This window comes from Canis lupus, chromosome 22 (assembly GCF_003254725.2).
Source record: "Canis lupus dingo isolate Sandy chromosome 22, ASM325472v2, whole genome shotgun sequence".
In the NCBI taxonomy this organism is placed as follows: Eukaryota; Metazoa; Chordata; class Mammalia; order Carnivora; family Canidae; genus Canis; species Canis lupus.
Genome location: NC_064264.1, coordinates 52,209,001 through 52,351,276, shown reverse-complemented (window position 1 = coordinate 52,351,276; position 142,276 = coordinate 52,209,001). Strand labels below are relative to the sequence as shown.

Genomic DNA, 142,276 nt, shown 5'->3' with positions numbered 1-142,276 from the left:
CCCTGTAACTGGACCAGGAAAGGGGAAGCTAAGCAAGACAGACAGAACTCTTTAGATAATAACTGCTCCCACTCCTCACAAATACCACAAACTATACTCTTTCCTCTCTCTGCTAAGTACTATAACAACCAGCACTAGTACCGTGGACGGAGCCCCAACATCTTCCCTGTCCTCCAGGAATGCAGTGACACATCTTCCCCTTCTACCAGCCAGTGGGTAAGGTAAGGTTTCCATGGAGACTTCGAGAGGCATCCAGATATTCCCTGCCACTTTGCAGTACTATGAGGTGGTGCTTCTCTCAACCATTAAGTGAGGAAATGATTACTTAGAGGAAGGAGCGAAAGAAAAGAATTCCTTACATATGCATATGAAGTGCTGGGAGACTCTCTAGCAATCTCTGCGTGAAATGTGCCAGAATCAAACAGTAAAAGGTCTTAGAAGTCAATTCCAGTATGAAATGCTAAGTGGGATTCAGACAGCCCTCTAAGGAGCACACAAATAGGGCAGACCAAATTAACAGTACAAAAGCTTTGAAAACTAAGTTGACATTTCAAGAAAAACAATGCAACAGTGGGCCGGAATGTATGCTCTAAAGCCAAATAGGGTGGCTACCTACCAGAGTAGAAGAGTTAAAGAACTAGATTCTCACAATACCCAAAAAGTCCAGAATGCAATCAAGTATTAGTCCACACCAAGATCCAGAAACATGATCTCAGTGAGAAAAGACAAGAATCTATCAAAGATTTTAAAGCAGTCATCACAGAAATGCTCCAATAAGCAATTAGAAACATAAAAAATGAAGTCTCAGAAAAGAAATAGAAGATACAAAGAATCAATTGAAATTTTCTAAACTGAAAAATTCAATAAAATTAGCAAGCTCACTGAATGGGCTCAATAGCAGAATGGAAATGACAAAGGAAAGAGTTTGTGAACTTGAAGGTAGATGAGGAATCTGAGGAATTCCTAAAGAAATTTGTGCCAAGATACATCATCATACAATTTGTGAAAACAAAGACAAAGAGAAACATTGAAAGTATTCAGAGAGAAGTGAAATATTTTCTATAGGGAAAAAAACAATTAGAATAATAGTGTATTCCTCATCAGAAACCATGAAGCATGAAGGGAATGACACCATATTTCCTAAGTGCTGGAAAAAAAGAGATTTTAATAGAAAATTCTATATTTAACAATATCTTTTAAAATTTTTTAATTTTTATTTATTTTTTAAAAGATCTTATTTATTTATTCATGAGAGACACACAGAGAGGCAGAGACATAGGAGAGGGAGAAGCAGTTTTCCTGCAGGGAGCTCGATTTGGGACTCAATCCCAAAGTCCTGGGATTATGACCTGAGCCAAAGGCAGGTGCTCAACCACTGAGCCACCCAGGTGCCTCAACAATATCTTTTTAAAATAGATTTTATTTATTTATTGGTGACAGGGGAGGAGCAGAGGGAGAGGGAGAAGCAGACGCCCCACTGAGCAGGGAGCCCGACATGGGGCTCGATCCCAGGACCCTGAGACCAAGACCTGAGCCAAAGGCAGATGCTTAACCAACTGAGCCACCCAGGTGCCCCCAATAATATCTTTTAGAAATGGGAAAAAAAAGAAATGAAGGTGAAGTACATTCTCAGATAAAGGAGAACTAAAATAATTTGTCACCAGTAAACCTTCCCTAAAATAATTGCTAAAGGAATTCTTCAACAGAAAGGATATGATAACAGAAGGAAATTTGGAACATTAAGAACAGATAAAGATGATGGAAGAGATGAGTATATGAGAAATCCACAGACTAGGCTTTGATGGTTGAAAGTAAGCTGTGATTTTCAATATAAGAAGAGGAAATATTTAAGATAAGTATATTTTAAAAAGGACCTAAGTGCAAAGGGACCTAAGTGGTAAGGTTTCATAAAAAAAGATTTATTTATTTATTAGAGAATGAGCAAGTGGGGGGAGGGGCCTAGGGAGAGAGAATCTCAAGCAGACTCCCCTCTGAGTGCAGAGCCCTACACTGGACTTGAGATCAAGACCTGTGCCAAAATCAAGAGTCTGATGCTTTACCGACTGAGTCACCCAGGCGCCCCCTAAATGGTAAGGTTTCTATATTCCACTATTACCTACTATTTAAATATGTTGGTGAAGTGCCAGGGAGACTCTCAAATGGCTAATGCATGAAACCAACCAGAATCAACACAAAAAAAACGTTTTATTAGTGAACTACAAGGTTGCAAATGTATATATGTATGTATATATATTTTAATTATATATACCATGATATATTTTTAAATTATATATATGTACACACACTTATGATATATTCAAAGTATTCTTCAGAGAAGTCAAAATTGATTACTAAATACCTTTTAAGGGATTCCTGGGTGGCTCAGTGGTTGAGCATCTGCCTTTGGCTCAAGTCATGATCCTGGGGTCCTGGGATCGAGTCCTACATCAGCACAGAGCCTGCTTCTCCCTCTGCCTATGTCTCCGCCTCTCTCTGTGTCTTTCATGAATAAATAAAATAAAATCTTTAAAATAAATAATCTTTCAAGTAATTTCCCAGAGGAATGCAGGAAAAAGGAAACAGGAACAAAACACAGAGGGAACAAATGTTTACAAAATACAATAAAATGGTAGATTTAGGTCCTAACATATTATTTTAGCCAAAAGAAAGAAGAAGAAGAAGAAGAAGAAGAAGAAGAAGAAGAAGAAGAAGAAGAAGAAGAAGAAGAAGAAAGAAGAAGAAGAAGAAGAAATCTTACTGCTTGTGACAATGTGAATGGACCTTGAGGGCATTATGCTAAGTGAAATAAATCCTACAGAAAAAGATAAATGCTGGATGGTCTCACTTACATCTGGAATCTAAAAATAAACAAAAACCAGAAAAAAAAATGGAGCTCACAGGTACAGAGAACAGATTGGTGGTCATCTGAGGCAGGAGTGGGGGTGGGTGATATGGGTGGAGGGGGTCAAAAGGAATCAGAAAGGGGGAGTGAGATGCAGGAGAATGTTTCTTGCAGCACCCAGTGATAGCTCTGTGCAATTTCACATTCCATTCCTTCTAAAATTCACTACCGCCAAAGCTGTATTCCTATATTTTCCTCAATTTCATTCAAATTTCATATTAAAGATGTTTGCTAGTTTTCTTAAAATACAATCAAATATCTATTCCCGATCCCTCCTGCACAACATATAAACAATTCCATGACTTTTCTAGCAACTCAGATATGCTCCCTGAATATCCAGAAAAGTATAATACCACACCTTAGCCAACTCATTTAGTAGATTTTGGACATGCATATCATCATAGGATTACTAGGATTATTACAAAATAAGCCATATCACCTCTCCTTGCTGACAAAAATAGACTGGAACTCTGGAAAGGAAAGCTTGCCCTTCATCCAAGAATCTCAACTGATTGTGAGCTACCACATGGTATGCTTACCAGGTCTCAGCATTACTCTGTGTTCATCCTAAGTTAACATGTCATCAATTCTTCAAAACTCAGCTGTTGCTGGCATATCATTTTCCAAAGGGAGTAAATAAGTTGCAACATACATTCTAAACACTAAATAATACTGTCCTGATGTACAAAGCAAAGCCAGGGGACCATACCATGAGTGGCCATCTCATCGGGGAAGTTCTGTTCCCACACATGCCAGGGGGAGCGCATCAGGCCACACTTACTAAGCACAAGGCACTCTTGATACACATCATGTCATTTACTTTTCACGCAGACCTGGTAGTACTACGCTCTCCATTTTACAGATGTGGAAACTGAGGCTCACAGTTTCAATAACTTGCCCAAAGTCACCAGTTAAGGGACAGCATTCGAGTTGGATGCTCCCTCTAATTTCCGAGACTCATTAGAGAAAAGTATAATTCACATTACCTTTAAAGATCACGTATGAGATTTTATTTGTTTTTTTTTTTTTTTTAATTTTCATTTATTTATGATAGTCACAGAGAGAGAGAGAGAGGCAGAGACACAGACAGAGGGAGAAGCAGGCTCCATGCACCGGGAGCCCGACGTGGGATCCGATCCCGGGTCTCCAGGATCGCGCCCTGGGCCAAAGGCAGGCGCCAAACCACTGCGCCACCCAGGGATCCCGACGTATGAGATTTTAAAGGTGGTTACTTCAGGCTGGCTCACCTCTGGTTAGAAAAGCTTGGGGAGCTAGGGTCTCCTCCCTGCCTCTCCCTGAACCCTGCCTCCCGACCTCCACAGTCTTGTTTTTCCAAAGCTGCTGCTCCTCCCAGGCCAGCTGAAGCAAAAGGGCAAGCGGAGAAGCATGGAGTTGACAGACAGGGGACGTGGGGCTGGCCCAGTTCTGCTACAATCTGCTGAACCTTCTGGGCTCCCTTTTATAAAATAAGCACATTGTACTCGATTTGTGATCTCTCCTATCTCTATCCAAGAGCCTAAAAAAAGATCCTTGACTTTTTAGTTAGCATAATCTCAGCTGTCTCCTTTCAGGCTAACAAACCGTGATTTGCAGTGAACTCTCACGACTCTTTTCTTTGCAGCTCACATCAGCCCAAGTTATTTCCTTCTTCTCTGAATTCGTGGCTCATCATTTGCCATGTGGAATGCTGTCCTGACATTATTCTTGCCCCAGGGCCTGGGAAGAATACAAAAGGAGGCCCACATACCACTTGCCTAAATATGTAGAAGTTATAAATCAAACTAACAAGCTGTTATAAAAAATATGTTCTATCCTTCTGCAGTGACAAATAAATCTTCGTAATGCCCTGGAAGCCCAGGCTCAAATTCAGAATTCTCAGACTTCCTGGAGATATGCTCTGGTAAGTGACAGTTGCAGGGAGGGCTACTCTTGGTTCAGGATGCTGACCCAGAGCCTACCTTCTTTCCTTCCCAACAAAGAAGGAGAAAATCATGCTTATGGGTGTGAACACACTAGTACACACAGGCAAGCTTCATCAACTTTCCCCAACACACACACACACACACACACACACACACACACACACACACACACACCTGTCCTTGCCCACCCTGGGTCCTGCCTTCTATGTTCATCCCCTGGAGAACAGACTTGAGAAGAAGCCCATTCAGATGCTAGAAGTTCACTCGGGTCTGTTTGGACAAGGCATAGTGTCATCCCTGGAACCTACAGCCTAGTCCAGAAGAAAGTGGGTGGCCATGAGCCTTTCTCCCCACCACATTCCTCCTCCCATTGCACACACTGGATACTCCTTGCCTGGAAGGTAGACCCTGCAGGGAAGAAGGTAGATGCTCCTCTAACACCTGGCTGTGGAGCAGGAGACCCTCTTGTGGGCATCTACGGGTGGTACTGATTTTGTGGCATTTCCTCTTATCCTTTCTTACTTTTATCTCTCCTATTTTCTTGTCAGATGAGATCTTCAGGCAGCTTTGCTTCCTGTGGGTCCCAGACTTTTCCCAACTCTCATTTAGGTAAGATATTGGATATTGTACTTCCAGCCTATTGACAGAGTTTTCTTTGCACAATGCTTTTTCTATTACAAGAGTCCTTATTTAGTATTTATACAGAAGCCTAGAAACCAAGACAATCAATCATCAACCATTTGGAATTAGCCATATATCCCTAGAGTCATTGCTAAAAAGTTTTCTCCATTTCGTATTTCTCCATCTTGAAGTCAATTTTCTAATTCATGTCTCATTTATTGTAGCTAGTTTTCTGTGTAGTCACCACATGGAATATGAGTGTCACAGCCTGGAAACCATTCGTGTCCCCATATGTGTTTCTGTTGCCACCTGGTTATGTGCTACTTTGGCTGGATATGGATTCTTGGGTTGCAACCTTTTTTTAGCTACAGTTCATAAATACTATCTGTTTCCTAGCCTCAAGTGATGACAGAGGAGACATTCAATAGTATTCTAAATCTTTTTTCTTCAGGAAGTTTATTTTTTAGTTTGGAAGCTTTTCAGTTTTGCCTTTATCCCTGGAGTTCAGAGCTGTTCCGGGATCGGCCCACATCCAGGTCCGCAGGGTTTCCTGGATAGTATAACCCTCTCAATTCACAATGTGAGTCTTCTGTTTAAGGGGTTCAATGCATGTTCTGTTATTGCCCTCTTTTTGCTTGTTGTCTCCTCTGGAACACCTGCATTTGCACAGAAGTTCTTTCAGATGTGTCTCCCATGATTTTCATTTTTCCCTTCAGGCTTTAGATCTGGTTTTGAGATAATCTTCCACTTGATATTCCAGGCTACAAATGTGTGTTTCATCCCCCCCCCCCCTTTTTAAAAGATTTTAGTTATTTATTCATGAGAGACACAAAGAGAGAGCCAGAGACACACATTGAGGGAGGAGCAGGCTTCCTGCAGCGGACACGATCCCAGGACCCCAGGATCACGACCTGAGCCAAAGGCAGATGCTTAATCCCTGAGCCACCCAGGTGTTCCTGTGTGTTTCTTTCTATTACTAGTTTCCAAGAATATGTTTCAATCATGAACAGGTGTTAAATGTTATGAAATGTGCTTTACTAGATCTGTGAGATGATCCTACAACTCTTCACTCTCTTCCTGGTAATGTAATTTTGACCATGAAACCACCCTGCCCTGCCTGGAATAAAGCCTGTTTAGACATAATGTATGCCTTGTCGTACATCATTTGATATGCTAGTATTTTGTCTCCTTCAATTCCCCATTGAATTTTTAAATTTGAAAATAGTATCTTTTTGGTTTTGCTTTTTCAGTCCAGAGTGAATTAGCATGTTGTAGTTGAATCTCTTTGAATGTCCTTTTTAATGCACTTATGTTGGAGTTACCATCTGGACCTGATTAGAAATAGCTCTCTGTCACTAGGCACTGTGGGCTCGGTGCCTTTTGGTGGTCTTCCGCTCTCTGGCTGCATCCATAGAGTTCTCTTTTGCTCCTTTGTGGCTCTCATCCTCCAGAGGGGCTCAGACCAAGTCCCTGATGTGCCTTAAGCAACAATTCTGTAAGTTGCAGGGGATGGAATAGCTTCTCCCGTGGTGGCAAGTTTGTGTTCCCTGTGGATGTCAAGTCTACTTCTTCCTATTCTCAGCTGCAAGGCCAACACTCCCAGTTTGCAATTTAGAAGAGTTCAGCCCAACTCTGCTCCTTCTCTGCAAGTCTTCAGCAGCAGAGGCACAAGCAGGTAATCCTAAGAAAAGCCATGCGTCTTTCCCCTCTCAGATCTGTGGATCAACACAAGCCAAGCTTCTTCCATGAGCCAGTTTATCTAGATCATCTCACAGTCTCCCCCACTGGTCCTCAGGCTGTCTTGTAGACCAGTGGTGGTGGTGGGAAGCTAGCAAGGTCCCTCCTCATGTACACCCTGGCAGATCCCCAGGCCCCTTCAGAGTACAAGGTAAACCATGGAAGTCTGGAAAGACCAGCAGCTGTTTTGCTCAGAAGAAATCATTGGAAGAGGAAGGTATCAGGGCTCCATTTGGGTTGCCATCTTCCCAGAAAGCCCCTACCAGCATTTTTTTTTAGTGCACTTACTGAATCTTTTTGGGTTTTTTTGTTTGTTTGTTTGTTTGTTTAGATTTTGTTTATTTACTTGAAAGGAGAGAGAGAGAGAGAGAGCACATGAGCCGGGGGAGGGCCAGAGGGTCTGAGGTGTGGTGAGCCTGATGTGGAGCTTGATCCCAGGACCCTGAGATCCTCACCTGAGCCAAAGGCAGATGCTTAACTGACTGAGCCACGCAGGTGCCCCACACCAACCCAATCTTGAAGGATTCAGACAAATCGCCCTCCCAGATGCCTTTCCCTATTTATATCCCATAAATACTACATGTGAGTGTTTTCTTCCACACCCTTGCAATGATCACATACCATCAAATCTCTTAATTTTTTTTTCCATTTAGTGAATGTTCGGTGGTATCTCATGTTTCTCTCTTTAAATAGCTGTATTGAAGTATAGCTGAAGACAATAAGCCACATAATCTTAAAGTGTACAGTTTTCTAAGTTTGACTTATTTATGCTCGAACAAGGTAATGAACATATGCCTCACTCCTAAAGTTCCCTTGTGCTGCTGTCTGGTCCCCGACCATGCCCACCTCAGCCACTCCATGCCCATTCTGCGGGGAACTGCTGACCTGCTCTCTGGTACCATAGATTAGTCTGGATTTTGTAGAGTTTTATATAAATAGCACAATTATATTGAGATTCATTCATGGTGTCTCATGCATCACTCACTCCTTATTGCTAAGCCCTACTCCATTGTATGGATATGGATACAAAGTATGGATACTTTGTTTATCCATTTACCTATTTCTAGACACTAAGTTATGTTCAGTTTTTGGCTACTATGAATACAATTGCTATGAGCATTCATGTATACATCTTTGTAAGACATATTCTTTCATTTCACTTACATAAACACCTAAGCGAATGGCTGGGTCTTATCACAGCCCTATGCCATAACTTTTTAAGAAACTACAAAATTATTTTCTAAAGTAATTGTATATTTTACATTCCCATAAGCAACGGATGAGAATTCTGATTCCCGCATATCTTCAGTGACACTTGGTAGTATCAGTCTTTTAAATTTTAGCCATTATAATAAATGTGTAGTGATACTTGTGGGTTTGAATTTATGTTCAATTGGTGGGTAATGATTTGGAGCAAATTTTCATGTGCTTATTTGCTATCAGTATACCTTCTTTGGTAAATTGCATTCAAGTCGTTTGTGCATTTTTTTACTTTGTTGTTTTCTTATTATTGAGTTTTGAGAGTTACATTTTGTTGAACATTTTGTAGAACTTGATATGTCTTTTATCAGATAATTTGCTAATATGTAGAAAATAACATTTTCTAATATGTTCTTTCATTCCAGGCTTGTTTTTAATTATTCTATAGTGTCTTCCAAGGAACAGAACACCAATAGTCCCACCACTTACATTTTTAACTTTACCTTTTATCATAGTTGCTCCCAGGGTTTGTTCTGGATAGAGATATAAGGAAAGGCCTCTTTCAACAGATGTAGTGGGCACATCTTGGACTTTCTGCCTCTTAGCTCCAAATTCACCCTTTCTTGACTGCTATGAAAATATACATGAGTCTTTTATAAATTTTTCCTTTGTCCACTGGGATAGTACTGAGCTTTGTGAGTAAAGAGTGCAGGAGGAAAGGGTTTTGCCTCCTAGTTCACGTGTGTCCCAGGAGTCAGCTCCGTGGAGCCCGCAGCTTCTCTAGTGCTCTGCATGCAGTGCATACACTGAAGGGTATGGTGCCAGCAGCACCCCCAGCAGCTCCCCACAGAAGCCTGGGATAGTTTTGTAGCTCAGTCCTTCCCTACTAACAGCTTTCTGGGGCACCCTCTAGGGCAGATTTCCAATAGATATGACCAGCACAACAACACCAGGGCAACTCTTCTGCAATCTAGTAAACCATAGCCAACTGTATCTTCTCATGAAAATCTGGACCTCAGCCCTATTGGGTACATGGGTGAGGAGCATAGGAGGTATTTTTATCCCAGCCCTCAGTGTGATGGCTGCTCCCTAGATTTTCTATTCCTATGTTCTTCAGAGTTCTCTTCCTACTAGCCAATGCCTTATTATTCCTAACCCGTTATACTTATTAATTCGTTACATTTACCTTTCCTTGTTAAATTACTGTGTGGTTTCTTTCTCCTTATTGTACCCAAGCAGAAATAAGTACCAGAAAATGTCCCTTTCAACAGATATCCTAAATTTATATTTTTAAAATAAGGTATAAAGTTGATGAATATTGCCGGTGTAGCTGCTTTTACATCTGGATATTTGGTAGGGGTTTATGTGTTCTATGTTTGTATTTCCCATCCCATAAGTGTCAAAGGTGATAGTTCTGATTAGGCAGAGCTGATATAGTGAAGTGAGGGTACCTTTGGGGACTCAGCCTCCCAACTCTTCTGAGCTGTACGTCACTGTGACTAATGGTTATGCTCAATGGGCAAAGGGACACAGCCCCCATTTCAATGCACAACCTAGAGGTGCTGGACTTATGACTTCCCTGATGTCACTGCCAAACACACCCCTTTTGAAAACTGCTATTGACTTGCTCTTGGACTCTGAGTGAAGCTGCACACCTGACTCATGGAGGCCTTTTGACTCTCCAGCCTAATATTCCCATCATGGGGTGGGTAAACTCAGACTCTGTGACTAACAGGGTGGGAAGGACACAGCAAGTCTCGCTTGAAAAATAGCATCCAGTAGCATCTTGGCTTTATAGGAAAAGGTGGCTTATAGTCCTTTGAAGGTAATACTATCCCCACCACTTCACCACTGAAGCGATCCTTCTGGCTCCATGAGGCCCCCAACTCAAAAAGGGGCACAATTGGGGAATAAGAAACATATAATCATTCAGTTCATTTAATGAGTTGACATATATATGATATATATCTCTCTCTCTCATATATATATGAGAGAGAGAGGGAGAAAGAGAGAGAGAGAGAACCCTAGTTCATTGGCTCTCACTGGAAGTACCAGGGCACCAATTTCTTCCTTTGAAAATTGCAATTACAAGGAAAGAATTAAGCACTCACCATGCCTTTCAGGGTAATCAAATAGCCCTGGTTGAAGAGAGAAAGTTCATAGTTACAGAAGAATGCCAACTAATAATTGTGTAAGGAATGACAGACTCAGAAAATTATCATCACTTTGCCACCCCTAATGAAATAATTGAGTCATGAAACAATCATCAAAGGATAATAGCACTTGGTCAATGGTTGGTAGAAAGCTACAATGGAGAGTTCAGGCTGTCGCCACCCAAATCCTTGATCAATCTTAGCATCACTAAAAATAGAAGCCAGGTGCCTCCTGATGAAATTCAATATGAGGAACACAGCATCAACTGTAACATATTCTTGCCCCTCTCCAAAAAATTTAAACCTGAATCTAGTCAATTCTCCTGGGTGAGCTAGAGAAAATACAGGGATAGAGAAGAAAGTTAAGTAAAATCACAAAGAAGCAAAAAACAAATTGGAATGTGGGACATTTTATGGGACAACTGATTTAGGTTTATTGAACAAGCCATGGCAAAAGAAAGGGTGGAGAGGGAGGATTCCATTTGATTAAAAGAGACTTAAAAAGCACAACCACCAAGTATTATGAGTGGACCTGGATTCAATCCTAATTTGAATAAATAATCTCTACAAATATTTTTGAAACAATTAGGAGAATTTGATCATGATCTGATTATAAAATGATTCTGAATAATCACTGCTAATTTTATTAAGTGTAATAACAAAATAGAAATTAAAAACCACAAAAATGAACAGCAAGGGAACCAAATGTCAAAGATTGGGGGGATGTGGAAAAAATATTCACAAGAAATCTTATAGCCTTAAATGTTGTGAATAAGAAAAAAAATAGTGAGAAAAAGAATCATTTAAGTGAAAAAATTAGGAAAAAGCATACTTCTGCAGTTGGCCAAGATGGATAACAGGGGATGGATTTACCCATCTGCCCAAAACAACAAAAACTGGCCAGCCTATAAGACAGAGAAGCTCCCAAAATATTGAGCATCAGGTCACAAAAGAAAGTAATCCCAGAGAGACAGCAACTGAAGAGGTGAGCACTGTGATTAACCCAGCTCACTTTCTGCATCAGACTTCTAGGCCATAGGGAAGGGAGAGGGACCCAGGAAGAACGTCAACCCCTACCCCTACCCCGTACCCTGCTACCCAGTCTCCACGAGTTGAAAAGAGGTGTCATTGTTGGAGACAAGTAGCTAAAGCTCAAAGAACAGAGCCACAGAGAGAAGAGAGAGCTGCATGGAGCTGGACAGGGACTGATAGATAAAGGACCCACATCCATTCTCACAGAGCAGGCAAAAATGGGTAAATTTAGGGCTGAGAGGCAGAAAGTCCTTGACCTCACAATGTATCTGTTGAAAAGGGACCTTTACTTACATCTCTATCTTGAAAACTACCCAGGAACAAATGGTAAAAGGTGAAGTTAAAATTCTAAGTGATGGGGCTTTTGGTGTTTGTTATATCAGCTTTGTAACCTTCTGTATACTTCAAGTTAAGCAAAGAAGTCCTGGTGACAAAAAAGGGATTGATATATTATTTAAGCTTGAGAAAAGTTGAGATAGTAGTTCAATCCCCTACGTCCAAAGAAAGTGATCTACATCAACTTTTACATGTGTGTGATCTGAGATGTGTTGAAGAAATAAGTAGGGAGTTGTTCCCGTTGTTCACTCATACATTCATTTATTCATCAAACATTTAATGAGCATCTTCTCCCTGCCAGTAACCACACCAAGTACAGGCAGGCTCTATACCCTCGGGTTTCTCATGGCCCAGTGGGCAAGACACAAACCTCAGGCAGTTAAACTGGACCATAACTGAATAGGATGTTTACTGGGAAGGGGTTCTGGAAGTCCTCCTGGTTCAGGGATGTCCAAGCTATGATTTTTCAGAGACAGCAATTATTTGAAAAAATAAAAAGTCTAGCTCAGTTTTCACCTATAAAATAATTAACCCAAGAGATGCCTGGGTGGCTCAGTGGTTGGCCATCTGCCTTTGGCTCAGGGCGTGATCCCGGAGTCCCGGGATCGAGTCCCACATCGGGCTCCCTGCATGGAGCCTGCTTCTTCCTCTGCCTATGTCTCTGACCCTCTCTCTGTGTGTCTCTCATGAATAAATAAATAAAATATTTAAAAAATTAACCCAAGAAAATGGAAAATGTTATACTCTACGTAAGAAATGTTTGTAGAAAAGAGCTATCTTCTAAATAAAATAATTAATAATTTTGCTGGAGTTAAGGTGTTTATAAGTAACCTGTCATCCTACAGCTCTCACTGTGCTCAGAGTTTTTAAAAGGCTCTATTAGGGGCACAATTAATTTTCTGGCTATCTGCGATGCTGCAGGCTTTAAGTGGTTGGGATAACTCAGCATGCATTTCAGACTGGAATCAACATATTCCAGGACAGGTGACACAGGCATCTTTCATGAAATGTGCATTTTAGCACACTCATCTTCTCCTAAGTGAAAGTAGTATGGGATTTGCACGTTCTCTCCTGTTTATCCCAGGTTTTCAAAGAGATCCTGCAAGGTAAGATTGCTTGTTTTTCATGTATGTGTAAGGGAGTATTTCCAATCTTATTGTCTATGTGGTAAGGCATGCTGCAATCCTTCCCTTTGGGAGCAGTCACTGTGTTGTTGTTCCAATACCTGAAATGATTCATATGACTGGAATGAAAAGATGATCCCATATTGGTGCCACTGATAATGCCATCGTTATTGCTATGCTGGGCAGACAACCAATCCTGTAACTAAATCAGCTGATCTTTGACACATGTGTAAAGCACTTAAGCTACCCTGCAATTCAGGGTTTCAACTTGCACTGACCTGACGATTGAATTCTGATTTCCACTCAGGGTTTTCTATTAACATTGTGAGAAATGATTGTAAAAGATTGACTTGTTAAATGTTTTCTCACAAAACCGACATGGAACCCACCCTAGTTATTGCAATCAGTCTCTTAACTAACGTTAAATCTGAAGGAATTTTGTTGCCATTTAATTTTATTAATTAGTAATTTGGGCAGCCAGGGTGGCTCAGAGGTTTAGCGCCGCCTTCAGCCCAGGGTGTGATCCTGGAGACCCAGGATCGAGTCCCACATCGGGCTCCCTGCATGGAGCCTGCTTCTCCGCTTCTCTCTCTCTCTCTCTCTCTGTGTCTCTCATGAATAAATAAATAAAATCTTTTACAAATTCTAAAAAAAATAAAAAATAGTAATTTAATTTTTCAGAATAGGTTTGGGTTCACAGCAAAAATGAGTGGCCAGGACCTGGAGTTCCCATATGTTCATCTGTCCCCTCACATGTATTGACTCCCCTACTGTCAACATCCCCACAGAGTGGTACATTTGTTATAATTGATGAACCTACACTGACACATCACTATCACCCAAAGTCTATAGTTTACCTTAGGGTTCACTCTTGGTGTTGCACATCCTTTGGGTTTGGACAAGCATGTAACAACATACACCCATCATTGCAGTTTTTTACAGAATAGTCTCACTGCCCTGAAAATCCTCTGTACTCAGCCTTTTCATCCATACTTCCCCTCCACTTCCCCTCCAACCCTTGGCAACCAGTGATTTTTTTCTTTTCCTTTTTTTTTTTACTGTCTCTATACTTTTGCCTTTTCTAGAATGCCATGTAGTTGGAGTCCTATGGTAGGGAGCCTTTGCAGACTGGCTCCTTTTACCTAGCAATATACATTTAAGTTTCCTCCATGTCTTCTTATGGTTTGATTGAAAATTCATTACTTTTTACTGTTGAATAATATTACATTGTCTGGATGGACCACAGTTTATATGTCCATTCACCTGCTAACGGATACTTAGGTGCCTTCCTTTTGGCGATTGTGAGTTTATGAGTAAAGCTGCTATGGGTGTGTGCAGGTTTTGGGTGGACATGTTTTCAACTCCTTTGGGTAAACACCAAGGAGCCCAAGTTCTGGATCACAAGGTAAGAATAGGTTTTATAAAACATGCCACATGGCCTCCCGAAGCAGCTGCACTGTCTTGCATTCCCAGATTTCCTATTGTTCCAGTCTGTCCAGAATGTGGTTTTCACAGTTCTGGATCTTAGCCATCCTCATCGACGGGAAGTGATATCTCCTATGTTGTTGTTCTATCATCATTTCCCTGATGACATACGGTGTGGGTCATCTTGTCATATGCTTCCTTGCCATCTATGTATCTTCTTTAGTGAGGTGTCTGTTGAAGGTCTTTGGCTCCTTTTCAATCAGGTTGTTTTTTGCTGTTGAGTTTTAAGAGGTTTTTTTTTTTTTTTTTTTTTTTTAATATTTTGGATAACAGTCCTTTACCAGATGTGTCTTTTGCAATTACTTACTTCAGTCTATGGTGCCTGTCGTATTTTTGGACATATATTTGTCTTATGCAGAGCAGACGTTTTTAATTTCAGTAAAGTTGAGCTTATCAGTTATTTCCTTCATGTTTGAAATGTGCTTTTATTTGACTCATTATTTTCATTTTTTACTCTGATAAAGATTGCTGTCCTGGGAACATCCTGCTGCTCTTGAAGAGTTGACTAACTGGAACTTTCCCCTTGTTCATTCCCTGGGTATCAGTGCTGATGCTTTTTCTGTAGTTCCCACAAAATTGCTATTAGCATTAAATAAGATAATGTTTATGAATGGATTTTGAAAACTGAAAGCAGCTGTACACGTCGGGTAGCCTGAGCAGTCTTTTGATACTACACGCACACTAACACTGACACACATGCACATGCACATGCAAGCACACACATACCTTTTTTCTGTCATGACACCAATGCAAAGAGACTAACTTCTCATTACAATCGACAGCAGTCTTTGAAATCTAAGAGCTAAGAAGTGGTAAACGTCATTTTTAATTCCAGAAGTTGCTGATCTTCACTCTCTTAGGGAGGCCGTGGGTCTATTCTAGTGCCTTTATCTCTGCAAGCACCAAGAATTACTTTGTGATTTTGCAAGATTTTCTCAATTTATGTTCGTCTCCTGCTTCACATTTTTCTCTCCATCTGTTTTGATATGACTAAATGAACAGTGAACTTTGAATACTCAAAAACAAGGAAAGAAAATAGAGAAAACAGATGGGGAGAGGTGGAGAGGCAGAGGGGTAGGGGGTGAGGGAGAGAGGAGAAAGGAGCTTTCTTGCTGCAGATCTAGTCAACAACTCTAGAAAGGAAGGTATCAGTATTGGCAAATGTTCTAACCAGGCAGTTTGTGCAGCCCATGTCACTTTTATCCATCCCATCACCATGGCAGTTTTAAGGTCAGAGCTAGCATTTCTGGGAGTTTGGGACAGTTTAAATCTTGGTTAAGTGACTGCGAGTGTTTGGTCTGGGGTGTTTTGGAGCTGTGGCTTCCATCTGTTTTTTCCCATAACAACATCTCTGTTTCCAGTGTTTGTACTGATGCCTTCTCGCTCTGCGTACATATGAGTGCGTGTGTGCTCCTGGTCCTTTCTCCCTTTTCCACACCTGTCCCCTTAAGTGCATTCCTCTTTTGAAAATTCACATGACAGTACCAATTGTGGGTAATAAAGATAGAAGAAACTTTATCAAAGTATCACTAATTATAATAAATTTAAATTAACCATGACAGAAGAAAAAAAAACTTCATTAATCATTTATCTTTCCTATAGAAATAGAATAATATGTTATCATATAAAGTAATCAAAAAGTAGGGAGCCAGAATTTTAGAAAATGATATTTTTAAAGTGTTGCAGGAAGTTAATTCATATGATATTTAAGATACTGTTATATTGTTATAATAGTTATTATGTGATATAGTTATAATAATTATTTGGTGATATATTGTTAACATTACTTTAAAATACTTCATTATTTTTCACCTTTTAAAATTTTATTTTTGAATACTTTCTCATCTTAAATAAATCTTACCTTTGTCTCCAATTCTGTATTTGCAATTTTAATTTTTTTCCTTAAAGAGGACACTCCCTGCAGGTTTGTGTAAACTTCAGCCTTCCCCAATCCTGGATTTATTCTGGCCCCAGTAATCTCACATCTTGTCAACCCAAGGACATATCTTTTGTGTTCCAAGTGCTTCAAACCCCCAAAGCCTTTGGATTCCAGAGGTGACACCCAAATCTGATACCCCTAGGCTTGTGGTGCCATAAACTCATTCACTCACTAATATGGCTTTAATTCTCTCTTCTTTTATGATAGTTAGGGCCTTCCTTCCTTTCAAGGTTGGGCATGCATTTTTAAAGCTTATTTGAAGACACTCTACCCAGTATCTTATGTGTTCCGAGCGGAAAGGAATGTCTGCATCAGCTTTGTCAGCTAGTGGCTGGAGTGAACTTCTATTTTCTTCTCTAACCTTATGGATGCACACATAGCATGGGGTCCAAATTCCTCTTGAACGAACTAATGATAATGCCGACACAGTCCGTGTAATGTCCAATCAGTAGACCTGTAGAAGCACCCAGGCTGCGGTAGACGTGTTGTCACCCCTAACAGAGGAAGGAAAGGGAGCCTGGAGATGTGGCTTCCCTGCGATGGCCCAGCTGGAGCCCAGGAGGGCGCGCTTCCCACGGAGCTGCGGGGTCCTCTCTGCTGCTTTCCACCTGGACGGATACTAGAGAGAACTCAGCCTGTTCCCCGCCCCCATCCCGACAGCACAGCTGCAGAGGAAAACACGTGTTTCTCAAATCAGAGTCTGCCCTGGAATGGGGGGAAAGAATGAAAGGAATTCCCCTTCGCAGCGCATCCCAGAATAGTGCCACCAGGTAAACATTCTTTCCTAATAGAAATCTGTTGGGAAAAAATTATTACCTTCCTGAACGCGAGTCAACTGCTGTTGCTAAAATCAGAGCATGATTCGTTACCACTAAGCCCCTCTAAAAAGTGCCATTTCCAAAGCAGCTGATGGCCATGTGGCAAGAACAGCTGGCCCTGGAGGCGCCTGCCTCTGGGGGAGGGCGGCTGAGAGGCCCGTCATGGTCATGGTCATGGTCATGGTCATGGTCATGGTCATGGCTGCTTCGAGGGCGTGACAGGAACCCTGCAACCCAGGGATCGCCTCTCACCCTCACTCTCCGAGTTCAGTCACTGTGAGCGAGTTTTTCCATAGTGACAGATTCCCTGGGCTCCCTAAGCCATCATTTATTGAATTTTAAATTAGAGGGAATGTTATTAGCCAACTAGCCCCTAATTCCTAGACATTTCAATGTCAGAATTTCTTCTCTAAACCCTTTTCCCAAGCAAGACATTCCTCCCTGTAATTAATATCACAGGCCTATTGCTCAGCTCCAAGGCACTCTTGGCTTGTTGATGACATGAACCCTGGCGGTTACCGATTGTGATTTATACACAGGTCCAGCTGAAGATGCTCCTAAAATAACAAGAAAATTTCTTTGAGGGTCACTCTGTTTTAAGAACTGGTTTGGGAGGGGCACCTGGGCGGCTCAGTCTCTTAAGTGTGTCTGCCTTGAGCTGAGGTCATGATCCCCAGGTCCTGGGATAGAGCCCACGTGGGGCGCTCTGCTCAGCGGGGAGTCTGCTTCTCTCTCTGGGCGCTACCCCCCCCCCCAATAAATAAGTAAAATCTTAAAAAAAAATAAAAAAAGAACCGACTTGGGGAAAAACTAAAAATAGCAACAAACAACTAAATACATCTCTCTTCTAAAATACAGGTAAGGCCACTGGGGCTGCTCCTGGGCTTCCAGCGAGAGCCATTCTATAGGGCAGATGATGTACGGACAGCTGTGCCTTTCCCCGGGGCAGATGCTTGGGAGGAGGCAGGCGCTATTTTTAAGATGAAATGACTATAACTTCACTCAGTTTTCAAATGGATTGGATTCTTTCACTCGTAGTCTTCTCCCTCAGGGGAACGTTTGTCATTATATAAAAGGCATTTAAAATGAAACAGAAGTAAATTCTTCTATGTCCACAAGCCTGGCAAAACTCAAGTGTTGCCAGGATGGTTTTTGGGCACCTGCTGTAAAATTTCTGATGCTGTCCTTTCTTTAGCATGAGGAGGAAGCCATCGTGTTCACGCACCAGCCAAACCACGACAAGAAGAGTGGCCTTCATACCCTGCCACGTTGGCCGACCTTCCGTGGGTGATGATGCGGCTGCGTGTCTCGCTCCAAATCCTTCCATCCCCTGGGGCGGCGTCGGTGGGTTCTTCCCCCTGGCATCTCAGGGGCTGGCCCCGACATCTGGCAAATGAGCGGGCTTTGAAGCAGCCCTAAATCATTCTACAGAGAGGGTCATGAACTCAGAGCCTCTGTGTTACCAGAGTTGAGGGACCAAAAACTATGGAATTAGGTTTCACTCTGACTGAACACGCTCTGCCTACCACACGGGGCATCCCATGCATCCCTGAATGTTGGTTACCAGGGTGTTTAGAGAACTTCTAGGTCTGCAGTGAAACCCCATCTCTCTGGAAGGGAGCTCTCACACAGTCTCCCCTCTGTGTATGGAGGACATACCTTCTGTGTGTCTGATCAGCAACCTTTCCTTTGTAGAATTTTGCTGAAGGTCATGTGAAAGCAGTGAGCCTCTCGTTCACATTCTGGGGGTGCAGCAGCATCTGGTGAGCAGTGATGAAATAGCCAATCAGGTTATTGTCTGTGGGCACCAGGGAGTGCATGTCCACTGAGGGAGAGGCAGGGAGCTTCATCTGGAGGTTCTGAGTTAGGCGAAAGCCAATGAGGCTTAGGCCATCCTCCATCGTAGAGGATGGGATGTCCATTTTGGAATTGTATTTAAGGAAATAAGAATGTATGTACACACAGGGTGGCCAGGAAGGGAGGGGAGGCTAATACAGAAGTCTTGCTTGTTACGGGGCCAGCATCCCTCCTTCAGCTCCCACTCACCTCACTCACCAGTCTCTTAGACACACCTGCATCCTCCAGCTGCTGGTTTCTGCATCCATCCCGAGGTGCTCGAATCCCCAGAAGCCCTCTGAGCCTGGAATGGAATCATTCTGAGCTGTGTATTTTGCTCATCTCCCAGCCTTGCCCACGAGTGCAAGTTTTCAGCTGACTGCACTCAACACCCTTTGCTGGCTGGCTACCCATCGTTTACCTGGATGATTCTCCCCCTACCCAATCCTTTCTCTCAAATCCTTGTCTCTGGGTCTGCTCCCAGGAGAAACCTGATGGAGCAAGAGGGTGTGAGGTTGGATCTATCTACTGGATGGCCTGTAAATGCTGACCCACCCCATTTTATAGGCGAGGACACTGAGGCTGACCAGGCAGAGATCACCCAGATAGTAGATGGTGTACTGTAGGGTGGAAATTAGAATTGGCCCTGTGGCACCCAGCATAGAGCACATGACTCCTGATTGCAGGGTCATGAGTTAGAGCCCCACGTTGTGGGTAGAGTTTACTTAAAAATAAAAAGTGTCTTGAGAACTCACCCTGCAGCTCCTGTCCCCCACCTAGACAAGGGTTTCTCAGGCTCAAGCACTGGTGACATTTTGGGCAGGAAGAGTTGCTGTGAAGAGTTGTCCTGTGTAATGCAGAACGTTTGGCAGCATCCCTGGCCTCTATGCATGAGATACCATAGCACCCCGCCCCTAGCTGTTCCAAGAAAGAAAAAGACAACAAAACTCCAAATTGCCAAATGTCCCTGGGAGGAGGGGAGGGTTCCTCCATGGTAAGGACCACCGGCTGAGAGAGTTAGGTTCTGCTGGAAAAACACTGTGGGAGATCGGAGGTCTACTGTGTTGGAGAAAGGCAGAGTGACAGCACACTCATGGCCTGTTTATTGACCCTGTATAAACCTTTGGTCCAATCTCCTGTGTTCTCACTCCAAATCTGGCCCACTTTCCATTATGCTGGCTCCCTGAGATCAATTGTTCCATTGTTCTGCTTGTTAGAAAGTTCTTTCCTATTGAGACCAAATGTGCACTTACTTCATCTGTGTGTCCTCCAGAGCCACGCTGAAAGCCTAATCCCTCGTCAGGGGCTGACATTTCAACTATGTGAAAATCAGTCACGTGGCCTCTGCCCTATAGATCGCCACCGCCCGTGTGCCAGGGGCTGCAGACACATAGAGGGTGGCTATTGGACTTGGAGTTGAGACCTCTAGGCTCTTTCCCAACCTTCGAGCAGGAATTTCCAGGGGCCTAGACTCTATGTGTTTTAAAGCTTCCAGGTAATTTATGATGTAGCCAGAATTGAGAGACACATACATATACATTGCAGTCAGTTTTCTAAAGTCATTTAAAGCATCGTAACCACCTTCTGATGACCACCTTTTGGCTACTTCTTATACATAGGGGTGCTTACACAGCGGTGCTGACCCCTGGTGGAAACAAGGTACCCAAGTGACACAATCAGAGACCTGGACCACTCGGGGATATGTAAGCTTTGCAATGACAGATTTGGGCAAGGCTCCAGGTTGCCTCTCATTTAAGGGAGCGGGAAAGAAAACTCAATGGTCGTGGGATCACAGCACATCCAGATGCAGATCCTAACCCAAAAGAGATGCACACAAAGGAAAAAACAGTGACAGCAGAGAAGAGAGTACCAAGGTGGGGTAAAATGAAAAAAATAGGCTCTTGTATCCACTCAAGCTCAATTACTAGTCTCTTATCCCCTCATAAACGTGAGTGATAGTTTAAATCCCATCTGCCAAGGTTTTAATTTACATGCCCTATATTCTATTTTAAGGGTTCCCAGGCTTTCCAAATGAGTACACGATTTTCTTCCTTTTTAGCGGCCCCTTTTTCCCCCATTGAAATACATTGCAACGGCTTGCTTTTTTTTCTTGGAAGTTTTTCTGGTTTCCTATTCCCTGTTGCCCCAACAAAATACTCCTCAAGCAGCTTAAAAGCCGTTAACTCACATCCCTTCTAGTTAGATGTTCTCCTGCCTTCTCCCGGTAGAGTCCTGTGTTCTTTCTGGCTGCTGGAAGCAGAGTCCAGGACAGTCCACAGCAGGCACGAGTCCTCCCTTTGGCCACAGCAGGTTGGCTAATGAGCACAGAGAAAGTCTGCAGGTCTGTTCAAAACCCCAACCACCCCAACCCCCACTTCTTTTTAAAGCGAAATGTGTCTACATTTCAAACTCTATCATGGCAGCTGGATACCAGAGAGGAGAGCCTCTGTTCTGCTGGAGGCATTTTCTGGATCTTTTGAGGGTGATTCCATTTCACGTTGCAAGGATTACGTGTCAGTATGTAGGAAAGAGAGAGAGAGAGAGAGAACACTGAGAATTGGGAGAGGGAGAGAGAATGGATATTCTAGCAAAGTAATGTGTCTGAGTCCTGGTCGGTCATGCTACCCTAAATAACTTGGACTTGCACTGGCTGGCTTTTGTTCATAAAATGCTAATCCTTTCAGGTACAGATCTATATAAGACATTGTGGATTCAAGGGGGCACAGACATCTCACATCTCTTCTGCTACGGAAGGTAATGTTTAAACTAACAGCTTGAAATTATTTTGAGGGGACTAACACGAACTCATTTGAAAAACTTCCCGAATCTTTAGCAAATACTGATGCACGCTATGTAGCAGACGCTACATCCCACTGACAGTACCAGGTAGAGCACTGTCGATACTTTCTAGATTGCCTTTCAACGCACAGATGGCAGGGGGAAAATTAATTTCTCGTGTCAACTATGGTGATGGGGGAGGGAGTCGTTTCCTTTCATAAGGAAAAGCACACTTAGGATTGGAAAATAATTCTCCTTTGCTTGCATGCAACGTGAGGAACTGCCTTAAATTTAATGCTCAGGGGCCCCTGGTGCTGCGTGAGCATGGTTTGCATGGCCACCCTCCTAGGTTCAGACAGAATGGTTGCTGCCCTATATGAGATGCTGTGCATGGCTTACCTCTCTTAATTCCCACAACCACCATTGGAGTAGGTGTCCCCATTATCTTCCTCTCCAACGAGAGGCCTACCTGGCAGGGCGGGGTGTGCTGAGATTCAGAGGCAGGCTCCTCACCCAGCGTGGAGGCTTGCCCACTGAAGACGCCGTGCGTACTCATAAACAACCAGGCTGCATCTTTTAGGGGAACAGTTCATTTCCTGGAGTTGGGGAAACTTGAAAGGAATGAACAATTATCTGCAAGAGAAAGAACTTCTGCTCGGAGGCACAGACCCGCAGAGCACTCCGGCTGGTTTGGTTAGCTGGAGAAGTGGGGCAAACATTGGATCGTTGGGTCCTAAAGGAAGTGAAAATGTTAAATCACTTTCACAGGGATCTCATTTGTTTGTCGATGCTGCTGCGCATTAACGCATTAACGGGAGGGACACTCGACCTGCCCAGGTGCAGAGCGGAATGACATTTGCCTCAGGGGCTGTGCTTTCTTGCATTTTGTCATTTTGTCTGTTTGCTCACGGATCAAGCCAATGCCCGGGGGCTTCTGGTCAGCTAGTCGGGAATGGTACTGCCCGTGTGTCTGGTTGCTATCCCCAGGTGGTGGGGGTGTGGAGACTAACTCAGGAAGGTAAACACAGGCGAGGAAAATCATTCATATTTTGTGGGAAAAAAAAAAGACTAGAAAATATCCCTGTGGCAGCTAAGCATTATGAGTAATTTCAGGGCAAAGTAGGCAAGGGCAGCCCAGGCTGAACAAGCCCACCCAAGGTGCACCTGCCGGGTGGTTTAGGACGGAGATTCTGCAGCTGAACCTCCTGGGTTGGATTCTGGGCTTCGCCACTGCTCTTGGGCTGCTTTTCAAGCTCTCTGTGCCTGGATTGCTCGCATCTGAGAAAAGGCATAAGAATAGCATCTACTTCATAGGGGCTATTGCTAGGACTAGACGAATCGATACACTTAAAGCACCGGGCCGGGCCGGGCACCAGCACACGCCCTGCAGTGATGTCATGGGTTACTATTTTGATGCCGATCAGTGATCCCCACAGCCAGGTCTCCTCTCCTAAATCAAGTGCTTTTCATCTCTGTACGCATCACTTTCCCCCTGCTGTTTCCCAGCACAGCCCTAGGAGGCCCTAAGAAGTCGCAGCAGACACTTATTATCCCGTGTTCGCTGATGAGGAAATGTCTCAGGAGGGGATTAAGTGAGCTGCCAAGTGCCCGAGTGGGGAACCGGGCCAGGCTCCTGGCTCAACCCCCAGCGCTTTCTTGCAATATAGCCTCAGATGAGAAGGGAGCAGCCCTGTGTTTGGTTCAAATCCTGCCTTCTCATCCACGATGTCATTAACCCCTCAATCCACACGGTAGCCCCGATGGCAGATGCGCTGCTCGATCAGAGTTTCTTCATTAAGATTCAGTTCCAAAGGCTACTGGAAATACATTTTAGACCCCAGCGACGTCGCGCCTGTCCTCCGGCGACACTTGCTCTGTTTTTGCATTTCTTGGTGCACAGAACAGGTGCGGTGATGTTTAATGGTCCCCCTCTCCTTTGCTCTGCAAAACGAGGGTGGCAGCTCCTTGGGTAGCTGCTTTGCTCACCCGGGGATCTAAGCTGAAAAGCAGGGGTTCTTTTCGGCTCAGCAGATGCTAAGGCGATAAGCTGCACCTTTTAGAGCCTCTGGGAGGCTCAGCCAGCCGGGGCTGAGCCTATCCGGTTCTCTGCTCTCCAGCGGCTGCAGGTATGGACGTGTGTCTGAGCCCCGAGCAGCAGCCCGGGCGCCTGCGGGAAGCACCATGCACCCCAGATGGCTGCTTGGAGCCGGCAGTGGAGGGGTCTCTCCAGGAGGATGGCACCGGGGGACACCCAGGAGGTAACATCCTTCCTCTGTTGCTTTCCTGGCCATGATATTTTCCAATTAACTTCAGTGATAAGAATCCCCATCTCCTTTTAACTCTAGATTGTTCCTGTAGTGAAGCTTAGTAGAAAAGTGCCTTATGCAAGCATAAGCACGGCATTAAAAGTAATCCCTATTTTTTCATTATTTTCTTATCTAAGTCCACAAATTTGTCTTAGCCTGTGTGTAAATCTCAGATAGTTATATTTTTGTAACGAGCCCTTTAAAAAAAAAAAAAGACTTTATTTACTTATTGATGAGAGACAGAGAGAGAGGCAGAGGGAGAAGCAGGCTCCCTGCAGGGAGCCCGATGTGGGACTCATCCCAGGACCCCAGGATCATGACATGAGGCAGATGCTCAATCACTGAGCCACCCAGGTGTCCCTGTAACAAGCACTTTTAAAAAGCAACAAAATCTTGAGTCATGTCTGCTTTTCGCCAAAATTCTCCTGGCAGATGGGTTGCATTTCTGGACAGGGACTCAGTAGTAACAAATAATAGACATAACAAATAACGTCAGAAAAGCCCAGATATGGTATTTTAAACATGTATAATCATTTAACATGGTAAAATTATGTTCCAACTCAACTAAGACAGGCTTTTACTAAACTAATTTTCGTAAAAAAAGGCAACTCTATCTCTAACGACTGATCTAAAACTCTCAGACTAACATCGATACAATAAATTAAAACATTTAACGTGCAATAAACATGAATTTATTTTTGTTGAACATAGAAGGGTCTTAAGGGAGAATATTTATGCACCTGCGATTCTTTACAATGTTGACTGGGGACATATATCTACTAGCCCAGTCACCTGTGAAATGATGAGCCGTTCCAAATCAACCATTGACTTTTTCTGTCATCTTGAGAGAAAAATAGGTCCCCAGCTGGTGAGACGTGGGAGGAAGGACCTGTCTGAGCCATAGTGGGGGAGGCAAGTCTGCAGGAGCTGGCCTGAGTCCTGGCTGGTCTGGCTGCTCCGAGTCACCTACCCCAGTGACAAAACCTCAGAGGGAAAGGAACAGCCCTGTCCCGACTCCTTGCACTGTGACAGCCTATCCCAGCTCTTGAATTTCAGGGCTTTTTTTTTTTTTTTTTTTAGGGTTGTCGTTAATCATGGCCATTATTTTTTTTTAATTTTTATTTATTTATGATAGTCACAGAGAGAGAGAGAGGCAGAGACATAGGCAGAGGGAGAAGCAGGCTCCATGCACCGGGAGCCTGATGTGGGATTCGATCCCGGGTCTCCAGGATCGCGCCCTGGGCCAAAGGCAGGCACCAAACCGCTGCGCCACCCAGGGATCCCAATCATGGCCATTATTGAAATGTAATGTAAGTTATGAAAATGTACCACTAAATATATTACATAAAAGCCAGAGGTATATTAAAAAACCAAGGTAATAAATACAACTCATTGTGACTTACTTTAATACATTTTAAGATTATCTTTAAGATTGTCTATGCTCTGGAGCTCACTGGTGTCCGTTGCACTGCCTGGTGGAGAGCACTCGTGATGGTGTGCACACCTCTTCCTGGGGGCGTTGGCTGGTGGCTGGAAATCACCATGGTGGGAGCATTCACACCATGGTAATCCTCGAACCCTACAAAACAGGGCATCTTCTTTTTTTTTTTTTTTTTTAAGATTCTATTTATTTATTCATGAGAGACACAGAGAGAGAGAAGCAGGCTCCATGCAAGGAGCCTGACGTTGGACTCGATCCCAGGACTCCAAGATCACGCCCTGGGCAGGCGCCAAACCACTGAGCCACCCGGGCGTCCCTCCTCGACCCCCTATACGACAGGGCTTCTTTCCTGGCAGGCCCCGGTCTCTTCCTCTGCCTTTTTATCTTCTCTCCAATGGTTCAATCGGCCTCTCCGCTCGCAGGAAGATGCGAGAGCCTCTTGGGTCATTCCCAGATAATGCGTAGGGGGTGTTCGATGCCAGGAGTCAGGAGCGGCCGAGGCAGAGCTGGCCGAGGGTCAGCGGCCTCCTTCCCGCCCCTGCAGCCTCCCACAGCCCCTACCGGGACGCCGGCCCACAGCTGCCTCGGTCACTATTATTAGCAGGTTCCTGCAAGCTCGTGAAGGCCCGGGTCTCTGGAAGCTCAGCATTTAGGTCAGGGCACAGACCTCTCCCCCAGCGGTGCAGCTCACACCGCATCACGACCGGGGAGCCAAGAGCAGCGCTGCTCCTCGGGGCTGTGGACGTCTGTGATGCTTGATGACAAACCAGCCACTGCGCTCCACGGCGCTCAAAGGCCGCTCCTCAATCTACTGCACGCCGATCCTTTTTTGCTAACATACAACCAAAATTCAATCCTAGGAAAAGCAAAATGCAAATGCATGCGAGGACAAAATGCAAGCCCTGTTTGTTGTTGTTGTTTTGTTTTGTTTTGTTTTTTGTTCTTATTTGGTAATTGGACATGGTCAAATTGAACTAGAACTGCTCTAGCACGTGTGCTAATCAGGGACACCCGAAATCGCCTGCCTCCGAGGGGCAGACTCCTGATTCGGTTTCTCCAAAGACCCCCTACCGTTCACCCTGTATTCGCACCCCGCCTCCTCCTCTTCCACCTGGAGGGTACTCTGGTTAGAGCACCTCAGATGTTCACTGGCCACTCCTTTTAGCTATTTTCCAAAGCATCCCCCAGGGGTGCCACCTGCGGTTAAAAATGTCCCAGGCGGATCTCAGGGAGCAAAGGCAAGTTTCGTGCAGGTTTCCCTCCAGCTCCTTGCTGCTAATGCCTCCTCAGTGCTGGTACCACAGCCGCTGGGCTCGGCCGGCCCCCCGTGTGCATGTGCTCAGCATCCCCACTTCTGACATTTCCACGCAGCACAGCTCTTTTTATTCTCAAACACTCAGCAAAATCTGCACAATCTCTGCTCCCATGATGTCAGCCCCGATCAGGTGCTCTTTTCCTCTCATTTTATATGATATTTGAGAGCCGCTCATGAGTTCAAAGGGTATTTAAAGCAATTGTAACTTAATAGTCAGAGCTCATCTGACAACCTCCCCCAGCACTGTGGAGCTGGCTCGTCTTTGGGTGACCTGTACCTTTTGAGGAGCTGTTGTAGGAAGGACTTAAGGAACATGCTCCAGCCAACGTGCGGGAATGTTACTTCACTTCAAGACCTAAAAATAGTCAGGTCTGTGTTTGCTTAGGTCCTCATCCAGACAGCTCACTCCTGCCATTCTGTTGGCAAGCTAGCTTTCCCCTGCCATCAAAACACGGGGGTGAGGATGGAGCCACACCTCTCTGTCTTCTGCTACATAGCGGAACGGACCCAGGGCATCCTCTGGCATTTCGTCATCTCACGAAAACATCGCATCTGAACTTCACGTCCCTATCACCCCATATCACTCAGGTTCGTGTTAGTTTGTGGCCACTGTCCTTGCCAGCATCACCTCCTCTCTGTGGGAAAACCACCCACTCCATTCCCATCTTACCAGTTGTAACTCATGTGTACTTGCACTCGATCAACAAATCGTGGAACCTATTTTATTTTCTGCCCCACAGATTCTAACGAGATAGAACCATCTCTTCATAGCCTCCAGAAATTTGTTCCTACAGATTATGCCAGCTACACTCAGGAACAATACCTGTTTGCAGGCACGAAGATTGTTATCCAAGAATCAATAGAGAGCTACGGAGCCGTGGTGTGGCCAGGGGTGAGACAATCATTACATCTGGCATGTCGGGGCTTCTGGGGGCACATTTCCACACTTTGGGGTTGCCTTGGACAGTTGGCCAAGTGCTTTCACGTTCTGGGCTTCTCCAGGGGGGAGTGAGGGTGAGCGGGCGCTTGGCCTTGCAAAAGCAACGACATCTCCCCGGGAAGCCATCCTTCCTCTCCGTGCCATGTTTTCTGAGACACTATTTACATTAAGATAAACCTGAATATATCGGGAAGGAAGATGAAGAATTCATACGAATTTTGGGAATAAAGCCAATCGGAGCCAGTGTTCGTTTCCCGTCCATGCTGTGGGTGTTCCCAAGGAAGCGGGTAGGGAGCCGCCTCCCGGGCTCCCCGCGGCAGCCCCCAAGGGGCGCATGGACATGGGGGAGGCGCCCTGAATCTCCAGTGGGTCCGCTGGCCCCTGGCTTGTGGTCCTGGCTGCTGGCTCCGCTTCTCCCAGCTTCGGTCTGTCCTGGGACGCGGCCGTGTGCTGTCACCCCAGCATGACCCGAGCACCGGCCGGAGCGCTGCGGGTGGGCGCCCCCCCCCCCCCCCCCGGGGTTACTCACCGACGCCGCGCGGGCCAGATGGGGGCTCAGGTTGGTTCGCCTGGGAGGCGGTGCCACTGACCGGGGACAGCGGCCCTCCGGTGCCAGTTTGCTCTGTGAGAGCCTCCGGGTCTGAGCTGCTCCGCGGTTGCTGGGCGGTGGCCCGGGGTGTGGGTGCAAACGCAGACGGAGGCCTCGGAGGTGCGGGGGGCTGTGCCTCTGCCCGGGGTGCTGCTGGCAGGTGGGACGACGGGGGCGAGCGGCGAGGGTGGAGGTGCCAGGGAGCTCCCCGGGCGGGTGGCCTGGGCGCCAGTGGAGGTGATGGTGGGTGACGGCAGGTGAGGACAAGGAGGAGGGACAACAAAGGGCTCCAGGCTCCTAGAGCTGCCCCCCGCCCCCCAGCTCAGGAAGCTCCGTGTTGGCCCCCGCGTGGCGAGCGTGATTCCCTCCTGCGGAGTCCTCTTGTTTGGCGCCCCGCGGGGCTACTAGTGTATCTGGCGAATGGGCAGCCGCGCCGAAGGACACGGGGGGCGGGGGGTGCTCCTGGCACCTGCTCCCCCGCCAAGGGCGGCTTGTGCGGGTGGGGACACGCCTCCCCGCGTGAGCGCAAGGCCCCGGGGGCAGCTGGGGAAGCCGTCGAGGCTCCGGGGGACACTCCTCCTGCCGCCGCCTTCCCTGCCCGCCTGGGCCTTGGGGGCTCTTGGCCGCCAACCTGTGTCACCGCAGGGGCAGAGCAGCCGCACGGAGGCGCGACGCCCGGAAAACACCCCCCGCAGACCCGCGATCGTCTGCTTCGCATCTCAGGATGCAAGTGGCCACCCCGGGGCGCGTCCTCTCGCGGAGCCCTGCCCGGCCTCCCTGCCCCGCGGCGCAGACCCCGCCCTTGGTGCCCCCGTGGGGGGTCGAGGGAACCTTGGAGCTTCTCTCTCTCTTTTTTTTTATAAATTTATTTTTTATTGGTGTTCGATTTGCCAACATACAGAATAACACCCAGTGCTCATCCCGTCAAGGGCCCCCCCCAGTGCCCGTCACCCACTCACCCCCACCCCCGCGCTCCTCCCCTTCCAACACCCCTAGTTCGTTTCCCAGAGTTAGGGGTCTTCATGCTCTGTCTCCCTTTCTGATATTTCCCACTCATTTTTCTCCTTTCCCCTTTATTCCCTTTCACTATTTTTTATATTCCCCAAATGAATGAGACCATAGAATGTGTGTCCTTCTCCGACTGACTTACTTCACTCAGCATCATCCCCTCCAGGTCCATCCACGTCGAAGCAAATCGGGGGTATTTGTCGTTTCTGATGGCTGAGGAATATTCCATTGTATACATAAACCACATCTTCTTTCTCCATTCATCTTTCGATGGACACCGAGGCTCCTTCCACAGTTTGGCTACTGTGGCCATTGCTGCTAGAAACGTCGGGGTGCAGGTGTCCCGGCCTTTCACTGCGTCTGCATCTTTCTCTATGAAAAGTCCTCTGAACTCATTCGCCTGCTGTTTAGCATCTCGCTGCTCCTCAGGGTGTGGTCCGTGGGCCGCGGCCCTGCTGTCGCCCAGCGGCTCCCGGAGCCCCCGCCCCCCCGCACCCCGCGCCCCGCCCCAGGCCCCCCGCGGGCGCTGCAGCCTGCGCAGCCGGGCGCGGACCGTCTGGTCTGCTTCTTACCCGACCGCTTAAAAAGACGGGCCGCCGGGCGGTCGAGGCAGCCGACCAAGTTCCAGCCGACCCGAGCTTGAGGAAGGGAGTCAGGAGCGACGCGGTGAAGACGCCCGGCACCGTCCAGGAGCGGGGTGCGGGCGGCGAGGCGGCGCCGAGGCAGAGGTGGCCGCCCCCGGCCTCCTCCGGGACCTGCAGGAGCCCCGCGGACCGTCCTCTCCGCGGCCCGCTCCCAGCCTCGGGCAGAGGTGGCTTAGCCAGGCCGGGTGTCCAGCCCGGGCCCAAATAGGGCGTGGAGGGCCTGTTGGGATTCTCATGAGCCCCTCGACACGCTGCAACCATTACTAGCATCTCTTGTGGTGTTTCGCGTGGGGAACTGGAAGGGGGGTCCGGTGGCCACTGCTTTCCCGTATTCCGATGCTCAAGTGACAACTGCAAATTTTTTTTAGGCTATGGCTTTGTGTCAGTATTTGGAGGAACACACAGAAGAACTCAATCTCCAAGATGCTAAAATACTTGAAATCGGTGCTGGACCAGGCCTTGTCTCCATCGTGGCCAGTATTTTAGGTTTGTCAGTTTCCTCCTGACTTTGTCTCAGAGCACCTGGACTTTGACAGCAGTGATAGCAGCGCTTTCCGCGTGGCCAAGTGTGACTCAGGTGCTTGGCCATGATTTCACTTACTGAATCCCCCAAAATGTCATGAACTAGGAATTAGTACTGTGAACCCAGAATTAAGATAATCGCACATTAGAGAGAGGTCGGGGGACTTGCCCACCTCACCAATGACTGTGTGAGGAAGTGGAGATTCTGGGGCTGTGACTCCCCCACCCCCTGTTGTAAACAGCTGTGTTAGGCTGTCTCCTGTTTTTCCTTGCAAATATTGTAACTAACATTTTGAAGAAAAATAAGTGGGTTAATCCAAGGTGGAGGCAGATTGATGACCCAAATGCAGGTTGTGAGTTCCTGGGTGCTAAGCAAGAGGTGGGTACAGATGTGGTGTACTTTTGCCTGCGCTACTACAGATCTTCTTCTATTAAAATCAATCTGGAAATGGGGTGGTCCACTTAGTGAACTATTGTCACTAGCTTTAAAACATCTAGCAATTAATTTAACAAATTTATGTTGGAGACAGTCATACACAATAGATGAAATCTTCAGGTAAGGAGAGTTTTACAAGGGAAAACATGATAGATTATTATATTAAGCAGCTAATTATCCTGAAATCTCTCAACACCGCACCACTGTTTTATTCTATGTCAGTGGTTCACAACCAAATGTGATTTAGCCCAGAAGGACATTTGCCCACATCTAGAGAAGACATTTTTGATCTTCATGACCTGGGGGTGGAGTCGGTGGGGGGCGGGGGGCAGTGGTGGGAGTGGGGTAGCGACCCCAGACTCTGCATCGGACAGTGCACAGGGCAGAGCTATCGCAGGAAAGAATTACCCAAGGGGATTGGGTCAAAATGTCCTGCCCACCTGTCAAAGGGGACAAAGCTGAGAAAGCGCAGCTCCATTTCTTGTGTTCTCTCTGAGTGCATCTGTCCACTGTGGTGGCCTGAGTGTCTCCTGGTAATTATTAGTTTCTCTCTTTATCTCTTAGGGGCTCAAGTCACAGCAACGGATTTGCCTGATGTCCTAGGAAACCTTCAGTATAATCTTTTGAAGAACACAGTAAAGCGTACGGCACATCTGCCGGAAGTGAGAGAACTGGTTTGGGGAGAGAGCCTGGAGCAGCACTTCCCCAAGTCAACGTTTCATTACGACTACGTTCTGGCCTCGGATGTGGTTTACCACCACTACTTCCTGGACAAGCTGCTCACCACCATGGTGTACCTTTGTCAGCCAGGCACGGTGTTGCTTTGGGCAAACAAATTCAGGTTCAGCACCGATTACGAATTCTTAGATAAATTCAAGCAAGTTTTTGATACAACACTCTTGGCTGAATTTCCAGAGTCATCAGTCAAAGTTTTCAAAGGAATACTAAAATGGGATTAAATTAAACAAAATGCCTTTCAAAACATTCAGTGTCTTTTGAGCAGTGTTGGAAACTGTACTGTCAACAAAAGACTGTGAGATCGAGAAGGTAGTGCATACCTAGAATAAGCATAGTTTAATATTCTGGCATCTTTCTAAAATAACCCATTTAAGATTATTTTAGGCCAATCTAAATATCTACAATGAATAATATGAGAACATAAAAGTAGCTGTGCTGGTTTCCAAAAACTCTCAATTGTTCAATAAACTTTACATGTATAAATTTGTAAACAAGTGGATTTCCCCCGTTATTTCCACTGTGAATTTGTTAACACACGTTTGTCACAGGCTTTTAAAACTGAGGCTGATAGGATCCTTCTATCTGTTTTATAGATTTTAGCTGTAGCAAAAGGAATGGCTACTGAGTGATGAAACCAGTAACAGGCTTACCATTGATTAAAAGTGAAAAATACGGGAATGGAACCGGAATAAGGAAATGGATACTGTCTTAGGAACTTCCTGAGAATCCACTCTATGGATACTCTGCTTCTGTGCCAATGAATTGGCCGGACCATTTCAAGTTAGATGTCTGGATTGTCTGTTTCCCACACACACAAATTTACGATTAGTTTCTAGAAAAGTAGGAAAGAATCAAATTTTTGTCCCGATAAAAGAAGGCTACAAAAAAAATCTAAAACAAACATCACGATTATAAAATGTTAAAAGCTTCTTCTCTGATAAGGGAAAAAAATTAAAAATCCAGCTACCACCGTTTCTCATGCTAGAGGCTTTGGGCAATGTAGGAAAGCAGAGGAAGAACACGCACATTTAGAACGGAAGGGATGCTATTTGTGGATGATGCAATTGTTTATGTAAGCCAGGGTCAGCAAACCTTTTCTGTAAAGGGCCAGCCAATAAATATCTTCAGGCCACATACCCTCTCTACAGAATATGTGTATATGTGTGTGTGTGTGTGTGTGTATATATATATATATATATATATATATATATATATATATATATTTTACAGCCATTAAAAAAAATTCAAGACCCACTCTTAGCTTGCAGACACTGTGAAAAGCAGGCTACAGATCAGATTAAACGCGTAGACCCTGGTTTGCTGACCCTGGGGCTGTGGATCATCTACAGTGGAATTCCTGGGACTCATATAAGTTGATCAAGGTTGCCAAGTGTCAATATAGAAAGCTCAGCAGTATTACAGCATGGGACCTGATGCCTAAATCTCTTCTTAGACTTCTAAGTGGATTTCTTTCACATTTCCAGGACAAAAAGAGATGATGATCATATGCTTATTCCATTATGTTCTAAATGGATAGAAGTCTACCCTTTTAGAAAAGCCAGACTACAATTATAGACTCTTTCTTCAAGCTTTTATAGAAAAACTTAAATATATTGAAAGTTTGAATCATACACTTTAAATCATACACTTTAAATGTGTGCAGTTCATTGGTATGGCAACTATAACAATAATGCTGCGTAAGGAAGTAGGTGAAAGAATCATGGCCCCCCACCCTCACCCCATATGGATTTTTAATTCCCGGCAAATCTCCTTTTATGTGTACCTCCACCTACTTCTCCAGTTCTGTATTAATTTGACAGAAATAATAGATATCCTTTCTTCTGTATATTTGGTTCACATACATAGGACACATAACCATAATGGTTTATCACATTTAAAAATATATTTTATTTAATATAAAATTTTATACTAAGTATTTTGGTATTACATAGTAATATGTTGAAAAATGCGGTGTTCCAACTTCCATGTGTTTCTTAAATGTCATGATATTTATTTTGGGGTTCGTCTGAATCGAGACCCAGATGAGGTCCATGTCTGACTCACTGACTGGCTGGCATGTATCTGAAATCTCTTTTGACCTGCGGCTTCTCCCTCCCTCTTGCTTTTTCCTCTGGCCACTTATCTGCTGAAGAATACGAGTTGTCTGTCCTGCAGCATTTCTACCCGCTGCGTTTTGCTGGCTGCATCACCAGGGTATATTTCAGAATGTCCCTCCATCCTGTCCTTCCTGTAAATTGTACATTTTATTTTATTTTTATTTTTTTATTTTTATTTTTTTTAATTTATGATAGTCACACACAGAGAGAGAGAGGCAGAGACACAGGCAGAGGGAGAAGCAGGCTCCGTGCACCGGGAGCCCGACGTGGGACTCGATCCTGGGTCTCCAGGATCGCGCCCTGGGCCAAAGGCAGGCACCAAACCGCTGCGCCACCCAGGGATCCCTAAATTGTACATTTTAATGACAGTTTTGGGACTACCCATGCCAAGCCCAGCTTGGACCAAACTCCAGCCAAGTTATACTGAGTGAAAGAAATGATTGTTTTTGGAAGCCATGGAGTTTTGAAGTTTGGAAGTAGCTCGGTAGACAGATCATTGAGGCACATAGGTTAGTGACTTTTAAAATCACACATGAGAGGAGAATTATAGAAGACATTTCCAGCTGTCTACTCACATTTTGGATATGATGTGGCATCATAGTTGGAGTCTACAAGAACTTTCATTTCATGACTGGAAATGCAGGCAGTCTCCTAACTGCAGAGTGGAAACAGACATCTGGCTTTGATACTGCAACTGTAATTATTCATGTTTCACCCTTGAGAGGATGTGGCTTCAGTAAATTATGCACTTGCTTGTTGATTCTTTGAAATCCTCTCACAAAAGCAGGGGTTCTAAGTGACACTAACACGGTACCTTTGCGGGAGGGGTGCGGCTGGCCTGTTGTCGGGTGCTGTGCAGTGAGCCTTGGCCCTCCCACTGCCTGCGTGCTCTGGGAAGGCTGCTACTGCAGGTGAGACACCCTGGGCCCTTCCCCAGAGAGCAGTGCTTACACCTCCTGCTTCTTTCCAGCTTCCTCATTCAATTATTGCTAATATAGTTTTTTCCTCTTGTTAACTATGTTCATACTAATGAATTTTGGAGCTTATTCTTCCTTTCTTATTCCTTAAGGAAGTCTCTGTTCAAGGGTTTTTTGGTTTTGTTTTCTTTTTTAAGATGGGGAAATCAAAAGCATTTCTCCTTTCCATCTCTATGCATATACTTCTCTGACCTAATTCCTACAGAGAAAGACAAAAACATACCTTTTAATGCTGGGCCACTGAGAATACAGAGAAAGAAACACTGCAGAAGAAGACTCAATTTAATTCAGATTCAATAAATTTTGAGTTGGAACAGACACACTGAATATATTGCCTGAATTTTCTGGATGACACCCATGGAGGTCAAGTGATGTGGCTCATCAGGGCCTGAGCCAGGACTAGAGAGCAGAGACCTGGGCTGGGACTCCAGCCATGTGGTCTAGACATCTCATCATCAGAGGAGAGAAGGAGGGGACCAGGCCATGCTCTTCCAGGGCCAGACAAGATACCTGCAGGGGTGAGAAATCCCACGATGGCAAAGCTCCTACATATGACAACTGGAAACCCGTCACTGGAAAAGGGCCAGAGACCTGTACTGAGCACACACTCTGGACCATCTCTAATGTTTAAGAAGTACCTGGCCCCTAGAGTTGTCTTTAGTGGACGTGGTGCAAAAATTGGCTACCATTACCAGAAACAGGAAAACTGTCCCTGGCTTTTTAAATTACTATTTCATATCCACATCCTGTTAATTAACGGTAGTGATTTTACTGAGGACACATTCTTCTAGAGCTTATTTGGATCCAGCTGCTACCCCAGAGGTAGTGTGTTCAGAACAGAAACCAGAGGCAGACAGGAAAGCTTTGTTGAACTGCCACGAGGTCACAGCCTCTAACCACGGGTTCCCCTTATGCAGCTGATCTTTCTAGAAATCACAGTTCAAAGCAGATTTTGCCAGTCTGTGGATGTACCTCCAATTTCCATAGCAAACCAATCTTCATTCTAAAATTTTACCACCTGTAGAAGGCTTTAGTCCCAATAGAAGAGATAAGTAGTAATTAGAGAAGTTTTTGTTACAGCTGAAAACCAGGAAGTGGCTTATTGAGCCTTAAACAAAACAAAGCAAAACAAAACAAAAAACAAAACAAAACTTGCCTGAAAATATTCATGCTTTACTGAACGTACTAAAAAGTTTCATTATTTCACTACCTCCTTCTGAAAACACACAGGTCAATTGTTTGTTTTTTAGTACTAAACAGAGGGAGGCTGGGAGGCCACCGATTCACAGCATCACACACAGGCCGCCACTAACTGAACCTGTTGAGAGGGCCCAACTGCTCCCTGTACCTGAAGTGCCACATTGTTCTTGAGTATATCCAAAAGCCACCAGGGGCTGAATTCTTTTTCAGGAGGGATGAGGTGAGGAAGGTGGAAAGGGTGGTTCTTAACTTCTGGCCCCATCTGAGCTCTCAGGCAAGACAGGATCTAGCAGAGAGGAAAATGGTTGAGGCTGGAATTTAAAACAAAAGTTTTTGGTTCAGATGGTAAGGAGGCCCTCAATAACAGCAGAATCAGTGTATCCAGAAGGCAGTGCTGGAATTCGCCTCATGAACTAGGGAGTTTCTTCTTGGCATCCAAGTCCTTTTTAATTTCTTTTAGTTTTTTAGCCATGTTTGGTATGTCAATAGTTCTGAGCCAGATACATTCCAACCACATTGCCAAAAGTAAATACAAACAGGAACTGGAGCATGGTGTTGGCGCAGAGGGCGCGAAGTGTGGCAGCAGCTCCGTGGGCCGGTCCAAGCCTGCCGCTCCCCGAACGAGGGGCGGAACCCGCCCTAACCTTAAATTTATATTAAAATTGGACATAGATTCATGTGGTTAAAAAAAAAAGAGTAATGTCCATGATCATGGGGGATGTGATGTTTCAAACTGCTATCCCATCTCTAGCTCCGCGTTTGCCTGGAAAGCCAGCAGCCCGGCAATCACCGGAGAGAGCTGAACAGGGGTGAGAGCTCCTCCCAAGCTTTACTTGTCTCTCCCTAGAAAACCCCATGTGCAAGGCCATTTTTATTTACCTAGATTCAGCTCTCCTTGGGCTGAGAGGCCTTTACCCGAGGGGGTGTTTGTCTTGATAATTATAGGCAACTGTGTAATTTTGTGGCTGCCTGAGATGGTGAAAAGTTGGGGTTAATCAAAAGGCTTAAAAAGAAAAGCTAGGAAATAAGATGTTCATAGAGGATTTGAAATCTGGGTATCTACATCCTAGGGCTGCACACATCCGATGAAGAACCTGAGAGGACTTAAGCTTCCACTTCTGGCTGCCCCTGGGGCTCTGTGCAAATGGGCAGTACTTACTAGGAATGGTAAAACCTGAATTATAAAACAAACTCTATAATGAATGAAGCAGTCACCCTACCTTTCTGTGCCTCTCAACTTCCTCATTGGAATGAACATATATACACGGGAACCTGTATAATTGGGGATGAAAGTATTGTGTGTTTGTGAGAAAATACGCATGTGGTTGTTCATGGACAGACTTTAAATTCTAGATGGCTCAGAAACTGTTTGCAAAATATTTGCATGCATATTTGCATTTGCTCATAAAGCTCTGATGTTTTTACCATATAAGGGGGTCAAAATTACCCCAAAACCAGTTGTGAGACTGGATGATTAACTGAGAGGTCTTTCATAATAGCAAATTCTACAGGAATAAGATTTAAAAACCATACACACACACAAACACATTTGCTGTGAGTAGAGGCTTTTCAATTATTGTCTACGTGTGTCTTTTTTATTATATAGGAAGGATGAGAGAAGTATAGTAGCCAGAAAGATAAAAATAATAAAAAGCCAAAAACTTTCACAAAAGTTAATCACATAAGAATTGGCAATATATTCAAATAACTGCAAGCCTATAGGAAATATAAATTACCTCATGTTGAGAATTTGTCTATTGATTTAATATATTATTTCTGTTCTAACCCCAAATTTTATTTATGAAAAATTAAGACCAACTTTAAGAAGCTTTAATATTCACTTTTATTATTTATAAAAAAAATTAAGGTATCAGAATGCATATGGTATATACTGTGATCTTGGTTTTGCACATTTATTCACGTGTTTACATTATTTCAACTTTAATAAACATACCATATGTGTGTCTTTACAATACCTGATAAAGATTTAGCTGTCTGGCACTTATACATGTATTATTAATTCATTCTGATGCTCTGCATGTCAAGAGGATGTTAAAAATGATTGACCTGAAATAACTCCAAGATGAAGATTTAGATTTAGTGAAGCAGTTATGCTCCAGCAACTGCTACACATTTATTTGTGTCGGTTTTATTTTTCCCCCTTAATTGAATGTAAACTTTTGCAAAAAAAAAAAAAAAAAAAAAAAAGAAAGAAAGAAAAAAGAAAAAGAAAAAGAAAAAGAAAAAGAAAAAGAAAAAGAAAAAGAAAAAGAAAAAGAAAAAGAAAAAAATTTCTGGAAATGAGGTTCTGTTACTTTTAGTCTGATAAATAATTTGAGCTACGCTTAATGTAGCTTTTTAAGGCCTTCATACAATTGAAAAAATTAAAGTTGAGCATGTTAAAACCCTGTTCATTTATAAAATAAAAAATAGAATTTTACAGGTTTGCAGTTAAAAGTCACTGTTCAAAACCTATCATGCATGTAATAGCTGCAACCCAAATGAAAGTCCTTGGTGCTGGCAGTCAGGGCACAGCCCGTCGCCAGCAATGTGAGGCATTAAAAAAACACCATGATGTCAGAGGTCTAGGTTACATGTATTAAGCCACACGCCAGCAAATTCTCTGATAAATACACATCATTTTAATAATCAGTATTTGATAGCGGATGAAAACATGCATTAAGACTAAAAATGCCACAAATTTGTTTTTATATCCATTCACTATAAAACTTTCTTTTTTAAAATTTAAAGTCTTAGTTCCTATTTTAGAATACACAATAATCAGGAGGATACATGATGGGGAGCCAGTTTTCAGTAAAAGATGCACAATGGGTCCATCCAAGTAACTTCATCAGCTATAACAAAACACAAAAGCGTAGTATTATAGAACAGTTTTTAAGATCAATATTCAAAAAAGTCTGTATCTAACAATAATAGAGTACTAGCACGTAGAACTTTCCATCCCAGCCACCCACCAACCATCAACGGGTCTTCCTTACTGTCAGCTCACCACTTTCCTACCAGCCAACATCTACAGGCAACTATGACCATCCTGGCCAACCTCCCTTCTTTCCTGTCTTTCTACTAACCTTCCCGTCTTCCTTTCTTCATTCCAAATTCCTTGTTCCCTTCTACCATACTAGTTGCCTTTCTTTCTTTTTCATTCTGACTGTAAGTCACACACTGTGCTAGACATGGGGAAAACAGCACTATACAAACTCACTTCCCACTTTCAGGAAAGTTATGTTCCATTCAGGAGAACCAAAGATAAATAAGCAAATCAATGAACAAATGAGTACATAATTAAGCTGTGTATTTCAAGTACACACTACAATCTGATGAGATAACAGGGTGACTGGGAAATGAGATGGGTCAAGAATGGGATCTCTGAGAAGAGGATATTTAAGGAAAAATTTGAAGCAGAAGTAACTTGCTCTGAAAACCTGGGAAGAGCTCTCCATACAGCTGGACTAGTGAGGTCCCCTGGTGAGAGGGGGCTGGGGAGGAAGGCAGGAGCCAGATCACATGGAGTGTTGAGGGCCACAAAAAGGAGTTTGGATTTTATCCTAAATGTGATGGGGCTTTACCAGGAGGTGTCTAAAGCCTTTCTTTTCCAGCTGTGCTGTGGAGAACAGACAGTACAGGAACAGAGTGGCTGGGACACTCGTTATAGAACATCCCCTGATGTGAACATCTGGGTGAGTCACTGCCTTTACCGACATAAGAGCTTACAGATTACAGCTGACATAATGAGAATCACACTACACTCATTAATGATTAGTTTCAGCAAGAGTTCTCTTAAGCTATTCAAAGACCTGAAGATGCTAATTTAAAATGTCTTACAATCTGGACTCACCAGTGAAGGTACATAGAAAAGGTCTAAGAGGGAAGATAACTTGTAGTTTAATTATAAAAAGCTTCCCCAGGAACTTACATCCAAAGAATACCTTAGAGAGACCAGACCCTTGCAACATTTGGCATAGGACTAAGGTGCCCAAACCCATTATGCCTTGTAGGCACAAACCACCTGTGTGTGTCCAGAGACAAGATAAGGCTAGGATGATTTCTGTGGAGTTCAGTAAGTTTTTACACTTGACAGTTAACTAGTACAGAAGACGGTATGTGGTAAAATCATAAAATGGTCTATCACTTCAAATGAGTAAGATCAAATATAAACTCTAGAAGCTCAACCATTTTAGAACTGAGCCAATATGTATTTAAAGGGAATGATTTTTGCCTCCTTCATAGAGAAAACTCAGTCTTCTGACTATACATCGAAACTTCCTAATGCACTTTGCGTATGTTAAAAATATTTGAGGCTACATATAAATATTTAATAAGAAAAGTTAAAAAATGTCAATAGCTTACTGGCTAGCTCTCATGCTTTTACTTTATAGTTCACATTACACATGTAGTAGTCATGAAAGAGTCAGCATCACTAAATCACTGTAAGTCTTCTAGCTATCTTGTCACATGATGAGATAGTGACGGGACACTTAACAGTGACAATTTAGTATCACTTACTTGAATACAATTTTTCCAGTTTTCTTTTGTTGGCTTTTCTTCCACAAGTTTAGTTGCAAATTTAAGGCTTCTCCCATACAATTTATGTACTAATGCATGTTTGTATGCAAATGTTAAAACCTATAATATAAAACAAAATAAAGCTTATCTATGAAATGCTTATATTTTATAGCTTATAGCTTTAATAATGAAAACAAGGCCTTAACAGAAGTTCAGCTTTTAAAATAAACATTTTTACATCAAGCAAATTTCAAAAATGTTTCTGAAAGAACAAAAGTTGAATATTCCACAAAATAACTTATTTGGGGGAAAAAAAATAAAACTGTGATAAACCACTAGCTCTTGGAATCTATACCAAAACACCTCTTTATGCAAAGGGGAGCTAAACATAAATGATTGCAAAAAACACAAATAAAGATAGAAGTACAAAACTATAAGGAGTCATTATGAATGACCAAAACTACAAAAGGGTATAAAGTTAAAAAAAAAAAAAAAAGGTATCATATTGTATAAACATATTCTTACTTTCAATTAATTCCTTTTGTATAAGTTTGTACCTTTAATTATTCCATCTGTCAAATATACTTGTAACCATTTATTCATATTTTTGCCCTCCACTTTTAGAATGTAGAGAACAATCTCAAAGAAAGGAATCCTATCACTTTTATTTGTATTCTAGAGCCAAGCAAAGTGTTCAATTCTTTTCAGTGTAATAAACAGACACATAATACAATGCATCGCCCCTAATACAGCAGTAGTATTATGGCAAACAGGCTCATTGATAAGTTTTTCTACGCTGTTCATCCAGTGTTTGGCCTGCAGGCTCCTTCATCTTTCTCCAGCAGCAAGCACAGCAGGGAGCATGAGGCAGACACGCAACAGTCCTATGTCAGCAATGGCAGCAAACACTGCTCAGGGCCCTGCCTGTTCTTAACACTCACTCATTAGGAACTCTGTGTCCTGTCACCACTCCCATTTGACAGGTAAGAAACCGAGGCATCAGAATTCAGTAACTTGCCCAGGGTCATACAGATCAAGGTGGCAGAAGCAAGATGTGAACTCCAGGGTCCGGTTTCAGATCCAAATTCTTAACCTCTGGTGCCGCACTGAATCCTTCAGTTTCCTGACTCTAACCCCATTTCCCCAGAATGAGCACAGCTGCCATAAAACTAGGCCTATCTCCATTCTACTTCTGAGTTAAAATAAAACATTTAGTTAAATTATAAAAGTACTGTGGTGGGAAAAACTCAGGCATAGAGGAAACTTCTCCTATCTCAGGTCTTTATTATAAATTATCAGTTAATCTAGAAAACAAAAACAGTGGCTTGTGCTGGGTTAGGAGAACTCCACCGATTTCATTTACTTTATTTTTCTTTATCTTCAGAAGAAAGGAAGACTGATAAAAACTTATACTTACAGAATCCCTACTGTAAGAATTATGGTAGAAAGCTTAAAGAGATTTAAAATGTTTTTATAGCCCAAATCCAAAAACTTTATCAATGCTACTTCTAAACTGGGTTTTAAAACTGATGAGCTATAAATCCAGATGATAATTACTTAAAAGTCAAAGGGTTTTGAGAAAAAGAGCATCTAAAGTAACTGGAATGCTGCCCTCTCCATCCCTGATGAATCAGCACAGACGTGGGAAGGCACAAACACAATTTCTAGATGTTCTTCTTTCTAGCTTCAGAGAGAACGGATTTAACTGAAAGGCCACTACACACCATTCTCAGGCTGTTTTCCGAATTAGTTTGGCTAAAGAGCCACTGTGCAGATAGAGAAAAATCTGGTAAAATGATTCTGAAACAGGGAAGATGAAGGTCTCTCTAAACAATGCCTTCTTCAGATCCCAGCACAGCCCCACTCCATAGATTTTCTTCCTCTTCTGACCAGGGAGCTGGGAAACCTGAGAGGAGCCAATGGGGCACCAGGGAGGTTTGTAAGTGACCCCCAAGAACTGTGCCAAAACAAGAAGCACAAAGATTACCTTATTGTCAAAAAGATCAGTCCATTTTGTAGTTTCCCAAAAAGTTAACATCACAGAATCCAGAGTATTTTCTCTTTCCTCCTTTCTCCCTTCGGTATCACTGGAAACAGCCCCATCTTGATCTTGTGCATGAAGCAGATGATCAGCTAGGGCACATCCTTTCCGACAGAGGGCATCCACGAGGGTAGATTTTTGTTTGTCCATATCACTGGGCACCAAATCAAAAAACAATTCATAGATCAGTAAAAGTCCTTGAAAAGTGCAGACTTATCTGTAACTATAAACTCATGCATTCTTTCCCTGAGATTGACAATGCAGGAATGTTGGATAGCTAGGTATATCCATCTGTATCGTACATCAAACAAGATGCCTTAGTTGTAATACCACACTAGCTGCTACATTATACATACAGATTAAACAGTTAGGACAGCTGTGTTTGGTTGAAACAGGATGCCACAAAGTAACAGAAGTGAAAGTCTGTTCAGCTCTAAATTCTGTCAGCTAGATAACTTCATCAGAACAGTATCTTTTAGATAGATTTCTTATAAAGAGCAATTATTACATAGTTTTGAATTGATGTTAGAAGTTCTTTCAGCAGTGAACCTTCATTCATAAGCAGAGCAAACACTAAAATGCTTACTCTGAATGTGCCAGCAACTATTTTAGCACTTTTACATATTAATTCATTTACAGTCAAAACAATTCTGAGTAAGATACTATTAATGATCCCTATTTTGCAAAGGAGGAGGTTGAGGCACACAGATTTGTTCAAGGTCCAACAGTTAGGAAGCAGTAGATCCAGCATTTGAAACTACACAGTGTCTGCTTCTGAAACCCTGCTCTTAATCACGATGGGATGGTAAAACTGCCTTGCTGCAAGGCAGGAATCTGTGCTCTTCTGATGTATCCCAAGTGCCCAGACAATGCCTGGCACAGAACAGAAACTCAATAAACCCTTGCTGAGTGAAATACAGTAACAACCTACACTCCAGGGGATAGTGTTCTTCTTGAGGATACTTGCTTATCTGAGGAATTTTGTCCAACTCATGTCAGACATGCGTAAAAGACAATGAGGATTAAAAGTGATGAGAGCCCACGGAGCGCTCGGACATGGACACACAAACTAACAGTGGGAATGATTCTGAAGGACTCGGAGTGTAATGTGCAACACATGAAATCTTCTGGCACTACAAAATCAACAATTAGTACAAAGGAATTAAAATGAGAAAACAACTTGTTACAAGCCAACAAAGTTACCCACCTTAATAAGTTTGTAATGTAGATAAAATGAAGCCAAAAAAAAGATGCCTGGGATGAAATTTCAGCAAAGTTTCAAAGCTTGAAAGAACCAACTTTCGCTCTTTTTGGGGAAAGGTGCCAGGGAACTGCTTGGTTTACTTTGGACTCAGGAACAAAAGGATTTCTGAGGTGAAGGGCAAGGCTTCTCACTTACTGAGCATCCCCCTCACTGCCCCATCTTTAAGATGCCGGCCACCATCTGAAACATCTTGCCAGTACTTCATTTATACTTTAAAGCAACCCTAGGAGCAGGATACAATTATTGTCCCCATTCCGTGAAGGAGGGAGAGCCTTGGAACAGAACTGGATTGGCAAGGCAGATTTGATCACCCATGGCAATCTGACTGCTTGGTCCTAGCTGCCCAGAGAAGGGTTTGAGGATGCAGAACATAGAGGGTGACAGAGGTGTGCTGTACTTGTCAGTCCTGGACCATATTACCTGCAAGACCTCTTTCTATTTTAGCATTCTCTGATCCAAGAACCTAATATTCCACATATTTGGAATATTCCTTCTCTACCCTCACGTAACTTAGAACTTACTGGCTCAGATCAAATACCTTATTAATCTACGAGGCTTTCTCCACTCAAATGAAACCAGCTCTCTTTCCTACAGGCTCTCACAATGTAAAATACTGTAACTCTTAATCACATCCTAGCTAGCAACTTCATTTTCAGCATCAGAGCATATGCTTTCTAGGAGTAAAGAGTATCCTGTTCTTTTTATGTTCCTCTCAGTGATGCTTTGCCTACAGTGTTTGCTCAATAAACATCTCTGAATCAAATCTAGTTAGTGGTTCTGATCAATGTGGTACTGCTATATTTTAGGAAGAGCTTCAATCAGATACTTTAATGGCCTAAATAAACCGCAGCTTAATTTAACTAAAACTTGAAAATGGAGCGCCTACAAAAAGCTACTATCATTTTTAAGATTAAAAAAGGGCTATCATAATTTCTGATGCATGGGACTGAAGTAAAAGCAGCTTTGCATGAAAATGAGGAATAAATGCTCCACTGCTACTCCGTCTCCAACAAATGCAAACCCTCCCGAGGTTTGCCCAGAAAAGGAACACCTGGACAGGGTACTGTGCGCAGCACAGTATACCTGAGGCCCATGCTGGTTTGGCCAAAGCAAGGCCTGGGGAAAACACCTACATTGTGAGTCAGATAAACCGATCTAGTGTTGCCAAAAACAAACTAGCGTCTCAGCATTTTCACAACGTTCGATGGTTCCTTTCTGGTTTTATTCCACCATCTCTGAAAGTCTTTATAATCTTTAAAGCCAGGACCCTAAGTTCCTGTTATTTTTTGACAGCCACTGGAGTCAGGGTCTGAAATTAAAACTCTGAAAAAAGGGACTAATAAGATTGAAAATACAACTAATCTGGGCAGCCCAGGTGGCTCAGTGGTTTAGCACCGCCTTCAGCCCAGAGCCTGATCCTGGAGACCCCGGATTGAGTCCCACGTCAGGCTCCCTGCATGGAGCCTGCTTCTCCCTCTGCCTGTGTCTTTGCCCCTCTTTCTCTCTGTCTCTTGTGATTAAATAAATCTTAAAAAAAAAAAAAAAAGAAAAGAAAAGAAAATACAACTAATCTTGGTTCGTGGCTCACTTTAATCTGGAATTAAGAGTTTCCTCTGTGGACAGTAAGATTCAGGAAAGACAGGCCATAGTATCAGCAGTGCTAAATGGACCTTCATATTTACTGAAATTTCAAACGTGATTTCCTACACACATGAGAGTCCATTTTCTATTTTCACAAACTAAGAAATAGCAGATGCTGGAAGGGATGGGGCAGCTGATAGCAGGGGCCACAGTGAGGTCAACGTAGCCTTAGAGGGGCCAATGTTTCTGCAATGAGCTTCTCACAGGTGATAAAGCCTAGACTCTCCCTCCTGCAATGGGATTAACATGGAATGGAATTGAGGAAGTGCAATGTAGATGACTCTAGTGAGAAGCCAGGAGCCCCACAGGGGACAGGAGACATACGGATATGGCTGTGGGCTGAGGCATACACACCTGAAGACCAGGAGAAAGGGGCTTGTCAGCAGAGGGCAGTTATGAAAGAAATGGAGAGGGTATTCAGACCTAGAGCAAGAGGTCAGGCTCAGAGAGGGCTCTCTACCTCCTCCCACCACCACCACCCAACACAGAAAGGACAGCCAGAAGATGGGTAAGTGCAAGGCAGAGCTGATGCTCTCTTTTTTACTATCAGAAAGAAATGAGGCCTATGAATCCTCTCAAGACAGGTAGGAATGCAAGGGTATCAGAATATGAAAGGACCCGGGCCTGCATGTATCCGGTGTGAATCCGGAATCCGGAATCCGGCTCTCCCATCTCCAGCACTGGCCCCCTAGGCTGGTCATGTATCCTCTGAGCCTTTTTGCTTTTCTGCAGATGCCCCTACGAGGCATGTTATTTAGAAGATTAAGTTTAAATGAGGTATTTAACAGGCCCCAAATAATTCCTTGTACATAACTGGCACTTTACAAATGGACAACAAAACAGCAACATTTGAGATTACTCCTTTAGAAGGTGGGAAAGGACGCACACCATGCCAACAATCTAATCTGAAGAAATTTTATTCTGCTTGAAAACTACTGCTTGTAGATTCGTAACAGCTGTAATATTAGTATAAATAATGTAATACCAAGAGTTCTAGAAGTTTAGAATCAGGAACTTGATAGAGAAAGAAGTATTGACTGAAGAAGCTGAAGGAATCACTTTAATAGCTCTAGGAGGAGGCAAGATTTCCACCCTCGCAGGTGATGACCCTTGGGTGAAACTAAACCAAAGTGACAAAGGGAAAGCTGGTATCAGGAGAACTTCACAAGATGGTCCTGAGAATTAAGGAAGGTGAAAGGGAGGTTGAGGGACCGTCACAGACCGTGTGGGAGCCATGCGTTCAACTACCACCACCCAGCGATGCCTCTTGCTTTACAGGTCACACTAGGTTTTTTTAAAGCTAAGCCATAAACTTCCCTCCCTTCACCCCAAATGATACGGTAACAACAGTTCCTAACTCAAGTTGCTAGGTGACGGTTTCAACCTAACTTTGTTTGTGTTACCAGGCATTACAAACTAAATCTGGGCTTTTCCTGGTTTTAATCAACGAAGAGTTTAGAAAGTAATCTTATAGAATGTTATGTGTTTGCCTTCTCCAGATGTCCAGTTCCCACAAATCCCCAGGGGCAGGACTGTTTGATCACAGATACTCAAGTCTCTCCACCACAACAGCACCTAATGGTAGAGAAAACAAACTCCTTTTCTTTTGCTTAATCTCAAATGACTGAAGAAAATTATTACAAAATATCTTAAGGGTGGAGTATCCAAATACTGATAGTTCTAGGGACGTAACACATATCAAAAAAGAAGAATATTCTCAACGATTTTAAAAAGTAACTAAGAAATGAGATGCAAGAAAGATTATTTACTGGTTAGGTACTTTTTTATAGTAGCTGCATCGGGCCTGGGGTCAGTCTTCATTGCCATATAAACCGCTAGGGCTGTTTGATCTATATGAGAAATAACAGCGTCTGCAGCTTCAACAATTTCATTAAGTCTTTTCATCCGCTCCTAGGGAGGAAAAAAAGAATAAATAAGAAATAGGTGTACCAATGAGTACACCAAATTACCTTTGCTTCCTCTGTCTCAACCACGAGAATCCCAAGTCCAGAGTGAGAGGGCTGGGCAGTCTACCCGCAGAGTCTAGCTACAATCACCACAGTCAGTGCTCATGTGCTCTCAGCAATTTGCTCCTCACTTGTGAGTCTCAGAGGTCTCCTTTCAACACCTTCAGGTTCACTCTGAACCCTGGAGAATTTTTAATTGATTATAGCTAGCACCTTCCTACTGGTCAACAAGAGCTGGCCCACGTTAAGACAGTTTGGAACTACGGCCAATTCTTAAAAATTAGCATCAGTAACAAAGTTGATGCACAGTAGGAGTTCTTAGTTTGCTGCATGTGTTTAGAATTACAGGAGGCCAGGACTGCTGCCTTGAGGTGAATGTCAGAAAAGCAATCCTAGGATATCTTACCTATTCCTCCTCCCAATGACAAAAATGTGAGCAGGAATACTATACTGAACCCACAGTAATGGCTAAGTGTCCTGTCATTACCTTAGTGAAAATAGTTAATAGAACACTCAATCTGAAGAAACATGTTTTCATCTGGCAAGAACACAAGACAAATATAAGGCTGCATTTTTATTCAACGTATATACCTTATCTAATGTTACAAACAAAATGAAATACTCATATTAAGAATGAACACGTCCAACCTTTTCAGCATCCAACTGATGAAGTCTTGCAACATACAGAGGAAGATAATTAGGATATGTTTCTTTCAATTCATTATAAATGTCACTAGAATCCAACCTATGTATATAAGAAAGAGATAAACATTGTATTTCATTTCTTTTAGAAAGAAAACAATTTTTGTCTTCCCTATTATTTAACATTGCTTTGAAGTTCCAGTCTATAACATAAGGCATCAACCTGAGATAAAATTACTGACAATGACTATCATTATTTGCAGGTATTAACTATGCTTAACCTAGAAAAAAAAAATCAAATTGTTAAGCATCAAGTTTTCACACATACCAGGTATAGACGCATAAAGAGGAGGAAAAAACATTCAAATAAGCAAGAGAGATGAAAAGACCTAGAAATGTCTAAAATGTATTAGAAATACGTAAACTTTTCTGAAAAATCTCAAGTCTTAGTTGAATGAAGACACATTCCATGTCCCTGTATGGGGAGTTGAATAAAGCTGTGAATTCTTCTAATAAAATAGGTGAGGGGGTGTAGTGGCCAGGGGTTTCTTCCTGGCTTGCCTTGCCTGCCATGAAACCACTGCTTCCTGGGCTGCGCTGGGGTGGAAGGGGCCCCAGTGCTCTCAGCAGCAGCATGTCCAAGGCAGGCCCTCTGCTCCACCCTTTCTCCCCCCTACATTCGCTCATAACTCAGCCTTAGCACCAGGTAGCTGAGTCATACATGAGCACCAGCTCCTCCCAGGAGGAGAGTCCTCTGGGAGCTGAGGGGTGAGGGAGTGGCCTTGGCACAGATAACAAAGATTCTCACTTTTCTTCCTGAACTTTAGATATTCTTGAATAGATGTTTCTTCATCATTTGCTGTATGCCCTTACTACTATCTCCAAAGGTTTGAAGACTGATTTTTAAAAAAAGGATTTTCACTAGTTTCCAGGGGATACTAGTATTTTCAACTGTTTACAATATCCTATAATCAGACTTACAGACTTTGACTTCTGGTGGAGATACAGGCAGGTTTTAAGTGAAAAGGTAAGTTTGAATGTAGACAGACACTGTAACTTCAATCCTTGGGAATTATTTTTACAATATGATGTCTGTTCTCTATAAGACTGCAGGACTGAAAGGGTGCATACATATTTAGCTAATGAGGACTCTCATAGGAAAGCAGTGGTCAGAGAGATACTACATAACACAAATGGAAAAAGCAATCCATTTAACAGGAGAATAAATTCCTATTATGTAAAAAGTAAGCTACAAGTCAAAAAATAAGCTGGGGGAAAATGTGTCCAAGTACAGCAAAGCATTAATATCTTTTATGTTAAAAAGTTAAAAGAAAAATCTGATATCCCAACAGAAAAAGAGTACAGAACATGTTCAACTGACAGAAGCTTCACAAAAAACGCAATAATAGCATTTAAAAAGCTCAAATTTCATAACTTAGGATATGCAATTTAAGACTATGATCATGGCATTTTCTTTTTTCACCCTCTAGAAGCAAGGCTTTATTTTCAATTCCATGGCTCAGCTTGGGCAAAGGTATAGTGAACAAAACAGGCTCCACCATAAACTACTGAAGGGAGTTGAAATTGTGACATTCCCTCTAGAAAGCAATCTGGTAAAACATATTAAGGCAATTTTTAGTATTAATAATACTGATTCAATAATTATACTTTCAAGATGCAATCTGATGGATATTTAAAGAAACTACATGTATAAAAATGTGCATCACAGCACCACAGAGAAAAGCTATAAATACCATACACCAAAGAGAGTATTTAAGTGGGTTATATTTCATTAATAGGACCACATAATAGTCATTAAAATGGTACTTTAAAGGACTATTAAATGACCCAAGAAATGCTCATCATCAAATAGTAATTGGAAAACTAGGACACGATGTAATTCACACTGCTACATGCAGAGAAAATAACAATAGGATAATGATTTCTCTGTATTTTACAGAGAAAATAACAGGACAATGATTACCTTTGCAGAGTAGGAAAAAGGTGATCTTTATTTTCTTCTTTATACTTTCCAATAAAATTCTCTTCCAAGAGCAAATCAGAATTAAGTAGTTAAAATAAAAGCGCCTGTAGCCCTACCACCCATTGTTAATATTCTGAATAGAGCCCATGCACATACACATCTCACTTCTCATTGTAAATGGGAAAATAAAAGTAAACACTTAGAGGATTAAAATCCACTAAAACTTACTTTGTCATCCACTGAATTTTAAGGTCTCGTAATGCTTCAGTGAACTCCTCTTTCAAATCTTTCTCTTTTTCTGCGTCTTTTTCTTTATCTTTGCTGCCGTTCTTCGTCTTTGTTGGTGGAGGTATTAAGTAGTAATGAACGGGGATCACATCCTATGAACGTGGAGAGTCTCAGATTAACATGCTTCAACATATTTTAAATCATCTTCAGTACCTGAATATCCCAAAACAGAGGCTGCACTCAGTTGTATTACATCATATTCCAGATCCCAAGGGCCACAATACATAAAAAATTCCAATGTGTGATCAAAGGACTTTTCTCCCAAACTTTTAAAGTATTGATGCTTCTAAATCTCCTTTAAAATAAAGGAAGCAAGGGATGCCTGGCTGCCTCAGTGGGTGGAACATGTGCCTCTTGATCTTGGGGTTGTGGGTTTGATCCCCACACTGGGTGTAGAGATTACTTAAAAATAAAATCTTAAAAAAGAATAAAATAGAGGAAGAAAAAACTTTCCTCCGTATGAGTGTAGCTGGTATTCTTAGTTTTACTTGATAGACTGGATTACAGAAAGTACTAATTACCAAAGTCTACTGAGCTTTCCCATCTTCTACTTGAGAAGGGAAGGAAAGAACTTAGAATTTTAAACTTAGAATTTAAAAAGAGGAAAGAACCTCTTTTTAAAGTAAATTTAAAGAGAAATGTCTTCAATCAAGAGGACTTCTTGAGGCCTTGTGATGTGCCAGGTAACGTGCTAGGAGGTAAGCAACAAAGCAGACAATGCTCCTGCCCTCTAGGAGCATAGCGTGGTGGGGATGCAGACAACATACAGGTAGCAAACAGCTTCAGAAACCACCACAGGATATGAAGATGAAGAAACAATGCAGGGACAGAACAGCTGCTAGGTGAAGTGAGGAAAACAGTGAGGAAGGGGTGCTGAAAAGCCACTCTGAAACAGGGAACATCCCATCAAAGTGAACCTCCATGACCTAAGCACAGGAACATCAATCGACCTAAGTGACCAGAATGAGGAGAGGAAGAAATATCTGGAGACAAAAGACGAGCACATGCAAAACCCTGAGCCCGAGTTAGAGGCAAGCACAGCTGGGTGCACTGAGCAAGTAGGCAGCGATCACAGGAAGTAGGGCTGATAAAACAGTACAGAAATACAGATGTTATTCTAAATGCACCAGGAAGCCTACCAGGAGAGTTGTAGGCAAGGCAGTGATAGGATTCAGGATTTCTGCTTTTTATTTAATGTCTTTGGATCCTTATCTGGATGAAAAATATTGGTTTGTTTTTAATAACTTTTCCTGCTGCTTGGAGAATGGACGATAGAGGGCAGAAGTTGAAAGGAGAGAGACAAGTTAGGAAGTGAGCCCAGACTCCCAACACTGCTCTGATCTAAAGAATGGGCTGTACAAGAGGAAGATGTGGACGGATTTAGAATCTGTGAAGGCAGAACAGACAGTGCTTGCTGATGGTGTTTAAAACTAGGGGACAAATGAATCTGGGCAGGACTGGCGGTGGGGTGGGGAAGGAAGTCCAGGCCTTGACCCAAAGCGTTCTACTGTCTCAAAGATGTTCAGGAGTGAGGGAGACAAACACCAGAGGGGCTCTGCAGATGAACCGGCAGAAAGAAAGAGTGGTCAGCCAGTGACAGTGGAGGTGGTGCCAGTAGGGAGAAGGACACGGCTGCAGAACTGGGCAGCAGTGGCTGGTCACCACAAGAGACACGCAATCTCTGTGGACAGTGGGGGTAAGGGCTGACCGAGAAAGAGATGCAGGGAAAACAGGAGGTAAAATAAGCATAGTAGTTCCTTTGAGAAGCTTTGCTTTGAAAAGAGTAATGTGTTGTTATATCTAATTACACCTGTTTCCATCTATTCTGTTAAAGCACATTAAGTCTCCACTTGTGAAAACTAAGGGTGTCTGGGAAATGAAATCCCCTATTAGACTCGGTAGATCTGATCTGGTATAATAACCAGGTGTCCTTAATTAAATCATTAAGTCAATTTCTCCAATTCTGTCTTCAAGTTTATATTAACAACACTAAATTAAAACCTTTTTTGTTTTAATTAACAAAATTTCTAAAATAGGAAAAAATGATGTTACCAAGACTTTTACTCCCCTAATCACAGTAATTTCAGAAAAAAACTCAAGTTGAGACAAAAAAATAGTATTGCAAGTCCCACCTTGTCCCAAATAGGATTCTCAGGTGTAAATACAATGTACATATGCCCATGTTAGCAATGTTCACCATTAAATTTTATTTGGGGGTATAATTATAATAGCAGATATAAGGAACTACTGTTACAGTAGTTCTAATAGCATTCCAACGTAAAACAGAAACTATTACTTCAATATGACTCATTTAAAGCACATAAAACCAAAAAAAAAAAAAAAAAAAAAAAAAAAAAAAAAAAAAAAATAAAGCACATAAAACCAACTCATGTGACATGACCACACAAATCCACTTTCAGCCATTTCAGTGCCATGCTGTCTGAGGTCAGGAGCCAGCGCCTGCAAGCCAAGGTCGCATGTGCAGTGTGGGGGCTGGGGAAAAGAAACGGGTTCTGCTTGGGCAAGCTCCTCAGGACTTTGCTACTCATTTTTCTTCCCTCCTCTTGAGTTCACTTTCCTCAGTGGGCACTGCCTGGGCAAAAAGTGTAAAATCTGAGTTGCTAATTAACCCTAAGTTCTTAGGGGAACAGGTCATATCAGTGTCATCTGTACAGCATGAACAATATACTGAAGAAACTGAGGGGCAGAGACAGCCCCCAACATCTACCCTCTGTTCATGTAGTCCTGCTCTCTCTGGAATCCTGCTTGTGTACTTCCACCGCACTAGAACATAGACAACACCTGCCCAGAGAAAGGCACTGCCCAGAGGAGGGCACCTGCTTGGAGGAAGACACCTGGCCGTGTTGATGCTAATCTAACCTGAGCCTCCCTTACTCCCCACTCCTCTTTGCCTGATTAGAGAGAGGGGCAACTTTTAGGATGGGAAGGAAATCTCCGTTGTGAGGCAATTCTCCTCTGAGGCTCAAAGGTAAGGCATTTGCTATTATGTTTTAGTACAGAAGAGAGAAAACAGAATTGAATTTAAAATGAGCAATGCATTAACTTATGATTAACAATAAACTCTAAAAAAGATCTATAAATAGAAACCCTGTACTATGGCAACCATAAACTACCACTAAAAGCACAAGAGACAGGGAGTTTGTGATGAATGGCCTGGGGTGGGTGGGTGGGAATCAAAGTTTTCTGATCAGCATTTTATATATTAAATATATCAAATTAGCAATTATAAGTGTTAATATAATCCTATATTTCAGGACAGTAATTTTTATTATTAAAAATTATGAACATGGCAGCTTTAATTCCTAATCAAGAGAAAAAATGGAGTTATTTTTTGTTTTATCATGTTTACCTGTTTTTTTTTTGTCAGTATTTTTTCAACTCACTTCTCAAGGACTTACTATGGGGTCAATTTAATAGAAATTGTTTTCTACCATTTTAAGTCTTGAGAAACCTTGATTATGATTTAAAAAGATAGTCAAGAGGAATCTTCAGAGAAGAGATGCTTAAGTTCTCTATAGTAGATACTTCACACTAAGTTTTTTAAAAAAACATATTATTTCTGCTATTTACCATATATTTTGACAGTGTTGAATAATATCCCTTAGAAAGTCAAATCTACCTGCAAAAACAGTAATTATTCTTTGGGTAACATAACATACTGCCATTTAAATTTTGGTTCAAAATTATAATTTCCTTAGTTCTTAAATTATTAATAGCTAAATTCAAAACTTGAATACCTTTATGCAAAACTGAGATAGTTATTTTAAAGATTAAAATCATACTGGAATGCTATTTAACATCTGTTAAAAGTAAGCACACTCTTTTATATGACAATGAACTTAAAAAAGATAACCCGCATTTTCCAAATCAAAAGTCACTGAGACCCAAAAGGACAAATCCATTGAGGATTATGCACCAAAAGCTAGTTGGTATTTTGTTCAGGCAATAAATTAATATATGGGTCTTTTTCATAATGAGACTACAAAACAGGGTGAAATGGGAAGAGGTAACTTAAGTTGCCAAGCTCTTTATATAAAGCTTTCCTAACTATCAAGTAATAAGAACCTTCCTGGTCATTTGAGAGTTTCCTATTTTATACAACTTTATCCAAACAAAATCCACCAAAACTCCCAAAAAAACCAACCAAAATATACAATAGGAGGAGAAAATCCCAGCTCTGCCTTTGTGATAAGCACCTTCTATTTTTAATGGGCTCCTAGAAGACCTTTTCCTCATTTTCTAAAGCAGTGGCTCTCAAGCTATTTTCAGGATGACCCAAAGATAAGCAATCTATAAATAAAAAGACATTAGTTTTATGAGTCTGATGAATGACATTTTTCTACTTTATTCTGTTTTCATTTTAAAGCTAGTTATATCTCATTAAATGAATGTACATGGCCCACAAATGGGTCATAGTTCTCAGCTGAGAAATGCTGGTCTGTAGTGAAGCAGATACTCCTTTAACTGGAAACATGTTTCCCAGTGGGCATTTTGTTTCAACAAAGTGTTTACTATTACATAATAATATAGACATTACTGAAGTCTCTTTAATAAAGGAACTTCATGTATTCTAAAATAGGGATCCCCAGGTTCATGTCACTATGAATTAAAAAACAGAGTTATCTTTTATTTATACTTTAAAATACAAGTTCTCCTTGGCAATGCTTCCCACTTGAACATGAGAAATCACTAAAATGATAAATGGTGCAGCAGGTCTTCACCAGAGAGCTCACTGAATACATCTATCCCTTTCTCTAAGTACACCTGAAGTAGAATTTTGTTTTTTTTAATTTAAACTTGGCTCTAGCAGTAAATCAGAGATTGTCTAATAAGCTGGGGAAGTGATTGATGGTCTTAAAGTTGCTTGTGTTCTTAGTGTAAATTCTAATGTGGGGTCAGTAGTCCTTATTTCTGTTCCTCCTGTCCACTGCTCTGTCTCTTCTCTTCCAGTACTTTGATGACACAAGAGCAGGGAATAAACTTTTTTTTCAAATATCTTAATAATAATATTTTAATAATCAAATCATCCAATTTAAAATGGTTTTTTGACTTTAAAAATAATTGTTTTGGCTTATATAGCTAGGAAAAAAAACATATTCATTCACAAAGTAGGATTTTAGATATGCAAAATTTCAAATATTACTATTTGGCAGCATATGTGCAGTTAAGAAATGAATAGTATTAAATTTCTTTTTTAGACACATATAAAACAGGGATCTTCCATCAATTTATGGCAGGAAAAAAAAAACACTTCAGGAAAGCAGTATGTCAACACTGACAAGCTAAAAGCACTATACTGCAGAACTTAAAGAAAGGAAACTAAGGGAGAGATTTTTTAAAAAGATTTATAATAGGTTACAGAAAAAAAAGTTAACTAATATGCAAATAAGGCTTTAAGACATCTTTTTTAAGAACTGACAATCAGTACCTTTTTAAATTTTCCTTGTCGTTTTGCTGCAGACTGCCCCTGGGAGTTAGAACGACATTCTGTAAGAAAACATGCACAATCTACACAGGATGGAGACACCACCTCTTTCTAATTGTCTTCCAGTTTACGTCCCACCTGCATGTGTCTCGGTACTTAGAGGGGTCAGGTCTATGATCAAAGTGGCAGGCTTTTAAAGAAAGCAACACTGCCACTTCCATTTTAATAAAAAGGCAATCGAATATGTTATTCTTAAGGGCAAGTGTTTTTCAACTCTGTATTTGAAAAATTTAGTACAGCAAACCATTAGTTATCAACACACTTTTGAAAACATTAAATTTAGCTGACAGTCCAGAGTCTGATTTCAAGGACATCACAACCACCGCACACACCTAGGCATCATCATTCAAGGTGACCATGAAAGTCAGAAGTAAAACAACAGTCACCTTCTCAGCTACCAAACCAGTGAGAAATGCCAAACTATGGAGGGAAGATTACACAAACAAGATGCTGGTGTAATGAACTCTGAACCTTTAGGTTTTTGCTCCCTCAAGTAAATCTACCCCATAAGTAATTACCTAGTAAGTAGTATCTACAGTTAATCTCACACTCCTATAATTTATGCCTCTGAAAGAACATTGGTAGGAAGTAGTAACTATCTCTGAACTGCTAAAAAGGGCACTTTGAATAACAATGCTTTTCTGTCATAATCATCACAAGGAAGCAGACACCTGAGAAGAATTATCTGGGTGAGAACCCCATAGTGGAAGCAGCCCTGCTGCCCAGGAAATGAAGCCTACAAAAAAGACCAGGACTTCTTAAATCAGCGCATCAATGAATTCCAATGTCACTGAGTACTGATTCACTTCAAATAATACTATATCTATAAATATGTACAGTTGACCCTTGGACAACATGGGGGCTGGGGATACCATTCCCACCTCCAGTCGAAAATCCTTGTGTAACTTTTGATTCCCCCAAAACATAACTAATGAACAGCCTACTGCTGACTGGAAGCCATAATAACAACATAAACAGTCAAAGAACATATTAATTTGTATATATTCTTACATTAAGCTACAGAAAACAGTATGTTACTGAGAGAATCACAAGGAAAATATATTTACAGTACTGTACTGTATTTACTGTGGGGGGGGGAACCCACATAGAAGTTGACCACACAGTTCACATCCATGTTGTTCAGGGTCAATTGCAGTATCAATCAAAATGAGACTCAAGAAATGTCAGGGTAAACAATTTTTTTCAAAGCACAGAATTCCTAAGTGATGCTTCCAAGACAGCAGTAAGTGACCTCTGGTTCAACAGTGGCAAGAAGTATACTTGTTAAGATGCAAGAAATCTATTCATCTGGATAATAGCCTTTATGATTCCAGCATCACGTTGCAGACCACTATTTAAGAACTGATTCTAAGAAGAAATGCAAAACTGTAAGAATGACAACCTTTTGTTGGCATTGAGCTAATATGTGACAGATCCACATAAGTATTATTCTCATATTAAATTTATAATAAAAACAGATGGAAAAGTTAAAATAAGTACCTATCCAGTTTTAATATTTATCTTTAAAATGTAACAACCAGAAACAAGTTTTTCATAGTATAATTTTGAACTATAAAAGGTAAATGCCAAAGGAAGTATCTCATAATTATCTACACAATTAGGCAAAATTTCAACAAGAGAAAGGTCTGTACAAGTGAGAAAAATACTGTTAGAAATAATTGTTCTGATTTTCTAGAAGTGGCCCAAGAAGACCTGACTTATTTTTATATCCACAATATTAATTTGATTAAAATCCTATAAAATGTTCCAATTTTAAACATCTCATTCACTTAAGCCAAGTTTAATCTGGACCTATACATTTTTCAGGGAAATTCAAGTATATTAGTCATGCAAGGTACAACCTGTTCAGGGCCCGAGTACTTAGGCTTGGGAAAAAGAATATTAAATATTTTAAAATATAGTCAAAATATTAATTGACTTTACTAGTAATTTGAAAAATACTAATATTTTCTTTCCTCCCAGGGAGATCTCATTCTTAGAATCTCATTCTAAAGTGTGGGATTAATTCCCAACTTTTAAAAGAAAGAGAATTTTGGAATAGGTAATTTCAGTGTAAAAGGAAAAAAAAAAAAAAAAAAGCATACTTACAGCTTTCTTTCCAAGTTCAGTCTTTGACAATGTTAAGGATCCTGCAAGGTAGCATCCAGGTCCTGCCCCTTTAGGTATTCTAATAAGAAAGTTCAAAAGAGAAAAAAATGGAACTAAAGAGAAAGTCTCAGAAAGATAACCAGGGATCAAAAACATCAAAACAATCATATTCTGAAATAATTCCCATAGCTTAGATTTCAAAAATCAAAGGAAGAAATCATCTTAGTCTGAAATAAAATGGTAAGTGACAACATTCCATCAATCTAACCCAATGTAATGAGCTCGAGTGAAAAGATTACAGTATTTAAGACACACAGTGTAAGCAACACTGTCACTTACTTGTCATCAGGTAAGGAAGTTACAAAGAATGGTTGGTTATATTTGGGTGGTAATGTCAAATTACTTGATTTCTTCTTTCCTAGAAGTGCAAGGCTATGGTTTTCATGAATATCTAAGCTCAAGGTATTTGACAACCTATGAGAAACAATGAATGGAAGATCTTTAAGACGTTCCAAATCACTGATCTGCTCATGACGAATCTGTAGTCGAATTGTGTAATCTCCTTTCTCCAGTTTCAAAGAATACTAAAAAATACAAAGAACATTTGGAAAAAGTAAAGTTTAGTCAAGTAAACAGAAATCATAGTAAGAGGATAAACAGGAACAGTTACCACGTACAAAGCACTTACACTATGTGAGGAACAGTGTGCGTGAAAGCACTTACAGTATGTGAGGAACAGCGTGCGTGCATGCTCAAGACAAATATACACACAAGTGTGTATACACAACTGGTAGTCTTTATATCACCAAAATGCCACACACCTCTTTATCACAGACAGGAAAAACGGAGCCAGCAGAGATCGAGGAATACAAACCCATTTGTGCTCCATCTGGTTAATTAACCTGCTCAGGAGCTTGGCACACTGTTTCTTCTGAGATTTTAAAAGTAACAAAGTAATGGCACTGGAATAATCCAGTCTGTACTGAGGAGATGTGGCTTGGCTTGCTTTGAGAAAAAAAGAAATCATTCCCTGAGGAGTTAACTGGAAAATACTTGCACAAATTATTTTCATTATTTGCATAAAATTATAGATGTTATAGGAAATACCTCATTTCTTTGTAACAATATTTTAATCAGGGATGAAATTTCTATAAAATATAAGATGAAAAGTTTTTCTATCTTTAAAACATTAGTGCGAAGCACAGTGCTTGGCATACACTAAGTGTTGAATACATCACTGTCTCACGAAGAAATAAATTTGAAAGTTCTAGTAAACACTTGGCACTGCTATAGTGCTTTTCATCCAATTTAGACCTGGATCATTTCAAGATACTCAAATTGTCTTGGAAGATTTGCTGTCAGCCTTCAGAAAGGTGGAAGCAGTGGGCAGGAAGGACAAATACTTAAAAGGCTATGCTGAGGGTGCCTGGGTAACACAGGCAGTTGAGCATCCGACTCTTGGTTTTAGCTCGGGCTTGAGCTTCAAGTCATGTCAGCAGGCTCCACGCTCACTGTGGAGTCAGCCTGAGTTTCTCTTTCTCCCTCTGCTCTATTTCCCCTCGTCTCTCTAATAAATTTTAAAACAAAACATAACAAAAACAAAACAACAACAAAAACCTACCTTGGGCTAGCGTTTGCAAGCATCATACTCGCCCTTTTCTACCCCAAAACTTGAGTTAGCTGATCTACATGGCTGAGAGGCTGTCACAGTCTGTTTTGTAAGACAACTAACTAAGCTTCTAGTGGTAGGTCAAGGACTAAATACAAAACTATAGGATTAAAAAAAACAAACAAACAAAACAAAACAGAAAAACAAATATTACCATAAACAAGAAATCAGGGATTTATTAGTTCAGGAAACAGCCCGTGTTAATTCCAAAAATCACTGCCAATTTTATACCTGATGTGGATAGGCATCTCCTGAACCCATTTGTCTTTTGTTCTGGTCAAATATAATCCACAATTGGCTGTCAAATTCTGATTCATACAATAGTTCACAGAGTAGTGGGCAACTTGGAGTTACTTCCCCACTCTTGGGCTATAAAAAAAAAATAAGTACTTGATATGATTTATATATGATTTCTAACATAGATCAGTAATACTGTTACTGGTAAGATTTTTACATTACAAGTATTAAAAATATTTTCTTCTGGTAACCAATATTAAAAATGCAGAATATCCAATACTTTGGCACTAATTAAAGGCATTTTTCTTTTATAAGCTTTCAAGAATACAAACCTAGCTATCTGTATGCATTGAGTATAACATACATTCTTCAGGACCTCTAATTAGAAAATTGAAAATGACAATTCATTGAAACAATCATCTAAACATTAAAACCAGATTTGTATTATGCTTCAATAAGAGTTTGGCTGAAATCTTACTGATCCTATATAAACTCTTAGAACCAACGTTTACACTAGTCTCAACTATCTTTACCACTCATTCAACCAAGAGTTATTCTGACTTTTCATTGTTTTAACAGCTACTTCAGAGAAAGCAATCAGACCCGGTACCATAATCAGAAGGCATCTGGCATTGATGAGACATCTAGCCACTGGACAGTTAGCACCGAATGGGTACCACTGAATAGGTATCAATGAATAAAAAAACTAAGGCTCAAAGGTCAGGTCACCACTAATTTAGAGTTTATGACTTCAGACCTGAATAGCACTTAGACCATTAGAAATTATAATTTCCAAAAGGATAATTCCAAATTAACCAGTGTTATTTACTTGACTCTATTTCATACATATACATATAAATTAAATTACTTGTCCTGCCATTTGTGACTTCATATTTCATGAACAAAACACAAAAGTTCATTTTAAGGTTATACTTTATTATAAAAACACTTACCTGGTGAAAGTTATATGTCAGGATCATCTCATAAAGCTGACGATTATTTGGCAAAACATCTCTTGATCCTAAAGGTTTTGTTTTTGCACTCAATGGGCTGTAATTAGAAAAACATGTAAGTAATTTGATGCAAGAATTCATTTACTGAGAGAAATGAAACTAACCAACAAAATCTATAACACAGCACAGTAAGTGACAATGAGCATTCCTAAACTCTGTCCTTTTCAGTATATAATATTTTAATCATCAGCTTACAGAATTCTTTATTGGCTGAACCATAGCAACATATACAGTTTAAATTTTGCAACATTACAGAAACATTTTCAAATGTCAACAAATAGTTCTTAACCAGATCCCAATAGTAGGACAACTGCTAAGAGTGTTAAGGACAGACAGGTTTTGACTCGCATCCTTCTGTCCAAACTGCAGATAGCAATATACCCCCATCAAAGGATGGGTCCTGTAGGTGCCACACTGAGAGCTTTATACACGTTATTAAGGCTAGAAGCTACTGCTGAGGCTGCTTCTTAGAAAGCTGCTGGGACTCCTAGGCTGCAAAGTCAGAAACTACATTTTCATCTTTAGCACTCAGATGATTTAAAAAGATGACTCTTTTCAAAGAGTAGAAGAGATATCCCCACTCCTATCACACCAATGCTCAACATCTGTAGTCTTAAAACACTTAATGATACCGTAGTGTCTGGACCCAGCTCTTCAAAGTTATGCAGGGAGCCAGATCTTCATACTTCAGAGAGGACTGAACATCAAAACGATTGATTCCTTCCGATGCATGCTACAAAGGATATTTATCAAATTAGGTTCTCAAACTTTATTGATAATAAATTGTATTCTTAAACATTTGAACCTAAAATAAACATGCATAATGCAAAGTTTATAAGCACCCATGAACAAATACTACTGTTATTTTCAGAACTACAGGTAATCTGCCCGTTAATGTTTAAGTCCAACCAGTGAGGTTATTTTTCAATAACACAAATAACTGACATTAAAAATGATGGAAATGTGGAACTTACAATGTTTAACTGAGGAGCAGTACACACTATTCCATGGAAAGAAATGGTATAATCGATATTGACATCACTAAGACTTGCCCACCAACGAGCAATGCAAAACTCAATTGCTTTCCCACCCTGTAAAGAATAAAAATTACAAACTTGTAAATCTCTTTTCTCATTTTCCTTCAAATTACAGAATATAAATAGGTGTTTTACAGCAATTCTAGCTTTCAAACCTTTCCTATCTGTACACCTGTGGGTGGAATTAGTTGCAAAGATAGAGTATAGAGAGTAAAGATACACAGTTATCTACTCTGAGTATAGAGGGTAAAGATACAGTCATCTACTCAGACTCCTACGGCCCTTGTCATAGAAGATTGGAGGCAGCTTTTGAGAACATATACAACAAAATAATGGTGAAAACAAACTGGAATAAAAACTTCAGACCAAAGGAAAACTTATAAAAACCATGATAAGAAAAGGTAAGTATTACAGCTCTGTAAGGCATAGTCAATACCCACAGCTGAATTTCAGGCTCAGAGCTGCCTGGTAATCAAAGCAAAATGATATCATGGTCCCTTACATCTTTCTCCCTATTAAAAAAAATTAAAAACAAAAACTATTTTTAGCACTGAGTTTTAAATTAGTTTTTCTAGTAATCAGTATACATTAGCAAGTTTGAAGATGGGTCATGTGATACTAACATTTACAAGAACACAAGAAGCTGTAATGAGAAACCTAAGGAAAGATGATAGAACTAAGGAAAGATGATAGAACTCTGTGAAAACACTAGGCAGCAGGTTCAAGAAAGAACACAGTTTTGCTCCGCTTCTACAGAGGAAGAACAGCAGCCCAGAAGGATGGGGACCTGGCACACTTGAGGTCATTCAGGTGGGAAGCAGTAGTGGCTTCACATATAGAGCAAAACAGCCTCCTGGAGTCTTAACAACTGGGTATTAATAAAATAACAAGTAGAAAACATGTAGAAAAATCTTAAATAAGGAAATAATCTCCTGTGTGATGAGGCAACATTCCCAACTGGGCTCTATGGTGCAAGCCGTCAGAATCCAGCAGACCAGCATTTTCCTCTCATTACATTTCTTAAAGATTTCAGATGATTAATATTTATCTCCAACTTAGTCTCAAGTATCCCACTGAGACTACCTACCTTCCCACTTTATTTGGCATCAATAAAATATGCAGCCCCCAGTCTGAATACAAACTATAAAATCAAATTCAAATACACAGTCTTAGCCCCATACCAAAAATAAAAAAGAAATTATTTCATAGGATTTCAAACTGGTAATGAAAACTTACTAAGACAGGAAAAGCTTCAGTTAGTGTTCCTTTTTCTGGAAGCGAACAAAACTTATAGAATTCATGACTTCGATACGCTCTTTGCTTCACAAGCTGTACTGCATGAAGAACAAACTTGGCTGACACCTCAGAAGAACAGGAGCACACGGTAACTTCTAAAATGAGAAGAGAAGCAGCAAAGTTTTAAACTGATGGGATTTAAAACAGAGGTAGGATTGTTTTAATAATATCAACTTTTTAGAAAATAATGTATCAAGAATAAAATGATACATAGGAAAACTACATATTTCCTTAACAAAGAATCGACAGAATATTAATAAAGATGAAAGGGTAGGAAAATAAACAAATCAGTAACACAATTAACAACCACTATGCTGCAAACACCATGAACAGCGAGCTGCCCACGGATGGACACAGTTGTCCTAATCAAGTTATTTTCAAAACCCTTTCTCCCTCTGCTCCTGTGAGGAAACCTGCTCTAGCTAAAAACCAACCAATTCCTGATAAAGAGAATTTTAATTTTAGAATGCTCTATTTGTTATCACAGCTAAATTCCATTAGTGTCTATTTATTCAAATTCATTGATAACTTTTCCTAGTCTCTCCCTCCTGTCAGCTTCTAGAAAAGTATGATTATCAGACCTACACATCCTAGGTTTTATTCTGAGGCTGAGCTAGAGGCAAAACCAAAATCACTGTGAAGCAGAATCAGCATCCTGTCTAATGCACACTCACTCTAATACAGGAAGCTTAAAGCAAGGCTTATGTTTCTGGTTCACAAGGTCAAGTGGTTAGAGAACTCTGTGAACCTCATCAATTGCTAAGGATAAAAAATCCAGTGTTAGGACAGTATTTCTAGTTATCTGAAACAGGACCCATCTGTAGTATATTTATTTCTTTTCTTTTCTTTCTCTTTCTTTCTTTCTTTCTTTCTTTCTTTCTTTCTTTCTTTCTTTCTTTCCCATTTTACTGAGATACAATTGACAACATTGCATAGGTGTTTACGGTATACACTGTGAGGATATGATATACATGTATATGTTTTAAAATGATTATTATTATTATTTTTTATTTATTTATGATAGTCACAGAGAGAGAGAGAGAGAGAGAGAGAGAGAGAGAGAGAGAGGCAGAGACACAGGCAGAGGGAGAAGCAGGCTCCATGCACTGGGAGCCTGATGTGGGATTCGATCCCGGGTCTCCAGGATCACGCCCTGGGCCAAAGGCAGGCACCAAACCGCTGCGCCACCCAGGGATCCCTTAAAATGATTATTACAGGGAGGTTATTAACACATCCATCACTTTACATACATACACCAATTTTTTTGGTGGTGAGACTATTTCAAATCTGACTTTTAGCAAATTTCAAGTACATAACACAGAATAGACAATATAGTCACCATGCTGGACATTAGAGTGCTTGCACCTATTCACCGAATAAGTGAAATTCTGTACCCTCTGACCACCATCTTCCCATTTCCTTCCCCACTCAAAGCACATTTCTAATCTAAGACTGCTAAATGGTCTGAGCTACTTCTATTCTGGATCATTCAATAAATTCTTATTAAAAAAACTAATTATATTCAATACCAACCAAGACAAATCATAATTTGAACATTATAATTACTGGCATTTACCATTGAAAAAATATCAGATTCAGCATTAATTAATCATAGATTTTCCTTTATTATAATTAGTGTATATTTTATCAGGGCTCACTGTTAGATAAGTCCATGGGGACCTATATGAATGGTAGCCTAGAGCTGTTCAACAATACAACTCTGACTCTAATCACTAACAGATAAGGTATTCTAAACTAAGTTAAAATCCTGAATGTTAAAACATCTTAAATAGCCTAGATGATTTGATGTATGAGCCAGTGTAAAATAGTATGAGATCTTCATAATATTTTAAACCTAACAGCCAATGTAGGGTGTCAGATGTAGTATTGTTATGACAAAAGCACATGTTAGAGATATATGAACTACTTTCTATGGTCACAATCCTAGCAGAGATAGAAGTACATAAAGATAAGTGGTCAGGACAGACTCAAATGTTACTTACCAGCCCATGTCGCACCCTCAGGAACCTCAATAAAATGCCTTCGAATTTGACCAGGCTTAAAATGTACATCTGTCAAGGCTAGATCATAATGTGATGATTCATTTACTCTAAAAATAAAAATAAATGGCTAAATGATGCTGTCACAAAAAAGGCTTTTATACTATAAGCCCACTGGTACTCTAGATTTTAAGAGTTCATTAGAAACGAGCATGGGGATTTAAAGGTTGGTTATAGAACAGTGTGCACAATACTATCTCATTTTTGCAACATGTTAGCAGTGATAAATTCTGGATAGCCCAGTATAGATGATTTTTCTCCTTTTTACTGGCCTATGCTACAATTTGTCTATAAGACATACATACACAGCTCCCTCATTCATAGGCTTTCCCAACTACTAGAATCTGAACTATGATGAATCCTAAATAATAAAACCACAGGTAATGTTTTGTGTGACTGATACTACCTTACAGCTCTGAGAATGGTATTAAACCCCTTATATAGCTCCAAAATACCCCACACCATAATGACACAGTAAAGAAGAAAAGTACTTTTATAGCATTTTGGTAAGAAACCAATGATACGTAAAGGTCAAATGTATAATTTTCTACTATGGAAACCTAAAGAATATGCAAAGGACAAATTTTAGTCAGTGTGACAAACATTTAATGAGCGCCTACTATATATATGAGGCACTGCTGTTAAGAGCTACAAATACAACACTGAATATATTTTCCTTTGCCCTGGCCAATCTCATGAAGACAGAACTACCAGAAACATTTAACAGAATATGCTCTGGGTAGATAGGAAGTGTTAATGGAAAAGATTCCTGAAGGAGATAATGTCTCGGCTGATTCCTGAATCTTATAAATTATCTTGTCTAATTTTCTATACTGGACTTTGAGGGAAAATCTGCCTGAGGATTTAAGTGCTCTGCAATTTCTCCATGTGTGTGTCACTTTTTTTTTTGTGTGTGTGTGTGTGTGTGTCACTTTTTATCTCCTGATTTTCATCCTATGTTTCTTACAGGCTGAGAACTACTGCACATTTAATATTTACCAGTTAACTAACTCAGTAGAAACTGTTAACCGAATGTTCTGAAGATACTGTGTAACGGGGCTCCACAGAGTAACTCGTAGGATATAGTCCCTGTGTCTTCAATCAAATGTGGTGAGCTAAAAGAGATGACGTCTTGACTGACACGTGTACCACAGCATGTACAAAGCACCACGAAGGAGCAAGAAGGAACTTCCTTCACCCTGGGGATGACTAGGAATGAGCCAGTCTGAGGAAGCCTGAATGCCGACACCAGTGAGGAGTACGAATGTCGGGTGGATGGGGTGACAGGAAACGCTAGTTTTAAAGGACCACTGTTTGCTATTTTAAAGAGCATGATCCTGGGGAGCACCACTGATCTACCTTAAACAGAAAGCAGTATGACAGATTGGAGCTTCTCGGTTTTGGGGTAAAAGATATGATGGGAAAGAAGAGTCTGGAAACAGGAGAAGTGGGAGAGCCAGAGAAAACAGCAATCCCACAGAGTAGAGGTATAATGGTGGGGAGAGGGGGTGGGAGTGGAGGAGGGATGAAGTAATACTGTGAAATGCTCCAGATGGATCAGGGAGTTAGGAGGGTGGAGTTTTGGCACAGAGGGCAGGGCACAGGAGATGCCACTGGGTATTCTCACAGTCAAAAGGCAATAGAAAAACCACGTGCCACTTTCGACTCTGAGCAAGAGGCAGAACTAAAAGCCAGTTACCTGATTCTGGTCTACCATCTTTTAAAAGTTCATACTATTTCCATAAATAGCCATTAAAAAATCCCATGTAACAGTAAGCTGTTGGCAACTTGTTACTTACTTGGCTGCTATAACTGCAGTGATTGGAACTCTGAACAGAGGCCCTGCATTGGGGGATGCTATATCATAGCCACATACCTTGAAAAAAAGAGTAAGTTTCAGTATCCACAAACTTTTAAAAGATGAGAAAAAAAGAAAAAAAGGTGAAATCTATTCATAGAGTAAGTTAATTTAACATTAAAATTTAAAGGTCTTAAGCACAAGTTGACACCAATTTTCTGATGTTGGGTCGCATAAATAATGGCAAACAGCCTAAATAAATGCATGTATAACCACCCTTGACCAATTCAGACCAAAGGGCAGACAGACTGCCACACAAGGTATTTTTACATGTCTTAAAGAGTACTTAGAAAGTTACAATGAAGATGAACCAATACCTCTGTATAATGCAATCCTTCCCTTAAGCCCCTCGGATCCACACGTATGTTTATGTGTCTACATTGATTCATGAGTTCCAAATGGCTGGGACACTGAACCCAAGACGAATTTGAAGTTAAAGCTAAATGAAGCTGAAGGGATATTTTTTCAGCGTTTTCTAGCATTAAAAAGACCAAAAATGAAAGATTAGTACTTTTTTCCTTTTCTTCCATTTTAAAAAGTTTTATCTTCTCATAAAATCTAGCAGATGAACTTAATCAGTTATAAAATGTACTAGGGCATGTGCTTCCAAAACACAGTTCAAATAAAGCAGTCACAGAATCTTCCCTACATTTTAGTGCACTTGTGATCCAGTCACATTTTATCCAACATGGCTGTAATCTTAAAATAAGGGGTTTCCCTGAGCATCTGTCATTACTGCATGCAGAGAGCAGCACCTGCCTGAAAGGAAGATGCCAAGTACACGGTGGTGACCCGTCCTTGGAGCGACAGTTCTCCCTGGCTGCTTCTGCTTCCCACCCTCCAACTAAAACTCTGTTTACACCCAAGTAGTAAGAGTGCTAAACAAAAGAAACTGGATGCTTCATTATCCACAATTCAATAATACTCTGGGACACTGAAGACCCAGGCTACAGGCTACTGTTTTCCTCAGTGGTTACCAGGCTGACTGAATTGCCACAATGCTGGGATTTCTGCTTGCCATTACCCCCCCAACCCTGCCTTAAACCATGTAACATTTAAAATAATATTGTCAACTCATCTTTTTTCTTTAGGACATTAACCCAAATGGCATTGCTCTCATATGATACTATTCATTCAAGCTATAAATGTGAGCACTTTGGCTTACTGTCCTTTTATTTCTTACCGGTATTTTCTGGAAACACAGGTTCAATGCCAACGCCATGATCTGAAGGTGCAGCCACCTGAACAGGGTCTCGGAGGTAGATGCCACGGTTATTTCCAACAGTAACAGTGAAACCTAATTTATTAGCAAACGATGTATTCTGAACGAGGTAGTCATAGGCTTTATCAACCTAATTAAAAGAACACAAAAGGTAAAATATCAATGGTTGGGTCAAGAAAATATTTTGCTGTAAATTACCAATTTGATTTCAGTCATAAAAAGGTACAGGTGAAAAGCTAGTTTCTATGTTCACCTCTCTCAACTACATAGTGACCCCAAATAAAGAGGGTAAGTCTACCTACTTTTCAGACAAGACATCAGTCTGACCACTCACCTCCAGCTCCAGTCTCTAGATTCACACCACTAGTCCCAAGTGACTAAAGTCAGAACTCCTCCATACACCACTAAATTCACAAGTTTTGCCCTCGACATCTTCGCTTTGAATTTCTACCCTCCATGTGTCTTATGTCTACTGTATTTCTCTCTTACTGCAACAAATTCGTCTTAACTACAAAATCTGTTTTCATATCCTCTTTGCTTATTAGTTCAGAACCTATTATGAACATATAATGTAGAATCAGATAAACTCAATCACTGTTACAACAGGAAATACCATCCAGTAACAACTAAAACAGTATCTTGATGACTATTAAGCCATTTTTCATACAAACACTACCTGAATAATACCATGTCCTTGGGCAAATACTTCTATATTGTCAGCCTTCACTGCAGTGTTTTCTAGAGCTCTTCTGACTGAATGAACCGTGTAGTTAACGTTATTTGCTTTCAGACCTGAAATTAAAAAGCAAAAGCAAGAATGAAGTATTACAGAGTGTACTACTTGAAACTTCTCTTCCCCTCACCAGTAGAGATAATGTGTACATTTTCTGGCTTTAATGTCTGGTGTTTCAACACTCAATTTCTTTTCTTTTTCTTTTTTTTTTGGAAGATTTGTTTATTTATTCATGAGAGATAGAGACAGAGGCAGAGACATAGGCAGACGGAGAAGCAGGCTCTCTCTGGGGAGCCTGATGCAGGACCCAATTCTAGGACCCCAGGATTACGACCTGAGCCACAGGCAGATGCTCAACCACTGAGCCACCTCAGTGTCAACACTCAATTTCTTAATCTTTTCTAGAAAGCTGAACTACAACAGTCTGACTCAAAACTGCTGGCATTGTGTAAACACTTCATTCAACAAAAAATCACTGTGTGTCCATTACACAATGGCATTAGTGTGCACTCTGCAAAGGTGATGCAAACATTTAAAGCAGGTAGAGGCATTCGAATGACATTTTCTTTAAAATACTGCTGGTCATAGGGGTACCTGGCTGGCTCAGCTGCTAGAACATGGGCTGGTAGAACATGGGACCCTCGGTCTTGAGGTTGTAAGGTTAAGCCCCACGTTGGCTGTGGAGATCACTTAAAAATAAAATCTTAAAACACTGCTGGTCAAATGATATGGTTGCTGGAGATATTAATCAACTTGGCTGTGTTACAGACACCAAGAAAACTTAAAACAAACCAGCAGAAAAGATGCTGAAGCTTGACCACAGCTCAATTAATTCAGTATTTTTGAGACTGGATCCTAGATACTGATACCGATTAAAAGCTTCCTGGGTGATGGCAGAAGCAGCCAGGCTGGGAATGACTGTTCTGTTGGAAGATATGTAAGCCACCAATTTGTTAACTTTGTGTTGAACACTGTTGTGAAAGATAAAAGATGAGAAATACCGCATTCCTGTCCATTCCAGAGTTCATCAAACATGTGTGCACTTACGATGTTGAAAGAAATGAACAAAACAGAAATATGCTGCTTTAAGAGTGAATCAAGAAAGTAGCCTATTTTGTCAGTAAGAATCCAAAAGAAGGTTATGCTCTATCAGAGGAAAGAATATGAGAATCTTCTTGCCAGGATGTACAAGAGTTTGCAAGACCAAAAAATGGCACAAAAGGATTCTAGGCAGAGAGAGTAAGATGTGCAAAGACCAGAGACGTGGAGCAATCCTGAAATCTGATGAGATGGAAAAGGGCTAGAAATGAGGGCAGAGTCTTGGGATCTCATAGAGGAACACTCCTGAGGTGGAATCTTTGCGACGACCTGGTGACCATAACTGGATCCCAGTCAATGCCAATGCCATCCAATTAATACCGTGAGCCTCTGACACATCACCCCAGAAACTCTTATCTCCTTTTCCATTTTAGTTATCCCCACAGCAATATTCATGATCTTTTAACATGTAATATAAACTAACTTTAAATTCTGCTTACAGTCTCTCTCCCACAGCTATGATATAAATTCCACATGGGCAGGTAATTTTGATCCAAAGTAATGCTTGATAGCCATTAGTAGCAAATAAATTTATTTGTTGGATGAATGAATACAATTCAAATCCTTATTATCATATAGTTATTTTCTATCTTAAACTTTACTTTGAGCCAGGGCATTTTCTCACCATGAGAACTTCAGAAAACAAGTATCTGTCTGCAATAAGGTGAGAGAAATTTATACAATTATTCTTTATGACTACTGCCTGACTTTAAATTATGCTATCAACTGGTAATTCACCACCTATTCCCTGGAATTTAGAAACAGTACTGAGTTAGACCAAGTAGAGCACTAAGCAGTGTCCCTACCTGAAAGTATCAGGGCGATGCCTCCACACGCATTGGGAGAAGACATAGACGTCCCATTCATTAGCTGAGTTCCTCTCAATGTCCAGTTGGGAACAGAAGCAATGGCTCCTCCTGGTGCACTGATACTTACTCCAAGGGCTCCATCAGCACTGAAGGAAAAGCCATTAAAGTTTGCTTACAATGGTGAGAATTGGATCAACATGGGCATTCATAACAAGGCCACTGGTCAAATAGATCAGAGTACAATACCATGCATAATTTGCAGTACTGGAATCAGTTGGAAAAAAATACCCAGCACAGCTATTTTCCCATTATGTATCTTCCTTAAAAGTGGGCAAAATCTTATTAAGTGTGTCTGTATGTATCTGGGATTATGTGCAAAGGGTGTCAGGTATATTTATGGAGAGAAAATAAATGTCACTGCTCAGATTCCTTAATGAATGCATTTTTTTCCTGTCTTTAGTAAGTAGAAGCCTTTCCTTTTTTAAAGTTTAATACAGCCACTGTCCAACAGACATGTAGGACACAGAGGACATTTATTTTTAAAAGATTTATTTATTTGAGAGCACTTGTGCATGTGCGTGCTCAGTGGAGGTGGGGGGAGGGGCAGAGGGACAAGCCGACTACCCACTGAATGCAGAGCCCAACATGGGGCTCAATCCCTTCTTGATCCTGGGAACCCTGAGATCATGACCTGAGCCAAAGGCAGATGCCACCCAGGTGCCCCCAGAAGGCATTTAAAACTTTCCAAAAGATGTATTTAAAAAGAACTCGTGAGAAACTGGTGAAATTTCTTTTAATAATGTATTTTACTTAACATATCCAAAATGTAATTTCAATATATAATTAGTGTAAAAAATGAGTTAATTTATGTTTTTTATACTAGTCTTAAATAAATATCTAATGTACATTTCACACTTTAGCACATCTCAATGCAGACTAGCCTCACATGACTCATGGCTGTCATACTGGATGGCTCAAGGCTGCAAGGCCTCTAGTTGAGGGCTCTGACTACACAGGGCTAACGAGATAAAGCCCATGGAGCTCATCACTGTGTCGTCACTAAAAACAAGCTCTGGCCCTCTGCCTCAAGTAAAGGAATAACATGACGACACACTTCTTCCTCCCTGGAGGAGTGGTTGGTAAGTTCCCCATAAAAGCTGTTGGCCTCTCCCTTTTACTACTCTTCCTCCAACTGGTAGGACTATTTTTATTACTGGCTAAGGATAATAGTGCAATTTGGTTTCAAATTTTCACAGAGAGCTGAAAGCAATACAAATAAGATCCTCCTCCTAAAGTGGGTTGGTGGCACCTTGTTTAGTGATCTTAAAGAGAACATTGTTAAGTAAAGATCGGTTGACCTGTACAGATTTTCATATGGTATTATTGATTGACAAATGGTTGCACAGGTACCAGAAACAGTGTGATCTCTCAGTTATTTACAGGAGAATTACTAAAAGGATGTACACCACAATGTCACCCAAACACATCACAGTGTGATTTAGGGTGATTTTTACTTTCTTCTTTGCACCATCTGTATCGTCTATCAATGTTCACAATGAGCATGCAGTGTCTTATAACTGGAAAAAGTAACTAGAAGAGTCATAAATTCTAACTACCTCCTATTGCTCTCTATTCATTTTACACTACACTGTTAAAGTGATTAATCATAAAACACTTAATAAGTGCTCTAAAAAGGGTTATGGAAATATAATATTATTAAAATAAAATTTTGGGCTGCCTGGTTGGCTCAGTCGGTAGAGCTGTGACTCAACCTTGGGGCTGTTAGCTCATGTCCTATGTTGGGCATATATATACATATATATGAAGTAAAGTTTTCTTTATAGAATTCTTACATATTCCTTATTTTAAAACTTTACATAATTGTAGAAGTTTCTTTAAAAAAAACTAGTGATGTTTTTCTTCTAAAATGCAGTATGTAATGAAATTCAAAATGTGCTTATGTGGACATTATTGGGTAATCAGTCTTTAAGAAATATGCAATACTTGCAAATACCAGGAAATCAAGTAAATTCTGTGTCTTTCTTGACAAAGAGGATTTTTCAAATAGTATATAGAATATGCTCCATTCTGTGATCACTAGACAATGTTTCATACCTTATTAACCATAATAATCAAACCATATATTTGTAGTAATATTCCATTTTCATAGCACAGTGAACATGAACAAATTCTCTCATTCCTAAAATAACTGGTTTGTGAGCCAGTATCTCCTTAATCCAGGCTTCCCTCACAATTCGTGAACTTGTTTTTCTTGAAATAAATCTTTAAATGTCCTACAGGCAAATAAAACTAACAGAGGCTGGTTTACACGTTCTCTGATACTTTGTGTTTATACTGACTGTAAGATAAAACATTTCAAAATCAATTTTAGAAGAGAATCAACAAGTTTAATAATTAGCACTTTTATTAAATGAACATAAAACATGTAAACCTTTGCCAACTTAATCTTTGATTCTTAACCCTGGCCCCTCTTACTCAGTGATGTGGTGTTTTAGGCCAATTAGTTGGGCTGATGTGGGCAATATGTGGTGATGATACAGGCAAGGCTTGCTGTCCACACAGAGATCTATAGCCTGATTGCTTTCAGTAACAATGATAGTAAACTACTGAAATCAGTTTATTTTTTAAGAAGAAATTATTTAGAAAATAGTAGGAAGATACCTGTAACTGAGAGATTTAAATTTGGCATTACCATCATGATTCCAACCAGTTCTTCTCATCATTTTATTTTTATTTTATTTATTTGACAGAGCAAGCACAAGCAGGGGAAGTAGCAGGCAGAGGGAGAGGGAGAAGCAGACTCCCCGCTGAGCAGGGAGGGCAATGTGGGGTTTGAACCCAGGACCCTGGGATCATGACTTGGGCTGAAGGCAGATGTTCAACCAAGACACCCAGGTGTCCCCCAGTTTTTCTAATCTTATACTCAGAACAGTTATGTCACACTCTAACAATAAAATATCTAAAATTTATTCCTTTAATTATGTTTCCTTGAGACTGTTCCTCAAAATATGAATGCTGAAAAAGTAAAAACTAAAATGTACCTGGTAAAATTACCACTTGTCTCTCCCCACCATGTAGTTTAACAAAGTATTTGTAATAGACCCATGTCCTACCTGGGGCCTCTAGAAGACCACGTGTATTGATTTGCCGGTAACTTCTCTCTCAGAGAATACTCAGCAACCATCATATCGGGAGAAACATAAGCACCAACGCCTGTCGGGTGAATATCATCATTAATGAAAGGACATAAAGTTTGATCCGAATTCTAAACCCACTATTCAATCAGCTGTGACCTTGGGTAAATACTTAATCACCCTATATCACAGTCCTTGCTCATAAATAGAAAAGAAAGAAAATTTAATGAGCAAGGAAAGTTAACCATGTACCAGATGTTATACTAGGTGCTTTGGTTTTGAATATAAAAATATCCCCCAGGATTATCATGTGGATTAAATATTAAAATATACCTAAAACTGTCTGTGTAAAAGAAAATGAGAAATGTGTCTTAAACTATAAAATATTAACTTTAGGAAAATAAGGGAATTAGTTTGCCTTCATTTTCAAGCAACCACGGTATCCACAATTCTACCCATAAGGTTAGCAGTATCCCTCTTCCCCAAAATGGCTGTAAAAAACAAGCAAGCAGCACAGATACTTAACATGCTGCAGTCTTCCAGATAAATATGTAAAGGCAGAATAGTCAGAAAGGCTCTTAATTCACAGACTCTCAGGGATCAAACTCAAGTTTCTTCATTCTAGAAATCTAGAAACAGTCTAGAGAGGGTCTAGAGAAGGCTGAAAATACTAAGTGTATAATGATAGTTGGAGAAAAGGTTTAGAATCCAGGTCTACCAGCGCCTAATTCTTCTTTGCAACATATACACATGCAGAGTAGAAGACGAATAAAATATGTGAGTTAAGAGGATTTACGTTAACAGTGCTGCCACATAAAACGGTAATCACTTTATGAAATTTAGTTTAAAATTATCAATGAGTCTGGGGATAAGAAAATGACAAAATACTGGGTACTGTGGCAGAGTGGTATATTTTGATCTTTAGGTACCTTTCAGTTCTATTTTGTTTCATTTTAATTTATGTATCTAAAATATCTAGAGAACTGAAATACAAAGGACAGATCACAGGTAGGCACTATTGTCTCAATACAGGATTTAACAGAATCTATAAATAAAAGCATGTCCTAATAAGCTAAGATCACTGTTATTAAAAAAAAAAAATTAAAGGACCAGTTTCTAAAATTGGATACTTAAATGCTATTATGTATCTATATCATCTACAGTAACTGAATGCCTTTAATAATAACTATAATATGTATACATTCAAGCAGTTATTTATGTATACACTAGAAAAATTATTTGGGACCAAAGAGCTTTCATTGTCATGCATCCAATTATAAATGTTAAAATATTTTAGACTTATATTGCTCTCGAATTTAAAAATAAAGTAAAAAATTCTAGACATCAATTACACTATCTATTTGTTCTCTCAGTTCATCCTCCTCCTCATTCTTGCCTCATGTTAAGAAAAACAGAAGGTGGGTGTTACGTTTTGTGGGCGTTTTCACACAAGTTGGCAGCTACAGCTAATCTTATCATTTTCCTATTATGAATGCAACTCATTTTGATTCCCCCAAACTCCTGCTGACAGGCATTTTCCTCATTGAGTACAGTGGAAACGGCAACACAGCATCGCATCCTGTAGACCAAACAGTGGAAGAGAAGCCACGTTCTCATGAATAAAACTTCTCCTTCTCGGCATCTGATTCTTTCTGCATGTCCCAAGAGAAATTAGAGGAAACTATACTGTAAATAAGCAGTCATATACTATAAATAAAAAGTGAAGCAAGTATCTGTGTTTATGTCATTCACTTGGTCTGGAAAACCCTTTCCTTGCTCATTTCTACCTATCGAAATCCTCACAGCCACACTTCTTTCCGAGAGCCTCACCTGAATTCTTGAACAGAAGTAACTGCACTTTTGCAAACCCAGATTGTACCTGTCCTTCCCTCAAATCACTTACTGCAGTCTACTTCAGATCAGCAGTTCTCTACTAGCTTTCAGGTCCTGAGGGTGTACACTCAACTTCATGGGGACTTGCATACAGTAGAGATACAATTAACATCAGATTCACTGAGTTTTTTGCTTGCTTGTTTTTAAATAAGTCTATTTCTAAAAGAGGAAACTAACCTATTACACTTGACGTAGTTCCACCTGGACAACCGACCGTAGAAAGGCATGGACCGTTATTTCCAGCACTTGAAACATAAATTATATTATGCTTCCAAACTGCTTCACTGATTACTTCACAAATTCTCCTGAAAGAGAGTATTCCTTTGAACATAGAAAACTGTCCCATTTTTCAAAAAATGTATTATTATACTGCGAAGAGATTTTCAAATACGGTTTTCACAAAACCAAATGAAAATAAGGATTCTAAGTAGTAGCACTAAAACAGTGGCTACAAGTAGGAAGGTATGCATTTGAATCAGGTAACATTTTCAAACTACACGCTTAACCTTATTCCCAGCATTTACAATACCAAGATGACATTCAAATGCCTGGCTAAGTAAATTCTGGCACCTCCACCATGGGTGGAACAGGATACAGCCAGTCCAAGTGATACACCTCAGCTGGATTTTATTTTTTTATTTTTTTTTTATTTTTATTTATTTTTTTTTATTATAAATGTTAACAGTATAAATATTAAGTTTAAAATTTTTAATTAAAACTTAAAACTTGTTTTTCAACAAAAAGTTATACTGTTATTTTCAAGGGAGCAATTAATTATGCACAATTTTGCTCCTAAATATCATAAGTGGTAATTTCCTAATTTTTTTTTATTTTTTAATTTATTTTTTATTGGTGTTCAATTTACCAACATACAGAATAACCCCCAGTGCCCGTCACCCATTCACTCCCACCCCCCGCCCTTCTCCCCTTCCACCACCCCTAGTTCGTTTCCCAGAGTTAGCAGTCTTTACGTTCTGTCTCCCTTTCTGATATTTCCCACACATTTCTTCTCCCTTCCCTTATATTCCCTTTCACTATTATTTATATTCCCCAAATGAATGAGAACATATAATGTTTGTCCTCCTCCGATTGACTTTCTTCACTCAGCATAATACCCTCCAGTTCCATCCACGTTGAAGCAAATGGTGGCTATTTGTCATTTCTAATAGCTGAGTAATATTCCATTGTATACATAAACCACATCTTCTTTATCCATTCATCTTTCGATGGACACCGAGGCTCCTTCCACAGCTTGGCTATTGTGGCCATTGCTGCTATAAACATCGGGGTGCAGGTGTTCCTGGGTTTCATTGCATTTTAGTGTAAGGAAGGAGTCATGAGACCAAGGTAAATGTGGGAAGAATGCTAGATTCAATGCTGAACATATGTAGGCAAAATAAACTACAAAAGGATCAAAAACAAATACTGAAATATTAGCAGGGATCGGATTAGACGGTGGGGCAACAAGTAGTTTGATTTCCATCCTCCCCTGCAATACTGTCTTCTGAAATGAGTCCTCAGGGGATTCCTATAGATATTTATGATCAGTACCAAAGGTGAAGGGGAACAAAGGCGACAGACAGGAAGGACTTCAGAGTTAGATCTAAAATACAGAGTCTGGCTAGAACCTGATAGCAAAGAAGAAATGTACTGGTATTAAATAAAAGAGATGACGTTAGGCCACTGAGGAAATGCAGTCAATAGAAAAAAAGGTCTAAGGCCACGAACACCACAGTCCTGAGAGCAAAGGGAAGAATACTAGGGAAAGGTAACCCTAAAGGATGATTGTCAAAGGAAGAGAGAAAGAAAGGCACTTAGGTAAAGCAGGCACCGAAGCAAGAGAAGAGGGCAACATTATGGTCACGAAAGAAATGAGTGAGGATGAGAGAGTGATTGTCATAAGGGCAGTAAAGGGATGTGTCACAGGAAACCTAGTATTGGTTAGCTGAGAAAACTTAGTTATTTGTTAACAGCAAACTATAGGGTCTGGCTTGGTAAAATTTTCATTTTGGCCGGCCTTTATCAAAGAACTTCAGAGACCGGGTGATAGGTAGAGATGGATGGCCTGGTGGGAATGGGGGACAGGTGATCACTAAGTAGGTAAACACTATAAACGAAGTGATTTCAAGTTATTACCATGAAAGAAGAAAAGGTGAGGTGACAGGAGTTCAAGGCTGAGCTACTGAATTTAGGGGCAGGAGGACACCATGACACAGAAAGGTAGGGAGTCGTGTAACACATCAAAATGCACTGAGGAGCCTCGGAAATTATGAATATACCAACCAACTGAGCTTTGCTGGAAAAGTGAGGGAAAGCAGTATGAAATGAAGAGATCTGTTTGTTTCAAAGCCAGCGGATTCTAAAGCATGCCTGTGGAGAAATATTAATTCAGGAAAGGAGAGAGGGAACATGAGAGCAGTTTTTAAGTAAAGGAAATGGGAACCAGATAGCAAATGCTTGAGTAACTTTTAACCCTGAGCACTTCACTTATTTAACATTTTTTGGGGGGGGGGGTGTGGAGTACCTGGGTGGCTCAATGGTTGAGCATCTGCCTTCAACTCAGGGCATGATCCCAGAGTCCTGGGAGGGAGTCTCAGGGAGCCTGCTTCTCCCTCTGCCTATGTCTCTGCCTCTCTATGTCTCTCATGAATAAATAAAATCTTAAAAAGTAAATTTTAAATGAATTTTTAAAGATATCTATTTACTTATTTGAAAAAGAGAGTAAGAGAGCATGTGTATGTATGAGCAGGGGGTGGAGGGTAGGAGTGGGAGTTAGGCAGAGGGAGAAGAAGAGGGGAAGAATTTCAAGCAGACTCTGTGCTGAGTGCAGAGCCCAATTGAGAGAGCTCAATCTCATGACCTGAGCTAAAACCAAGTATGATGCTTAACCAACTGAGCCACTCAGGCAACTCTGAGCCCAGCACTTCATTCATTACACAAGAAGGTGAGGCAGAGAAGGTGGGGTCAGGTATAGGAAGGGCAAAAGTCCCCTCTGAAGGCTTGTATCTCCTCTGGGAAAGGAAGAGTTAAGAACATCAGCTGAGGGAAGAAAGGAACATCACTGAAGGTCTTTCAGGAGAAAAGAAGATATAAATGATCATAGAGGAGTGAAAGAGTAAATGCAGGTAATTGAAGGCAATGCTGAGTGACCATCTGAGATTCTTGGTCACGAACTTAAAGTCAGTATCAGTGTTCGTGTCCACCAAGTTCAGCAGGTCGGGTGGGCTCACTGAAGAGATCAGCAGGTTTCAGCAAGTCTAGCATTCTATCAGGTCAGTGCCCCTGGAAGAGCTCAGGCTGCTTGTAAATGAGGAACTGTAATGATGGATGGGCCGGCGAGTCTATCTGGCTAGGAGGGAATCACAACATCACAGACAGGATCAGGATTGTGGGGACGGAGGCTAGGGGCCCACGAAATACACACTTATCATCTTACATGGGACTGCTTGTTTTCATAGTGTATAATCCAGTTATAAAAACATTTAATACTCTCCATCAGCTAAAGTCTGTGGCTCACAAATATCTGAGTACACTCACCCAGAATTTGGCCAGTGAGTTGCTTCTCCATAGCTGTAGTTGACAAGATCACACTTATGATTTATGACTTCTATCATCTATTAAAAAGATGAAGCATCTAGTTTAGGCAGCAATTTATAAAAAGATTAGCCAGTAAAATAAAGGCATGGAATCCCAGTTTCTTACCAATCATATTCTATTTCAAATCCAAATATATACTTACTTCCAACTTTTAGGTTGAAAAACAAACAAAAAAAGGCAGAGACAGAGTACAGTAAGTAGTCAATAAAAAATATAACTAGCATGTACAGAATGGAATGGTTCTTACTAAATTCTAAAATCACTGAAGTTAAGGTAAAATCTAATTCATACATAAAAATGAAATTCAGACTTAAGTTAAATTCCTCAAAAAAAAAAAAAAAATTCCTCCTAGAATGATGGAGCAAGCTGGCTAAAAGATTGGTTTGGGGTTTTTAAAGTACCTCAAAATAGTGTGCTAGGGGACTTAGCAGAAATGAGAAGTATAATATATTTTCATATTTTCCAAAAAACTTTATCCTAATAATTTTTAATAAAAATAATTTAAAACTCAATTAAGCATTTTTGCTTCTTAGGACAAAGTCCTGAATACCAAATACAGTTCAACATTTTCTTAGTAAACTCAAGAACACTTTATAAACCTAAAAATATCCAAGATTATCCATCACTGATCTTCTAGATCAATACCTCACAAATACTCACAGCTCGTATCAGGCCTGTGCCAGTTTCCATTGTGCTTAGTCGTGTATCACCGATCTTGATGGAAAGAATCTGAGCCCCGGGCGCTACACCATTCCGCTCCGGTTCTTCTGGAAAATGCCCAGCAGCTATACTTGCTACGTGTGTCCCATGAGCTCCTTGAGCAAAAAGAGAGGAAAATGATAAAATATTTTCAGATTCCAAGTTTTAACCGTTCAACGTATTATTAAGCGTGATAAAAATAATCTATTAAAAACATACTCTTGCTTTAACATCTAACTATGTCTTATTATCTTAAACCTCATCAATAATTTATAAAAAATGAAACTTTCTGAACTACATACACTACTCTGCTACCTTGGATTCTATCCTGTTCACTGAAAGCAAAAGGCAAGTCACAAAGGAGAGAAAGTATCAGCAACATACACAACTGACAAAGAGCTTATTTCCAGAATAAGCTTTCCAATCCTAAAGAGAGAACCCAGAAGAAAAATGGGCAAAACTTCAAAAGCATTTCACAGAAGGGGATAACCAAATGGTTAAACATATGAAAAGATGTTCAACTTTGTGACTCACCCAGGGAACACAAATCAATCACAATGAGACAGCTCAGTATGCCACTCAGCTGACAAGAGCAACTGTGGAGGAAGATCTGCACTCACTCCTATGCTACTGGTGGGAGGGCAGACCAGCATTTTGGAACGCTGCACACAGGTATACCCTATGATCCAGCAATTCCACTTCCAGAAATGCACCCAACAGAAATGTGTGCACATATACACAGATGCATGCAAAAACATTTGTGGCAGCATTGCTTGCAAATTTCAAAAACTTGAAACAACCCTATGATCCATCAATAGTAAATGGATACACGGTGCATTCATGGACTGAATATTATACAGCAAAAAATATGAACTACTTCTAAACATTATGAGATGAAGCACACAAAAATAAGGTTGATCTTAGAATTCACACACAAAAGGATATATACTGAATAATCCATTTATATATATTTATATATAATATTATATATATATTTATATATTCCATTTATAAATGGAAACATATCACCTTGGGTTGAATTATGTGAAAGTGCCACTATTTAATCATCTCTGACCTATAAAAATAGCAATATTATTGGATGGTTCAAACTAATGCAGTGATTGAAATCATGACCATAATTAGCTCTGGGAAGATGGAAGGTAGGTTAGTGTTTAGGAAGAGACATGATGGGGCTTTGACAATGTTTTATTTCTTGACTTGTTTAAACAGAAGTGTCTACTTTGTGAGAATGCAACGTGTATATAATTTGTGATTTGCATACTTTTCTATAGTATGTTATATATCAATAAAGCCAAGCAAAACAATACAAAGCAGCTAGGGCTTCTTCTTTTTTTTTTTTTTAAGTGAAAAAGTTTTTGTTTTTTTTTTTTAAATTTATTATTTATTTATTTATTTATTTATTTTTGTGAAAAAGTTTCTTAAAAGACATGGGTAGAGAGAAATATCCCACCAATGTCAGATAAAAAATAATACAAACACAATGATAAATGCCTACTGGTACTGGGCCTAATGTTTGGGTGACGACAGAGTCGTCATAGCTCCAGAAGAAATGGGAGTCCATGACCCTTCTGTCTGCTGCAGTGCTTAGAGTCCTGTGCTCTAGACAACTCCTGTCACACAAGAATATGGAACTAATGTCACCAATTCTTCCTTTCCTGTTTCTTTCCAATTAAAAATAGGGAAACTACCAGTCAGAGTGGCTATATGTCAGCAGGCTGACCACACCACATGTGGACAAGAACATGGAGTTCTGAAGTGCTTGCAGTCTGCTGGTCATGTGTAAAAGGATGCAGCCACTGTTTCTTAAAAGGTTAAATACGTACCTATCAAATCCAACCAGATTATGATTTGGACTGGACCAGATATAATTTGGACTGGACAGATATCAGTCCAAATTAACAAAAACATATTTGCACACAGAGACTTATACATAAATGTTAAAACAATCCAAATGTCCACCAGTAGGTGAATGTATAAATAAACCACAGTGTATCCACACTATGAAATACTACTTAGCAGTAAGGAACAATTTATAAACATAATATAGGCGAATTCTATACCATAACTATTCTACTTAATACAAAATTCTAGAAAATGCAGGGTCTAGACTGACAGAGAGCAGTTCAGGGGCTACCTGGGGCTGTGGCTGAAGGCACACAGCTGGATTACAAAGACGACAAGAAGACTTGTAGGGGTGATGGATATGCTCATATCTTGACTGTAATGATGGTTTCTTGGGTGTACACATCTATCATAACTTAATTATGATAAATTATGTATATATACCTGCAGTTTACTGTACTTCAATTATGACTCAGTAATATTGCGGAGGGGGTGATAAGAATTAAAGCTGTCCTTGCTTCCTCCCTAGATAATCACTATCCAGAAGCTGATCCTTCCCATCTATATTTTTATCATACACATATATCCATGAATATTGTGTAGTATTATTTGGCATGTTTTACAATATTACATGTTTTATCGACATATTTTTCATTAAAATTCATGTATCTGAGACTTATGAATACAGGTATATGTATGTAGATTTATTCGTTTTGTTTTCTATATAATATCCCACAATGAATAACACAGTTTTAAATTAACCTGTTCTTTTGCTAATGGGTATGTGAATAGTTCCCAACTTTTTTGAAATTACAGAGAATGCCATATGAGGATCTTTTTACCTGACTTTGTACTTGTAGGTGAACTGCTTAAGAGGCAGTATGTGGAAGTAAAATTCCTCCCAGAGGAATTTTCATAAGATGAATTATGTTGATGGTTTTTTTGTGGCTGGACCATGCTTGTACTCTTGCAATGGATCCTATGTGGTTATGACTTTAAAGAATACAATACCTTGCCAAGGGGGCCAAATCCCATTTATTATCCCATACCTAGTTCTTTAGGTGGAATTGCTAAGTTAAATGCTCTAGAAGACTGCCTTATGGCTATAGTAATTTATCACCCTACCGCACCAAGTTTCTCTATAATTAGCAGATCTGAAACAGAATACCTCCACTGGTCACAATGGAGAGCAGGTTTCCATCATCATATATATTAACAGAGTAATTCAGCATCTCAGCTGTGCCAAAAGAACCATATTCTTGGGCCTCTTTGTAGTTTCTCAATACGGTAGATGTACTCAAATCCCCATCTTCATTTGAATCAATGCAGGCTCTGGAAATTGAGAATAGATAGTGAAATTTTTTTCTTGGCTTTCTAAAAATAATGCAGTATGCTTTATTAGGTACCTTCTTACTGTCCTATTTTATCACAACACACACAGTAACTGTCAGGTCTATAGTCCTCTGTTTTAGAGAGTCACCAGTAAAGATTAGGTAAGAAGCTTAAAGGAACCAGCCTTTATATGAAGGCATGTATAAAGGACTTTAGGAACACTGTCCATTACAAAATTCCAGCCACTTAAGAAATTAGACCAAAGCTTAGTCTAGAGCTTTAGACTAGTTCAGGATGATTATGACACATAGCCTAGGCCTTATGCTCCCTTCTGCTTCTTTTATAATTGGTTTTATAAATCTAACAGTGTGTGCAGGCTCCTTGAAATTAGATGAACTATATAATGTGCCTCATCCCCATTATAGCTATGGGGATGAGGCAAACATTTATTTATTTTTTTTAAATTAATTTATTTATTTATGATAGTCACAGAGAGAGAGAGAGAGAGAGAGAGGCAGAGACATAGGCAGAGGGAGAAACAGGCTCCATGCACCGGGAGCCCGACGTGGGATTCGATCCCGGGTCTCCAGAATTGCGCCCTGGGCCAAAGGCAGGCGCTAAACTGCTGCGCCACCCAGGGATCCCGGCAAACATTTATCTTTACAAAAAGCTCTTTATGCATAGTTTTATTTTTTTTTTATTATTATTATTTTTTTTATAAATTTTTATTTATTTATGATAGTCACACACAGAGAGAGAGAGAGGCAGAGACACAGGCAGAGGGAGAAGCAGGCTCCATGCACCGGAAGCCCGACGTGGGATTCGATCCCAGGTCTCCAGGATCGCGCCCTGGGCCAAAGGCAGGCGCCAAACCGCTGCGCCACCGAGGGATCCCTAGTTTTATGTTGTCCTCCTGTTTGCTCTTTATTCATTTTATTACTGCTGTAATTTTTAAAATATATATTCCCAATACTAGAAGAGTCTCATTAAAGCTAAATTAATCTAAAATAAAAGTCATAAATGGAATGCACATCATTTCAAGATCAATATTATGTTTTTAGCTTTTAGGTCTTTGTGCAGATTTGCTAGATAAGAAGAACTGTGTTTTAATAAGCTAAAGTCAATCACAATTGCTACAGTGAATTAAGGGAAGAAGTCCACTAGTATAGAGAGGGCATTTATTATAAAGACTAAAGCATGCATTTCATTAACAAACTGTGATAGTTTAGACAGAAGGATCTCCAAAACTGTCTGTTTTTATGTGTACACCAATCAAGAGTGTGGCCAAAATGATTTAGGGCATTCCAAAAAAAGACATACAATATAGGAGATTGAACACTCATGGGGAAAGTGAGTCAAACAGAAAACAAGGAGCTTATCAAATGGAATAAGGAGTGAGGTTAACAGGTAAAGTGTACTTCACCAAATCCTCCCCATTTGCAGAACAGAGTAACACTTTTGGTTCCTAAGAGCATGTAACTGGCCAGTATCCATCCTGGCAACCATCTGTGACATCCTCCTCTTTATCCTGCCCATTAGACACTCTAAATTCCTAGCAGTTCCTCCATCATCCTTTTGACTTTCCCCTTTACCTTCAATCCCTGTCCCTACCCTCTCTGCTAACTTGAGCTGATCTCTCAATGAAATCTTTCTTGATGCTTCTGAGATGGGCTCAGATATTCTCACACTGGCTTCCACAGAATCTAGAGTCCGTGGAATAGCTTCTCTAAAGTCTACCTGGTACAAAGTTGGTACTCAAATATTTGCCAAATGATGAAAGAACAAAGGAATCAACACCTTTAACAACATTCTCACAGCAAACACAGTGACATATTCCACAAATCAGTTTCCTGTAACCATCATGAGTATGAAGTGACTCAACACTCAAGCACTATATCAAAATGTCAATATAAAATTGAGTGACTTCACTCAAATAATTCCACAGAGAGCACGTATGCATATGGTGCAAGGGTACAACTTTCTGAAGGTGGCTGGCTTAGTTCAGGAACAGCTGTCAGAATACCAGAAAGAGAACATGGAAATGAGGTTCATGGGTAGGATGAGAGTATATGTGTGCGGGGGGCCGGACAGAGGGGTTATAAATTCCCGAACATTTGTAATACATTTCTATGTCTAATTTTCTATGAAAAAAATCCACAGCTTTCATCAAACTCAAAGGAAATCTGAGATAACAAGGTCAGAAACTGCTGAAAAGAAACCAATTAATGGTCTTTCCTTCATGTAATCCTTTATAAAGAGTTTTCTCAACCAGTATTTTACTCCCTATTGAGTTTGACCCTATACATCCTGACAAACACTTAAGAGTACGCTTATATTAGGTTAACAGGCTATGTACAAAGATAGGGTTTAATGGTGGAAGTGTAGCCGGAGGGCAAAATCAACAGTCTTTGCAAAAACAAAAGTCAAGGCACCTGAGGTCACTTTACCTCCTCTCAGAAATGGCTGGGATTTCTGAAATGATAGTGCCTACCTTCGTCTTAGGTAATTTGGGATCTCTAAGATTCTCCTCAAAAGATTCTGGATCTAACTCTGAGATGGGGTAGGAGAATCAAAGCCCCATATGGTATACAGTATCATGCAAACAAAAGTTATTTCCAGTAGCACCTGAAAGCATAATTCTGCTGCATGGTTCATGGATTAATAACATTTTCTAAAATGTTACTCCAGTGACTTCAGCTTTTATTTCCTTTATTGTTTAAGTTTCATTTCCAGTACAAAAATTCCAAAAGCTATCTTAGAATCCTATTGACAAACTGTTGCAGTATATCCCTTGCTTTGTCAACTGCCTTAAAGATCTTGGAAACATATACTGGCACCCTGGACATCCTGACCCAAATTTCTTTTCCTTAGGACAAAGTTAGTAATGTTTTCAACACATGTAGGAAAGATTTTAAATGCAACCATCTATTGCCCCAGTGCCTCAATTCCTGCTAATATTAGATTATCTTATCTCCTTAAGTCCTTGTGGTACATTCTCCTACTTACACTCACTTTTGTATCTAGTATTTAGCCCTAACTTTGCCTCCTCTCTCACACTAAAACTTGTCTAAGGCTTATTACTGGGAATGACTATATCATGTGGTAGATATATCAAATTTGTTACATCATACATCTGAACGCTTTTTAATATTATAAAAATATATGATCCAAACATTCTGCAAAGTTTTCAAAGAAAAAAACTGTTCACAAATGTGTGCAAACCTGCATCTACACACGCAAACAACATACCTGAATACGTGCAACAAACTGCATTAGTATTTGGTATCATATGGATTGGAATGTTGCTATATGCAAATATCTTATTAACATTTTCAGTTCCAAATAGGGCAAGAATTTCTCATTCAGTTGAAAATGTTATATGCTCATCATCAGAGATGAGTTAGTACCTACATCCATGGGAAGAAAGCTCTCCTTAAGAATGGTGCACTGCAATGTACACAACCTGAAAAAAATAACCAAGTCACTGCATCTTGCTCTCTATTTGCCACATCCTGGGAAATAATCCTCTACATATGAGCAGGGACTCAAGCTACAAACAAACTGCTTGTTGATTTCAATTTTCAGGGAGGAGTCTCTGACTTATAGCAGATACCCTTTTTAAACATGTGTATGCTGAAAGATCTGCATTAAGGACATATTCTTGTTTCCAGGCAGATGGTAATGCAAGAAAACACTAGCCAACTCCCAGAAACACACCTGCAGTGTAAAATTCACTGAGAAAGAAACTGACAAACTTATGTGACAGGTAACCTGGTATAAACTATCATTATTATTAGTAACAGTAGCAGCAGCAGCAGGAAGAGCTTACATTTATCAAGTGCATACCATGTCTAGAAACATCAAATTTAATTTTCCCAAAACCCTCTAGGAAGGTGCTATTATTATCCCAAATAATGGACAAGGAAACAGGCTTAGAGGTGTAGATGATGTTCAAGGTCACATAGCTAGGATTCCATCTCAGAGACAGAGTTCTGTCCAACTCTATTATATTGCCTCACTTCAATTTACCTACATCATCTCGATATGAGAAATCTTCACTCAACTGTACTCATTTGTCCTTAAAACATTAATAGCAAATGCTCTGCAGCATTCTCTTGCAGTTACTTTCCAAACTGCCCAGCCCCAATCAGAACATTTCTATGTCTACCGATGATTAACCTCCTAATATCTGGTTAACAGTTACTTTCTGATTAATGAAACAAGCTTCTTTAAAACATGCAATGGTCAGGTTTAATATCGAAGATACTAAGAAGTTCACAGGGCTTATCCAGAACTACTCAAAGCCAATATGGCTCTCAAATAGTTCTGCTTAGCGTTATTAATGTCACTTAAAAAAATCTCTAGACAGTTCTGGGAGTTCAGTGTTCTTCAGTAGATAAAAATAATTTTTTAAGTGAAGAATACATGAAGTTTACCTCCAGGCTTCACCATCATGCCACACCAAACAGTCATATACAGGGCCAGGATCACTGTATTTTTTCTCAAAAGAATTGAGCAATTCCACTTGACTTTGAAGTTCCTCCTTGATTAGTTTATTTGCCTAATCAATTAGAACATATATTAATATTAGTACATTTTGCGCTCTTGAAAAGTTCATTAACATACAACCAAAGACACAATGTGACCAATGGTAAAGCCATTTTACACTAGAAAAATGTAAGGAAATTTTCTTTTTATACCTATGCAACTTGTAGTTCAATTTAACGATGCAGATATTAATACAGTAAACATTTAAAAAATACTACTACGTTTACTCAGTCTCTCATTCACCTATTTATTCTACCCACTTTGGGAAAGACATTGTGCTACATGTTTGATGATATCATTTAGGCAAGACATGTTAGTCACACATCTATAATCTGTAACTAATCTTCAAAAATAACTCTAAAGTTACTACAAAGTAGGTTATCTACTGACTTGTAGATTTTTTTTATAAGGACTGTTTCCATTTAAATCTGTTTAACAATCTAAATTAATAAGAGAAATAATGAATTATCTTCTGTCCTTTAGAAGTGGTAAGTTAAATACACACTATATTTGTGACCTGCATAGATAAGCTGCTATTTAACCACTTTGGTCCATAAAAATGAGAACTGTATACACTCCAACCTGATTTTTTTAAAATAACATAAATTAGGCTGCTCTACAGTCACCTGAAGAGTCCTACTGAAATACAATTTAATCTCCACATGTTCCAAAAATCTTGTTACACTTCATTTTTAGTTATTTAACATGTTCAATATTTACTCTTCCTTAAAGGAAAAAACAATTATATAGACGTTTTTGGTAAACAAAATAAAATGGCTAATAAAATCCAGATCTCTTTTTATAAAATTGGCTATATATATGTAGTACATAAAATACTACACTTAATGTGTCTAGTAAGAGAATGAAGGACAGTGATTTAACAGAAAATACCACAGCTAAAGAGGAAGCTCTACCCAGAGTAAGTGCAAGTTAAATGTGTATATAGACTTATTTAGGCCAGGAGTCCTCAATCCTAACTGTGCATTAATTAAAGCTCCTGGGAGCACTTAAAAATGCCAGCCTTCCTGCAAGGCCTTGATTTAATTCCTCTCCAGGGCACAAGCATTGGCATTTTAAAGCTCTTCATGGGATTATAATATGCAGCCAGGGTTGAGAATCACCAATACCATTCTACTTTTGATTAAAACAAAGTACATGTATGCATTAAAAGAAAGATTCAGGGATGCCTGAGTGGCTCAGTGGTTGAGCGCCTGCCTTTGGCTCAGGGTGTCATCCCAGGGTCCTGGGATCGAGTCCCACATCAGGCTCCACACAGGGAGCCTGCTTCTCCCTCTCCCTGTGTCTCTGCCTCTGTCTCTCATGAATAAATAAATAAAATTAAAAAAAAAAAAAAGAAAGAAAGATTCAGAAGGATAAACAGCAAGCTGTTGATACCATCCCTGGGGGCACTGGCATTTTGGAGGCTCTCACTTGTTACTTTGTACACACCCATGTGATCCAAAGTTTCTACAACAAGCATGTACTATTTTCATAATAAACCAAGACATTATCTTCATTTTATTAACTAATTAAAAAAAAACCCATAATGGCCATGGTACCTGGGTGGCTCATTTGGTTAAGCACCTGACTCCTGATTTCGGCTCAGGTCATGATGTCAGAGCCTTGAGATTGAGCCCTATGTAGGGCTCTGCATTCAGCAAGGAGTCTGCTTGAGAGTCTCTCCCTCTCCCTCTGCCCCTGCTCCTACTCCCTCACACTTTCACTCTCAAATAAATAAATAAATATTTAAAAAAATATATATATATAACAGCTATTTAAGGATATGGAACAATGGAGCTCTTCTTGTGGGAATATGAAGTTTTACTACCACTCTGTAACCCACCCAAGACATGCATGACACCATCAAAATATCTTCCGTAAGAGCCAAGAACTGAAAACAAAGCAAATATTGATCTGCAGAATGGACGGACATGTGAATTGTGGTGCATCCATCATACAGCAACAAAAGTGAACTACTATGACACCTACACATGAATGACTCTTGCAAACATAATACTGAGTGAAAACAGCTACTCCTAAAAGAACACACTGTATGATTCCATTTTACAAATTCCAAGTAGGCAAAAATCTATCAACAATGTTAAAAGGATGGTGGTTACTTTTGGAGGAGGCAGAAAGCAATGATAAGGAAGAGGTACCAGAAAAAGTATTCATTTTGTAGTAATTCATGACTATATACTCAGGATTTATGCACTTTTAATGTGTATTATATGCATGTTCATTAAGAAGTTTTGAAAAATAAATATGTAAATTGATTTCAGAATAAAAGTAAAATTAGTAAAATTAAATAACTTAAAACTTGTAAAAAAAATAGTCTATTAAATCTCTAAGAACTCTGTGAGAATATGATCTTATGGTAATGTTTAAATAAAAGCGACTAGCACCAACTTGAGAAGGGCAATTGCTGGCAACATCAAATTCTTCTTGTTTTCTACAGGCTTCTGCAAGGGCCACCCTATGAACAGGATCCCAGATTTTTTCCTTCCGTTCTTTCTGCAAAAAAAAAAAAAAAAAAGAAAAAGGAAAATTACCTTATGGTGAGGTCAACAAATATTCAGGTAAACCCAGAGAGTCATTTATATACAGACCTAGTTATCAGTTGTGAGGCCACACAATTTTCACACAGGGACTAAAACACCATTTATAATCAAGTTGGTAAAGCAATGGATCAATTATTAACAACTAGTTAACTCACTGCACCTGGGTTTTAAGGGAACACATTTACCAGGAATATCCAAATGTATTTTGATCCAATTTTAATCCATCTGAGAATAAATAATAGCATGTCAGGTTACAGACTCAACTCCCAGTCATTTACAATAAAAGCCACGACTGTGTTCTGGGCCTTCCGGAACTGAAAACTGCCCTAAGCCACAAGTAAGGAGAGGGCAAGGATTTTATTTTATTTTTACCCTATCCTCTCTGATTTGACAGGGTTCTATTGTTACTGAAATTGGTCTTCCCCCTTCATCGCTGCTGTCTTTAGCCCACAGCGCCACCCAGTGGGAGTCGGCTAGTCTAAAAAAATCCTTTCCAGTAAAATAATCAACTCCACAGAGCTAAAAAGGCTGACATTAGCTTACTTTCTCTATGTTTGCATGTTAATTTGCACTTTATCATACAGTTGATGAAATTTTACATATTGCATAAAAAATACTGTATGTGTATTCCAGCCTGACATTTTAAAATAAAACAGTATCCAACAAGTTATATACATTTTTTTTTATAATTTTATTTTTTGCAGAATGATTAGAATCTGACTAATAAAGGTTATAACATGCAATATGCTGAGTAGCTCTTATGGTTCAGGCCCCTGGAGAAGTAAATAATAGTATTATAATGAGACGAAAGCACCCACAGACCTTACCCATAAGGCTCATTTTCAAGGATCACATTATCTTTTATAGTTGAAACTCTGAACCTCTACCCGCTACTGATGTTACAGCAATCCTCTAAAGTGGTAGTGGCAAATATGGGAGCCATGGGTTGCAATTTAGATTTAAATTTTAAAATATTACATAAAATTAAAATTTCACACTAGTCACATTTCAAGTTCTCAACAGCTACTTCTGGCCAGTGGCTACCATAATGGACAATGAACAGTTGCACCATCACTGAAAGGTCGATTCAGCAGCACTGTTTTAAAGGAAGCTCCTTCTTCCTCAATTTGCAACTCTTATTTCTCTAATGATAGATCTGTGTTTCCTATACTTCAGCTGCTTTAGGTCTGAGTAACTCTTTCCTTAGTACAGAATGATGACTAGCCAGAGTCAAAAGCCTGGTTAAACAGTAAGAAAAATGGGACAAAATGTCATAGAAGCTACAGGACCAGGAATAAGTAAGTTAGCCAGGACTTTAAATAGTCTTTAGCCTTTTACAGGTTAAAAAAAAAGGGGGGGGGGGGCGGGCCTTCAAAAATCCAATGAAAGCTATATCCCAACTCCCAGAAAAACACAAACATACAAAAACTTGAATATAATTTCAATGTATTCACAATTCTCTAAACGTATCCAAGTATCCAAAATTAAGTACCATGACTTGCAATGGGTAACATCCTACTGAACAGAAGCTTGAAGCCTGAAAGCCTCCCAGCCTCCAAAATAATTAAGAGTTAGTGGGAACCTACGAACAATGCTTTTCTTCAGCAGAAAAAAAATTTTGAGGAAGAAGTCATCGATCCTAGATTGTACATTACCTGTATCCTTTCCTTGAGCGCCTTTGGATAGAAGTCATAGCCATTTTTAATGCCAATATGATATTTGCCTGAGGGATTTGTCCAGCTCACAGGAATCTGTAGAAAAAAAAGTAAATTGTTTACTCACTAAATGCTTCCCAATTCCAATGATTTACTACTAAAGAAAAAGGTTATTTCATTTCTCTTCTGATGGCTCAACTTGGATGGGCAAGGTTGCATATTACAGCAGTATTTCTAATATTCTAAGGTGCCACTTAGTATCTATCTGGCTTTTCTTCACATCCATACATAAGATGGTTCACCTAAGATATGTTTCATTTATACAATGCTTCATAGTTTATGAATTGCTTTCAACATAGGCTACTTCATTAAACTGCTATAATCTTTAGTTCTCAAGGATCAAGGACATATCACCTCTCCCTTCTCAGAGCTACTTGCCAAACTAGTTGGGAGGAGAAGCAGTTTTTAGACCCTCTCAACAAGACTCAGATTTCCTTTTTTTTAAAATACTTATTTATTTATTTATTATTTATGATAGACATAGAGAGATAGAGAGGCAGAGACACAGGAGGAGGGAGAAGCAGGCTCCATGCCAGGAGCCCGACGTGGGACTCGATCCCGGGACTTCGGGATCGCACCCTGGGCCAAAGGCAGGCACTAAACCACTGAGCCACCCAGGGATCCCAAGACTCAGATTTCCTGTTAAGAAATGCATTCTCTATAATCAACATGGATAATGCCTAGATACTTAAAATAGCTTTTAAGAAAAAGGTTCTATAAAATCATGTTAATTATATATAACATCTTATAATAGTCTTTCTCAATATCTCAAAAGCATTCAAAAGTTTCTAATTAACAGAATGATGTAAAGAGCACGCCCAGTGTACAAATGGAAAAAACAAAGCAATAAAAAGAAATCAAATTGCTTGCCCAAATCACAGGAAGGGTGAAAAGAAAGGTAGAATCTAACTCTATCATGGAGACCAAAAAATTCAGCATAAAGGAAGTGTGACTTAGGTAAGCCTGGCTGTGAATTCAAACTCTGCCACTAACCAGAGGGGACACCCACAGATTCGTATTTCCTCGTGTGTAAAAGGAAGAAAACAATCCTTCCCTACATTATGCTTTGTACAAATGCCCTGAATATCAATCAACTTCACAAATGTCTATCAAGAAAATGTGGAATATTCACACTCTTTGTAATCCCAGGGCCCATAATCATTAAAAACATCTTTCAAATGTGTACAAAGCATAAGGTTGAACTATCAAAAGCCTGCATGTGTCAGTAATCATTTCTGAATCAAATGGACGTCTGGAGTATGCAAAATTTCAAATATGTTGGCATATAAACTAGTACTTTTCATTCAAAACTTACCAACCTCTTTTAGAGAACAGAAATTCTTTTTTTTTTTTTTTTTTTTGAGAACAGAAATTCTTAACTCTAATGTCCCTGCTATAGCCTGTGACATAACAACAATATGGCACTGCAACAACAAAAAAGTAAGCAGTCACTAGCTGGCAAATTCAAAGACTATTTCATCACAGACATCCTACTACATAGGTTTTGTAACCCTAGGCTAGTGGCAACTTCTTTGTACAGGGAGATTATACAAGGCTGTGAAATGCCAAAGGATTAAATGGAATAACTGATTAACTGCAAGCTAAACAGGTGCTAACATATATTTAACCACAATTCCTTACAGTATATATAACACAATGAAAATAATCCACGAGACATAATTTACATTTAATTATACATGAGATCAAAATCTGCAGGGTCCCCACAACCAGATACTTCTCATATCATCACTACTTATTTTCCTCACAGTAAAGGCAGACTGGTTACAAAAAATTAAACTAAAAAAAAAAAAATCATAAAATAACTGTTTTAATCATGGGTCTCTTATGTAGCGTTAACCAAATTTGAGTAAAGGTAACTTTATGAGGCAGCTGTGGGATATGTCATTTTGCCTATTTGAGTATTTCATACACATGAACTTATTTGTAGTCTCTTTTATGAATCAAAGCTTTATATTTTGACCATTTTAAGTGGTTACCTTTAAAACTGTTTTATTACATGGGAACTACTGTGAAAATTAATAAAAAAGGAATCTTGGTTTGAATGGAGTCTGGAGGCCAGCAGGGGGTGCTCTCACACCCTAGCGCTCATCAGTTGCAGACCCAGGAAGAGAGGGATCTCACTGATGGATACTAATTTACCACCTGAGCAGCAGGCAGTTTACTCCAAGGGACTTTCTGTTTGTAACAGCCCCCCATCTTCCACCCTTTCCTCTATAGAAAACAGTGGTCCTCTCCTTTGTTCTGGGTGGGGACTTGCCTATAATTTTGCCACAGGCTGTTTGTATCAGACTGCAATTCTCTGCTATTCCTGAATAAATCCACTTTTGCTGGTAAAATAACTGGCAGTTTTATTTTTAAGATTAATACTACAATGGAATAAGGCTGATTTTCTTGGAGAAAGAGAATCTCTTTCATTACTAATTACATCTCTTTTCCCTAACTCTTTTAAAAAGGGGATGCCTAACGAATTGAACATTTTCTTAAGCCAAATGTCATCATGAGTATTAATGTTCCATTGCAGTAAATTTTTTTTTCCTCTGTTTCAGCCTTGTCAGCCTCGTGGTACTGCCAGTACACTCCTTTAGCTACACCACTGCACCTAAATATAGGGCCAAATTTGGCCAAGTCATTCACTATGCCTGGACTTTTTTTTTTTTTATATGTAAGAATACTGATGATGTTAAAACCAAAGTCAAGTTGAATGTGGTAGAATTTTATAAAGCACCAAGCTCCCTTCCAAATGGCTACTAAAATTAGAATAAAGGAGAAAAAAATACCCAAAGGACACAGAGAACTGGAAATGATACTCTAAAGTTGTATCACCCCTATTTTAAAGGTTGCAAAGTAAAAGGAGGCACTGAAAATTTGTAGGGAGATTAGAGAATTTTAATACATGGTGTTGGGGCAACTGGTTTTCGGATGGAAAAGAGAATCCAGGATCCTCTTAGGTTTCAAACCAAGCCTAATCAATTCTGGTGAATTCTAAAACATGAAAAGAAATATGGTAAAAGTTCTTAGAAAATGATAGAGGAACAACAAAAAAATATACAAAAAACAAAACAAAACAAAAGAAAATGAGAGAGGAGAGTATCTTCATGGTCTTGGGGTCAGAAAGGAAGTCTTAAGACATGAAAAGCCCTAATCAAAAAGGCAAAGTCTAATACCCAAACATATTAAATTTAAGGACTTCTACTTATCAAGACACCACAAGTGAAGATAGATGTACAAAATGGGAAAAGACACCTGACACATCTCATCAGAGGACAGGTACTTAGAATGTGTAACGGATACCTACAAATTAGTGAGACACAAGACAACTCAGTAGTGGGACGAAGAGGGCAGACTTGAACAGGCACTTCACAAAAGAGGAAATCCAAATGTCTAACAATATAGAAAAAGCTGCTCAATGGCATTAATAATTTAAAAAACGCAAATTAAAACCACAACGTGATATATCTAGATTCCCACCATACTTGCAAAGATTAAAAAGCCTAAAAATATCAAGTGTTACCCATGCGACTATTACGATTCTTACACACTGCTAGTGGAAATGCATTTTAGTGCAAATAGTTGGCAAATGTTTAGTGTAAATACTGTTTGGTATCACCTGGTCACGCTGTATCTCTATGACTCAGCAATTCCACTCCCAGGTACACATCCTGGAATTATCTATACATATGTGCACAAGATATGGACAAAAGGATGTTCTCTAAAGAGCTGTTAGTGACTCCCAAACTGGAAACAACTGTTCATCAGCAGAACGGACAGAATGTGGTACATACGAACCATGGCATCTTGCATAGCAATGAAATTAAACAAGTCATTACTACATGCAACATCATGGCTGAATGGTAGGAATCTTGCAAGCACCTCATGTAAAATGATACATAAATGAGATCAAATAAAGTTCTCAAATAGGCAAAACTGCACAATATTTTTCATGTATCCACACAGAGGTGGTAAAACCTATAAAGCAAAGCACAGAAGTGACTATCACAAACGTCAAAGTAGGTTGTGATCTGGGAGAACAGGAAACTTCGGAGGTACGACAATATTCTTGGTCTCATCTGGGCAGTGGGTAAAATGGCATTCACTTTATTCATCAAGCTGTACATATGTTTTATGCTCTTTCCTTTATGTCTATACGTTTCACCATAAAAGATTTTGAACTTCTGTTCACTTTTTTGCTTCTATCTGTTCATGGGAGTGTCACCGGGCAAAGTAACTGAACAGCCTAGGAATAGACTCCTTAGAGAAGGAGATTACTGGAATGTTCAAAGCACTTAATTAGCAGTTCATCTTAAACTGGGAGAAGAGTAAGACATTAACCATTAACAGTTTATAGGCTATTTTGAAGAAGCTGAAATACAGATGTTTAATTCACCGTAAAGCATGGTTAAGTCAAAGAAATCTGAACACCTCAGTATGTTGCTGTCCAAAAACTGTGTGCTCAACAGTTCTGAGAGATCCAGCTAGCCAAATTCCAGCAACTAATAACATCTTTCTTTTTAATGAGCGCTGTAAAATTTCTGAACATTGGTACATCCTTGAAAAAAAATCAGCTGAACATGTATGCGGTTATGTCCCATGTACAGATGGAGAAGGAAGCTAACATCAAAGACTGGTGGAAAATCTGTAAAATCCTGACCCCCATCCCACATTCTGCCCAAACCTGACCAGCCAGGCAACTAGACGTTGAAACAGAGGGATGTTGAAATGTTAGCTTTCTAGAGAGGTTCACATAGTAGAGGGGAGGGGTGAGACATAGAGAAGAGTCTGCAAAAGATCCCCCCAGGCACTAGGTGTAAGCCCCTGAACATGGACAGGTTTCTCTTTCTCTCGCCTCAAAGCCCAGGTCAAATACGCTAAGATCCTCTTGGAGGTAACTGAGCATCCCTATGGGAAAAGGTATGCCATACACTGACACCTTTGAGTCTGCCATGACAGCATCATTGCCCTCACTCCAAGACCCTGCCTAAGCAGAGAACACTTCCATCACCTTTATGTGCCTTCCTAAACAAAGGACAGCCAAGACAGCTAGATACCTTGCGGAAAACTCTCAAGTAGAAAGCAGAGCAGAAGGAAGGGAGAAAAGAGGAAAAGGAAGGGAGAAAAGAGGAAGAGAAAGGGAAGAGGGAGGAGGTAAAGAAAAAAGGAAGAGAAGGGAAAGGGGAAGGGAGAATGGGAGGAAGAAGAAGGTGAGTAAAAAGAAGAAACTAGAAAAATTTTAGACAATATCCTCACAGATAAAATGTTGTACACATGACACAAAAATATGCTGAGTCAACACGAACAGAACTGCATTTAAAAAATAATAGGCAAAATGTAACATTCAAGACAAGGGCTAGAAAAGAATATTGAGAAATCTTACAAATCTTTCAGAAAGGAAAAAAACAAAAGCAACAAAGAAAAGGTGGAAAAACAAAAGAAAATTGGAAGATTGGGGCACATGGGTAGCTCAGGCGGTTAAGCCTCTGCCTTCGGCCCAGGTCATGATCAAAGGGTCCTAGGATCGAGCCCAGCATCAGGCTCCCTGCTCAGCGAGAAGCCTGCTTCTTCCCCCCACTCTGCTCCTCCACTCACGCTATCTCAAATAAATAAAAAAGAAAGAAAGAAAGAAAGAAAGAAAGAAAGAAAGAAAGAAAGAAAGAAAGAAAGAAAGAAAGAAAGATAGATTGAAGATCAACTCAAGAGGTCCACTGTCCAATGAACAGGAGTTCCAGATAAAAGAACAGCAAAAACAGTGGGAGGAAGTAACCTGAAACAATACCAGACAACTCAGATGAAGGACATGAAAGGTAAACCCTCTTCTTCCACAGTGCTAATTCTACAGATAAACTCTCAAATCACATAAAAGTTCAAGAAAAAAAAAAATAGGATGTTACTTAAAACTTCGAAGATACTGTAATATCAAAGACTAATCTTTTGGTGAGTGGGAATTGGTGGCAAAAGGGAGAGGTAGGACAAGCGACTTAGTTTTTCCTGTTAGAAGCCTTGAAGAAGTATTTGTCTTTTTAAACTATGAAGACATATTGTATACAATTAAAAATAAAATTAAAACCCCCCACTATATTGATGGGTAGAGAATATTTTAGAGCTAAAGAAGTATGTTACCAAATTGAGAAAAGATTTAAATATCAAACTATTAATTTTCTGATCTCATTTCACAGCATATATATGGTATATGTAATTCTACCTTTGAGCACCAGTGATATTATCAGTCCATGTGGTTTATCTAGCGGGGGCTACTATAGTTGCTTAACATAAACAATTGAGGACAATACTTTACAGGATTCTAAATCTGCAGGACTTAGTAGGAGTGTTCCCTAGTTTCCCAGAACAATGTAACTCATAGGAACCCCATGTGTCTCTCTGAAATATACTCTAAATAACAAGGTGTCAACTTGGGGAAGATAGGCAAAACCTTAGAGTAATTCAAATGTACAGAAAACTCATTTCCCTCCAGCCAGTTTACAACCTTTTTTTTTTTTTTTTTTTTAAAGACACAGAGTGTCTTAGCTTAGGCTCCGTAAGAAAATAAAATAAACTGGGTGGAAAATACCACAAACATCAGAAATTTATTTTCTCACAAAGTTTTGAAGGCTGGGCATGAGACTAGGGTACCAGCATGGTCAGGTTCCAGGGAGACTCTTCCTAACTTGTAGGTGCAGCTTTCTCACTGCATCCTCCCAAGGCAGAAAGAAAGCATAGACTAATCCCATCATGAGGGTCTTCAGGCTTCAACATGTGATTTTGGGGTCAAACAATTCAGTCCCTAACACATGGAAAAGGAAGCAAAACCTGGATGATAATGCCTCCTGTCTGCCTGTATGTAGGCAGATTCTAAGGATGACCCAGGCCATTGTATATTCTTCTCCCCTTATTGAAGGCAGGGCCTCTGACTATTGCCCCTGTGATCGTGATATGGTAATATAAGAAAGGTGAAGGGATTTTACAGGTACAATTAAGGTCTCTAATCTATGTTTTTAATAAAAAAGGACATTACCCTTGTGACATAATCAAGTGAGCTCCTTAAAAGAGAGACTGGGGCCATCCCAAAGGTCAAAGAGATTCTCCTGCTGGCCTAGAAGCAAGCTGCTGTGAGCTCTACAGTTGCAAGAAAAATGAGTCCTTCCAACAACCATGTGAACTTGGAAGAGGATACCAAGCCTCAGATGAGACCACAGCTCCAACCAACGCCTGATTACAGTCTCATGAGATACTGAACAGAGAGCCACCAAAAGCCATGTCAGATTCCTGACCTATGGAAACAGTAAGATAAAAAACACAGGAATCTATGTGGCTTTAAGCTGCTAATTTTGTTTAACTCATTACGTAGCAGAGAAAACTAATACAATGCCACAACAATCTTAGCCAGAAGACAATACCTAAACATGATTCAGACTGAAGATGGGTAGAGTTCAATACAACTTTTTAGACATAAACATAAATTCATCTTCCAAACTAATTCTGCTTATTAGTTTAAAAGATAAAGAGTACTAAATCACAATCAAGTTCTTGCCATTGTAAGAAGCTAATTAGCTAACACCTCACCAACTGCTTTTAGTATTCTTATCATTTTTCACGTTAGTTTAACTTTCTACCAAGGTCTTTCTACCAACACAGAGTAACACAAAGCCAGTCACTTAAGTCCAAATTATTAAAGCCTAAATGTTTCATGTTACAAGTTCCCAAAGGGACAGGGAAAGATGAAGACAAAACTACAGTCTGGTCACTTTCCCTGCCTTTCTATCCAAAACTTGAAATTTTTAGAATTTGAAACCACATTGAAAAATACATCCCAATTTTAAGCTCACTATCAAACAAACAAACACCACCGCTGGATTCTTCTAAGACGGCCCCTAATGACCCCCACCCTCCTGGTATTCCTGATATTAGTAAAATCCCGTTTCTCTTAAGCATGTGCTGGATTTCATGGTTCATTTCAACTGAAAACAAAATGGCAGAAGTGATGGGATGTCAATTCCAAGATTAATTTGTACAAAGACCATGGTCTCCACCTTGGGTACTCTCTCTTGGATTAGTCACCTGGAGGGAACACAGGGATACAGTGGGACACAGTCCCATGGAGAAGCACTGAAGCCTATCAATAACCAATTGAGCAAGTTAGCTGAGAACAGACTCCCCTTCCTCACTCAGACTGAGCCTTTGGATGAAACCACAGCCCTGGCCAACAGCAAGATCAGGAGAGCTCTTAAACAGAGGCACCCAGCTAAGTCACACCCAGATTATAGACTCACCAAAACTGTGAGATATTAAATGTTTGTTATTTTAAAACATGAAGTTTCGAGGGTAATCTGTTAAAGAGCAACAGGTAATGAATAACCTACCACCAAATGTAACAAACATTAGGTGCTTTGAGGCAACCAGTATAAAAAAAGGAAAAAAAAAATTTGATAAAAAGATAAAAGTTCTAACCTTGAGCACTCTTCCTGAAAGACCGACGATCTCACCATCTTTGGGCTCAACTACTGTAGCAGTATTCACATCACCACTTCCTGTTGTATCAATGATATCAATGATTTTTGGTTTTCCATCAGTTGTAACCTAAAAGTAAGAGATAATTAAAATATAAATCACAGATTTAATTTTTTGGTCCTTAGAAAAGCAATGCCAACCTCCATCTATGTGTACACACATATACCTACCTAAAATATCCTATAAAATCTGCATTCATTTTAAAAAGAAAATTGAATTGTTTTAAGCCAAAAGGAGAGACAGATACATACGAAAAATTTAGTCATGGAAAACACCACAAAATCCTTCAAGTGATCTTATATATTCAGTTAATAAATATTTACTAAGCATTTACTATAGGCCACTCTGTTTTAGGTACTGGGAACACACATAATGATGATCAAGACACAGAAGTCCCTGATCTCATAGATCTTCTGTTCTACTCAGTGAATAAACTATAACATGCCAGATGGTGATAATTACCATGGAGAAAAATTAAGCAGAAGAAAGAGGTAGTGTGGGGGTTTCAACTTTAACTAGGTTGGTCAAGAAAGATTTCACTGAGGGTAACATCTGAGAAAAGATCTGAAGAAGGTGAACTTTGGGCTGGACAAGCACAAAACCTGAGGGAGGAAGCATGCAGTACCATGTAATTATAGGATGCCACACTAGCACTCACATTCAGTGAGTCCAAAGTTCAAACTTAACATTCAAACTTAGTTCTCTCTAGGCTTTGCCATCTCAGGAACTGATACATACCCAGTTGCTCAAACCAGGTTAAAAGTCCTTCTCTGATTCTTTAATTCTAGTTTACTCCTTGCATCGATTCCTTGCATCAAATCTGTCAGGAAGTTGTCTTCATTCTACCTCTAAAATGCAGTTCAAGTCCATCTTCTCCCCTTGATTTTCACCACCACTATGCTGACTCTCCTCCCACCAGCGTCCCTTGCCTTCTTAATGCTGATGCTCCTATCAGGTCTCCCAGGCCCATTCTTGGCCCCCACCAAAAGAATAAAACAAGCTGTAGTATGCGCCAGTTTTCCATGTGGCACCGTGCAACGGATCCCAACGCACTTGCTACAAACGCCTTTGCGTGACCCAGCACTGCCACATACGGTTCTGTACCACACTGGCCTCCTTTCAATTTCTGCCATGTGTCAAACTTTTCCCTGCCTCACAACATTGTATACAGTCCTCCCGCTTGGAATCATCTTTCAGCTGTTTCATCGACATCCCAATCTCATCTTTCAGTTTTCTACTAAAATGTCACCTCTTCAGAAAGGTCTCCCTAATGACCTCTTCTATGGTCCTAAACCTGAACCTTATTCTTCCTCACTGTACCTTGTTTCTTTCCTTCACAGAATTTGTAATTACACAGTTAGCTGATTCTTGATCTATTTCCATTATTAGAAGATAAGCACCATTATTAAAGGGAAGGGCTAGGTCTATTTAACTCACCAAATTCCCCCAAACCTAGCAGTGTCTGGGTGGTACTCAACACATATTTAACGACTGAATAACCTGAGACTAAGTTACTTAGCATTAAGAATGATTTTTCCTAAGGCATGGTTTTTGGGCCAGACCACACATTTTCATTTGGGCCATGCTGATAGCTACAGGTAACAGCAGTATTGTATTTTCACACTGCTTTTGTTGGAAAAACCATTTATAGGATCTTTCTAGGCTAGCTTTGCAAAGGGAATCTCTAGCATTCAAGATATATGTACTGAATTATTAGCAAGAAATCAGGCACAGAGACACAAAGACGACTGAAAAAAAGAAGACCCCTCCCATCAAGGGAAAAAAAATGTAATATAAGAAATACCAACAGTGTCACAAAAGCACAAGGTCTTCCAACTCCTGTTCCATCTGGAGAACTCACACTCTAAGATCAAGCTTAGTGTCCCTTTCTGTGTCTTCTCAGGCATAGCTTCCCCTACCCATCCCCAACTGCATGCAGTGTCCTCAAAGCTCCACAGTTAAGTTACCAAAGTGGGGGAGAGGGAAAGTCACCATGTGGAGGAAACAAAGGTGCGCATGTTCTTCTTTACGAGGCAGAAGCAAGAGGGTTCTTGATGGACCCAAAATCTTCCTCCAGTTTAACGTTGCCATAGGAGCACCAGGGGCCAGAAAGGTCTTCCAGGCACAGCTGTTTGGTTTTTCTTTAATGTACAGTAATTTTTAAGCTAGATGCCTACACTAGTAATTAAGTAATATATTCAGGAGACTCAAAATCAAGGTCAAAAAAAAATTACGGTAGAAGTCGTACCAAACTCTGATAAGACTATGATAAAACTTAAATCAGTTACTGATTTTGAAGGGATTGGCTAATTCAGTACATATGTCTTTTATTTTTAGAAATAAAATCATGAAGGAAAATGTAAGAAAATCCAAAATAAAAAATGGAAATAAGAGGAAGCTAATACTCCCCTATAAAATTAAAACTAGCTAAACCATGTACTAAGAATTTAAGAAAATAACATTTAAAAAAATCAACCCAAATAAGCATGTAATTTGAAAAGCTAGGCCACAGCACTAAGAGCACAATCATGTATCTTTACCTTCTTATTCAATAAGCAAACAACTTCAGTGACTTGAGATCAAGAATCACGAGAGATCACTAACAAGCCAGACATAGATCCCTCATTAAAAACCTCATTATCAGTGTGTGAGCAAAGGAAAAAGCCTAACGGGATTTAGTGACTTATTTACATCTACTATTGCCACAAGCTTTACTTATTAGTATCTCTCCTACATTAAAAATTCGTATATATGCAGTTTTCTATCTCTGTACCTCTTTCTTCACCATTAGGTAAAGGCAACCACTCCACAGGAGACAGTAAGACAGAAGAGGGAGTTTGGGATTAGGAAGAAGAGGTTTAAAGAAGGCAAACCAGCTGAGGATTTTGCAGTGGAGCTTTGGGAGAAGGAAACTGAACTGCTACCATCAGAATGAAATCCCTCACCTTTGCGGGGGATGAGAGGGCGAGTATATTACATGGCAAAGAGGGACTAAGCCACCGCCAGAGTTGTTAGTACAGCTAAGGTAATGAACCCTGTGTATCGCGGTGGGGCACGGAGAAGTGCTTACAGGGCCAGGCTGGCTGGACAAAACAGAAATTTCCCAAAAGTTTTCTCCAAATGCAAGAATCTGAATTACTTTGTGTTTCCACTGAATTGATTATGGTTGGGGAGCTGGTGAGGGCAGTGAGCTAGTCATTAAACATTAGAGGATCAGAAGAAAGTGGGGAGGGGAATTTTAAATTATCCTAAACAAAACAAAGTGAATAGTATAAGTATTTGCTTGAAAGTATTCTTTTAAGCAAGGGAAGATATTTCATAAGCAAATACTATTAAGTGACTATTACCCTCAGAATAGTCTGCCATCAGAACCTGACGAACAAATCAGGCTGTGCTTTCAGGAAGCTTACAATCTAACTGGAAAACAAGTTAGTAAAGCGGTAACTGCAACATAGGACGATAAATAAAAAAGGTCAGGACAGTTATCTATGAAATCATATAGAACATAAAACCCAGCTTGGGGGAATCCAGGAAGACTAGCCAAGAGGAAGGTAATAAAAGTCACAATCAACTCCACAGCACCTAATATTACCAACCAATTACATATATATATGATAATTTACTTATTGTACTTATTATTTTAGTAAATGTAAAAATAGAAAAATTTTTATAGAACCGCTTGTAACCTTCCCAAAACCATTTTTTCTCCACGAGGAAATTACATACATTGTACACACATATACACTTTTTTCCACTCCGCAAAAATATTTAATGTTATGAGCGTATCTCGTACAAAATCAATCTGGATACATGCTGTCAAAGAATTTCAACTTTGACAGAAAAAAAAGGTTATGTAACAGAAATATTGAAATGAAACATTTTAGGTGCGATGGGGGATCTGAACACATTGCTATGAGAGCAAAAAGGAAAAAAAAGCACCCAATAATTGTTGGTAAGAATTGGGCCTTATTCATCTTGAACCCTCAGATCCTAATACAATGGCAGGCACCCACATGTAAATATATGCTGGGGGTCTCAATTAAATCAGCAGATATCCCAAAAGCTAACAGGGTCAAGACCCAGGTGGGTCTTAAAGGATTAACCAGGAGTTTACAGGTGATGGTGGAAGGCTTGCAGGCAGATTAACTTATGTGTTGAGGAAAGGCCTCAAATGTAGATGAGTGGAAAGGGCGGAATGTTCAAGGAGGAAGCAAAGGGTTAACAGTGGGGTGGACAGAAGTGATGAGGGGACAGTGAGAACCAAGGCACCACGTAGAGGTCAAGCTGGATGTGCAGGGCCACACAAAATTCAAATTTCAGAATTTTTATGCAAAGGCAACTAGGACATCAACATTTTAAAAGTTTTGTTTTGTATTAAACAAGGGTGTTATAGGTGTTTGCTTTCTTCTTTTTTTTTTTTTAATTTTTATTTATTTATGATAGTCACAGAGAGAGAAAGAGAGAGAGGCAGAGACATAGGCAGAGGGAGAAGCAGGCTCCATGCACCTGGAGCCCGATGTGGGATTCGATCCCGGGTCTCCAGGATCGCGCCCTGGGCCAAAGGCAGGCGCCAAACTGCTGCGCCACCCAGGGATCCCAGGTGTTTGCTTTCTTTCTTGCTTTAAGGAAAATAACTGGACAATGTGCAGGATGGAGCAAAAGGAAGATTGGTGGCAGGGAACCAACTGGCTACTGCATATTCTTTCCAGGTCCAGTGCAAAAGTTCCATCTAGGCCCTGAGGCCAGGTCTCACTGACTGCTCCCCCCATACTACCCCCCCCCCCCCCAAACGGTGTTGACATTTGCAGATGGACATCTTTTACTCAACCTTAGGCATCTGGTAGGTGCCTGGATATTTGCTGAGGAAAGACACAATCATTATGTACTTATTACTCCTCTCATCTGCCCACCCTCTACTTATAATAATCCCAGGCAGCTGTCACCAAAGAGCACTGGGCCCAAAGCAATCACAGAATGACACTCTACTGCCTTCTCCCAAGTGTTCATTTGTGCCTTTGCAGGCCCCCACTGTCTTTCCAAATGTCCACTTTGGCCTCCTTTTTTCATTCTTTCCTTCCCTTTTATTTCTATCTACCTTCTTATCTTAATGATGTATACACAGATCTACAAAGTTATTTGCTAAAGCAGGAAATGTCTAATGTGGGAAGCCTGGGTGGCTCAGCGGTTGAGCCTTATGCCCAGGGTGTGATCCTGGAGTCCTGGGATCGAGTCCCACATCGGGCTCCCCACACAAAGCCTGCTTCCCTCTCTGCGTCTCTTGTGAATAAATACATAAAATCTTAAACAAAAAACCCCAAATATCTAACATGTATTTATCCTTCATTTGATTTAAATCCCAGCATAAACTTCTAAATAAACCTGCTCAAAAAAAAAAAAAAAATTAGTGTTTACTTACCACTTTTCTTGAGCCCTTTAAAAAGTCACATGTAAATAATTTTCTCAATTTTCCTAGCAACACTGTGGCATAACTGCTGTTACTTTGCAGAGAGAAATGGAACAATAAGTGAAGCGGACTGGGAAGTTCTACAAAAGCATTTTTACTGAGACGGTACTCCTCCAAACCCTCCTGATCCTTTTATTATCCTGACAAAAAAGGAGCCAGTAAACACTTACCCCAGCTGTTCTCCTCCCACTTATCCCTATAAAAAGTAAACATACACTACAACAGCATGGAAACGATTACTACTGTGTAATAAAGCCTCAATGAGGTGATAGCTGTCACTGTTGTAAGTCTTCAGAGTTATTAATACAACAGCCAGTTACCACTAGAGGTACCAGGAAGGGACACATCACTTGCTATTCTGATTCACCAAGGCTGTCTGGCTCTGACAGCCTGAGGTGTGTTGTACTCCAAAGTGCTGCTGAAGAATTCACAGGGGGAAGCGAGCCTCCCGGAGGGATGCAGCACAGTGAGACAGACCGGGTCCCTTTTTGGCCCCCAAGACATCCTAACCCCGGAGAGCGCCACCTCAATTAAGAGAGCAAGCGGACAATAAAAGATCCAAAGGCCAGAGGGTGCTTGGGGGAGGAAGAGAATCATTCAACTCCAGCATCTGGTGTAGAAAGGAGGGTAAGACACACAGCGGAGGGGCTCACAAAAGGAAGACAGCGGCGGACGACAGGATTAGCCAGATTAGGTTTTTTAAGGGACGCATCCTCAACAAATGGTGACATTTTAGGACTGTATTTCGGTAACAGGCTAAGGCGGAATTTACAAAAGTCAAACTCTGAAGACTTGGAATACTTTTAAGCGAGAGACACACACCTTCTAAAGTCACCTTTGGGTACAGTACTTTAAAGATTTCGAAGGTGCCTATGGCAAAATCAATGCATTTTTTTTTTTTAAACTCGTAATTAAAATACGTCGCCTTACACCTTGAGGCAAAAAAAAAAAAAAAAAAAAAAAAAAAAACGAACAACAACAAAACCACAGAAGCCTTCAGGTCATAAAGCCTGAAGAGTTCGCCGAAAACAAACTAAATTGGGTTCTTGTGTAAATCAAAGACGAAACCAAGCGTTTCAATGACCCTAAACAAGTCACACTGCAGAAGATGGTCTAAAAATAGAACACGTAAAAACTAGCAGAGGAAACAATTCCGGAAGTTGACCGAGTTATCTTCTTGAAACCCGGCTTTCATGTTAAGGACGGATTCTCCCCCAAAACCAAGCCTCCCGGGCGACAGCGACCGAAACGAAGTTCCGAGAGGTCATTTGCCCCTTCCCTGCCTCCTCCCCACCCCCACCCCCACCCCCACCCCCACCCGCAATCAAAAATGTAAGAATCCGCGCTTGAAAATCGCAGGCAGGGGCCGGTGCCCGGGCCACGAGGGAGCTGCGGGGGGAAGGGGCCCGAGGGCCCGGGCCCGGCCGCAGCGGGGCAGGAAGGGGATTCGGGGCCAGAGGCGGACCCAGGCGGCCCGGCCGGCCGCGCCAGGCCACCCGCTTTTGTCTGGGCCGGGCGGGCTGCCCTCCAGCCGGAGCCGGCCCCCGCTCGGCCGCACCGCGGGCTTCGGCCTGCGGGGCTCGGCGGCCGCGTCCCCTCCGCGCCCCCGGCCGGCCCAGCCCGCGCCCGCGCCCGCGCCCGCGCCCCGCGCCCCGCGCCCGGGCCCTCGGCGGCCGCCGCACCTGCATGCCCGGAGCCCCGGGGTCGACCCCCGTGTCCAGGACTGCGACGAGCACCCCCCGCCCGTCATACTCCGGGTAGCGACAGAGGAAGGAGGCAGCCCCGGTCTCTTTCTTGGGCAGAAGGCCGTGGAAGGGGAAGGGCTCCTCGGCCGCGGCGGTGGCCATGGGCGCAGGCTGGAGGACGAGGAAGAGGCAAACTGCCAGGCTGCGCGCGGACGGGCGGCGCGAGGACACCCCGGCGGCCGCGGGCCTGGGCGGGGGCGGGGGGCGGGGCCGGCCGCCGGCCAATCGCGGCCCGCCAGGGGGCGGCGGCCAATCACGTGCCGCGACGTCAGCCAAAGGCGCCGCTCTCCGGGGCCGGCCCGCAGTGTTGCCCGGGCCGCAAGGAAGGGGGCGGAGCCTGAGTGCGCGGGGCCGGCTTTCGGTGCTCCAGCCTGGGGTCTTCGGGTCTTCGGGAGGCCGGCGCTGGGCGTTGCTTTCAGGTAGAGCACCGGGCTCCGGGCGTGTCCCGGGCGAAGCGCTCCCCGACGGGCGGGGAAGGAAATGTGCCGCCAGCCCGGCGTAGCTGGAGCCCGCGCGGGGCGAGTGATGGTTTCCGCGCTTGGAGCCTTGGACCAAAGTTTTCGGGGTCCCGGGGAAGGGGGCCGAGCCTCGAGCCCCAAGCCCCTGGAGTCGTGGCCTGTCGGCGATGGGCCCGGACGCAGAGTTTTGAAAGACGGTTTTTTGAGTCAGTGCCGTGGGGTTGGTGTCTCCCTGGGCACCCCTTCGGCGCGGCCAGGCCTGGGGGGCAGAGGGTGGGCACAGGCCGGAGCCTCGGGCCGCAGGAAGCGGGTCGCGGCCCTCCGCGGGCCTCGGGGGCAGGAACGGACTCCGAGGCCCGCCCCTCCCGTCCGCATCGCGAACTTACCTTTAGCTTCCCAGATCTCTGCAAACCACCGTTTGGCCCTTTAAATCCAGGTTCCCTCGTTGTTCCTTAAGGTTCACTCCATTATCGAGCCACAACTGGCGGTTTTGCAGATTCACGGTAACTAGCGGCGGCTGCACGCCGCGCTCGTGGCTCTTTAGTGATCTGTGTGTCTATATGCACAGCTGGGTAATCGGAGCCTATTTGTGCCAGAGGTTACTTTGGCAACCTGGCGAGGCTTAGAGGCCCCTTCTCGGCAATGCTTTTATTTTTAAAATGTTTTTAAAAGATTTTCTTTATGCGTGAGAGACACACAGAGAGAGAGGCAGAGACACAGGCAGAGGGAGAAGCAGGCTCCCTGCAGGGAGCCAGGCGTGGGACTCGGCCCCAGGACCCTGGCATCACCCCTGAGCCGAAGGCAGGCGCCCCTGCATCACCGTGATCATCATCATCATCAGCATGTCCAGTTGAATGTTACTCTTTGATACCTAGTAGTGTCTGTTTATAAAATATCTGAACATATTCAAAGTCATATTCAAAACACGTATTTACCTAAGTTGTACACCCAACATGGGGCTTGAATGCACCACCCCAACAGCAAAAGTCAGTGGCAGGGTCTACGGGCTGAGCCAGCCAGGTACCCCCAAAATACATCTAAAACCAGTCATTTTACATCACTATTTCTCTATAATTTTTTTTTCATTCTATGGTGTTTTCTCCTAATGAAATCCACGTTTATAATGGAAAGTCAGTGACCACTTATGATCTAAAAGGTGTGTGTTAAAATTTAATTTTAAACGTTTTCCTGGAATGAAAGTATGAATCTTTTTCTTTTGGATTAAGTTATCTTTTAATAACTAGAAAGTTGATCAAATCACTGTGGATAAATCTTAAACTTTGATGACAAATTGCTGAACAAAAGTCATTTAAAATGTACCTTTCAAAAAGACGCGTGAGATGCATGTTACTGGGCTGTGTGATTATAAAGATGGTTTTGCTGCCAATGTTCCAAATCGTCCCTTTGTTTGATGCCCCAAAGGCTACTTCGCCTGGAGACACTGCACAATAGTAAGATGATTTTTGCACCAAAAAGTGGTAGACCCAGATGTGACAGGTTGCAAAGGAGAGTAAGTATATCCTTGCACCATATGCACATCTTCAAGCAGATACACTTAGAAAAGAGTAGATATGGGATGCCTGGGTGACTCAGCGGTTGAGCGGCTGCCTATGGCTCAGTGGGTGATCCCAGGGTCCTTGATCGCGTCCAACATCGGACTCCTTGTAGGGAGCCTACCTCTCCCTCTGCCTACGTCTCTGTCTCTCTCGGTGTGTCTCTCATGAATGAATTTTTAAAAAAATTTAAAGAGTAGATATGACATTAAATGTCTAGATATTGATCGTGTTGAAATTATGACATTTGTACCACAGTAATAATCACTATTTCATATAACCCCTAAAATCACTTTAACTCAAAATGGAGTCCTTTATTCTTTGTTTTCAAACCATAGTATCCACGCTCTGTGTTTACATTCTTTCCTCCTTTGCTCTAAGGACCTTCTCAGCTAAGAAGAATCTTTCAATGCTGAGTCAGTCTGCAAAACTTGACAAACAGCTTGACAGTTCTTTGGATATGGGAAGGAAATAAGTAGAGGATACTAGAGGGAACAATGAAGGTACAGATAAATAAAACAAGGACTGAGGAATGAGAGGAGGAGGAAGAGGCAGGGGAGGAGGGGACACAATAGAGTCAGACAAAGGTGTCACTTACCCTATCTGGGGCAGATTAATAGGCTGGACCCATGAAACCCTCCCACATAGCATTGTTCGTAGCAGGATGTGCAGAGCCAGGTGCTCTTGACGCACCTCCCTTCCGCATCCCCTGCCCATTTGAGCCTGCAAGTCAGTGCAAAGGGGCCGCGAGAGGCAATAAGCTTCCCACGAGTCACCTTTTTGCAGCGATTGTGGTGCCACCTCATTTAGACAATATTTGTTAGTCAAGTTTCCAAAGCCGTGTAGAGATTTTGGAAGCATCCACCTTGTCCTGGCTGCTGGGTTTTGAAATCCTGTGCAACATTTGCCATGAGGCTGCTCCTCCCAGGGCCCCAAACTTGGGGTGCCAGAAAAACATGTTTGACTTAGGATTCCAATTAAAGGCTGATCCTAATGATGATCCTGAATATCCTGACTTGAGCAAGAGAGGCAGATAATATTCTAGTAAAAGCACTTAGAAGTTAAGGGACTCTAGGACTAGTTCTGCTACTAATCAGCTTCATGACTACCAAGACCTCAAGGTCCTCAACTATCAATCTGAGGGTTTTATCAGAACGAAATGTGAAAAAGTATCTCCCACAGTGGCAATAAATAAATGCTGTTAGTACAGTGTTGCTGGTATGCAGTAAAGATTCAGTGTACTAGGCCTGATCATCTCATTTGACATCCTACTTGATAGATTCGGACTTAGATAAGGTAGACAAAGTGATTTTTTCCCCCAAAGGATTAGCTTTCAAGAACTTGTTTTTAAAAATCAATTTAGCATATAGTAAAACCTTAAAGCCTGTTTCCTTGAGATAAAGAGATCGGTTTGTGAAATTGTGAAACATAATATGGACAGATAGGTTTTTACTATTTCTAGGACTTAATTTTTTTTTTTTTTAAGAAAACATATCTCCAGGGATGCCTGGGTGGCTCGGTGGTTGAGCATCTGCCTTCGGCCTCAGGTCATGATCCCGGGGTCCTCGGATCGAGTTCTGCATCGGGCTCCCCACATGGAGCCTGCTTCTCCCTCTGCCTATATCTCTGCCTCTCTCTCTGTGTGTCTCTCATGAATAAGTAAATAAAAAATCTTTAAAAAGAAAATATATCTCTAATCTTATTGAACTATTCCTTTTTCTTTAATAAGAGAATAAAAATGGAGAACAGCTTATAATAATCTGTGTGTATGTGTGTATGCCTGTGCACCCACATATACCGGGGTGGTAGCATTTTGAGGGCCAAACTGATAATTCTCTGAACAGTCTTCTGAAACTGACTAAAATATTCTGGGAAAAAAAAAGATTTTCAATGAATCATAAAGCGTGTTTAGCTCTTCTGGGCTAGCTTTGGGGAATATAAAAGGCATCAAGAAGAAAGTAAGAAGGAAGAGACTTTAAAAAAATTAAAGTCTTTGTTAATTAACTGAGTCCCTAAAGCTTTTGAACACATATTTGTTAGGTTAAGACAAAGAGTTGAACAGAAGTACATCATATGGATAATACTTACATACTCAAAGTCAGGAAGCAGTTACCACAGGAAGTTGAAAGAAAAGTTTCCTCAACAGGTGTCTCCAAACTGATCTGAATCATCCAGTGCTCTTGTTTTTTTTTTTTTTTTAATTTTTTTTTTAATTTTTATTTTTTCAGTGCTCTTGTTAAAAATGACAATTACCTGGCATCTACCTCCAACTCATTGAGTCAGAATGTTTAGCAGGGGATACCCATGAGAATTTGTGTTTTTAACAAAGATCCAGGTAATTCTTTTTTATCAGGGATGTTTGGGAAACTACTCTTCTGTACGGACTTGCCTACACTGCTCTAAGATAGCTCTGTAGTACAGAGAATTAAAACAGAAAAGTTTCTTTAAGATGTTTTATTCGACTAGGTAGAGTGCTAATCATCAATGTATTGCTTCTCAGGTTCAAACCCACCCTGCTCTGCTTTGCTTTGTGATACAGTAGCTGGGCCCCAGAAGTAAGTATCGCATACTGATTGCCATAGTTTTGAGCTTGGCCAGATTTCTGTGTTTCTGGTCTCCGTGCTAAGTCCTCCCATCTTCTTAACCCATTAGGATTAGGATTTTTCCCCCCACCTTTCAAAAGGTACATTCAAGGACCTCCACACTGCTAACCTATCTTTTTACTTGACAATTATCAGCAGTATTCAACACAGCTGAATGCTGCTTCCTCCTTGACAGACTGGTTTTCAAAACAAACCTTTGGTTTTATCCCCCTTGTTTTCTGGTTTCTCTGTGTGTCTCCTTTGTTGGTTCCTCTTTTTCTCCTGACCTCTGGTTTAAAGACACCCGACAACTCAGTCCATGGACTTCTCTTTTTCTATCTACCCTGTACTCCCTTGATGATAAAATCTTGGGGCGTCGGTTTCAATATTATCTATTCACTGAAGATTCCAAAATTTGAGTTGCCAGCCTGGCTCTTTCTCCTGGATTCCATCTGCCTGTTTGATATCTAACATCTAATACCTACTTGGTTATGGAGTAGAAACATCAAAACTTTACCTGTCTCAAAACCTAATTGCTGGTCTTCCCAGATTTGTTCTTCTCCCAGTGATCCTCTTCTCATTATGGGAAGCGTCATGCTTCTAGCTGTTTAGGTCAAAAGTCTTGGAATCTTCCTCGTCTCCTCACTCTTCATCTCACATCCAGTTCAACAGCAAACTCTATTGGCTTTATCTTCCAAATGTATCCAGAATTTGATCCCTCTCATCACTTCCACAGCTGACTCCTTCATCCAAGCCCAGGTTATACAATAGTCTTCTTTATCATGATAAGCTAGGTTATGCTATTGTCATTCTGTCTTAGTCTGCTTAGGATGCTATGACAAAATAACAGAATACCATAGACTTGGTGGCAAAGGAATGGCTTTTGTACTGGCAGTGGTTGCAATGCTGGGGCAGTGGCATCACGCTTATTGTGTCCTTAGAGCACAGAGGAGAATGTGCCACTATTACCAGTGTGACTCTCCTCTAACCTGGCAACCTAGCCGTCCACAGTAAATGCTTTACCCCAAGTAAGATGCTGCTTGTAAAGCAAGACAACAGTCCCCGGTACGTAGGAGGTGCTCTGCATACGGTGGTTATTGCTAACGACGAAGTTAGAACTGAAACCTAGACCCTGCTCCCTGTTATCACTCCACATGGGGCATCCTAAACATCTCATTTAGAGCTGTTTAGAGAGCCAGACCTTTCAACAAATACAGAGCATCCTACCCTACGCAAACGTTCCATTAGCCACAGCAAGGAATACAACAGTCCCTGTCCTCAAGAAATTTCAGTTTCATGTTTATTGCTTTGCAATGTGAGGAATCCCGGGCTGTGAACCAAATACACTGTTCAGCAAGGCAGAGGACTTTTCTTTTCTTTTGTCTCAGCCATTAGAAGGTTCTTGGTGAAATAGCTCTAGGAAGCTGCTCTAGACAAGCTCCAGAGCCTGGCTGAACTGTCTTAACAAATTTATGAGTGCACAGTGCCGTATGGTTAACCCTAAGAGTGATGTTGCACAGCGCCTCCCTGGAAGCATTCCTCTTGGATAGCTGTAACTTTGTATCTATGGAACAATAGCTTCTCACATCCTCCCACCACCATTCTACTGCTTACTTCTCTACCTTTGACTATTTTAGGTGCCTCACGTAAAAGAACTCCTGTGCCCACTTGTGCAATATTTGTCTTTCTGTGGTTGACTTCTTTCCCTTGGCATATATGGGATCTTCCAGGTCCAACCAGGCAAGTGGCAGAATTTCCTTCTTTTTGGCTGAACGATGCTGCATCGTATGTATATAACACATTTTCTTTACCCACTCACCTGTCAAGGGACATTTCGGTTATTTCCATATCTCAGCTGTGGAAAATAATACCACCATGAACATGGGAGTGTGGATATCTCTTGAAGAACCTGATCTTAGTTCTTTTGGATATATATCCAGAATTGGGATTGCTGGCATATGGTAATTCTATTTTTAATTTTTTTTGAAGAACCTGTGTACTGTTTTCCACTGTGGCTGCACCATTTAACATCCCCATCAAGAGTGTACACGGGTTGCACCCTCATGCACTGTTGGTAGGAATGCAAACTGATGCAGGCCCTTTGGAAGACGGTGTGGAGGTCCCTCAAAAAATTAAAAATAGAACTTCCATATCCTCCAGTAATTCCACTACTGGGTGCTTACCAAAGAACACAAAAACACTAATTTGAAAAGAGATGTGCATTCCTATATTTATTGCAGCATTGTTTATTATAGCCAAAATATGGAAGCAATTCAAGTGCCCATTGATAGATGATTGGATAAAGTGGTATGCATATAAGAATGGACTATTACTCGGCCATAAAAGAGTGAAATAATCTTGCCATTTGCAACAACATGGATAGATCTAGAGGGTATAGTGCTAAGTGAAATAAGTCAGAAAAAGACAAACACCATCTGATTTCACTCATATATGGAATTTAAGAAACAAAGAAAAAAGAGACAAAAAAACAAAACAAACTACAGAAGAACAAACTGATGGCTCCCAGGGAGAGGGCCGTGAGGCGGGGGGGGATGAATAAAACAGGTGCAGGGGACTAAGAGTGTACTTGTCCTGATGAGCACTGAATAACAGAATTGTTGAATCATTATATTGTACACTTGAAACTAATATAACACTGTACATTAATTATGCTAAATTTAGAAGAACAAAAAAATCTGAGAAATAAAAGAGTATACTCTGGTTTCAACTTCTCAACATCCTTGCCAACACTTATCTTTTTAAAAAATATCCCAACAGGTGCATGGTGATACTTCATTTTTTATTATAATGAAAGAATCCTAATTCTATTTATCTGAAATAGAACCCAATGACCAAAATTAGACTTCTGTTTTCAGAATTTCATATACAAAGCTTTCATTTAACATATTATTCACATTTTCAGTGTTTAAATACTTATTTATAAATGAGATTTGTACATAGCTCAATGAATATACCAAAAAAAAAAATTTAACCATTTCCCAAAATTTGAATACTCAAATTGTTTCTAAGATTTTGCTTTTGTAAGTAATGCTATAACAAACATCCTTACAAAACCAGAATCTTGATTGCATCTCTGATGATTTTCTTGGAAAAAGTCCCAGAATTTGGAATTTATCCAAGTGCATAAACATTTGCAAGTTTCTTAGTCAAAATGGATACAAAGATTTTCAGACTTGAATTCTGAAAACCTGAACTTGTGGGGGAAAAATGTGTGTGAATCAACAAGAAATGAATACGCAAGCAAGCAGATTCTAGTTAGGTGACTCTATTCGAATAACCTGAGCAGCCAGCTTTTTTGAAAGAATTTCAAGCCAAATGGACCAAGGTCATTTTTAGATGCTAGAATATGGCTGAGCAGGTACAGCGGAGCACTTGGTAGAAAACACCCAGAGAATATCCTCACTCAAGGCCTCTGAAAAAGTGTCCTTAGCAGGACCTAATCTTTAGGTCCATCCTAAAGATTAATTAACATTGTATGAGATGCTTAGAACTATTCCTGGGTCATAGTGAAAGATAGAAAAGTATTTGCTGCTTTGCTTAAATGACTGTCATATTTACAACTGAAAATTGGCTACAGTGGAAAGTAAACCGCAAATCTATATATTGTAGGAAAACATGCCGTTAGCGTCATAAACTATGTGTTGAGTTTTACGATTATAATTCCATCATAATTATCCTTAACCAGAGTGAAATTTTGTTTTCTTATCCATATAAACTTTGATTCAGTATCTATTTGTGTGACCATTTGAGTAGCTTCTAGAAAAATACTGTGTATCAAACAATTCTTTCATGCTTTTGCTACTTTGCATCGGTTTTGCAATAGCGCCACCTCCTGGTCAGAGTTTGCTTTTGCAAGAAGGCATCTTGTCCAGACTCGCTGGGTTGTTGCCTGTTACATTGTGATTTTGTTCCAGGGGATCACTTGAGTGAGCAAGGGTAAATCAATCCCAGCAGACTGCTCGCTAAAGATGCTGGCCTGATGGGTGCTATAGGATGAAAAAGCATTCGGAATACAGGAAACTAAGAAGTTATGTTAAGCATATAAATAGACCACTACAGTGTCTAAACTTGGAATGCTTCTTTGCTTCTGATGGAATGATTCTCCTTTCGAAAGATACAATGGAAGTGATTAAGTTGCAGAAAAGGCCGGATGAAGTGATTGTATCCAAAACTATCTCTCTCTCTGTCTCAAAACTTGGTGTGTACATAGGTCAGGACCCGAGATGGGTCTTTGGGTTACTGGGGTACCTACTTGGCTTTCATATAAGCATTTGAATGTGGTCATGTGAGTCCATCTACAGCGATGGTTCTTAAACCTAATGCCTCACCCTTTCCCCTTTTATTTTTAAAAATACTTTATTTATTTATTCATGACACACACACACACACACACACAGAGGCAGAGACACGGAGAAGCGGGCTCCGTGCAGGGAGCCCGACCTGGGACTCGATCCCAGGACTCCAGGATCACGCCCCAGGGCTGAAGGCGCTAAACTGCTGAGCCACTCAGGGGTCCCACCCTTTCCCCTTTTAAAGTATGAAGTTAAAATCTGAGACAACTGCCAATAAGCACATCTAGAGTTTCACAAAAGCTCCTCCCAGTTTTATGTTGGTAAAAATAATGCATCACAGCAATTTGTATTCAACACAACTATTCAGATTGAATAGTAAAGATCACTTACTGCTAAATTCAGGTACAAGATATATATAGTTCCCCACCTTTCTCACTCTTGTTCACTTTCTCATTCATAGAAGCTTGTAGAATGAATGAGAGTCTCTTTGTTATAGGAAAACCCTTGAATTCCCTCCAAGGTGTAAAACTCTAGGACACTTTCAACCACTACATTTGTTCTTGGATCCAGTCTCAGCGTAAGGATAAAAAAAAAAAAAAAATCCCCAGCTATCAAGCAGTTCCTGGTTAACACAAAATTGACAATTTGTTAGCAGCAATAATTTACTTGAGACAAACTTCACACATGATCAAGACAACTTAGGCTGAGCCTCTCAGACTAAGAATCTCCTATCTCCACGTCCCAAATTCAAAGACTACATGTACGTACACTATATATTCCTGTTTATTCAACCTTTCACAACGTATAGTAAGTCCGCAAACAGCTTACTGAACTCATCTCTGGGTATGTGAAATCCTTTGTCATATTGTGATACTTTTAAGCAAAAGACATGTATTAATTCTCAATTATAGAAAATAATTCAGGGTTCCTGGGTGGCTTGGATGGTTGAGCATCTGCCTTCTGCTCAGGTCATGATCCCGGGTCCTGGAATTGAGCCCTACAGTGCATCTGGTTCCCTGCTCAGTGGGGAGTCGGCCTCTCCCTCTGCAGCTCCCCCTGTTGGTGTTCTCTCTTGGTATCTCTCTGTCTCAAGTGAATAAACAAAATCTTAAAAAAAATAATTCAGAGGCCTTTTCTGAGATAAAAATGACAACTAAAAGAGCTAACTGGCTTTTTTGTTTGTTTGTTTTTGTTTCTAAACTTGTTAAACTTCTCAACAGGAGCTAAAGCTGACTTAAAGGGTCTATTGATTTCATTCGAGGCACACAAACCAAAATTTAGTCCTCATTTGAAACATGAAAATTAAGAAATTGATAACGATTACTTCCCTTTATTCCTTCTCTGAATCTCTTAAATCTCTCCATCTCTCTCTCACTCCCTCTCCCCCCACCCTCTCTCTCTCTCTCTCACACACACACAATCTCTTGTGAAAACTGTTCATGTTATCTGAATCTCAGTCACCCCAACTAAAAGTAGATTTGACAGACTAGATCTGGTGGTTTGTGAATATTGGTTTCCCACAAAGAACTAGGACTTGAGTGGTATTCCAAACAAGGAAGAACCTATAGACATCTCCGGTTCACCTGCTATATTTGGATTTGTGAGATCATTAGTCAGAGGCTTACTTATCTCCTACACAAAAGTATTTCAGGGTCTGTAGGAGTATTCCCCAGTCAAGGTTGATCAATCTTTATTACTTTCAATTTATAGCTTCCCAGATGCTCAAGTTGGCAAAGACATTTTTTTTTTAATTTTAGAAAAGCAAGTTCCTTGACTGTAGTTAATAGTACTGTATTTTATACTTGAAAGTTGCTGAGAGAGTAGATCTTCAATGTTCTCACCACAAAAAAAGAAATGGTAATTATGTGATATGATGCAAGTGTTAGCTCATCCTAGGGTGGTAATCATTTTGCAATATATAAGTGTATCACATCAACACCTTTAAGTTACACAATGTTATAAGCCAATTAGAACAAAGAAAGGACAAGTAAGTTCCTTATCTGCCCCCCTTTAACCATTTTCAGTGACCTCAATTCATGTGGCTATTACAATTAATAACAGAGAGACTTAAAAAGATTTTCTTTGAGAGTCTTGGAGAACATCTACAGTATAGCATGGTAAAATAAGAGAAGGCAGAGGAGAGGGGGCAGAGGGGATGGGCAAGATGTGAAGGGGATGGGGAGGTACAGACTTCCAGTTATGGAAGGAATATGTCACAAGGGTAAAACCTACAGCACGGGGAATATAATCAATGGTCCTGCAATAGGATTGTGTGGTGAGGGATGGTAGCATCCCTGGGTTGAGCATAATGTATAGACTTATTGAATCAGTATGTTGTACACCTAAAACTAATGTACCATTGTGTGTTAATGCTACTTCAATAAAAAATGGAAAAAAAGAATGAGGATCCAGTGTTAACAGGTGTAGGCTTTTGAGCTCAAGATGGCTGCCCAGGACATTTTTTTAAAAGATTCTATTTATTTATTTGAGAGAGAGATTGAATACAAGCAGGGGAGGGGCGGAGGGAGAAGCAGACTCCCCACCAAGCAGGAACTCTGACGTGGGGTTCAACTCCAGGACCATGGGATCATGACCTGACCTGACCTGAGTGAACCAAAGGCAGACACTTAACCAATTGAGCTACCCAGGTGCCCTATGCCCTGAACCTTTTGAAAACCCATAAACTCTGTATGTTTAAATAGAGCTTAACTACAATTTAATTTGTTCAGCTAAATAAATCATTTATACAGGAGGAGAGATTTGGTGCTTAAGACCTAATTGACCATAAAACAAAGAGCTAGATTTAATATAATTGTGTTTCTTCTTATAATAAAATCTCTCTATAAATGTTATCCTAAAAATGAATTATTAAATATGTCCCTGGGCTTCAGTGTGACTCTGGCTTGTTGTTCCCCAAATGCTCCATACCACCAAATTGGATTGCTTTTCTGTAACTGCAAATCTGTTTTCCCTACCTTGCATTGTTACCCTCAAGTACTGCCTCTGCCAACATTTTCCACCCATAAATGTTGCAAATGTATATGATCCATGATTTCTCCAGCAGGGAACCATTCTATCTGTGGTTCTTTGCCTGGTCCTCCAGCAACTCCTAGGGCATCGTGGCTTCTGTTGGTTGGTTTCCTTCTCCATCTCTGGCTGTTGGGTTCTGGTCTCTGGCTCTGCCAGTAGCAATACTATCTTGTCTTCTCCTCTTCCCCTTCCTGTCCTCAATCTTGTTTCCAGCAGGTCCCTCTCAGGACCCTTTCTTTGTTATCAGCCAGACAGCAGCAGAGGAATATCAATTTTTATATCTATGCCTGCACCCTAATTCCAGTTTGCAGCCGTTCGTGGTGTTCGGCTTAATATAATCTCTATATTAACCTGCTTAAAGTTTTTCCAAAAGTTACTACTTGCATTTACATCATTCTGCCAATCAACAAATACCCCACAAATTTGGCATTTAAAACCTCCTGCAAATGCAACTCAAAGAGTTTGATTTAGAAAAATCAACACACCATCTCCAGAGACCAGTGGTCAACTCTAGTAGAACAGACATCCATGCAGTCCATAGTAACAGCTCCCTACTATGAAGACTATCCAACATCATTAGATTGAAAAAAAAATACTGTATGTGTAGAATGATTCCTTTGCATGACTGTCAAGGACAAAGGAATGGCTAATATTTCTGGAGAAATTAGCTCCAACTCTCAATAAGTGTGAAAATTGGAGGAGATATTTTCTTCCAAAACAGTAAGTAGACTGGAAAAGTGTTATCTGTTGGGACTTTTCTTTCCTTTTAAAAATAAGGCACGCAGATGCTTGTAAAGCAGGTACAGATGTAGGTGTGAGTTAAGGGCTGAGAGTTGGGGAGGAATAATGAAAGCAGCAGGTAGAGCCACTCTATTTTCATTTTAGTATTTAACAAGTATGGGTGCCCCAGCATGACTGCACTGGGTGAGGCCAGCATCAGAGGGAGGTGCTCAGTGTCAGGAACAGCTGGGATCAACAGTCCTTGAACCAGAGAGGGACGACTGTGTGTGAGACTTGCACGTGTAGCTTCTGCACATGCTCCTTTGTAGATTGTCATCCAGAGTTCCAATGTCTTTTCTGTCACTTACAGCCCTGCACTGTTGGGGGATTTCCCTCCTTCTCCCAAATTTTATCATTTCATTGAATTTCCAGGGATGTAGAGGCTCCTTAGTTGAGGACTGAGGAATATGCCCATACAGGGGGACATGTCTTCCATGGAGGTGACATGCACAGGAAAGAGTTGCCTTTACTGTTAAGCAAAACCGCACACTCTAGTAAGAGTGTCTATGTGTCATAAGATGTCTTTTACATAATAGACACTTAGATTTTCTGAGCAAAGTGACTTGAGCACAATAGGTACCTCATAAATATTTATGATTCATTGCTTCTAGGACTTACATTATCAATACAAGCTCACTATTCTGTCTGGGGTAATGGACATTCTAAGGAAACAAGCCAACTTAGTATTTCTAAGCATGAAAAAACCTAAGGAAACAATCTAATATCATACATTTCCTACCAGACTGCAATTTCCCAATTGTTTATGCTGAATTCTGTTGAGCATACATATGTGACGACTGCTCAGACGATTCCCCATGACACCCCCTCAAATGGGAAGGCATCTGTTTGGTCTCAGTTGGGAAAGCATGCTAAAAATGTCTTCACTTTGGCATTAAATCAGCTTATTGGAACAGGGTATACTCCAAAGTAAATGTTTCTTACTTTTCTTTTTTAGTAAGGTATTTCACATTTATGATCTATCTCTGGAGGATTCAGGGGCTTTACACATTGCATTTTTTAATATGAAGGTGAGGACATATTTTCGGTCACTAAAAATAGTAAATTGTGTTAGTTATCAGAGATGAGAATGTAACTAAATATTTTAAAAAGTGTATCTATTCCTGAGATCATGAAGACACATGGATTTATTAGTTGAACAGAAAAATCAACTCCCACCCTAAGCCAAAAATATGCCATCTAACAAAGTTTACTCCAAAAGGAGGATTTTCATAGTTGGTTTGGTAATAAACTAAAATTATACGTTTAAACAATAGAGAATGATTCAAGCTCTTCATGTCTTCAAAAGGTAACAAGTTCACTTACTTAGAGTTTGTAACACTCCTTGATAAGGGAGCATTAACAGGTCACTTTTCAATGCTTTAGTGACACGTGAGAACTCACTCCAAACTAGTATCTGCAATAATAACGCTGGAACTTAGTGCCAGATGAGAGTTATTCTGTAGCAAGGAAAATGAGCTAGTCACTGGGTAGTCACTGGGGACATCATAGGTATAAATAGTGGCTAAAATAATAGTGTTGGAGTAATAGAAACCTTCATAGTGGAAGGTCTCTCTCCAAGATAGTCCTGGTAGTATACTTTAGTTTGCTATCATGAGAAAATACTCACTGACATAGAACGGTGACTTACATTTCATAACTGAGCAGGTAATCTCACACCTTTCTGGTGTTTCTACCAGTTTGGGGCAGCTTTGATTCCTGCCATTGGGCAGCTATATTCCTTCAATAACAGGAAGTGTGTTCTGTTTACTAGGGTTGAGATGGAGAGACCATTTGCAGCAAGTGGGCAGGTCCAGGGCTAGAAGCAGAATATGATGGTGGGGGTAGGGGAGCATGTTAAGATGAGGGGAAGCAGGGGCTGGAGTTTATGGGAAGGAACCTGCAGAGGGAGGCCAACTTGTGTAGTATCATTGCAGTAGGGTACAAATAACCTTATGATTTGTGGTGCCTCCAGCCATACTTGATTTCCCCAGCCACTGTGGGTGTCACAACGATGGTGAGACACCCCAGACATGCCTCCCTTTACTGAGGTGTGCACAAGAGGACTCTGAGTCACTTAAGGCCTCTTCAGATTAAAGATGCAATGGTTTGCGATGGGCAGTTGAGGGCTGCAGGTCCCAGAGGAGTCTAAAGAAGTGTCAACCATACAAAACTCTGAAAAGGAAGAGATGTGGTGGAACCTGAGGCCTAACTGGAACCAGGAACACAAATGCCACCAAACCCCTTTCTTCCAGCTCTTGACTCTGTTTTATTCAGTGTGTTGGCTTCATTCTTTTACTTCATACACTTCTTGCATTTGATGGACACATGGCCACTGAGTTTAATGCCCCATATTTCCACTAAGGAAAGGTTACCCTTAATCTTTCTTCAGTATTGAGTTCAATGTCTTTGGATAATATGGCTGACAGAATGGGAAGGTGGCACTTATTTCGTATTTCTGAGTTAGACGGTCAAAAATCCCAAGGAAGGGATTCCTGGGTGGCTCAGTGGTTTAGGGCCTGCCTTTGGCCCAGGGCGCGATCCCGGAGTCCTGGGATCGAGTCCCACATCAGGCTCCCTGCATGGATCCTGCTTCTTCCTCTGCCTCTCTCTCTCTGTCTCATGAATAAATAAATAAATAAATCTTTAAAAAAAATCCCAAGGAAATGCCACTGAAACAGCTTAGTTTGCAGACCCATCCTTGCAGGCATCAGTTGGGGTCAGATGGTGGGGCCGCTGAGAACATGGAACTGCCAGTCCAGCTGAGTGGATGGAGCAGGCCAGCTCACAGGAAGAGGGACACATGCTCAGAGGACACAGTGTGGATTTTGAGCACAGGAGTAGGATTGTTCCATCTAGTTGTGAGTCAGGAAGTCAATTCCTTTCATTATGCTGTCTGAATGTCCCCAATTTTATTTCACTGAATTCCAAGTTTTGTTTTTTGTTTCTCTTGTTCTTACCAAAAGTCATAGTGCATAATAGATGCTTGAAAAGGGGTGCTGGGTGGCTCAATCTGTTAGGCATCTGTATTCAGCTCAGGTCATGATCCTGGGGTCCTGGGATTGAGCCCCACATTGGGCTCCCTGCTCAGCGGGGAGGCTGCTTCTCTCTCTCCCTCTGCCCCTCCTTCTGTTTGTGCTCTCTCTCTCAAATAAATAAATAAAATCTTTAAAAAAAGATGCTTGCAAAGATTTTTGCTCAGTTGAATGAGGTTTTTTTTTTCATGTGAATTATGGCATAGCAAATACATTTTACAATCTTCAAATACATAGTTGGGAATTCCAGAAATTAGTATTCCAAATTTCCTTTCCACATCTATCACAAATATTTCATTTGTAAGGAGCCATAGTCACTACCCTTGGCTCTTCCTTTATGTACCCAGTGAAGTTCAGAGATTAAGGAGAGTATCTACCTACTTTTTTTTCCCCCTGAAATCCACAGTAAAGTGGTTGTACAAAGTGCAAAGTAGCTAAGGTCATGTCCCATATTGGGTGTCACTGTCATACAACAGGGATCATAATGAATTACGTGTTACCACTTCAAATGGAATAGGATTTATTAAAGAAAATAAAGCAGAATCATCATGAAGACAAAGCATTAGTCTCTCATTCTTATTTTTTCCAATTATCTCAGGAGTCCATTGGGTACATACTGTGGGTCTGAAGTTCAGTGGAGAGACCACCTTACTAGGGATTTCATGAAGCCAGAGTAAAAGTAACCATGTTAATGAGGAACACCACATATGTTTGGAAGCCAAGCAGGCTGGAATCGGGTGCCAACTGATTAGAAGAGTTTTCTGAGATTCAAGTTGCTCAGAATCTGATAACTTTGGAGGAATGGAGGAATGGAGCCACCAGAACTCTGGGAAAATGTACTTAGAAACAGCTCTTCCTGTTGGAAGAAGGGGGCCTTCTTGCTGCTGGTTGAAGCTGGCTTATTACACTTGGAGTCATTTTGGGGGGTAGGGAATATAGGGGTACATAGAAGAAAGATTGCTTTTAAACTGAGGGATCAATATGCACTGGATATTTTTCATTTACTCCTACAAGTCTACTTTCCATCTTCATCCTTCTCTGTGCTCCAGGAGACAGAATTTATCATCCGCGTGCCCTTACCTCTTTCTTTTGGCCAGTGGGAGACCTCGGCAGGATGGATTGGGGAGAGGGGAGAAAGGCCAGGGTGTCTACTTCCACAGCTTTAGCCTTTCTTTGAGTTGGCCTTGTCCCTCAACAGAAGGCTATAGCCCCTGCTTGTTGTCACTCTTCTATTGTAAGCTACTCTCCCTGGTTCCAGTACACACTCCCTGACCTTGCGCCTTTGACTACGGTGATAACCACTCCTAAAATGTAACAGCCTTGCCATTGCCAGGGCTACAGTCTCTTCACTGAAATGGGACTTTGGCGGTACATTACTGTGTTCACCACAACCCTTATGGCTTCTACATCTATATTCAACTCCCCGTATCCCCTGCCCCTGGTCTTCCAAGTCTTTTCCAAATTAGAATTTTATTGGTTCTGATTTTAACTTTTTATTCATATTTAATAATCTGAACTTCTACCTAAACAAATTTAACACTTACGAAGGCCATCTATGAATCTAATACTATATTAGACATTTTCATGAATTGTCTTTTTTTTTCCCCACAATAACTATGGAAGATATATTATGCATCTCATTTTGAGCCTCAGAAAGGTTAAGCTTAAGACATCATGTGTGTTTGGTGTGGATGTCTACATCATAACCACTACACCACACTTCCTATATCCTTCATGTAACAAGGCAGAAATAGTTGACTAATTCAAGTAGAAGCAAGAACATACCCCATTCTATTCTTTGTCAGTTCTGTCCATAAGATGAAGTTAGGACCAAACAACCATGTTAGAATCAGTCAGTTGTAAGCTACCACTTTAAAAATGCTAATTTTTTCTTAAATTCATTTTGAGTTTTTTCCTAGAGAGTCTTCAGCTTTTGCTTCTGCCTATCTTTGCTCCATCCTGACCGTCTACTTATATGTCTTAAAATCAGTTCACCATGGCTTCTGGACTTCTTGGATCTTCTTTTTTCATCATAAGCCTCCATCTGTTTGCTGTTAATTACAACCCCTCTCCCTTGGCTCCTCTCTGCTTTTTAAAATTTAATTTAAATTCAATTTAGTTAATGTAGTATTAGTTTCACAGGTAGAATTTAGTGATTCATCAGTTGCATATAACACCCAGTGCTCATTACATCATGTGCCCTCCTTAATTACCCATTCCCCAGTTACCCCATCCCCTCTCTCCAGAAACTTTCAGTTTGTTTCCTAGAGTTACAAGTCTCTTATGATTTGCTTGTTTTTGTCTTATTTTATTTTTCCTTCCCTTCACCTATGTTCATCTTTTTTGTTTCTTGAATTCCACATGTGAGTGAAATCATGTGGTATTTGTCTTTCTCTGACTTATTTCACTTAACATAATACCCTCTAGTTCCATCCACATCTTTGCAAATGGCAAGATTTCATCCTTTTTGGTGGCTGAGTGATATCCCAGTGTGTGTGTGTGTGTGTGTGTGTGTGTGTGTGTACACCACATCTTCTTTATTCATCTGTTGATGGGTATCTGGTATCTTTCCATATTTTGGCTGTTGTGGATATTGCTGCTACAAACAAGAGGCAGGTGCACATGCCTCTTTGAATCACTAAGTTTGTATCCTTTGGATAAATACCTAGTAGTGCAATTGTTGGGTCATAGGGTAGTTCTATTTTTAACTTTTTGAGGAACCTCCATACTGTTTTCCAAAGTGGCTGCACCAGTTTGTATTCCCACCAACAGTGTAAGAGGGGTTCCTTTTCTCTGCCTCCTCATCAATATCTATTATTTCTTGAGTTGTTAATTTTAGCCATTCTGACAGGTATGAGGTGGTATCTCATTGTGGTTTTGATTTGTATTTCCCTGATGCCGAGTGACTGAACAGTTGTCCACATATCTGTTAGCCATTTTTATGTCTTCTTTGGAGAAATGTCTGTTTGTGTCTTTTACCCATTTCTTGACTGGATTTTTTGTTTTTTGGGTGTTGAATTTGATAAGTTCTTTATAGGTTTTGGACAGTAGCCCTTTATCTGATAAGTCATTTGCAAATATCTTTTCCCATTCTGTAGGTTGCCTTTTAGTTTTACTGACTGTTTCCTTTGCTGTGCAAAAGCTTTTTATCCTGTTGAAGTCCCAATAGTCATTTTTGCTTTTGTTTCCCTTGTCTTTGGAGAGGTGTCTAATAAGAAGTTTCTGCAGCTGAGGTCAAAGAAATTGCTGCCTATGTTCTTCTCTAGGATTTTGATGGATTCCTGTCTCACATTTAGGGCTTTCATCCATTTTGAATTTATTTTTGTGTATGGTGTAAGAAAGTGCTCCAGTTTCATTCTTCTGCACATGGCTGTTCAACTTTCCTAACACCGTTTATTGAAGAGACTGTCTTTTTTCCATTGGATATTCTTTCCTGCTTTGTCAAAGATTAGTTGATCATAGAGTTGAGGGTCCATTTCTGGGTTCTCTATTCTGTTCCATTGATCTATGTGTCTGTTTTTGTGCCAGTACCACACTGTCTTGATGATTACAGCTTTGTAATAGAGCTTGAAGTCTGGAATTGTGATGCCTCCAGCTTTGGTTTTCTTTTTCAGCATGACTTTGGCTTTTAGGGGTCTTTTCTGGTTCCATACAAATTTTAGGATTGTTTGTTCCAGTTATGTGAAAAATGTGGGTAGTATTTTGATAGAAATTGCATTGAATGTGTGGATTGCTTTGGGTAGCATAGACATTTTAACAATATTGGTTCCTCCAATCCATGAGCATGAAATGTTTTTCCATTTCTTTTTACCTTCCTCAATTTCTTTCATGAGTGTTCTATAACTTTCAGAGTACATCCCTTACGTCTTTGGCTAGGTTTACTCTTAGGTATCTTCTGGTTTTGGGTACAATTGTAAATGGGATTGACTCCTTGATTACTCTTCATTCAGCTTTATTGTTAGTGTATAGAAATGCAACTGACTTCTGTATATTGATTTTATATCCTGTGCCTGCTGAATTCCTGTATCAGTTCTAGCAGTTTTTTGGTGGAGTCTTGCTCTGTTTTTGCAGTCTTGGATTTTCAGGTCTCACATCATAGCTAGTTTGGCCCTTCTTCAAGCTTTGGAGGGAAAGAAGACACCTCACTGGGGTAGATGCAGGCCCTTGGCACTGGGCTTGGCTAGTGGATGTTGCCTTTGTGCAAATAAGATACAGTCTTGAGCTTGGATGGCACATAGATTGACTGGAGAAGCATGAGAGAAACATTGGTATCTTTGTGGAAAGGCAAATAATTTAATGTGACTAGAGTCTACAATGTGGGATTGTGGGGATGGGGCATCAGGGCAGGCAGAAAGAACCATAGGTAAACCATGATTAAGGTAAAATCATTTGTAATAAAGTGCTTAAGTTGGCAGGGATATGGATCATTAAGCATAAATCCCAAATACATTTGATTAAGTTGATGAAGGTTATTGCTTGTGTTCTAGCCCCTTCCACCCACTTGTGTTTACGCATGCTTTTCTAATCAAATATTAGAAGTCCTAGTTAATAGGAGGAGTTTCTGATTCCTACACAGATAACAGTTTGCTATTTTTTTAGGCTTCAGCAAAATAAACATTCAAGGTTTTGAGAAGGCTATGTAAATAAAAGCAATATGCCAAGGTTCACTAGAAATGACTTGTAGTGGGTTGAATGATGTCCTCCTAAAAGATATGCCCAAGTAGTAGTAACCCCTAGGACCTGTGAATTTAACCATATTTAGAAAAGAGTCTTTGCAGGTGTAACTTAGTTAAGGATCCGGGAATGAGGTCATCCTAGGTTTGCGGGGAGGGGGGAGGGCATAATTCCAATGGCAGATGTCTTTTTGAGTGAATGGAGAAGGAGCTCTGACATGGAGGAACACCATGGGTATGACGAAAGAGACTGAAGTTACATAGCTACAAGCCAATGAAAATCAAGGAATGCTGGGGACCACTAGAAATTGGAAGGTGCAAGGAGTGACTTTCCTCCAGTCTTCAAAGAGAATGTGGCCTATGGACACTTTGATTTTAGACTTCAGATTTCTTCAGACCTAGGAGAGAATACATTTCTGTTATTTTCAGCCACCAAGTTTGTAGTGATTTGTTACAGCAGCTCCAGGAAAGTAATGTATATAGCTGCTAATTGAATAGGGATAGAGTCTTATCCATAATCATATGTCTCTCTAAAATAGAGTACTGTTTTCAGAATATATGGACTTGTCATCACCATGACCATATTTAGAAAGTATAATCTCATGATTAAAGTCATTTTCTTGATATGGTCAACAAGACTTTTGTAATGGTCTAATCTTTAGCTAAGTTTGGATGCATATTAGACATTTTATGTCTTTGATCTCTGCAAAGATTTCAAGGTGGCAGTGACATTTTTTTCAAATGAACTATACAGTTTTGATCAGGTTTCATCTCAGGTCTTCATAAAGTCTACTCAAATTTCCAGCCAACATTGATCTCCCCTTCCTAGTGGCCAGTAGCCTTGCAGCGTCTCTACGAAATATTTTGGCGTATCAGTTAAATTTGATTCTACGTTATATAACCTGGTACAGGTTAATCCTGATTGTATAACAATGGATAGCATTTTTGAGCACATAGTTTTTGTGTACATATTGCTTGTAAATCCTTCAGCAATGCTTAAGGTAAGTATCAACTATATTTTATAAAGGAGAAAGCTGAAGTTCAGAGAATGTACATGACAGTTAATACAGGGCAGAGTTGCAGTTGGAATTTGTTGTCTTTTTGACTCCAAAGCCTAAAGCCTTTCTACTGGGTTATTCTCTTTTTTCAGAAATTCCTATAAGTCAACAAGTTGAAATTAAATTTCTTCCCAGAGAAACAATATGTCCCATATATTTATTTAACCTACATTGTATCTGTTCAACAATCTATCCAGCTGTAAGTGAATGCTCACAGATGAATTCCAATCGGAGATAGTTTGAATATATCCTTTCCAGTTGGAACAACAGAATTTGGCAACTTGAACCCTGGATTACTGGAAGCCATCTGAGAGCTTGGTAGGATTGGTTTAGTAGGATTTCTGATGAGGTAGGGGCTTAAAAATGAGATGAAAGAGTTCCAAGGATTTGGGGAGCAAAATGCTTTGGTGGGGCACTCCAAGTTCTTTTGCTAGATTGGACACCTAGGGGCCCAGACTTTTTCCCTTCTGCCTCTCACTTTAAGAGTTTCTCATGGTGCAGAGGTTTTGTCTGCAGGCTTTCATTTCCACTGCACGCAACAGTTGATTTTGTTGGGGGTTTCTCTCATTGAGCCTACTGCTGAGTAGAACAAAAGCTCGCAGCTTTTCTTAAATAATTGAAATAAGCACAGAGCCCTTTAGGTATGCCTAATGGTTGCTAACCACTAGCATCTGTGGAGAAATATGAAGCAGTAAGAAAGTAAAAATTTTCAAGCTAACAAATCTCCCCCCTAAAACTTGCCCCTGTTCATTGGATACAATGAGCAAAAACTTTCTCTTATTTTTCATTTGCTATAAACGCTTTTTCATTCTTTTTAAGATTTTATTTATTTATTCATGAGAGACACAGAGAGAGGCAGAGACAGAAGCAGGCTCCATGTGGGGAGCCTGACATGGGACTTGATCCCGAGTCTCTAGGATCAGTCCCCAGGCTGAAGGTGGCGCTAAACCGCTGGGTCACCCGGGCTGCCCACACTTCTCCATTCTTAAGAACACCGGACAACCTTCTCTTCCTTTTTTTTTTTTTCTTCCAGAATTAGTGGGCTTAGGTCTCCTTAATAAAACAATGTTCCATCTTATGTCTTTCCTTTTCACTTGCTTGGCTCTTGAAAGGTCATCCTTTTTTTAATTTTGGAGTTTTTTGATTAACCTCTTGGGGGCAGCAACTCCTTAGTACTTAGTATTTTCCCAGCTAGGATGATGTAAATTTCCAGTGAATCCATGTTGACTTACTTATTCTGTCTTCTCTACTGAAGTGTGTTATGATGTCACTCTCTTAATTCTATGCTTCCTTCCATTAACTAAAATAGTAAACATATGAATCAAAGTCATATGTCTTTGTAAATTAAAAGAGGACAAATTTGCATGTTCAATGAAAGAAGCAGTTGATAAATTGGCTCACAGCTTAATTTAGCTCACTTTCATTTTTCTGAAAATCATGATGAAAAATTCATTTTTTCCTACTAAATCACTCCCCAAAATTGTTCTTTTTTTAAACTTTTAATTTAAATTCTAGTTAGTTAACATACAGTGTAATACTAATTTCAAGAGTAGAATACAGTGATTCAACCCTTCCATATATTACCCAGTGCTCATCACAACAAGTGCACTCCTGAATCCCCCATCACCTACTTCACCCATCCCCCTGCCACTTCGCCTCTGGGAACCACCAGTTTTTTCTCTCGAGTTAAGAGTCTGTTTCTTGGTTTGCCTCTCTCTTTTCTCCCCACTTTGTTCATTTGTTTTGTTTCTTAAATGCCACATCTGAGTGAAATCATATGGTATTTGTCTTTCTCTGATTGATTACACTTAGCATGATACACTCTCGCTCCATCTACATCATTGCAAATGGCAAGATTTCATTCTTTCTTATGGCTGAATAATATTCTATTGCATATATATATATATATATATATATATATATATATATATACCACATCTTCTCTATCCATTCATCAACCAATGGACACTTCCATAATTTCCATAATTTGGCTATTGTAGGTAATGCTGCTATAAACATTGGAGCGCATGTATCTCTCTGAATTCATATTTTTGCGTTCTTTGGGTAAATAAAAGTTGGATTGTTCTTTTTTTAAAGATTTTTAATTTATTTATGAGAGAGAGAGAGGCAGAGACACAGACAGAGGGAGAAGCAGGCTCCATGCAGGGAGCCTGACGTGGGACTTGATCCTGGGTCTCCAGGATCACACCCTGGGCTGAAGGCAGCGCTAAACCGCTGAGCCACCCAGGCTGCCCAGTCAGATTGTTCTTTAACTGTTTTATGTATTTGTTTCCATACTTGACTGTAACTTCCATTTGTAGGTCAAAGTCTACAAATTATACTTCATTTATTTTTTAATTAGTTCAGTGCTTGTGAATGTATTTTTGTAAGTACTTAATAGTATGAAAGCTAGTGGCTTGAATGAAATTATTTTGGTAAATATCTAAGTGTCTGTTTTAGAGAAGGCATAATTCTAGATAATTAGGACACAAAGACAAATAAGATATAATCCTTTTATTTTCAAGGACCTCACATATCTTTTAAAAAATCTTTATGTCTAAGTTTTTGTGTATTGAAGAGGTAGTAGAGACTCGTGGTTCCAAGTTAAAGCAATGTGTTGAGACTGACATTGAGAAGTGTAGTTCCTATTTATGTCTCTGCCCTTCCCCGCTCCAAGTCCAATCAATCCCCCATTGGTAATAATTTTCACTAATCCCATGGGTCCTTTTAATGTTTCTTTATGTAGATACAAGCAAATACACACTTACATATATTTTCTTTCTTAAAGAAAGTTAGCCCATAGCCACTCTTACCTTGCTTTTCCCGCTTAATGTCTTCCAAAGATCTTTTTACTTTTGTACATAGTGTTCTTACCCTATTAAAAAAATTACTGCTTCTAGCTGATTGTTAGTATCCAAAGTATATAAAGAACTTATATAGCTCAACACCCAAAAAACAAATAATCCAATTAAAAATGGGCAGAAGACATGAATAGTCGTTTCTCCAAAGAAGACATACAAGTGGCCAACAGACACACGAAAAGATGCTCAACATCACTCATCATCAAGGAAATGTAAATCAAAACCACAATGAGATATCACCTCACACCTATCAGAATGGCTAAAATAAAAACACAAGAAACAGGTGTTGGTACGAATGTGGAGAAAAAGGAACCCTCGTGCACTGTTGGTGGAAATGCATATGGGGGAACCATTCTGGAAAACAGTATGGAGGTTCTCCAAAAAATTAAAAATAGAATTACCATATGATCCAGTAATTCCACTGATAAGTATTTACTCAAAATGTATGCACTCTTATGTTTATTGAAGCATTTTTTATAATAGCCAATATATGGAAGCAACTCAAGTGTCTATTGATAAAGAAGATGATATATATATAATATAATTCATTATATATGTAATGAAATATTAGTTAGCCATAAAAAAGAATGAAATCTTGCCATTTGTAACAACATAGATGAAGCTAGAGAGTACAATCCTAAGTGAAAAAGTCACTCAGAGAAAGATAAATACCATACAATCTCACTCACATGTGGATTTCAGAAATAAAGCAAATGAATGAAAAAAAAGAGACAAAGACTCAGCCCTAACTCTAGAGAATGAATTGATCAGAGGGGAAATGGGGGGAAGGGTGGGAAATGGGTGAAATAGGTGGAGAGGATTGAGTACACTTATTGTGATGAGGACTGGGTGATATATGGGAGAGCTGAAGCACTATACTGTGCACCTAAAAACTAATATTACACTGTATGTTAACTGTACTGGAATTATGGGCAGCCTGGGTGGCTCAGCGGTTTAGCACCACCTTCTGCTAAGGGCCTGATCCTGGAGACCTGGGATCGAGTCCCACGTCGGGCTCCCTGTGGGGAGCCTGCTTCTCCCTCTGCCTGTGTCTCTGCCTCTCTCTCTCTCTCTGTGTCTCTCATGAATAAATAAATTAAAAAAAAAAACTATACTGGAATTAAATTTTTTTAAAAATGGCTGCATAATATTCATTATGTGTATGATTGTTCAACCCAGGATTTTCACCCTTGACACTACTGAAATTTGGGGCAGGATAATTTTTTGTTATGGAGGTTGTCCCTTGTAATGTAGAATCCTCGGCAACATTCCTGCCCACTAGATGCCAGGACCATGGCATTCCTGCCCACTAGATCCTCGGCAACATTCTTTGCCCACTAGGTGCCAGGACCATGCTTCCCCCGATGTGATGGCCAAAAATAAATCATTCTAGTTGAGAATCACTAGTTTAAACAATCTTCTAATGAGGAATATTTAGGTTGCTTCCAATCTTTTATTTCACAAATCATGCAGGAATGAGTAATCTTATACATATGTTATTTTGCATTTGTGCAGGACATAAATTACTAGCCATGCGATTTCTGGTTAAAGTGAAAGCAACTTTGTATATTTGGAAATATTGCATAATTTCTCCCTCTGGGGCCATGCCATTTTTGGAGACCCAACAGCAGTGTATGAGATGGTGACTGTCTTTCTGTGTAACAAACTACAACATGAAGAAACATGAAAAATCATGACAGGCCTGGTAGACTCAGAGATTCAGTGAGAGATTCTCTCTCATAGAGAGAGTATAGACTGGGAATGGTCTCCTATGAGAAAGAGGAAGGTAGGATTTTATGAGCTAGAACATGGAGCACACCGCAGCTGGTTAGCAGAAGAGTGGGGATGGGACAGAGTTTGGTCTGTATTAAGACAAAGCTTGGAGCACATGAGAAACTCACTGGAGCTGGTAAGGATTTGTGCCTGGATCTCAAAATCCACTGTTGCAGTCATCCAGAGAGATGGTGGGGGATGGGGTGGCTTAGGGGCAGAGACCACATGAAGGAGGCTCCCCTAGCTATCCACACCCTTCACTGGCTCTCCCTTCATCTGAGGTCACCTCTCTTCTCTGCTTACACCCTCTGGTGGCCCCCAGCACATTCTGAACAAACACTTAATTTCTTAGAATGGCGCACAAGGCCCTATGTGATCTGTTAGGCTGTGACCCTCGGGGAAACTCAGGCTTTTCATGAACTGGGGATGCACACAGGCTCAACTTCTCTTCCTCCCTTGGCTTCTCTTCCCTTCTATCCTTTATTTTTCAGGACTGGCAAGCACCAGGGGTGGCTAGTTTCTGGGCCAGTCAGGGAAGAGGCCACTTCTCAGAAAGGATGGTGTATGGGAATTTGGTGTATGGGAATCTATAGTTCCTACCCTAGCCTTTAATGTAAGTAGCATTGATAAATGTAGTGACTAGAAGTAAGCAAATTAATTCTGCCTCTGTAATTGTTGAGTTTCTTGGCGTGTTATGGCAGCTAACATAATATATTTTCTTCAGCCCTTGATTGCTTCTAAGTCACCAATATACATAGGTTTATTTGTAGCAAGCTTCTTATCCAGGTTCCTTTAATATTTAGCTTCTTTCATTCTCATGGTTTGTGATCTCTTTAATCTTTATTGTCCTTTTGTGGTAGGCTGAATAATGGCTACCAAAGATGTCCATCTAATGCTTGGAACCTGTGAATGTTACTCTACCTGACAAAAGGGACTTTGCAGATGTCATTAAACTAAGGATGCTGAGATGGGGATTGTCCTGGATTATTTCCATGGCCCCAGTGTAATCCCAGGGTCTTTACGAGTTGGATGAAGGAAGAGCCAGAGTTGGAGAGAAGATGATGTGACCATAGCATCAGAGGTGGGAGTGCTGCATTCTGGTGAGGAAGAGGCCATGAGCCAAGGAACACAGGTAGCCTCCAGAGGCTGGAAAAGGAGAAGAAAGGGAATCCCCCCCCCCCCGCCCCACCCCGGCTGACATCTCCAGAAGAAGTCATCCCTTTTGACCCCTCGACTGTAGCCTAGTGAAACTGACTTCAGATTCCTGGGCATCTGAATGTAAGATAATAAATATATTGTTTCAAGCCTACCTTTGTGGTAATTTGTTACGGTAGCAACAAGGAACTAGTAACTATTAAAACATCTTTCATTATTATCAATCTCAGAAAAGATAGTCTGGTGATCAAATGGCTTTGAGAGTCAGCTCCCAGCTTTATTATTTAATCTCTGTGTAGACTATTCAACTGATTAAATCCAACCAAGCTTCATTTTCCTCACCTACAAAATGGGCATATTTATTCTTACTCTTCAGATATTGTGTGAAGATTTTGTTAGGACATGTGTAAAAGCACTTAAGCCACTGTCTGATATAGAGGAGGATTTTAATAAATGTTCAAATATAAGCCCTGGAGGAATAACGACTAAGTACCCTAAGTAGCTCGCATCCTGCCTGCCGTGCATTCAAAATAAGGTTTCATTTATTAAAAGTCCATTTGCTTCTATGTTTACAGGAACCCAAATAACCTGCAGGTGTGATATGTTATCAACCTGGTATTTCATTGTGTCTTCTTTTCTCCTTTCCTTAATTATGAAAATGGAACACTTAAAGTTACAAATTATTTTGGGAAAGCTGTATTCTCTTGTCTCTGTCCAAGATGGGGGTCTTACAAACAACAACCACTGATTTCTCACAGTTCTGGAGGTGGGAAAGGCCAGGATTGCGGTGCCAGCAGTTTTAGTGCCTGGTGAGGACCTGCTTCCTGGTTCATAGATGGATGTCTTTTCTCTGCGTTCTCATGTGGCAGAAGGGACAAAAGTCTTTCCGAGGTCTCTTTTATAAAGGCTCCACAGTCATGACCTGGGAGACTTGGGAGATGATTATCTCTCAACCCCCCATCTCTTAGTACCCTTACATTGGGGTTAGGTTTCAACATTTGAGCTCTAGGGGGACACAAATATATTAAGTCTATAGCACTGCTTTGCTATGTCTTTATTAATGGCTTTAGTGTCACTTACAAAATCCTTTATTTAGAAAACAAAAAACATTCAATGGGCCCAAATAATTTGAACCTAATTTAAATGAAACCATAATAATTTCTGTATCTTTTAGCACTCTTTATGCATCAAATAAGAAATGTAATTCAAACAGTATGTATGGAAATGTATGATCTGCCCATGACAGAATGTCCAGAGGCAAGATGGCTTTCAAGAGTTGGCTCAGTGGTTCTGAAATCACCAGCCTGGTGGCATGGTGGCCACTACAAACTTCCCCCTAGCCACCTGAAGGTCAGAATCCTGAGCCAATTGCTGGCAAAGAGAATGAGATGGTATTGGAAGAGGGGTGGAGTCAGCTCCTCTGGAGGCCCCTGGTGATGGGAGGATGGCATAGGTAGGAATTACTGTGGGGGGTCTATCAGGGAGGAAGAATGGGGAGCGACTGCTGCCTAGGCAACAATGGTCATTATAGAGTTGACTTTCTTTTTCTCAAATTAAATGCCTCTAGAAACTGCATCAAGATTTTCTTAGACTATCATCCATAGGTCAAAAATGAGATAGTTCTACTTAGATATTTAAAAAACGCAAAGCATGCAACTTCTGAAGTCAAAGTTTTAATCTTCAGGCTTTTTTTCTTAGTGAAAAAAGACAATCATATTTTCTAAAATTAAAAATAAATTTAATTTATTTAAAATTTAATTTAAATTTATTTAATCTCAATTCTCTGGGTTGAGATATACTGTAGAAAGTTTCATGTGAGCATGTGATTTAAAAATATTTAAGAGTTTGTTGAGCAACTTCTTATTACTGGAGTCACAAGTCTTTGATAGGCATTGCATTGCATTAAAAGAATCCCACTTTTTTAAAAAAAAGATATTTATTTATTTATTTGAGAGATAGAGAACAAGAGCACAAGAATGAGTTGGGGAGGGGCAGAGGGAGAAGCAGACTTCCTGATGAGCAGGGAGCCCCATGCAGGGCTTGATCCCAGGACCCCGAGATCATGATCTGAGTCGAAGACAGAAGCTTAACTGGCTGAGCCACCCAGGCACCTCAAGAATTCCACTGTGTAATTAAAAAATCTGTGAAATTTTCTCTGTGTAACTGGTAAGTGACATGATAGTGAGATATGTGTATATATACACACATATATTATATATAATGTATATATACCATGTATACAATGTATATGTGTGCATATGTATAGGTTGTAACATAATGTAGATAAGTGTGTATCTGTGTATATACGTATAATTGGTTATCTATCCATGTATGTGTATTTTTGTAGAGAGAGTGTATTTGTATATGTATGTTTGTATCACTATTGTCCCATTAGAATGTCAATAGTACTCTATTTTCTCATGTTGATAGAATCATATTTATTCTCTCACAAAGCTCTCATACTGACTGGCAAGTTTTAATTTTCTACTTTGTGATTTTTTTTTTCCTGGAATAGTTCCTATTGCTTCTGGTCCTACTTTCCTCTATCCCAATGCTTGCTCCCTTTGGACTGTGTCCTAAGGCTCTTGTGGTCCTTGTTGCTCCATTTATTTTAAAAGAGACAAAGTGGCTATATTTCACTCAGAAAAATTGTGTTAAAATGCCAGGAAATATTAATGGGAATTGAAAAGATTAAAAAAAAAACATGTCTGGGATATTGTTTTGCTTAAATTTGCTCTCAGCCACAAATCATTCTTCATTTTTCTGTAGAGGGATTATTTAACCAGGATAATTGAGATTTTTTCATTTCTAGGGCAATTTAAAGTGTTTTGTGAAGGTTTCACATCGACTCATTATTATTAACCTCAGGGAGCAGAGGCATGAAGAGAAACAATGTGTGAAGGTAGAGAGCTCTTTAGAGACAGAGAGACTTACACATAAGAGAATACCAACTATTCCAAAAATAAAGTGTTTAATATAAACATCCACGGGAGATTAATAAGCGCAGAAACTTGACACATAATAAGACTCATTCAGGCTTTAAATATTAAAAGGGTAAAAGTAACATATTTAAACACCCCTCAGGTTCAAAGATGTCTTTAAATTACTTTGCATGTACTTTCCCTTCTTAAAATGAATTAGCGATGTCAATATATATATATGACACTCCTTCACGGTCACTACTGTTAAAGCCTCAAGTCTAATTACATTTTTTCATATCTTGCCATCTTGAAGCTCTTTCCCTCCTTCTCTACCCAAACCTTATTTTCCTCAAGTGTCCCCTGCGCAGAGCACTTTAGGGATCTCCAACTCTACTCCTAAAGCTCTCTGGGAATTTTCATGGATAGTTGTAGTCAATATCTACAATGATTGTCCGTTGTCTTGTCCATTTTTCTACTAGAGCATGAACTACTAGAAGGCAAAGGCTGTACCTTAGTTTTGTGTCCATCATCATGGGCACGGTTTGTGACATGTCACATTCAACACAAGTATTAACAACACAGAATAAAGAAAGGCATGATATATTTTCCCTAGTTCAGTTTTCCTTTAAAAATTTCCATGGTTATCTTTGAAATATTTACATGTTAAATAGCAGCAAGATTTCCAAGTCACTTTAGTCTGTGCTAACAATGTAGCTGTTGCTTTTAAATTCCTGTAATGGAAGGAGACTGATGGAATGTGATGCCTCTCCCAGGTGATCCATGGTCCCTGCGGGAAGTAGACAAGGAAGGAGAATTGTGTAGATGGTTTACACAGAACCAATCTCCCTCAAGTATTCAGACCATAATGGAGTCTGAGTATATACAAGATGTCGTGGAGAGATGTAGATTAAGCATTATTTAATTTAGATCGAATAGACAGCACAAATGGCTAATTCAAATAAAATCCACTTTGGGTATTGTAATGCCCAAATTTCGTACTTTATTTTGTTATCACAAAATCACCAATTCTGGTTTCTTTTCTATTAGGTGAATAGCTAAGCATTTGTTTGTTTGAGTCAAATAGGTAATTGGCTTCGGGTTCCTTTTCCTGGTCAGTAAGTTTCAGGGACATTAGATGGACTTTGCATGACCAAAGGATAACAAGCCAATTGGTCAATTGGTAAGAAGGTAAGGGGAGAAGGCTACAATAGACATTTCAGGAGAAAAAGAAGCAGTTGAACTATTTGTGCAGAAATAAGGGTTGTGAGACGGGTCTTCATGCTATTATTGAGAACCTCATAGTCACAGGGGTTTAGGTGCCTCTTTGTCTGAAGTGGCCTGAGGCTTAGGTCTGTAGAGATAATGGCCCAAGGAAAAAGCCAAGGAGAACCAGGGCTGGAAGTATTTCCTTTAGTGCAGACCATTGAGGACTGCTTTGAGAATGCAATCATTTTGGAGAGCAAGCATCAGTGTGCAGTAGTGTATCAGATACTTTCGGTGGGTTAGCTAGCTGACAGGAGGGTGGGTGCAGTCACTTGGTGTCCCCCGGCATTTGGAGATGAACACCTGAAGGAGATAAGAAATTGTGAAACAAATGTTAAAAATAAATTTTGCCTTAAAAAAAATCTGTTTTTAAATCTTTAGATCAGCCTGGTTACCCACAATGGCAAAGGTAGCTCTTCTCTTGAATGAATAAGCCAAACAATATTCGCTTGAATTACCCATTTTGCATTTATAACCGTATTACATTTATATAGTTAAATGGAATATACAGTGAATTTATTTAAAAGAAAAAAAAATAAAAAAAAAAGAAAAGAAAAGAAAAAAAATTGCCATTTCTCTTTGGAGCGCCTGAGTGGCTCAGCCGTTCAAGCGTCTGCCTTTGGCTCAGATCATGATCCCAGGGTCCTGGGATTGAGCTCCACATCATTATGTCATGTTGGGCTCCCTGCTCAGCAGGAATTCTGCTTATCTCTCTCCTCTCCCCCCCTCAGCCCTGGCTCATGCTCTCTCAAGCTCTCTCTTTCTCTCTCTCCCTCTCAAATAAATAAATAAAAATCTTAAAAAAAAAAAAAAGAGAGAAAGAAAAAAAATTGCAAATTTTCCTTATTTGCTTTGAGTCATTTTGCTATTTTTTTCATATAAAACATTCAATTAATTAAAAGACATTTGTCCTGTGCCATTACCCTTTCAATCATATATATAAACATGCAAAGACTATAATTACACGATTACTGGTTGTTAAAATGTGAATGCTTAGCTTTTAACATGTTAAATTAGATCCCAAAAGCAAGATATGCAAGAGAAATGTATTTGTTATATTTAAATTAGCACCATCAAAGTAAAATAATTTCTAATCATGCTACACAAACCTCACTTTTTTTTTCTCTTTGAAGGTGAAACAAATAAAGCAACTGTTTCAATTATTCTTCTCATAACTTCAACATGTTTCAAAATCTGTGACTGACCTATGTGAATATCACTTTAAAACTAAAAAGGGAGAAAAAAAAGAAAAAAGAAAAAGGGAGGAAAAAATCTAGTAAAATAATATTTTAACAAAAAATAAAAGTTAAATTGCCAGCTTGCCTATGTAATGAATCTAGTTAATTAGCTATTCAGACAAAATTGAATCGGAAAAATCTTCTAGACTCAAATTCTAAAGCAAATTTTGTCCAAAATAAGATCAGTTCTTGGGGACCCCTTGGTGGCTCAGCAGTTTAGCGCCTGCTTTCCGCCCAGGGCGTGATCCTGGAGGCCCGGGATCGAGTCCCACATCGGGCTCCCTGCATGGAGCCTGCTTCTCTCTCTGCCTGTGTCTCTGCCTCTTTTTCTCTGTGTCTCTCATGAATAAATAAATAAAATCTTTAAAAAATATCAGTTCTTAATAATTCTCTTAACTATGATATTTTCTACTTTGAACGTTAGGTATAGCTTTGTATATTTTGTATTAAAAAGGAGTACACATGTAAAGAAAAGGTAGCATTTCCTTACAGGTCACCCTCAATATCAATCATTTTGTTTCTAAAAATTCAGAAAAGTTTTACATGCGCCTCATATCTTCAATGAACAGGTTTGAATTGGAGCTGAACATCTGTGAGCTTCTTAAATAGGGCTGGTTTTCTTTGGTTTTTAAAAGAAATTATTCTGGCCTTTTCTGTTCTCTAATTTTTTTCCATTTAATAACTCTATTTTGAAGAATTGCCAGCTTCATCCAGGCCATGCTTTTCAGATTTTAATGGATGTGACTCCCCTGGGAATCTTGGTAAAAGACCAAATAGATTCAGTAGGTCAGGGTTGGGACCAAGGCTCTGCATTTCTAACAAACTCCCAGGTGATGCTGTTGCTGTAGGACCATGCTTTAAGCAGCAAAGACTTAGAGAAATGTTTTATTTTCAAACCTTCTGTTGTCTCAGTACTCCTTGAAACCCTGCTTGCAGGGCACAATTGGGGTCTGTCTTTGAGACTGGCTATTATATGCACATACTAGGGGATAATTCTCCTTGGGTGATCTTCCTACTGCTTTAAAAGTATTTACTATGGACCCTTTTAAAAATTATTTATTAGAGAGAAATAGAAAGAAAACAGGTGGAAGGGGGAGAGGGAGAGAGAATCTCAAGCAGACTCCATGCTGAGTGTGAGCCCTACACTGGACTCCATCTCATGGCCCTGAGATGACTGACTACCTGAGGAAACCAAGAGTTGGTGGCTCAACCATCTGCACCACCCAGATGCTCCCTATGGACACGTTTCTTAGGATTATAAACTATAAAATCTTTGAATAAAAACCAAGCCATTCTTTTCATGAAAAATAATCTTCCCTTAAAAATATCTTACTTTAAAATTTAAAATTCTAAAAATGAATCTCAGAGTTGTAAAACAAA

The 142,276-nt window shown here is 40.3% G+C and overlaps 2 protein-coding genes and 1 pseudogene across 5 annotated transcripts; 1 reads left to right on the top strand and 2 right to left on the bottom strand.

Annotated features, from left to right (window-relative positions):
* The first annotated feature begins 21,798 nt into the window (after nucleotides 1-21,798).
* Nucleotides 21,799-32,316, top strand: METTL21C (methyltransferase 21C, AARS1 lysine). Its single transcript, XM_025441271.3, has 5 exons — nucleotides 21,799-21,859; nucleotides 24,001-24,141; nucleotides 27,686-27,837; nucleotides 30,495-30,612; nucleotides 31,649-32,316. Exons 2-5 carry the CDS (start codon nucleotides 24,012-24,014, stop codon nucleotides 32,041-32,043), a joined length of 795 nt encoding a protein of 264 aa, XP_025297056.1. The 5' UTR covers nucleotides 21,799-21,859; nucleotides 24,001-24,011; the 3' UTR covers nucleotides 32,044-32,316.
* Nucleotides 32,317-33,706: 1,390 nt separating this feature from the next.
* Nucleotides 33,707-36,847, bottom strand: LOC112655779 (short transmembrane mitochondrial protein 1-like; annotated as a pseudogene).
* A 1,088-nt stretch (nucleotides 36,848-37,935) lies between these two features.
* TPP2 (tripeptidyl peptidase 2) lies at nucleotides 37,936-108,399 on the bottom strand. Of its 4 annotated transcripts, XM_025440978.3 has the most exons (30): nucleotides 108,144-108,399; nucleotides 100,938-101,066; nucleotides 92,418-92,513; nucleotides 90,611-90,715; nucleotides 88,090-88,214; nucleotides 83,490-83,653; nucleotides 80,420-80,574; nucleotides 79,700-79,776; nucleotides 76,340-76,467; nucleotides 74,249-74,348; nucleotides 71,112-71,260; nucleotides 69,151-69,266; nucleotides 68,436-68,604; nucleotides 67,570-67,727; nucleotides 67,194-67,270; nucleotides 65,338-65,444; nucleotides 63,275-63,429; nucleotides 61,976-62,092; nucleotides 61,634-61,734; nucleotides 60,942-61,038; nucleotides 59,983-60,120; nucleotides 58,422-58,666; nucleotides 58,083-58,161; nucleotides 55,917-55,955; nucleotides 50,408-50,559; nucleotides 48,202-48,298; nucleotides 47,367-47,497; nucleotides 42,628-42,835; nucleotides 40,641-40,760; nucleotides 37,936-38,971 (listed from the first exon to the last, which is right to left on the bottom strand). In XM_025440978.3, exons 1-30 carry the CDS (start codon nucleotides 108,306-108,308, stop codon nucleotides 38,882-38,884), a joined length of 3,789 nt encoding a protein of 1,262 aa, XP_025296763.1. In that variant the 5' UTR covers nucleotides 108,309-108,399; the 3' UTR covers nucleotides 37,936-38,881. The 4 variants fall into 4 exon arrangements, 3 of the variants coding, with proteins under 3 accessions (XP_025296763.1, XP_025296764.1, XP_048955165.1); XM_025440979.3 differs by lacking the exon at nucleotides 55,917-55,955; XM_049099208.1 differs by lacking the exons at nucleotides 37,936-38,971; nucleotides 40,641-40,760 and having other exon boundaries at nucleotides 42,634-42,835; nucleotides 47,356-47,497.
* Between the last annotated feature and the right edge of the window lie 33,877 nt (nucleotides 108,400-142,276).

Bases quoted from the DNA above. Each gene is read 5' to 3' on its own strand.
- METTL21C (XM_025441271.3), top strand. From the start codon at position 24,012: ATGGACGTGTGTCTGAGCCCCGAGCAGCAGCCCGGGCGCCTGCGGGAA. The intron at 27,838-30,494 runs GTGAGACAATCA...AATTTTTTTTAG, and splicing joins GAGCCGTGGTGTGGCCAGGG to GCTATGGCTTTGTGTCAGTA. The intron at 30,613-31,648 runs GTTTGTCAGTTT...TTTATCTCTTAG, and splicing joins CATCGTGGCCAGTATTTTAG to GGGCTCAAGTCACAGCAACG.
- TPP2 (XM_025440978.3), bottom strand. From the start codon at position 108,308: ATGGCCACCGCCGCGGCCGAGGAGCCCTTCCCCTTCCACGGCCTTCTG. The intron at 63,430-65,337 runs GTAAGTAACATT...TTCTCATTTTAG, and splicing joins TGAGGGTGCGACATGGGCTG to AAGTTACCGTGTGCTCCTGT. The intron at 58,667-59,982 runs GTATAAAATTGG...TGTATTTTTTAG, and splicing joins GAGATGCCTATCCACATCAG to TATTCTTTGAAACTGGAGAA.